Genomic DNA, 128,695 nt, shown 5'->3' with positions numbered 1-128,695 from the left:
CCAAGAACCAAAAACTGGCAGTGGTGGTACAGGCAGTATGCTTGCAGATCTCCTCCACACTCCAGCATCATCCCTCTGGCTGGGGCAGAACACTTGAGGGAACCTGTGGCTTTCCCTGGCACTCTGCTTTAGGGACCAGAAATTCACAAGCCACACAGCACCTAGGATGGATGCAATACAGGTGGAAAGCATGAATAATACCGCCCATGCTGTCCTAAAACCAGAGGAATCTGAGCTGGCTTATTTCTAGATATAAGTTAAGTCTCAAGCCAATTTCCTGGAGCAAATTCTACTCTGCCCTCTTGTGAAAGCTCATTAAAATAGCACTTAGAAGTGTACAAGTGAATGACTAACACAAGACCTCTTCACCAACCTGCTTTCTGATTATCAGCCTCGAGGCTCCTAAAATTTGCTGCACCATAATCAGTTATCATGCTTTACCACAGTTTTGGGGTAGTTCAATTCCCAAAAATACTTCTTCCTAGCATGTCAAACATTGACACAACATTTAGAGACCAGCGAAAGGCATCAACCAGAACGGCCTAGCACCAGACATCCATTAAACCAGCCTTGATAGCTTGTGACTGGAACAGCCAAAGGAAGCTAAAAATCTCTACCAGATGATAAAATGTATTTCATTCTATGCAAGATATATGACCTTTAGACAGGAAAGGAGTTTTGCAGCTGATGAATCTTCCAAATAAAATGCAAGTTGAAACACTGAAGATGGCTTCCTAGAATTCTCTCCTCAATCATATTTAATACCACTGGTATACATCCAGAAAAGTTAACTGGAAGTGTTACAAATAAAACTGGGAGATTCAAAAGATAAGGGACACCTCGTGGAGACTCAGTCACACAGTATGCTTTGGATTCAAACTCTCCAAGGTCTTTAGTCTCAAGTAATATTACATACCTGAATATACAAGTTACTTACCCTCATATTCCCTCTTACTTGAGAACACAAATATTAAAATTGCTTTTGGACATATTCTTCCCAGACATCTCCTAGAACATTTATGTATGCTTGTGTATATCTGTATGTTGGGTGTTGTTTGTTTTTTGTTATTTTTTTTTTTAATGACCATGGGAGACAGACCTACTGTTTTCCAAAGAGGCACAGAGGAATAGTTACTTCTTTTAGGAATGAGAAGTTCAGTGTTTCCAGAACTTACAGCTTTTTTGAAATTTGGAACATAAGCACCTAAGCACACATCTTTCTGAATTGCTCTGCTCTGCAAAGCCTGTGAAGCAGCACTAGCTCATCCCACCCAGTGGCCTTTGCAAGGATGTGTGAAACTTCACTTTGCAGGTTTTTTTAGGCCTAGGTGAAAAACACTGGTTAGTCAGCAAACTCACAGCTTATAGACAGTTTCAAATGAGAGGTTTTTTAATTAAGAACAGTAGTCAGGTTACAGACAAAAGTTCAGCTTATTATCAGATTCAGGAGCTCCTCTTTATTTGCCCATTTTCCAGAACTAAGAGTTCAACCCTGACACAGCTTTTACTTCTCAGTTTGTTGACCATGCCAAGGAATTTGCACATTTCCTTTGATTTTGTTTTGCAGTTATCCTTTTAAAGACTAAGGGTATTTGTTGATTAACACAGCAGTGTAGACTGGAGGAACTGCATGGAATAGATTTGGTACTCTCTTCCCCCACTGGGTTATTGTTCCTGAGAGGACAGGATATAAGACTTTAGCAGATATAAATATTTCACTTCTGCTGGGTAAAAGAAACATGCCAGAGAAACAGGCCTGAAGGCAGAACTGTGACTATGAGGACGCATCCAACAGCACCTTATATGCCCATAGGATTATAGAATAGTTTAAATTGAAAAAGACCTCTAAGTCCATCAAGTGCAACCATTAACCTGACACTGCCAAGTCCACTACTAAACCATGTCCCCAGCTGCTACATCTACATATCTTCTAAATACCTGCAGAGATGGTGACTCTAACACTTCCCTGGGATGCCTGTTCCAACTCTTTCCATGAAGAAATTTTTCCTAATGTCCAATCTAAGCCTCCACTGGAGCAGCTTGGGGCCATTTCATCTTATCCTATCACTCAGTACTTGGGAGAAGACACCAACCCTGACCTCCTACAGCCTCCTTTCTGGTGTTTGTAGAGAGCAATAAGGTCTTCCCTGAGCCTCCTTTTCTTCCAACAGCCACTGCTCCCTCAGGTGCTTCTCATCACACCTGTGCTCCAGACCCTTCACCCACTCCATTGCCCTTCTCTGAACATGCCCCAGCACTTCAGTGTCTTTCTTGAAGTGAGGAATCCAGAACTGAAGGATTTCAGGTACAACCTCAACAGTGTCAAGTACAGGTCATGGCCCTGCTGGCCACACTCCTTTTGATACATGCCAGGATGCCATCAGCCTTCTTGGTGCACATTCACCATCTCTGAAGTCTTCAGGTATCATCAACAGGTTAATACTAAATCACTGCAATCACCTTCCTTCCCCTGACAGTGAACACCAACTGCCTCTTAAGCTCTGTCTTGGCAACATAGCAAAAAACCAAAAACGCAGGCTAGAAAAGCCAAAAGAAACAGAAGTAAAATCTTCAGTCTCATACAACCATAACCAGAGCTATATACATTTCTCTGCCCATTCATGTGGTGCTCCACTGGCTATAAAATCTTAAGCACATGTCAGGTCAGGAAAACTCAACTATTTGATAACTTATCTACTTGTCCTATGTATTTGGATAAAGTTTCAAAAAACTTTGTCCAGATCCACCCATCTCACCCAGGCAGACTCTCCAGCCTTTAACAGGTTTTTTAAAACATGTTTTTTTCCCCAGGCAGATAAAAGTTCAAAAGGTGACAGTATTCACAGCAGTAGCTTTTAATATTTTCAACTGAATTGAAGGAGTTCTTAGAGTAGATAAGAGATACATACATTAATAGATATTGGCACAGCTCTGGAGCTGAAACCTTCTAACTGAAATGGCTATGCACAGGTTCCGGAATTACTCCATAGAATAACCTAAAATAACCAGATGTGATGATGAAAAAGCCAGCCCTTCTTACAGGGCTAATATTTTTCCTTCTCCAGACAGGCACAGAAGCCTAATCTTTGATTCTTAGCAATTACAATGGTGAGAAGTCTGTTACAAAGGGTTAGAGGACAAATTGTAAGCAGCAAGGATTTTAAAGAACAAACAAAAGGAGAGAAGTGAAGGCAAACGAGTTAGTCATGGCTGCTTACAGCTTCAGGACATCCTGTTACAAGTGCAAGGTGCATTAAGCAGCTTTTCTTCTTGCAGACACTTGTCTTGCAAGAAGGTCAGAGGCTATGTGAAAACTGCACATGAGTACATCTCTTCAGCCACCACTATCCAGTTCACTGGCACTAAAACTGGGCAGCTCCCATTTGGAGGAAGACATGCAAGTACTAAACCTTCACAGCTGTTAGTGGTAAGTGTACCTAGAATCACAAAGGATCCCAGGATCTTGAAGCGTTTTTGGTATGAGGTCATGTCTTAGCAAGACTTTTTCACAGGAACCATCAGGGAAGGAGTTTCAGTGATACACCCCTACAAATATGAGAAGGTACTGCTGTTCTTAACAGGTTACAGTGCTCCTCTAGTTACCCATGTCCAAGCTGCTGAGCAAACAGTTTGTAAAGTATTTTTAAACCTCTTACACTAAGGTCTTCTCTTTTAAATATAATTCTCAAAAATTCATCCCCTATCTCTCTAAGTCACTACAGATGGCAGTTCAGAAATGAACTTCCAGCTGATAATATACAGAAGCTGGCTGCTGACCCAGTGACATTAAAAGCTGCACCTATAGGGTAGGCACATGAACTTAAGAAGCTTTAAGCACTATTTTTGTCAGCAGGGGAATTAACATTAGGGAAATAAGAAAAAAAAAAGTGCATTCCCAGGCCTAGACACTTCTGCATATTCACACTTGCATGGGTTTGGTGCCCTCAAGTAATGAGTTGCAACATCCTCTGGAGATTGCTTGTTGAAGTTACTCACCCACTGGCAGATTTCAAGATTCTTGCACAACAAGAAAAGGTGGAAAGTGTAGAGAAGATTCCTGTCTCTAGCAAACAGTTTTTCATTTTGGAGCATCTCCTGCACACCCTAACTTCAGAAGTAGCCAATACAACAGACTGAATGCTCATTTCATTCTCTTCTTGGGAATCTTCATGCTTTTCCATAATGCCCATAACAACATAAAACAGCCATTCACAATCAGCAAACCACCGCTAAACACTGCAAACAGAAAAAGTGAAAGAAGAAAGGAAGCTACCACAGGCCTGTATTAGATCTAACTGGAAATACTGCTTAATATGAACCCTCTGACTGTTTCTCAGTTGATCTGACCACATTTGGAGAAAAAAAGCAATAGTTCTTCTGGTGCACCAGGAAGCATAAGGGAGATACAAGGAATTATTTTGTCTTTGAATCAAATGTTTAGAGAAAAAAGTTATTAATATTCAAAAGTAAAGTACAAAATGGCCACCTAAACAAGATCTAGACAATTCAAGATACCCAAGTCAATTCAGACCATTCATGAAGAATCCTCAAATGTAAGGTAACTAACAAAAGACTATGACTTAGGCAAAAAGTGAAATTTCTTGAGGTTTTCTAACTGTTTAAATACAGCTACACAGCACAATAACAGTGAAGGCTGCATGTTTCCTATCAACTAAACCAGTTAAGTTGCAAGTCAGTTGACATAAAACAAAAGTTTACTCGTTCCTCTTAAAAGTTAAAAAAATAATCTGGGAAGGAAAGTTCCTCTAAGCTCTAAATGCCATTGTGATCATAATTAATCTAATCCTACTTCTTTAAACATGAGACAACAGCAAAAAAGATGATGCAGCTATTTGTGTTTCTTCTCCTGTGGAGGTCATGAGTGTATCTGCCATCACAAGACATGAAAGCCCCAGTTCCTGTCTGTACATACCCACAGTCAGTTACTGCTGTTAGTCATGCAGTGGGAAAGGAAAACAACCCAGGTGGAAAGCTAGCTGAAGGAAGCTGGGAAGGGCTGAGCACCAACAAGTTCCTCTGCCACACTTTGCCAGAAAGAGACTCTCATGGCAGCCCAAAGACATCAAGACACATAGTAAGTCCTCAGGATGCAATGCAGTACTAACAGACTGGGGAATAAATTGTGCTCTACTTCCACTCATGGACTGAGAATCCCAGTGCAGCAAGAAACTGAATATTCATCCTTCTTTCTGTTTTCAAGATAATCTGATCCTTTCGTTCTTCTACTGCACCATAAGTAATCTTCAGCCAGTTCTCTGAACCCAAGGCTCAGAAAGTGTTACAGAGATTCCAACAGATTTACAATGTAATCTAAATTTGATTAAATTTTGCATACCTTAAAACTTCTGTCCTCACTTAATAAAGTCACACAGAAATCTGAAAAGGCTCCTCAAATTCATGCACTTTCCTTAATTTCAATTCAACTATCAGCATCTTATAATATTTCTATTTAGAATTTTCTACCACATGGTCAATTTTTTGGGACTATTACACAAGAGTTTCATAGTCACTGGGATATCATCATATTTCTCTTTGTCTAAGGCTACACTAGCAGACAGTGTTGATACAATCAGCCTTTGCCATGAGAACGTCATTAAAATAGGCTCAACTAGCAATGACGTCCTTCAGAAGCACGAGAAATAGTTTTGTTGGAGGAACCCCTCAGGTTCATTCATCCCTCTACACAACCCTAATCACACAAATATGCACACAAGTGTGCGTACATTTTTCTGCCATGTCAGGATGGCATTAGTTTACAGGAAGACAGCTGGAGTGTCTGGGCAGCAAGACACACTCACCTATAAGGACATATAGAGCACAGTTTACAAAAACTACAGACAATTGCAAAACCTTGTTGTGAAACAGAACTGTATAACCACAGCTGCACCACTGAGTAGGAGAGGCTAAGATTAAAACACATCCCCAACCCAAATGGTGGAAATAAACATCAAGACAATTTAGCACATCTGTTGACAGAGTTGAGGTTTTCAGGGTTTAGAATGCAATTCAATGCACCGGATGGATAAAAAGGAGTCTTGATGCCACAAGTTTTCCAAATTACTTCAATTTAACTTTGTGTACAAACACAAATTTGTGAAATAAATAAGTATATGTAAAGCATCACAAATGAGAAAGCAATAGACAACAGGACAAGGTATCACAGACAACATTTAAAGCTTACATCAACACAGACAGGTTATCAAAATACAAAATGGGATCAACAAGTTTAGTGCAGCGAGTGCTCAGTACTCCTTCACCTAAGATAAGGTGACTCCAGGTGCTTTCTTAGTTGAATGTATTAATCTTACATCCAAAAAGCCCAATGAAAAAAAAGGCTGCAAAGAGCAAGAGAAATGAACTTAGACATTAAATAGCCATTCTTAGGCTGTACAGTACAAAATTAAGCAGTTAATTTGATGGTTTGCACAGTTCACTAGCACAGCCCAAACTCACTGATTCTTCTAGTTTGTAAGAGTCTTTTACAGAAAAAGAGGAAGTTTTATATGCAATACATCACCATGGTTTTTTTAGTCCACAGAGATAGATGTTGGTGCTGTAAGAGTTTCATATGTTAGCTGGAGCCTACTTCCAGCAAGTTAACAACAATCATCTCCTTAGCAACAAGGCCAGCTATTCTCTGAATCAAGTCTTTCTATATCCTGACTTTCCTTCTTTTAGTTTTCAAAGTTAGCTGTATATAAGTAGATAGGGTAAAAATTCTCATACCTGTTGAGCTTTAGCCAGTGAATTTGCTCTAAAATTAAAAAAATATATATATTATTCCAAAGGCTGATTTAGTAATTTACTTTTAGACCAAGTTTTGTTCTGTCACTAAAATATGGTTTCACTGCAGCCCCTCCTGCTGTGAGAATAGTCTCCACGCAAGTGACAGGCTGTTATCCTCTCCTTCTCCGTCTGCTCCCTAAATATCTGCTATCCAGTCAAAGCAATAAGCCCAACACAGATTGCTCATCTTTATCCTCAAGGAACCAATTCCTCCAGGCCACGCACACGCTCTCTAGCTCATCTCCATCTGAGCTTGTCTTAATCTACTCGGAAGACTTAAGGGACACCCTAGAGCACCTGGCCAAGTTTAAAAAACAAGCAAGCTAAACATTCAAATAAGTTCACACATTGTCTTTTCCATACGTGTAAAATATGGCCTAAAGGTTTGAGGATTTTATTTGTTGAAAACACATTAATTACGTTTTTTGCCTGCCTAGTTTCTGCTTCCCCCGCCCGAAGGCAGCTGGAGAGGAGAGGAAGAGAGGCCTACTAGGGCTACAATGTCATTATATATTTAGGATGTGAAACATGAAATGAGGCTAGGAAGAAATACATTTTATCCAGCATTTAAATGCTTTCCCGCTTGAGTCTTCATGACTGCCTCCAGGAGCTCGGGAAACAGCATGGGAAAGGATTTGACTTCATCTGTCTTTTTAGGGGCTAATAAGCTAGTTCTACTTCCTCAAAAAAAAAAGAAACAACCCCCACCCTCCAAAACCTTAAAAAACCCCAAAACACCAACCAAACGAACAACGCAAACACCCAATCAGGAAGAATCAATACAGACAGTCAGGACACACAGCACGAGTTTTATGCCTCCGCTCCCATGCCAGGTGCGGGGACTGGCCCGGGCACAAGCAGCTCCCCAGCATTAATCCCGGTTTTCTGGAAGCACTCACCCAGGGAACTCCGCGCTGTATCAGGAATCCCGACGGCAGGCAGACACCCTGGGGACTGTCACAGCCAAGCTGCCTGCCCACAGGGCTCAGTCCCACCGGGAGGCAGCGCCAGCCCCCTCCGGAGCAGCCGCGCACCGGGACCGATGCTCGCACCCGGCAGCCGCGGCACCCAGCGCGCCGCCCTCTCCGCTTGCACAATTTGAGACTGCCTGGTAAAATCCTTAGGCTAAACGCTTTTTAATTGTTCAAACAAACGCACTGAACTGCGCGGAGCGAGCCGTAACAGCGGGACCAGGGAAGGCGTGCTCCCTGCCGGAGCACACACCCCGGAGGGCAGGAGAGGGGGAGACGCTGCCCACTGAGAGAGGCGATAGCCATAGCCATAGCCATAGCCCCAGCCCCATTCCCATCCCGCAGCCGCCGGGGCGGTACCTTGGCTCGCAGGTCCCAGCTGTACTGCGGCGCCTTCTGCTCGCCGGTGGCCGCGTCCTGCCCGGCTCCCGCTGGCTGCTGCAGCGGCGGCTGGCCGCCCTGGGCCGGCTTCCTGCGGCGGGAGAAGAAACACCCCATGGCGCTGCTGCCGCCGCACGGCGGGGAGAGGCTGGCGGCGGGGAAGGGCTCGCCAGCGCCTCGCCGCCCCGCCCCGCCGGCTTCCGGTTTTCTCCCGTCTCCCGTAGCGACCGCGACATTTCCCCCCGCCTTTCCCTTCCCCTTGCCCGCCCCGTCCTACTCCAACCATCGCCTCCGGCCGGCGGACGCGCCTGGACGGGGCGGTGCCTGACAGCGGGCGAGGCGCCGCCGGAGGCAGCGCACCCGCGGGGCTGGGGGGGCCGGGGCCGAGCGGGACGGTGAGGTCTGTCAGTGATCGCCATGGCTGCCCCGCCCCGGGGAGGGTTCCCCCCAGCCCGTCCCGAGGGAGCGGCTCGGGAGAAGCTGCGGCTGCCCGTGAACCCAGCGCTCCAGCGAGGTGAAACCTGTGTCCCGCCCGGAGCCTCTGCGGGTTCAGCTGTGCAAGTTGGAGGCAAACCGCCCGGTACGGGGTGCAAATACAAACCGACTAATCCTGCATCACGTCATTTTCCTATGGATACGCCGGTGCGGCTCCCTCGGGACGCGTGCCCCCGCCGTGCTCGCCTCCCTGGAAGCGCTGCCCCGGAGCACCCGGCTGCTTGGAACTGTTTCAGAGCAGCACAAGCGGCAAGTGCCGGCATAAGAACCCCCAGCGTTCTGCCGCTTTGCGCCTCCCTTTGCAAATAGTCGGGCTTCCTATGTTGGGTTGTGGTTTGAGAGTTTGTTGTTTGGATTGGTATGGTTTTCTTTAGCTGTTTTTTTCCCCCAGAGTAAAAACCCACACTTTTTTTTTTTTTTTTTTTTTTTCAGACGGACTGACCAGTTAAAAACATTTTCCCCGAGATTTTACAGATTTTTTTTTTTTCTTGTGGTTGAGGTGAAATACTTCAAAGTTGTCTCTGATGCTTTGTTCTGAAGTTCCTTCGGAAAGTATCCATCTGCTCTGGTGTGGCGTCCCTCATGGGCCACACTGTGGATATTTGCACCCACTGTGGTCCTTTACATGGGCTACAGGGAAATCCTTGCTCCAGCACCTGCAGCACCTCCATCCCCTCTTTCTTTTTTGACCTTTCTGTTTACAATGGAATTCCCCACTTTTTTCTCCTCACTCCTCTCTCACCCTCACTGGTACGTAGTGCTTTTGCCCTTCCTTAAATATGTTTTCCCAGGAGTGCTACTGGTGTTAGTGGTGGGGCTCAGCCATTCCCCATGGTGGGTCTGTTGGAGCTGTCTGGAAGTGGCTGTGCCCAGCATGGCACATTCCTCACCGAGACCACCCGTGCTGCCAGCACCTGGCCACCTACAGCCGGTCCATACCCACTAATGAAACTTCTGAGACATTCTGTGTTAAACATTTGTGCTGTAGGAACAGAAAGGATGAGAATCCAGGAAATGTGGCTGAAAGCTGAGCAGGCTGAAAGGCTTGTCCAGCTCAGGGCCCTGAGGACAGCAGAAAGGAGGAAGTGAAACCAATTGCTCATAAATGGTTGCTAAGGAGGAGGTGTGACTGACACTCTTTTTGGCATCATCTGTACCATAAAACCGTATGCCTGGGCAGTTGTGAAACCTGCTCTGAGCTTTTGAAGATGCAGTTCAGGTCAATAGCTACCCTCAATGCCACCAAGCACAGTTTTATGTCTCAGTTGAAAGGTGGATTTTCTCTATGCCATTTTCCTGTGTTTCTTGGGCACTGATTTGCTGATCTTCATCTAATCCTCTGTGCCCTTGCTCCTTCCTCCCAAATTTTGTCTCTAACCAGGACACACAGTGTGTCCAGCTAGGACGGTTTGAGACTGTTTGCAAATGCAGGAGTCTGATACACCCTCACCCCTTCTAAAGCCTAACAGCCCTCCCAGACCTCTGTATTTCATACAGATTAGCAAAGCTCTGCAGCGTTTAGGCAACCAGGCCCCTCTTCCTGTGCATCCATTAAAAAAAAAAAAAAAAATAGAAGGAATAAAAAGCAACATTTGATACCTTTTTGTTAAAACTAAAATATCATTTAATTAAGCTAAAACTAACAAACCCTAAGACTATGTTACCAGAACATTGTTATCTCACATCAATTATTGGATTACCTGTTGTGACAGAAAACTTTGTGTGTGTAAAGAGACTTTCCCTGCTGAGATGCACTGAGCTCTCTAATGGAAATATCTCACCACTGCTGTAGTAATACTTCTAAAAGGCATTCAAGTGCAAGAAAAATAAAGTTACTATTATTGCATTAATGAGAAGATGCAAGGCAAATGCAAGTTTTGGAGTTGGGGTTTTCCCATTTTGCCATGACCAATATACTTGTTCTGCAAAATTATCAGTCCCATAAAAATACAGGACTTATTAATGACTGTGGCTGATCAGGAGAGGCCGTAGGTTTTATTCCTCTGGCATAATACAACCTCTCAAGCTCTAGGGTGTTTCCTGACACCAAAGCTCCAGAGTACTTATTCTTGAGCAAATTAATATTACTTGTGATTTATAACCACATAACTTCTCAAGAAATCACAAATGCATAGCTCAGTTCTTCATTCTCTATTCATCTGCCAGCCAGACCCAACTCTCTTGGCTTCTGAGATTTGATACAATCATAGCCTGAAGTGTAGTAATACAAGATTGCAATAGTGTCATAGTCACTACCAACCATGACTACACTCACCTTAATTCCAACAAGCTGCTGTAATTAGTGATTTCCCTCATGGGGGTGTTGTGAAATATATCGAATATAGAGTTTTGTGATCTCCAGAAGTGATACCCAGGTAACTGAAAAGTAAAACATTGTCTTTGCAAAGATTATATGCTAAGGTATTTGGTGAAAGAGACTTGTTGTATCCATGACTTGTGGGTACACACAGCTCGCAAGGAGCCTTTCAGGTCTCTGCTGTCCTTCCCAGGGGGGCAGTGATGCCATCCTCGGGCAGATGGACAAAGAACCTGCATGGGCTATGTCTCTGTATGGATGCCTCTTATCCCCACACTACTTGGAAGTGCTTGCATGCCACAGATAAGATTCTAACTGCCTTTCCTCCTATAGTTTGAGTCTCTTCTGCATTGCCCAAAAGCACAGAGAGGGAGTTCTCAGTAAACTTCAGGACATGGAAACCTGCCCAGATATTGGGCAGGTATCTTAAGGAAGCACGAGCTCACTGTGTGCACATCTGCACTTCTCCTATCATGGGCTAGAATCTGTCTGTCTTGGTGGTGTTGGAAGCCTGACAAAATGCACAAAGCCAACTCTCACAGCCTTCTTCTTAATGAGATTCATTGTATTCTCTGTGTGTCTCTTAAAGCTCTTGTAATCATACCTTTGTGACAAAATTGAAGTGTGTTTTGTTTAAAGCAGGTTTTTAGTCATGTTGGTTATAGAGAAGACTTTGAAAATATAATTTCTAAGTCATGAAAATAAAGAAAACAAAAGTTTAGATACTATCACTTTCTAAAAGCTCCTTTTGTGTTTTCTACCAGGAAAGATTATAAATCCTGTGTTTGGGATCCTAGCAACTTATCTAAAATTGATATAAAGCTTCATAAAGAGTTCCTAATTAAGATTAGATTAATCTACACTCATACAAAATTGTGAATTACAGATGAATCCTTCCACAGTATACAATTCCTTACATAGTATTCAACAGAAAGGAAGGGAAGGATACTTTACTGCTGGGTTCACTCTCTGAGGCTATGTTTTCATATGCATTTAAGACAGAACTATCACAGAAAACATCCCTTGCCTCCAGCAGCTTATTCAAGTCCCCAACCACCTATGCAGTGGGACAGCACAAATATTTGTACAGACTTGGTAAATTGTGTTGGGAAACAGATGAATGTGTAAAACAACCATTTCAATCAGACATCTGTGCATTTCAGTCTCATATACTTTTTTCCCTTTTTTTCTTTTTTTTTTTTTTATTTTTCATAAGAAGGTGACTAATATACAGACAGAGTCATTACATACTACGAGATCATATTGGCCTTTTTTGGTCTCTTTAGCAGATTCTCCACTGCTGGAGATTCTTGCCAGACTGAACACCAAGAGAAGCTACTCTGCAACTTGAGAACAAGTAGGGCTGAACAAATAATATGGCTAATTTTGTGACAAGATGTACTAGAATATTTTTTGCATTGCTAATGGTGATTTTGGAGTAATGTCCTCCCCATTTTCAAGCAATATATGGCTTTTCAGCATCTCCTTGCATACAGAAATTAGCCCGGGTCACCAGTAACTGTGCTGAATCACATTACTGCTGGTCAACAAGGAAATGCACTCTTTTTTTTGTAGTTTTTTGGGTAGCTGTCCCTACCATAGAATCTGTGATATGCAGCTTTGATGCTGAGATTCTTTAAGTGGGAACAATGGATAGGTGTGCCTGTGCCCCAGGTTACTGTGAACTTACCTGATGGGACAAGGAAAAGCACAAACAGCACAAACTGAATAGTTAATGTTTGCTAAGCTGCTTGTTCGAAAATTACCTTCCACCTACTTCCAACAACAATTACCTTCCCTGTAAGAAATTACAGCTTGTCTACAGATCTTTTCCTGTCGCTGGTGTTCGGAACCAAGGTGAGCAGTGTTCTATGCAGTAGATGAGATACAGACAGACAGCACAATATTTTAAATCATTATTAAAAGGCACCACATAGAACTACAAGTCATTTTAGAAGTGTTTTTTACTGAAGATACAAATAGTCAATACCTTTTAAAAGGCATAAATAAAATACTGTTTTCTGAAGGAACGAAAGACTATATCCTAATATTAGCATAAAGGACAGCATAATGCACACTACAAACTCCACACTCATTCTGAATTTTGCTTAAAGCCACCTCTGAGACAGAAATTCTGCAGTTGGAAAGGTCACAACTGGCTTAAGGGTTGCTAATGTAGTGGGTGCAGTTACCCAACAGAGCACAATTGAGTTTTCAGCTATAAAGCATATTCTTATGCAACACTTACAGGTCGATAGATCTCACACAAGAGTCTATATCCAAGATCCAGTTTTGTGATATGAAGAGAGCTGCCGTAACGAGGATATTGCTCAACATTCAGATTGCCAGAAAGCCTTGTGTTCTGTCTGAGCTTCTAGCTGAAGCAGACAGACACTTCAGTTTAATGTTAAATGAAAATGCAATGTAGTTACATCAGAGTTTATGAATTATATGTCTTTAATTCATGATTAATAGGGCAACAATTCAGAAAACAAGCTGCAGTGCTGGTTCAGCAAGGCATGTGTGCACGTGCTAAAACCTACAGATTTCAGTGGGATTTGAGGGAGTGTGAAGAGTTGGGCTCATAGTTAAAATTAAGATGTGTTTTAACAGCTTGCTGCATCATAGCCCAGTGGCACTTAAATTTTTCCCAAGCTTAGAGTTATCTCTTTTTTTTTGTGATAAAAGTGAGAGGTGCTCTGATTGACCATGTATCTGAGTTAAAATTTACAAAATCATCTGCCAGCATCTGTCTCCAGGTGTGTGTCTTTATCCTTTGTCCAGGTCTCTAGCATCTGACGCTGGGGGGCTCAGAGGAGCATTGTTGCAAAGGTAGGGTCATAGAAAGTTTCCCTCTGTCATAGTCCTAATGCAGAAATGTCCATAAAACTCTTGAGTAAAAGTGGCTTGCTCTTATCGCTTGGCGTTTTAGAGCCTTTTTGACTGCACATTCTGTTTCTTTGGGGTTTCTTGCTTAGTGTCTGACATAATACCAATCCTCTTTCACTGCTGGTTTCAGCTGCTGCTGTGGAAAAAGGATTGCTGAGACCTGGGATGGGGGCTGTCCTCCTAATACTGGTGCAGCAGACCACGACAATTGGAAGCGGCAACGTGTTAATTTGTTATTGCACAATTCATCATAATTTGTCTATCTGAAGTTTCATTTTACATTGTTGCACATTTATTGGTGCTCTTCCAATCTGAAGCTCTTAACATTAGTTTTGTGGGATGTCTCTATCTATGGTGCCAACCTGCCATGCATATCGTTCTTGTGGGTGAGAACAGTGGCTGTCTGATGCTCCCAGTGAGACTGGAAAAAAGTGGGATCCTCAACAAAAATGTAGGCAAAAATCACTGATCTGAACCTTGTAATCCTGCCAAAATATGCTGAAAGGCTGCAGTAAGGCAGTAATCTGCCTACATTAACTTTAGGGAATTACACAGGAATCTATAAGCATGAGCAGCTCTCACACAGGTTGAGACTTTATAAAATTTCATCAGCGTAGTAATGAGCCAGTGATTCAGATCTAAACAGCACATTTAAATATTCAGTGTTAACTGTGAAAAAATCCTGCTGTTAAAGTAAACAAACACAGGATTCTATTTGTTTTGCCTTTTTTTTTTCCATTTCTGTCTTTCAGCAGAATGTGCAATTAACATTCTAGACACTGTTTTTGGAAATAGTGCTATGTCACTATAAGACTCTGAGGAATAAATTAGTTAAACTGTTGATAATACAAAATAGCAAGGGATACTGCAGAGACAGCAGATGGAAAGAAAAACTGAAGTAATTATTATTGGGAAGAGATTAAACTCTAGACCTTGCTTGGCTATTAGGAAGACTTACACTAGGACTGGTTTTCAAATAATGTATTTTGCACTGAAGGAGCAAAAATGTTCAGTATAGAAATCAGTAAATAAAATGTTCAGACACAGAGGAACTGAAGTGGAATGAAAGATATGTTCTTTTGCAAAATAGACTCATTCACTAGAGACAAGTATAAATTCTAATATTGTAAGGTGAAGTCCCAAAGGAATCCTGTGATCATAAACAGGGTTAAGTACACTACACATGACCTGCATGTAGTTAGGCAAATTGGTCCAGAGTTAAAAGTGAAAAGAGGGGAAACACAGCCAAGTCATGAGAAACTGATGCAGGGCTGGTCACTGAGCAATGTGAAAATGGTGAATATCTTTGATTTAAGGCAAATTAGGTAATTCCTCATTCAACCTTCTGCTGTTTTGATGATTCTCAATTCTTCTATTTTTAGGAGCTCCAGGGTTATTCAAACTGCAGTAACCTCTCTAAAAACTTTCATCCAGAGAGGCATCAAGACAAAGCCAAATAAAAAAAAAAAAAGAACCAAAATCCAATAATAACAGCTGAGTTAGGGACTCACACTTTGCTCTGTTTCAGACCTATTAACCAGGACTTATGTACCCAGAACAAAAAATCTAATAGTTGTCTCTGGTTTTAATTATATAAGGAAAAATCTGTCTCTCCTGTACTTGTTAGTGGCTGAACAGGCGAGTGATCAAAAAGTGTATTTTTTTTTTTATTTTTCTGTTCACAGCTCCCTGGAATCCATTGCTGCCAAACAAGCTAGAGTCCTGGGCACCTCAGCCATAGTTTGGTAGGCCTACTAGTTAGATATGGGGCTCTGAGTTTGCCACCCAAAGCAATCTTTTTGTAAGCTGTGCAAAAAAAAAGTGGGGGAGGCAATTAATCTTTGATAAGCACTTTTGGATGATAGCTAACCAGACCTATCTCAACTTCCAAATTTTTTTCTTAGTAAAGCAAACAAAGAGCGATGAACACAGACATAGACACCAAAATTTTAGGGAAGGCTGTTTTAGATTAATCACAGTTCTTATGCTCAATTTTTGTCATTAATTATTTCCAGGAGTTCTCTCTAAGTTGTAGGTGCTATACATAAATGAAACCATAGTCCATGCCAGAAATGGCTTACATCTGGAAAGCAGCTAAGTCAAGTCAGCTCACACACACAATAAAAGGTCAAATCAATTCACACATTAAAGACCTGCCTGCTATAACAACTCAGCTTCAAACAACCGGTTAAATTATACTCACTTGTTATTTATAAAGTTGACATATCTATTGAGATAAATATAGTCAGTAAATAACCCTGGATCATACCCTGAAACAAATCCACTTAAGATCTTATTCAGGCATACAAAAAGATGTTAGAATTTAAATGACTTATGATAAACACAATATTAATTTTCTGGATTAAACTGGCTTGAGGTCAATATTGCATTGCCTATTTAAAATTATTTCTTTTTAAAATAATTTACTTTGAAGTCCTTCTCTCTATTTACACACCAAAGGACTAGAGAGTAAATAATAGAAAGCAACAGGAATATAATTAGAAAACACCAAAATAGCCCGGCACCATGAATGTAAAAGAAGTGCACTAGAGAAAAACCCCAAACCAGAATGTGAGTGAAACCAAATTTAAGAGCAAATGAAAAAAAATACGCCTTCCATAATGAGCACTTTACAAAAACGTGATAAATAAACACTTTATCAAAATGTGCATCTCTCTCAGTTATAGTAGAGCACTGAAATAATTTTGTTGGGTGGCTGTTGGGGACTGACTCATTGCACACTCTGCATGTCTCAGGGGGCACAGAGTATGATGTTTGAGAAGAGAAACCATGGGAACAGGCTCTATAGCTTTAAAGAACCTAATTTGTCTGTCTCAAGGTGTCCAGCAACCTCCTGTTTGTTGCACCCAGAGGCTGCATCATGAGAAAAGGCTTCCCCAACCAGTCCTGTGGGAAAGCCTGGCTTCCTAATCACACAGCTGATTAGGTTCAGGGTTCAGTGTCTTCCGTTGCCACACTTGTTGCCATTTCCACCCCACCTTCATGTCAATAGCTGCTTTCTGGCAGACCTGGTCCTGCCTTTCCCTGCTGCCAAAGCTGATATCCCAGGCAGTAGAAGCAGATAATTTCTACCTTCTTTTTCAAGGTGTGGGGATTCCAGACCCTCTGAGAGGATGTCAGCAATGACGCCTGCACCTCTTCAGTGAAACAGAACCCACAGAAACAGGGAATCAGAACATTATTGTTCTGCTGATCTTAACAGAAGTCCTTACTCCTCTTTGACTTTCTGAGTCAGTGCACTGAGAAAGCACTACCAATTTTACCTCCTGGTTCTCATTGTCATTCCTTCTTGCACTGGTGTTTCCACATTCCTTATTTCTCTACATGAAGATACTAGCAGGGGGGCTGGTTTTGGCCAGGATAGAGTTCATTTTCTTCATAGTAGCTCATGAGGGAATGTTTGTGCTGGAAACAGTGTTGATAGCACAGGGTTATTTTCCTTCTTGCTCCACAGTGCTAGCACAGAATCAAGGCCTTTTCTGCTCCTCACCCCACGAGGAAGGAGGTGGGGGGTGCACAAGGACTTGGGAGGTGACACAGCCGGGACAGCTGACCCCAGCTGGCCACAGGGAAATGCCACACCATACAGTTTCATGCTCAAGATGTAAAGCCGGGAGGAACTAAAAAAACAGGGGGACATTCAGAGTGGTGGCATTTGTTCTCCCAAGTCACTGTTATGTGTGATGAAGCCCAGCTTCCGTGGAGACGACTAAACTACCTGTCTCTGCATGGGAAGCAGTGAATTAACTCCTTGTTTTGTTTTGCATAGCCTTTGCTTTCCCTGTTGAACTGTCTGTTTCAACCCAAGAGTTTTTTTCACTTTTACCCTTTTGATTCTCTTCTCAATCCCACCCTGAAAGGAGTGAGCAAATGGCTGAGTCAGGCTGAGCTGCTGGCTGGGGTCGAACCATGACACCAGGAAAGATTAATGACAATATGTTATTAGCTGACAGTGAAAACATTGCTGCAAAACATTCACTCTGCTGAGTGTTTGGAATTTTTGCTGAATTAAAAACTTTTCTCATTCTTATCCTGGCAATGGGCCAAAACTGGGGCTGGCATAAACCTGGCAGTAAGATGGGGTACAGCAGCACAGAACTGTCACATATGTGATCGTTCCTCTGTGACCTTGGCTTTTCCCCAGCAGCATGAAACTGCTATGTGTGACTTTGGCAGTGCCTTGGGCTTAATACCACTAGAGGTCATGCAATGTACTTATTATCTAAGCTGCTTTTGGAAAATGCTCTAATACTCACATCAAGTAGATGTATTTGTACTCACAGTATTTGCAGACACTGCTGTGGCCTCTAGATGTCCCAGCTTTGTATGCAAGTAGTAACTACACCACAATAGATCACCCCACCTGTTCTACTGCCCAAACCTGGAATTTATCTTGACTAGCACACAACAGGGGAAGCATGAGGAACTGGGAATATGCAAATAATATTAAGAGGAAAAACCTTCTTTACCGAATGAACTACTCTATCTACTAAATAAGGAATAAGTGGGTAAAGACAGTGCAGTATAACATCAAATCCTTCCTTATGATACTGTAGGTGGCATCTGTTCCTACAACAACAATTGTGCCTGACCTGACTGCTGTGATGCTGATTCCACCAACAAATCTGTCTTGGATTTATCCTATCTTGGGGTTACAGCCTGCAATTATATTGATTGCACCTCGAAGCAGCTGACAACTTCTCTCTGTCATTTGATTTCAGTCTTTTCTATCTTTCTCCTCTTTACCTTTGATCAGCAGCCTAGCAATGAAACAAACAAAAACCACCCCTATCTGCATCATCCACATGAAAGCTCTATGTCCAGTGTTTTAGGGAGCTGTTAGATGTCTCATTCTGTCACAGCTTGGCCCAGATTCATTATCATAATTTTTCCAATAGCTACAGATCTGTGGTGAGAGGGTTCACCTGTGGAGCCAGCATGCTTCCCTTTAGAGCTTCCCATTGGTATTAGCCAGAGTCCACCAGAAGCTAAAACTTGCCCAACAGCACAGCCTGATCAGCCCAAATTTGCTTTTTATTGGAAAAAAACAACCAGCTCTCAGTGCTGGCATCACCTGGTCTTGTTTTTGACTTATGTCTAATCCTCGTCTTTCAGCTAGGCAGCCACTTCTGCCTCCCTGACTCAGATTCTCCCAAACTGAATGGAACCTGAAATGAGCTGGTATTAGTCAATCAGGTTTTTGGTTTCCACAGTATTAAAAATTCACAAATAAATTTGGTTTTGAAACACCACTCTCAGACTTTTGCCAGTATGGAAAACTCTGGAGATTAATATAGTTGTTAAATTAGATATTACATTCACCATCTCATAATTAATAATGTAATCTCATTTTATCATCTATTGATAATTTCATCAATGTCTATAAATATCTGAAGGGAATTTGTAAAGAAGGTGGAGCCAGGCTGTGCTCAGCAGCAGGACCAGAGGAAATTGACAAAAACTGAAACACAGAAGGTTCCCTTTGACAATCAGAACAGTTTTTACTCTGAAGGTGACTGACCACTGGCACAGGATGTCCAGAGAGGTTGTGGAATCTCCATCCTTGGAATTGTTTAAAGGATGTATGAACATGGTTCTGGCCAACCAGCTCTAAGTGTCTTTACTTAAGCAGGGGGGTTGGGCAAGATGGACTACAGGGATCTCTTCCAACCTTGACCATCCTATGCTTTCCAGCCAGTTAGCTGACATTCTTTCTCTCCCTTGGTTATTTCTAATTTATGCAGAAAATTGCTTTGATTAATATGAATTGACTGTATTTGTATACTGTTATTAATTCAGCTCAGCCCTTTCAGGAGAAATAGAGCCTAAGCCAGCCAAGTTATACCTCCTTACCTCTAGTTATACCTCAAACCCCTAGGTTTCTTTCTAAACTGCAGAGCAGCTGTTGTCCAGCATGATGGGAGTAATTTATCCATGGGTGTTTTAGGATCTCGTATTTCTAGGAAAACTTGTTTTCCTGTAGGAGAAACTAGAAGTTTCCTGTTTGATCACATATTTCCAGAACAAGAGCAAAAATAAGCACCTTCAGACATAACTTCTCAGGACAGATCTCACCTTTTTCTGTTCAATGTCTCACCATGCCTCTGGGCTGCGTGATTCAGATGAAGCCAAGATACTTAGCATAACTTTACTGACTAAGATTTGTTTTCTAGCCTGTGCAATGCCAACAGGCATACATATTAAACATAGTCAAGATTTAATGAAGCATAATTTTGCCTTTTTGTTTCTCTACCAAGAAGAGAACGGGGGGATATTTTTTTCTTTTGGTCATAACATTTGGTATAATTGTGTAAAAATTGAATAGAAATATTTTACAACAAATTTGAATGCCACAACACTGTACCCATGTTTTTCCCTTTATCTCCTGCTTTATGCTTCTGAACTGCATTCAGGGAAACCTTTTGCAGAGGCTGTTTCTGGTAGCGGTCAACTGACAGCTGTCACTGATAGAGCATCTATGTGCATGTTTGCAGTTTCAAATGATGGTCACATAGCCCCTTCTTTTGTGCACAAGGTCAAATCATAATTCACAAGCCTCAGATGGGGCTCACTTACTCTTTTCCATAATGTTTTTTCAGACTCTTCTGGCACAGGTTGAGTTGCGGCACTTGTTGAGCTGTGATATTCACCTGTTTTAATATTTATGGGGAACATGGTGGGAAGTGATGAGTGATGAGAAGAATGATTGCTCAGCTTCTTCTTTGAGTGATTACAACTTTGAAAGTCATGACCCTGATGTGCACCTGGTAATGAAAGGGTAATGAACTGCCTTCTTCTGAGGAAAAAGAGACAACTTGCTTTGCCCCTAGTAGAATGACACTTGCTGATATCACATACAACTAGAAGGGGAAATAAATCTGTTTGGGTACAAGGGAGATGACAGAGCACTCTTACATAGATAAATTTTCTAGTCATATCCCTCTCAGACACCTTGAAAGTTTATCATGACTCAAAAGCTGTGAGTTGTGGCTGCACAATGAGTGACTACTGCATCCTGCAAATAGCACAAAACAGCTTTTACACTAGCAAGACTTTGTCTACTGGAAAGGCTAATTATGATTTCTGCACTTGCATTGATGGAAAATGGCAGTTCTGACATTTTCTCAGCTATATGACACCTCTGCAGAACTGGTACAAGCAGAGAAATATGTCACAATTGTTATCACTTCCAACAAGCTGGAGATTTGAAAAGAAATGGTTTTCAGTAAAAACATGACATGTTCTTCAGAATTCAATTGCAGAACACTTAGTTGTCTTTAACCTCACATCTCAATAGGGTGTGGGGTTCTGGGGTATGTGGATATCTCACCCAGACACAGAAGAGTTGCCCACAGGATGATCCCACTGATGCCAGAGGTCAGCTGTAGGTTCAAAATGGGTTGGCATTTTAAAACACCGTGATGGGAGGGTTTGGCTTAAAAGGGAAGAAAGGAGAAACAAGGGGGAGAAAGGAGTGTGGCTGACATGGCAGCTGCTCTACAAGGCTGACCTGACAGCTAATCAACTTGTTACTGAATTCTGGATTAATGTGCTAGAAAATGTGAGTGTGCAAAGGCAGTTGTATAAACATGCCGTGTATTAAGATAAGGATTTGTTTGATTTTCCATTTTTTATAAGCCCAAGCAACAGCGAGACATTTCTCTACCAGAATCAGTCCTACCACAGCGTGTTAGATCAGTGAAAATCTCAAAACTGCTGCTTTCAGCAGCACAAAGGGCCAGTTTCAACAGACTTGCATAATACAGAAAAGGTCTCAATAGAGCACCAGTTCTCCAGTGTGATTGACAAGGAGTGGATGATGTTAGCACCAACAGTTGGAGAGAGAGTGATTGAAAATAGGACCTTGCACTTGCCTTACATGGCATTATTCAACTCTGGGAATAAGAATAAACCCAAAGTGTGTATCAGTTCATGTGATAACAATGACTTTCTTAACAAACAAAGCTATAAAAATGCTGAATGGACTCTTTGATGGTGCTTCTGGCAGAATGAACATTTTAATTAGACAAAACTGGTAGGCAAAGGGTAGGCTGAACCATATTGGTCTCTGTGGTGTTTTGGCCACACTCCTGTGATTCAATCCTGCAAGTCAATTACAAACTATGTACAAATGTAAATACTTATTAGCATTTAATACAAAAATCCTCCTACATCCCTCCAAGTATGGCTGAACTCTGTTGAATGATATTTTGTCCTCTGACCTATTTCATTGCCACCTTATAGTTTAGTTTGAAGCTTTTTATACCTCTGTTTTTATCCACTTGGCCTTCCATCTCCCAAAGCACACCTCATTGTTTCTGCCTCAAGATGGGCCTCTCAAACAGCAAGCAGATCAAAGACCTCTGCCTGGGTCCAGATCATAATTAACAAATGGATAGAAAGCAGGAATAGAATCAAATTACAGTTTTGCTAAGCAGGCAGGCTGACTTCTGCAACATATGTGGTGGCTGTCAGGCAGAGGTCCCACCTGTAGAGTACATGAAGTTTTAGTGCAGAACAGCTTTTGGCAAGACCTGCCAAAAACAGTCTGGACCAAAAACTGTAACTGCAGGGCTATTACAGTGATGGAGCTTCCCCTTGAGGTGAGATTACTGATGTTCCCAATGGACTGAGAACAGCAGGGAGACCTGGGAGTTACACCACTGCGAGGAGCCGAGCTGTGTCTACACAACCCTCTTACAAGATGCAGCCTGGTTTACAGAGATGTACAAAGCTCTACCTGATACCTTTTCTCCTTAGTTGATAGCGTGCACTCTAGATGATTCTGTTTGAATCAGTTTAAGTATTTATGCATCATGATACCAGTCCATGAGTGCAAAGAGACAGCAAGTTATGGCCTGTACAAATCAAATATGCTCTGCATATCAAGTTCCCTGGCAACAACTTATTAGATGGAACACTGAGTTGAAGAGAAGTCAATTACATCACTATTAAACTTTGATGCTCTGCACAGACAGAAACAATCATGCTCCCATGACCATTTTGCATACAGGATTTAGTTACACCCACTCAGTCCAGAGAAAGAATAAGCTGTACTCACCTTTTGCACACAAGAGTAGTGAACATTACATTTTTAATTTGATAAAAATAATTGAAGGACAGACAAGGTGATACCTGTACAATGCATGAAAAAGCCTGGTAAATGTGAATGTGAGGATTTAAAGCTTGAGCTGATGGTAGCACTGACACATCAAACCATGGATGAATGCTTTCCTCCATAAACAACAGAGTTCAGCTGAAAAAAAAAAAAAAAAGAAAAAAGGAAAATTTGTCTACTATCCTTAAGTATTAAAACAAATGCCTGGATATTTCTCATTATTGCATGGAGAGCAAGAGCCATAGTATGCAGTGAGCTGTAGAAGGATAAAACACAGGTTACTGGTGGAAGACTTGTCAGGAAGTAACTTAAGACCCTGACTGCAGCTCAGCTGAGAGGTGGATAAAATTACAATACACATGGAAATTGTCTCCTTAAAAAGAGCCATCATGTAGTGACAGACTTTGCCCAGCACTATGCAGCACATAAAAAACAAATCCACAGAGAAGAGCCTGTTATTGCTATCTCATTTTTTATTTTACAACTTTATTAGCATTACACATACTTAGCACTGTAGTACATAACTCCAGTCTGCTAGGAGGTCTGTAGGTTGTTATATCCTAAAGATATATGTTACATTGTGTGTAGATTGTATATCCTAAAGATACACAGTAAAGATTCAGTGGTATAATGCTCTCATTATACCAGAAATGTTAATTTTGAATATGAGATTTAACATAAGTCAGCCTTGAGGCAGTAATTTTTAATGGTTCACATAGGTTTAAGAGCTAAGTCTTCAAGGCAAATTACTTCTTTTCATCTCTAAGAGGCTTACAAATGATGGCACTATCAAAGTAAGCTTTCAGCCCTGCACAATCAAATATTTAAATATAATTGCACCTAATTACATTGGATTTTTAAGATTGTTAAGGAGGGTTTGCATAAATACTGTCTTTAAAAGGACTACATATAAATAGAAGTGTAGATTTACATAGCTGTCATCTTGAAATGTTTATAAAAGGGAATTTCTAAAAAATAGCATATAACACAAAGACAATTCCAGATGCACTAGCAGGAGATAAAAGTTTCTTGTGACTAGATCATCCCAATAAATACCCTCAGAAACATGGCAACAATGTCAAGAAAGAGCACAACACTAAAGGAGATAAGACCTGGCATACAACTAATTAAAAATGTGGCCAAAGTTATTGTGCTTTCTTTTTATGCAAAATAATGGCTAAAAAAATACATATTAGATGTTGTGATTGAAAATAACTCTGGGAGAAAGGCCCCAGGAGCAGAAATGTCAACACTGTTTACACCACCACTGGAAGCTGGGGGATATTCCTCTGGTAGAAAAAGGCAGAGCACTCTCCTGCCAAAGCTGGTTAAACAAAAAACCAAAACCAACCAACCAACAAAACCCCAAAAGAAAAACACAAACATAGTTTTGCAGCTGTTTGTATTCCTTTGAACTCAAACAATTTCACTGCTCAATGTTTCATCTGTTTCATCTTTTAAAGTGGTTGTGACTCGTTTAAGAAAAAGGAAAAAAGCTAAAGGAGAAAGTGCTGATTTTGGGGTTGCTTGCAAAAAGTGACTTTTCTGTCCTTTCCCTAATTCGAGATGATTTTCAAACAGTAAACATATGCACTTTTTCTTTTCAGAGAAAAAAAAAAATCCAAATGAAAATTGCTGACTAGCTCTCTATTAATTTCCTACAATTGTCTTGTTTCCTAGAAGCAGATGTCCAGTAGGATGTACCTGGATGAAAACCTCCAAGTCAGCAATTTACGTTTAGTAAATTTTCCAAAAAAAAAAAAAAAAACAAAAAAAAAAAAAAAAAAAAAAAAAAACAAAAAAAAAAAAACCAAAAAAAACCCAACCCGACAGCGCTTATTCCCTGCCAGATCTCACTGGGCCGTCCGCTCCTGGCCCATTTCGAGCCCGGCCATGCAGGGCGGGCTCTGGGGCGATGATTTCCAGCACCGCCCCGGTGAGAGCCGCTCACAGGTTCACAGGTTCGCTCCGCACCGCGGGGAGGGAGAGCGGCGCCGGCCCCACAGCTCTGCCCGCGCCACCGAGGCGGCACCTGGAGCTCCCGGAGCGGAACCGGCCCCGCGGGGCGGGGGAAATCTCGCCACCCCTACACCTCCGCAGGGCGGGGCTGGCCGGGCCGGGCACGGGGGGAGCAGCGACACCGCGTCCTCACGGCGGAGCGGCGTTCGCTGCCCGGCCGAGCGAGCACCGGCGGGGCTGCGCCTTTAAGGGGCCGGGGGAGGGAGCGGCGGGCGGGCTCCTGAGCGCCGGGGCCGCTCCCTCCCGCCGTCCTTCTTTCCCTTCCCCGCTCCCTCCCCCGCCGGCCGGCCGGGCGGGCGGTGGGCAGTGCCCGTGGGCCGCCGCGGCATCCCGGCTCTCGCAGCCATGGCCGAGCCCCTGCGCCGCCGGCTCCCGCTGCTCTCGCTGCTCCTGCTGGCAGCCGGGGGGCTGCGGGCGGCGGAGCGGAGCGGCGGCAGCAGCAGCAGCGCCATGGAGGAGCTCGCCACCGAGAAGGAGGCGGAGGAGAGCCACCGGCAGGACAGCGTGAGCCTGCTCACCTTCATCCTGCTCCTCACTCTCACCATCCTCACCATCTGGCTCTTCAAGCACCGGCGCGTCCGCTTTCTCCACGAGACCGGCCTGGCCATGATCTACGGTGAGTCCCGCCGGGGCCGCGGCACCGCCCGCGCCTCAGCCCCGGCAGGTGCCGGGAGGGGCGGCGGAGGGCCCGGTACCGGCCGCGCCCCTCCGTGCCGCCGGAGGAGCACCGAGCCGCGGCGGCTGGCGGACGGCAGCGCCCGGTAGGCCGAGCCCCGGGCAGGGGGAGCCGCTCGCCGCAGAGCCCGACGGTCTCCGCCGGTGCTCCTGGATCCCCTCCCCTCGCCGGCGCCTTTCCTGGGGCTGGGGACAGAAGGACACTGAGGGGGGACACGCGGTCCGCAGCCTCCCGTGCGGCAGCGGCGCGGCGTCCTGCGGGAAGGTGCGCCTCACCGCCCGGCTGCCGGGGACAGCGCTCCGCTGACCCTCCCCGCCGCAGAAAGGCAGCTCGCCGGCCGTACTTCCAGCAGCATGGAGTGCCGAGCCGTGCAGGTCATGGCAGAGATGACTTTGGAAAGCGCCATCGGCTGCCCTGGCCGCGCTGTGGCCGCGCCACGCGGAAAGGAGCGTGTTCAGCCTCCGGGTTTGCTCCCTGCCTGTCGGCGCGCTGCTGTCACCGGCGGCCCGCGTTTGCGGATCCCGACTGACCGCAGTGACACTGACCAGACACCCTAACACTGTCTGCGGCTCATCCCGAGCCCTCCTGGTGGAACGAGGGCTCTACTGAGTTGAGTTCGCCCACTCCAGGCCCCTCTTCTCGGTGGGTGTGAGTAAAGGGAAAGTACATCCCTCAGGAGTAGCTGTGTGTCTCCCCTGCGTTTGTGGGGCTGATGGCCCAGAGGAGCTGGGCTCTGCAGGATGATGTTAATGGTGCTGTTCTGCTCTCCCTGGTGCTGTCAGTGCCTGGCGCAGAGGGCGGCAGGTGAGCCCGAACTGGGGCCGCAGAGCCCTCGCTCCGCTGGGAACTCCACGGTTGTGCTCGGTGCGCAGTTTGCTACGCAGAGCAGAGTGGGTTGCGGTGAAGAGCAGCCATCCATTTGAAAAATAATTAGTCTGCTGGTGATTGGCTACTGCCATAAGCGCCGGGGGCACTTCTCCTTCGCCAGCGGAATCTGTTCCTGCTGAACCATGTGAAACACCTGCCCGATGTTGGTCGGGATAAGCATATTGAGGGTAACCACACGTGAGAAATTCAGCACTCGAGGGGAGGGGGAAAGTGAAGCATTTCCTCCCCGATGAGTACTACTGCTCTTGAGAGCTATGTGATTGCTTGCAAAGCAGTGGAATTTTCCTCTACTGATGCTTCCCTTAAACCATCCCAATTTGCTCTTAGTCACTGATCGCTTTGCTGCACTGCTGTGTACTTCACATATGCTCATTGCTGAAAACTGACAAATTAACAACTGGGCATATAAGTTAGTTATGCACTGGCATGATACTGCTTAGCAGCTAAAGAGTGCCCAGGAGACAGTAGATTAACTGTCTGTATTGATCGGAAAAGAGACAGGGTAAGGTGGTATTGAAGATGTTTAAATATTACCCTAGCGTTGTCACCTTTGGAAAGTTCATTTATTATGTTTTATGATCACTTTAGTGTCTTAGTTTATGCTGAAAATCTTGTGTATGTGGGTGTGTTAATGCATGCAGTACAAGTGTCAGGGCATCAAGGGCATTTGGGTATGTGTTTTGATGAGCTGCGTGGGAAATGAGAAATTGTTCAGCTGGAGAGATTCTGCCTCTCATTAAACTCAAATTAGTTTGCTCTAACACGCCGTTCCTGATCTGTGAAAGGGTTGTTAGGTTCCCAATTTGATGTGCAAATGATGAAATTTTGTCTTAGGAAAGGCACTGTGTTCCATCTCTTTCAGCCTCCCTGGCAGCATCCAAAAAAGAATAACTGGTTCAAACTGTTACATTTTCTGGGTGTGCCCTCACTTAAATAATTTTGCTTTCATAGATTGTTCCCCAGCATACTTGCCTTATAAATGAGTCCCTTTATTATATCTAAATACATGCTGTTCGCCCTCCCAAACAAACTGACTCTTGCCTTTTCATGGCAAACATCCTAGGAAACATGTTTAGTGTGTTCAGTTCCTACCTAACGTGGTTAACCTCCATGCTGGTAAAGCTCTGCTGAGACCTGGCTTCACTTTAACCTTTCACAGACTTTCTACGGAGCACAAAGAACAACACTGCAAGTGCCGTAGTAACTTTCTGTTATACTTCTGCTAACTGGGCTTAAGTCTCCTCTTCCTCCCTTGTTGTTTAAAAGACAGCAGTTAAACTGATAGATGGGTTTCTATTTTGCTGATAATTTGCTGTCTGGGAGATGCACTTTTAAAAAAAACTATCTATTTAAAGTGCATATGTTTGATCACTCTGCCTTAAACACAAAATTGTAAGGCAATACATCAAAGAGAGTTTGTAGTCCTAAAAGCACACATATCTATTAGTGCTAAATAGAATTGAATTCTAGCATTGAACTGTAACAAGGGTGCTGCTCTGGAGAAGTTAAATACTAGCAAGTGTCAGCTGCTCCAGCAACAGTATTGCTAATATTGCTAATGCAAGTTATTATGGAACAATTAAAAAATCCAACACAACCCAAGCAAACACCAATCCACTACAGAGAAATAATGGAACTGAAACTTTGCTGACACATGTATTTCAGCTAGTGATAATGATCATGGTGCTTGCTGTTCTTAGTGTTGGTCTGAGTTGGAGGATAAAGTATTCCAACATGTTTTTCCTGAAGAGGTTTGGTGGCGACTTTGTTTTGCAGGCTTCTTGGTTCTCCACCAAGAAGCATCACCACATAGCAGGAGCAACAGGGCATGGACTGTGCACTTGGACAGCTCAGGGTGGACTTAAGGGTGGGAGGTGATAGTGGCCCCCCAGCTGGTTGCTCCTTAGGAGGTAGCCACCCGGATAAGTAGATGTCTCCCAGCAGAAGCAGTGGTATCACTGCCACTAGGCAATTACTTTGTCCCTTTTCGTAAGTGGTAATTTGGGCAACTGGCCACCCATGAATCAGCATGGGTGTCAGTCCTGTCAGGTACCTTCTTGTCTGTGGGCCACACATGCTAGTGCTGCAGATGAAAGTAAAAGCAAACTGGACTTGGGTACAGTGAAAGAAAAACAGTATATGAAGAGGAACATAATACTTCTGTTACCTTTTGTGGAACACAAATGGGAGAGGAGCTGTAAATCTGCAGGATAAAAACATTATATCTGTTCTGCAATGCTCTGTATCAGACTACGTTTCTGTATCCAGAGTAGATACAGAAAAGGTTTATTTTTAGCTCATCTGGCTGCAGCGCTCACTTTTAGAATTCTAGTATCTATCTACACACACTAGAGATGACCTAACTCATTTCCACTGCCAGCAAAATAATGTCAGTCTTCGTTTTTAATAAGCCACTTTGACATAAGCCTCCTAATACTAGATTTAGGATCATAACTGAGCACCCAGTTTTGAGAACGTTATCCTTTCTCTGGCAACCTGCTTGTTCTTCCTGAATATGATTTTAAATCACTTTGTTACAGGCTTTTAAAGTGAGTCTTGCTCAGTTTTTTGACTGCTCAGTCTGTTTTAATTGTAATGCAAATCTTTTCTCTGAGTTTGCTTTATGGTGTGTGGCTGGGTAGAAAAATTATAAATTCTTCTTTTGAGAGAAATTTAGAATACACGCTATATAGCTTTAATTAACCAGCATGTATTTCAGATCTGCCCTTCAGGCAGGGGTAGTTGGATAGCTTATAATGCTGGTGTTTCTGAAATATCTTTGGAGTACAATCAATCTGTAGTCCTCAGGGCAGTGATTTTGGGTTTCTTTCTTTGTTTCTGTGGGGTTTTGTTGTTGTTTCTGTGGGTTTGGGGGTTTTGTTAATTTGTTTCTATAAGGGTAGTGTATTTAATTAAGATAAATTAGTTCATTTCTATGTTTGTTAATGTCATCTTCATGAGAAGTTCTGTCAAATCAGCACCAGAATACCCTCTGATCGTGATGTAAGACAAATAAGAGAAAAACAGCAACTTGGATTTCTTTTGTGTGAGGAAGCCTTTGGTGGCACATCTGGCTGTTAAAGCTGCTCGGCAGCACCGTGTAATTGTAGGAACCACACAGAGGCTGAAGAGGGAAGGTGGTCATCTGCATGTCCTGTAATCATCTGACTTAAAAGTTATCACAAACAGATGCTATGTCTGTGATACTGCAGAGCTCACACACCTGCCTGCCTTCTGCTCCTGTGTGAGCGCTCTGGCTGTGTTGGCTGGAGTGTGCTGAGCTGAGGGGAGGTCTGAACCTGATGTCTGCTGCACAAGCTTGTTGTCAGAGTGAGGTGGTTCCATGGCAGGTGAATGTTGCACATGTCTGAGCCCTGTAAGAGCTGGAGGTTATCCTTTGTCCACTTCAGGAAATTGCTTTTGGAACCACTTCCAAATTTTCTTTGCTGCTTTGCAATGGAAATATGTCTCTAAATGGGTCTGCCAATGATTCTCCCTGAAAGAACACAAGGACTGAACTCCTCTGTAGATGCAGAGCATCTGCAGCAAGTCTAGTAACTTCTGCTCTTGGTGCAGAGGAGAAAACAGAAAAGGAGATGGTGAGGGAGTATATAAAAACTATCAAGTCCAACAGGATGCCCAGAATTATTTCTCAGGTGCTGATGGCGTCCCCATCTCAGTGCTTCTTTACTTAGTCTTTAGGGGTCTATGTTTTTGGCAAGAGGTTGATGGGAGAGAGACCTGGGTTCTCACCTGTCTCCTTTTTGTTTGGTAAAGTAGGCCTTTGTTTTAAGGATGGTGAGAGAAAGGTGATAGGGAAGGTTTCTTTGGCTGTGTAAACAAAAATCTGTGTGGCAACTAGTGTGCAACCTTATCTCTGGATTTCACAATACTGCATTGTAAATTTTCTGTAATGAACTGTAATTGGTCATTCAAACAGAATGAACAATTCAGATACTGTTCTTTTAGAAATTTAATTTAAAAATGTTGTGCTAAACAGAAGTGGTTATAGATGTGTATTCCTTTGCAGTGTATCTTTAATAATTCCTGTGCTATAGAAAGATTAGAACACCTGAACACTGAAATTGCTTTCACCCAAAGTAATTATCCATACAGCAGGAAGTGCTTCTGGGTCACCTGTACAGGCAGTCCTGGGCACCATTTAGGAATATCTGTGCAACCTGTGAAACACCTTTATGAAGTACTGAGTGTCCTGGGCTCACTAACAGAGTGACTAGAGAGAACTCTAGACCAATGCTCTGTGTGCTCCCAGCACACTGGAAGCAGATGTAAACCTTGCCTCTGACTTACCCAAACTCTCTCTTCTCAGGGGTTTGGCCTGGACTCCAAGCCAGGAGTTTGCATGGTTTCCTGCAGTGCATGGAGATAGCTGTGGAAGCAGTGATGGGAAGGGTCGATTCCCTGTGACAGAAAATTGTCATGGTTCAGCTAGCTATGAGCCTCTTATATCCTCAGTCCCTTTGTGGGTGCATAGCAGCCCTTTCCCCCATTCCTTCCTTATGAAAGTTGGGGTCCCTTTACCTATTGGCTCTGCAGAGTAGTTCAAAATATCTTAGAGATCTGGGTGAAACCTTTTCCTGCTTCTGGTAGGGAGCTGTTCCCACCCCCATCCGCTGCTGTCTGAACAACCATTATCTCCATTAGGTTGAGGTGGCAGCTTCACCCTCAACTGATTTAGAAACCAGATATCTGAAGCAGGAACCTCAGCTCCACCATTATTAAAGAAAAAAAAAAAATTAGAGGACAGAGTTTGCATTCTAGAACTATGTATCTTGGCCTGTTAGGGGTGAGAAGTAAAAACATTTTGTAGCTCCTATCTAGGTCTTTAACAGGTGTTGTCTACATGGATGTTCTCTCCTTGCTTACATGGTGGATGCTCTGAGTCCAGCACTGGGCTGCTGAACTGTCCCTGTGTGTTCGAGACAGCCTCAGTATTTAACTCAAGTCTGTTGTTTCCATGCTGACAGCCAGAAATACCAGCTTGTAGACTTACTCTTTTTTTATTTTTTTTTCCCCAACACAGAGTACTTATTTGTGACTCAGGATTAAAGCTTTATCCCCATTAAATACTGAATATAGCCTTTCTTGCCCTGCTTTGCACTAAGTGGTGTCTACATTGAAAGAATGTGATACAAGCAATTTTTGGAGGAGTATTTATGTTGAAGGGTTTTTTACTAGTGTTGTAAAGAATACACAGTCATTCTCAGCAGTTCAGATCTTTTTGTCTACCAGACATAGGTAATTGAGCTAAAATGCCCTGCTTTTTTCTCCCCTATTAAAAAGCACTTCAGCCTGCAATTAACCAAGTGTGAAAGGAGAAAAGCAAAATTGTGGGAAACTGTTGGTTTGGGGTTTTTTTCCATATCCTGAAATCAGACAAATCACTTTACTTTAGAAGTACCTAAAGAGCCTATGGTGGAAGAAACTGTTGGGGTTTTTTTTTAATTTTACTGGGGAGAAAGAGTTGAAGGCTCCCTCTAAATTGAAGTTGAGGAGATGAACTCTGCTCTCAGCCAGAGGAGGTGTGTGGTTTCTTGTGCTTTCTTCATGGCTTTGGAATTCCATGTTGCTTTTCAAAGGCTGGGTGGAAGCTCTTCATTTCTCTTGATGCAGGTGTTTGTGTGAGTGATACATGGAGAAGGAACTCCCCTCTCCTGGCAGAGCTCTTGTGTGTCACACTGCTGCCAGGAGTGTCTGGGGCTTGGCTGCACTGCTGAGCCGTGGGGTAGAGCTGCTGCCACGGGAGGGTGCTGGCCCTAAAGCCACACTGGTGGGACTTGCAGGTTTGCTGTAGCCTGGGCTACTTCTCCACAGCTGCCACTTTCTCTGCTTGTAGTGTTTTCAAAATGCCGCTTCCTTGTTGAAATAGATCTATAGTAGATGGTTTTAAAGGCAGCTGAAGCCACCAGAATATCTGTTGCATATTTTAAGTGTATTTGAGTGTGTAACTGATTCCTATTCTGTTACCTTGTAAGCTCCTTGGAGAGGGGAGTTTGAGCAGTGGGTCTTGGTGTGCTGGATTTGTGGAAATGTTTAAATAAATGGTCTGCTTATTCAGAATGCCATGCCTTTCCATAGCTGTCTTCACTTCTCACTTTGGCTTAAAAAAATAAGCTAGGATTGAGGAGATTTTTTTTTTAAAGTAAGTTAGACATGTTCACCTGCTATTTTATTATGAAACTGGGGGACTATTCCTAATGAAAAAAGGGATGGAAACAAAGGAGCATGCTACAAAAGGATTCTAAAATGCAATTAACTTGTCTGTGCATAAGATGACAGTCTTTAATATGCTGGCTGTTTATGGAAGTGTGGTGTGTGCACCTGCATTTCTTGCCATCAGTAGCTAGGTGAAAAGAAAGCTGCTCATGTGGCTTGGTGTCACCTAAGTTTGAGAGCCTTCCCTGTGTCAGCTCTGCAGCAGGGCACGCTGTGTCCATGAGTAGTGCCAGCACACTGGGGATGTAGTTATTGCTGCTGAGGCTCGGAGGCTGTTCTGTTAATTCCAGAACTGGATTCAATATGAAAACTGCTGTTAACCTTTGCCACTGCTTTGAATCTGAGATACTAACAGAAAGATGTTGTAACTGATGATAGTTTAAAAATAGCAAGTGACCCACATGGATATGACTAGCTTTTGGTTTTTACTCTGAATCCATTAAAATGAATGCTATTGCTTCCACAGTAATTCTAAGAAATTATTTCCCCCATACATACACTTCTTAGCTCCTGACATCAAGTCCTTCAGTAGTGAAAGGGAACCTGCATTTTAAGTGTCATGTACCTCTCTGCTGTTGTTTTACTGCTGCACAATCCTTCCTAGTTCTCATTCCTTTGTGACAGTCTTCATTGTACTTACTGATTGTGTAATGGCCTTTCTCCCGAAAAGATTTTCCTCATCCATGAGAAAACTTGACTGTTATTAAAATGACTGTTCTTCTTAAAGTGCCTTCTCAGCAAGTGAATACCAACTTGTTTTAATTGGCTTTTAGCCTTGCTGTGCTTGATGCTTTAGAAGAGTTCAAAGTGGCAAACACAGAGGGCTCCCTGGCTAGCTGGGAGGAAAGGGTATTCGCAGGAGAGTTGAAGCAGTGAGTGGCGTTGGCATCACTAGCTACACTGCAGTTTTGCACTCTGGAAAATACAGGAAAAATATGGAAGATGAAAACTGGTTAAAGGCTTATTTCTGTTGGGGAAGTCCCACCCAATTGCTTCTGCTGGGTTATCTTTGATATTTTAGTTGCTTATTATGTAATGTTATATATTAAGAGCCAAGGAGGCTGACTGTAAGTGACCTTCCAACAGACGTGCCTGGCAGGGCTGGCTGTAGCATCCTCTCCTGGCTCACAAAATTCAAGTGGGCACTTCTGCTTGTTTGGTTTGTCTTGAAGATTTATACTTTGAGAGTCATCTTTATACTCTGCACAGCATGAAGGCTGTGGCTTTGTCATACCTATCTGCAATACTAGTGTCTTACAGGGAACATATTTCCATTAGACATGGGTTACAGTTAATTATTCTTGGAAGAAGATGAGTATTTTGAAAATGTGTTGGTGTGTGTGGAATAACCTTAATGCTGGAATAGACTTTTAGATAGGCAACTGAGTGTCAGGACACTGTTTCAGGCTAACCTTTATTGCTTGTGATCTCTGCACAGCAGTGCTGTCTGACTTGGCAAAAATTTGTTTATGGAGTTGATTTTTATATCTAGAGACTTTTAGCCTTCTTTCAACCATGTTGACTTGTGGTAAAACAATGTTTATACACAAACACACACACACAAAATCTCTTTCTGATTATCTTTTACAGAGATACATAGATATAAAATTAATCTTTTCCTCAACTCTGCATGACTGAAGAGTTAGTGAGTGATTTCCTAATGATGTAAAGCTTGTAAAGCTGCAGTAACAAAATAAAATTGCAGCATACTCTGATTATACATGTGCCTGCATGAAACAGAGAAATGTCAACATAGATATCTTGGTGATACTTAGTACTTGATTATGTCCCCCATTTCCTCAGGGAGCCATAAAAAGGGTTTATTGCTTTTGCTGGCAAATGCTTGAGTCTACTTGTTTCAACATTTTCATTTTTGATCCTAATGGTTTTGGGATCTCTTCCAAAGTATAAAAGATGGGACAGTTACTTTTTTTTTTTGTTTTTGTTCTCTGTACTTCAAGCACAAATATCTTACCTCATTGCAACAGGTGCTTATGATTTTAGATAGTGTTTTGTCAACCTTAATTACAGATAGGGGAAATTTTGCATTATTATTTGTTCATACACATGATATAGCCCCTCTTCTAAAGACTGAAAAGCTGGGGCAGGAGGTGTAGGCACGATCTACTCTGCATTTATGATCACTTCATCCTTAGCCTGTGAAAGCTAAAGCCCCCCATCAGGGTCTCAATCTTCTAGGTACTGCTTACATTTATAGTTATATTCTTAAAACAAAAAGCCAGACGAACAACCCTAAAATCTGCCTCTGAATCGCTTGGTTTGGTAAGCTTACTAGCCAAAGTCAGAGGTTGTCTTACCTCTCTGTGTTACCAGGCCACAAGTTGTTTTCCTGCAGACAGTGCTACCTCTACACAGCTCTAAGAGAAAGTTGAGACTCCCACAATTTTTGGAGCATGATGTATATACAATTTTTTCACCTCCTTTTGCTCTTCTTCCTTCATTTGCGTGATGATGACACATAAGCCTTGCTCTCCAATGGTTCCTGTGGGTATTACACTTGTCATGTGTTTTAGCTCTCTGAGAAATTTTATTATGCTGACTGCCTGCTTTTTTGCAGGGAATCTCCTAACACTCTTGCCTTGTTACTTCATTTCTCTCCACAGTGCATCCAATAGTTTATTTTAAAGCTGACAGCCTGGATTCCTCTCCATACATCAGACCTACCTTTTTTTTTTTTTTTTTTTTCAGTCTAAACTAAAAACCTTTGCTCACTTCCCTGTCTCTTGGAAATGTGAGGATTGGCTCAATATCAGAATGGCTGAAATAGCTTGTCATTTTTATCTTCCTCCTGCTACCAGAGTCTTCATCACTGAGACTGGTTCCCCTGACTGCTAATGAAACTGTCTGTGCCTTGTCTTCACCTGTCAGCTGTTTAAGCTGTGGAAGATATTTCTAGGTAACATATGAGTATGGCATGGATTCCTATGTCTCTCTACATATCTACAGTCCAGGCTTTCACTTCAACATTGGCTCCTTTGACGTTCTCAAGGCACAGGAGAATTTTCTTCAGATTAAACTTTCGTTGTCTGTAAGAAACAGTTTCCCTGACCCTCTCTTGCTTTGTTTTTGTGTTCTCAGCTGTCCTCAGTAAAGTGAAAGATAAAGATGCCAGTATCTCTAGGACCATTTAATCATAACCAGAATCAAACTAACGGTTTTTAACTTACTAATAGACTGTGTCAAGACCAAGACCTAGTTTTTAGCCCTTATACTTTAAAGAAAGGCTTAAAGTTTGACTCATGAGCAATGTATGGATTTCACAACTATGAGGAGAAAACTTAGACCATTGAGACTATTTACCACCAGGGTTATGTTATAGAATTTCCCTTGAACAGTCAGCAAGGAAATTTGTGTTAATTTGTAACATTTATAATAAGTAACAAGTTTGTAAAGAAAACAGTCTTTCAGTAAGTTAAACCTTCCTAAAAGACCTTTAGAATACTTAAATGCAGGAAAGGGCAATGCATAAGAACAATAATTAGAGCTTTTGTAATTATGTCAAGGTGCCAGAATCCCAATGATGCAACACGTGCATGGCATTTTTGATCCTTGAACAGATCACATTTGACCCATGTCTGTGTACCCACACACAACATGCACACCTCAGAGCTGAATTCCTCACTTTCCAGAATAGCCTGTTCTTGAGTAATACTCTGTCTGAGCACAGAGAAAGATTTCTGATGCTTCACTTGATTGGAAACCCTATTTATTTCCACTTGATTTACTATAGAAAATATACCATTTCACATGTGGATATAGTATTTTTTAATAACACCAGAAAAACATTTCAACTAAAACTTAGATTCATCATTCTGTTGTCCTGATACATAAACTGAGTGTATGTTGCGTGGAGAATATAAAAAGTCTGTGAATCATATACTGAGATAAATATATGACTGGTGGAAAGCTGATACACCTGAAGTTAATAGTTAGGTACACTCCTAAATTAAACTGCTCTTACTGTAGGTGGTTTTCCTGCTACATTGTATTTGCCTTACTGGTTGAGAGGATTGGAACAGCAGCTTGTTGACAAATGCAGATTTATGGGAAGTTCCTGTTGAAACAGGGGCTTTCTGAGGTTTGGAGGCAATGGACTGGTTATTTCTGTTAGCAGCAGTTTGCCAGAGGTCCATTCCATACTGCTGGGCTTCAAAGTTAAGGAAAATTATTTTGAAAACAGTATCACATTTTTAAAATATCTGTAATGTCTGGAACAAAGCTCATTCGCGTACTGTTACTTGAACTGACCAAGTTCCTTGGACTAGGAGTTACGATCAGGATGTCACATTTGCAGGACATGTTCTGTTAGACATGTGGTCATATTGGCCAGGAAAATTTATCTATGACTTAGGATTTGATGGGCTTGAGAATCAAGCAGTCTTGTTGTAAGCTTCAGTGAGCAGGAGGTCAGCCAGTACTGAAGAAGTCACCTAACCTGGCCAGAAGAAGTTGCAGAAAAGATTCCTGCAGCAAAAGGTACCCCAAGGATAAATGCTTGGCTGAATTGTGTCTGCAGAGATGAAGGCAGAGGACTCAGACTTATTGAAATGGCCTGAGATGCTGACTATGGGAAGACAGAAATATCGGGGGGTGGGGGGGGGTGATATGAATTTCTTTTAGGGGTGGAAAATCAATGGCTGGAATACTAGGAGTTTTCTGCAAATAAGAAAAATATTCTGATTTACTAGTCTAGTTTTCCTTGCTATATTCCTGTGTTTTTGGTTTTTTTTTTTTTTTGCCTTTCTACTTATTCTGTGGGTCACAGTCCATAACCTCGAGTCTTTGCGATAATAAATAGGAAATCCTGAAAAAAGAACACTTTCTCTTAGGAACTTAATGAAGGAGGGACATCCTGGCTGTGACTGGGGTTAGGCTGTTGAGGTAAATAGCAACAAAGGTTTTCAGAAGTCACTGTCAGTTGCACCATCTCTGAACCATCACAAGTAAATTGCTCAGCCCTTAAAAATATTTTTAGTCACCTATTTATGCTGCTGCTTTTTTTCTTTGTATTCCTCCTTGCTTGGTATACCTACAGGAACAGTATGATAGCAGGGAGTAGGGGAATAGTTGGGCTGATGCTGCTTATCAGCCTGAAGCTGGAATCCAGTTTTTATTGCTGCCTGTTTATGTGGGATGGAGGAAAAAAAAAAGTGTGTGTGTATTTACAGCTCCGTGACAAGCATCCAAGCATTGAAAAACCTTTTCATTATAATTTTTGCCTCTTAAAGATGGAAAATAATACTAGGTCTGAAGTGCAACAGGAAAGGTTTGCTCAAGATAGCTTGGGAAACACTGCTGAACCAGATCGTGAGCTGTGATTCTGTCCTTGCTCTGTGATTTCCGTCAGTGTTGTCTTTACAGTTCCAGGAAAAGCGGAACCTCTGCTCTGAAGCAGTTGATGCTGTGCGTGCTCTTTGCTCTTGTAATGATCACACAGGGCCCCAGCTAAACTGACTTTGCATATCTACCTGTGCCTGCAACACATCCATTTTCCTTTGTTATAGCCACGCAAAGCGGGCAGGCTGCCACGTCTCTTTCAGAGAAGTGTGAGTTAGAGACTGTGGGCGTGCTGGAGTGCCCATGAATCCTAACCCAGCACAGAGGAGTGGAGCGACTTCTTGTGGCCCTTTCTTTCTAGTCAACTATTATAAAAAGAGGCGACTAATTTTTTTATTTTTTTTTCCAAGGGTGTCTGAGTATTGGTAAAACAATTAATGGGGGCTTTCCTGCCTTGTGGGGTTTTGGTGTTTGCCACAAGTGCCTTCATCTTGGCCATTGTGTGCATTACTCATGTTGCAATAAAGGATTGTCTCAGTCCTTGATTTCCATTGAGTTGGGGCACTTTTTAGTTACTGTTGTGGCAGAGGGATTGTGGCACACCATGTTAACTTTCATTTGAATTCAATGCTAAGTTTTCAACTTAGACTGCTGGAATATATGATCTTTTACTCAGAGAGTAATCAAAACTAAATCCAGTCCTCAAGGCAAATACTTTAGTAGTGACCAGTCATTATGCAGGATAATGAATATGTGAATTTTATATATGTAGTGATATTGTCTGCCAATTTTTTTTTTTTAATTGTTGTGTTTGTGGCCTACAGCTTGGCAGCCTGACACTCTGAGTGTTTTCCCAATGATCTGGCAGCTCAGTCTGTCAGCATTTAGCATGAGCAATTGGGCACACCTTTTGTCAGAGCTTTGCTATTGTAACAAATATGACAGTTTCTCCTGCACCCATCTGGATCTCATAGGCTGAAACACTATGGTAGCAATGATAATGCTGTGCTCATCTCCAAAGTCCTGTTGTTCCTTTTGAAATGTTACAGCTATTTATTTCAGAAGAATATGGTAGGCTGAAGAGTCTATTTGCTTTCTCAGGATAATTAGCTCTAATCCTAAAACTGGTTCTCTATACCTGAGTCTAACAGCTAGGTAAAACTTCACTGTAAGGAGCAGTTATCCAATTTGATTTCCCATTTACTGTTAACCTGCTCATTTTTCATAATAATTCCTCTTTCTTAAATTGATATGGCTTGTTAAAGGCAAAAAAAAAAAAAGATATCTTTTTACTGGGTTGCATTTACAATTGTGTAATTTATTTTTAGCATTTGGGAGAGATTTTTTTTTTTTAAATTTCTGTTGGGCTCCATCAAAAGCACTGTGAAGCTGGTTTGCCTGCCACTGAAGAAAGGCTCACTGAAGCAGTAATTCTCTTGAGGTCCTTGGCATGAATAGCATTGCAGCAATAATTTTTCTTTTCTCAAGAACTATTTTAATTGCTGCAGCTTCAGCACACATCAGGACCTGACATGAACATACTTTTGTACAGAAACGGCAGAAAGCTTTACAATACCTGCAACAATGTTTCGGCATATCTGTAACCTCTCTTTATTTTTGTAATTCCTTCTTTCTGAGAGTTACTGATCCCTAAATAAAAAGGAATGGGGAAAGATAGCCCTTCTGTGCATTTGGGAGGGAAGGTACTGTGAAAAGGCTCTATTCATACGGAAGCACATGTGATTTTTGAAATACGACATTTAAATGATGGTACTTCATAAACCATTTTTACTCAATTCCCACCATTTTTCTGTTTTGTTTGTAATGTGTATGTTTTCTGGCTGACCATTGTACAGATCAGCAAATCTTCAGTGCATGCTCTGAAAGCTTGGATTTTCTTTGGATTGATTTTCATTATGGCCCTATTGCCATTCTTTACAATCTGAAGAAAGCCTGCATTCATAAGGATTTCTGCATCTGCAAAGGATGAAGAATAAGTAGGAATGATGAACTCCAGTGGTCATGAATGGGCAGATTGTCCTGGGCATTTATTCAGTTGTCAGTATATTGTGGAGTATTTGGGTTGAAAAAAATGTTAGCATTGGGTAACATACTCTTTTTATTAAAAGCACAGTAGAGTACTCAGAGATGGTGTATAGTCCAAGACACATTAGTACAGCACATGCTGCCTTTCTTCCTAAGTGTGATTGATTTGTTTATTTCTCACTGAAAGCTTGTAATTTTGGATTTTAATTCTACTTTCCATTGCTAGCTGTGCTTATCAGACAAGTCTTATCAAAAGGTGCTTGCAGTTCTGAGTGGGATGCTGCACTGTGTTATGCCAGGAGCACTGAACAAGGAACACTCTGCTGTGCTGGCTGAAGATCAGAGTTGATTCTGGAGTCTGAAATGTTCCCTGTGTTTCTCAAATATAAATAGTACTGTGACCAGGAGTTGGGTACCTTCATATTCCAATTTGCCCTTGATGGGGTAGGTGTTGGTAAATGCAGACTTTTTTCCATGATGTTTGGATAAAGCACTTTAGCAGCTCTACCCTCAGTGATAACAGTCTCTTCTGCAGAAGATGTTAATCAGGGGTAAATGACCACTGGGCAGTTGCCGTACTTTCAGGCGGCATACAGCACTTCCTAGTGCTCCATTTAGGAGCAATTTAGGAATGTCTCATGTTAACAACCTGGTTCAACTACAACCAACACTTCAAACAGATAAAACACAGGAAGCTAGTACAATATGATTTAAAATAGGGAATTACATTGAAATTGTTTTCTAAGTGTTTTGGAGGGTATGGGTGAGTAGTGTGTCTGGTACAGACATGTCTTGACTGCCTGGGGTTCTGGTTCCATTGGCAGTATCTGGTTTAGCAACTGCACAAACGAAATATATGTAGTAAAAATCCAGCATTTCAGTAAGTGTCATTTATTGCAAACAGTATTAATATTCTGGTCTGAAGAAGGTTTTCTTGCCTTTGAGATTTCATTGTGGAATCTCTTCTGGCTGAGTCAACAAGCAAATATAGCAAGACTTTGATACAGCTACTGAAGTGGTGAATGTTAGTGGTGCTTTTTGAAGACAATCTTCTCTGAAGAGTATTTTGCTACTGGTAGTTTGTTACTGACAAGTCTTGCATGAAGGCCTTTGAACAGCAAACTAAGAGCTTGAAAATAGCAGCTGTTTCAGAGAGATGGAGAGAGAGGACCGGAAGCAAGCAATGGGGAAGGTTTTCCCTTGATGAAGACACAGTGCTATATAAGCCACTTAGGTGCATATTTTGAACACTGTTTTCTTCAGCTTTTCAGTGAAATTATTTTGTATGCACTCACCATCTTTAGGATCTCTGCTAGTGCTAGGCTTGAGCATGCAGTGGTGTGCTTTTTTTGCAGTTCTCTGCTGATGTACATGTGCTCTCTGGTTTGACAGGTAATGGTGTGACTGCATTTCCTGACATCAGGACACCTGTGATTATTGCTCAGAGATGTTGTTAATTGACTATTTGCACTTCTGTAGACATCAGTTGCCCAGTTGTTATCTGTCAGGCTGGGTTTGTATTACTATAGCCATGTCACAGATAAATTTTTTTTCATGATCCTACTTGATGATTTTGACAGGTCACGCTGAAGGAACGGGACTGTATAGTACGTTTGTATGAACCAGCTTCCATGCTACTTCTGGCACAGAAAATTGAATAACAATGTCTAATATTACTATACCCCATGTTCATTTGGCCTCCTAGGATATTTCACCAGGTCTCTGGATACTGCAAAAATAATGACTGTTATATTCATACTCTGAAAGTGTACCAGATCAACCTGTGCACTGCTTCTGTCCATTCTAGGAAAATGCATCATTGTGCTTGTTCCACTGTGCCTCACCTGTGCTTCAGCTGCACTAGTCCAACTTGTTCTTTGTCTTAGACTGAAGGATATTGTGTTTCGCAGCAGTGAGGAACAGCTCCTAGATACTGTTGGAGATAGTGTATCCAAAATAGCAAATCACCTCCAACAGTTGACTTGAAAAGTCTGCTTTATTCATGGTGTCTCTGTTAGCCTCTAGCAGAGAGTTTCAATGTGGTATATCAAGCTATTATCATGTAACATGTTTCCGTAAACTTTTCTTCCTTCCTTCTGTTCTTTTGGAATGTGATGGCTACTCCTGAGGTTCACACGATCATCAAACCCTGAAATGCTTTTGCAGAGCAGTGCTGTGGCTTCATCTTGCAGGTGAGGAGTTGTGGCAAGGAACAAGATCTAAAATAGTCACTGCAGCTTTCAGCTGCTCCTTTCTGATGCCTGCAATTGGGGTTTTCTTTTCTTATGCTCCCACATATGCTCTCATGTATCAGTGAAATCTGGAAAGCCCACTGCTCTTCTCAACCAAACCCTGAATACTTATTTGTTCAAGAATGCCAAGTCATGCTCCTGGTGAAAAGGGACTTGTGGTTGTTGGCATCACCTGGTAGCTCTTACAGGCTCAAGCCTGGAATCTGACTCAGCAGACAGCATGGCTTTGCTTTAAGGCTTTGTCACTCTTGGAAGAGACCCACCTTGCTGATGTCCTTAACAAATTTCAACAACCTGGACATGACCCTAGTGCTCAGCAACCTTCTGTGAGGTGTAGCAAGGCTAATCTTAGAGTATATCCAAGGCATGTGTTGGAATGGGGCTGGGTTTAGTGTTTGAGCTGTCTAACCCAGCAGAGTGATCTCATGTTCTGCCTGCTGATTTCTGGGAGTGGAGAGCAATTTTCTACAGCAAACTGAAATTAAATTTATTGTGGTGCTTGTGAAGGGTGCAACACTTCAGTTTGCTTTGGATAACTGCGTTCTGTACAGAAACTTGGTATTGGAGTTAAGATGAAGCAATGATGCCAGTGACGGAGGGAAAAGAAAAGCCAGGGGATGAAGCTCCATGCAGTTTTGGTTACAGCTTCTTTGCACTTTGCTTCTTGGGAAGTGTTTTTGTCTTGCTTTGTTGTCAGACAGTTTGCCATCACTCAGCCCTTTTCCTTGCTCTGAGCCATGTCACAGTGTCCTCCCTGCCCCAGCACCTGCGGCAGGGTTTTCTGGTGTCCCGTGAGTCAGTGCTGTAGTTTTGATTAAGATAAGTGCGGAAGCATAGCTAAAAATACAGCTAAATATAACTATTTCTAATCTTTCATAACTAATGGCAGAATTGTGATGGAAGCCTGTTTGGAAATATTCATAACTTTATTTTGATTTTTTTCTTCCTAGTGTAGTAAGTGATTCTTTTAACAGCTAAAATAGCTGTTCTTACTGTTGTCAATTTTTTGGTTTGTTTTTTACCTAAGAAATCTCGATTTATTTTTTTTATCCTCTTTAAAAGTCTTTTATGGAGGTCTCTAGTTAATCTTTTACAGTAAATTTATTTTAAAGCACAGGCATCAATGAGGATAGGGCTTAAGTCTAGCAAGATAGAATTATGCAAATTTTATTTGATAGAAATTGCCTTGCTTTTATGAGACATTTCCTCAGAAACTGGAACTGTGAAATGTTCTGACAGAAGTATTTTTCTACTCCTTGTCTGGAAAAACATCAAATTACTTTTTATGCAAACACGCCTTTTGCAAAATCTACAGCAATATTAGATGAGGATACCACAGTGACTGCTCAGCCTGTTAATATTGGATTGCAAAGTCTTGAGTCTTGTTGACATCTCTGCAATTTGTCTGGCCTTAATATTTAATAAGCCTCATACTCTGCAACCTCAGAGTGAGAGCAGTTCTTTTAAAAACCAACTTTGACTTTTGTCAAAGTTCTTACCAGACGTTTTAAAGTTAGAGGTGTGCTTGCCTGTGTGATGGGTAGAGCAGTCATCAATTTCATGCCTCCATGCTCCTCTTGTATTAAACTTTTAAGGAGTTTGCAGAATGAATACTTTGTATAGCACATCAGGACCTTGGGTTTGCTCCTGGTCAGTGGGGACTGTGGCGGGACTCAAGTTGCCTTTTTAGGAGGATGAGTATTAGGAGTGTCCAGGTAGCCTGCATGTTCTGGTTGTCCACTTGTTGCTGTATGGTTCACTGGGACCTAGAATTTCCTCAGGGAACAGAGGAGATGAATGAGAGGGGCCACCCATATCTGTCAGTGGAATGGCAACAGTGAAAGCAGCAGATGTGCTAGAAAATCTGCAGATGTGCTAGGAAAAAGCAGCTGAGCCTGCTTGAAAGACAAATTTTTGTCTTTGTCTCTAGAAAAAGCCATGGAGAATCTTGCAGAAATATAGTCTGAATAAACTTTCATTCCAAACTTCTGATTTGAACTCTGTTTTCATCTTTGTATACACAGGAATCAATTTTTAGGGTTGCTAATCCTAAAATCCTGGCGGTTCCCAATAGTTGGACTTCTCATAGTGGAAAGTGTTCATCCCTTGCATTGTGTACTCCAAATTTTGGAGACTGTCTTTGAAACTACTGCCTCTCCTGATTGTTGGACAGTCTAAGTGAGAAGTCTGACATCATTCTGCAAATCCTTAGCCAGTAGAAAGTAATGCACAAATTTAAAACTATTTGTCAATAAATGGGTGTATTTCACTAAGGCAATCCATGCTATAGGTGATCACATTTTGAATTACTTTTGTGTAAGAGCCTGTGTAGCTAGAATTGAAAAGCTCTGTTATGTGGTTTGGAAGTTTTCTAAAACTCTTCCAAAACATTTCAATCTTTAAACCCAGGAAGTGGCTTTTTTTAGGTTGCAAAAGTGGTTTTAGCAAGTAACATTTAGCTGACATCTAAGGAAAAAAAAAAGCAATTTTCCCCTTTTTTTTTCTTTTTTCCCTGGAGGCTTGAGTAAATTTTTGGTCATTGCTTTTTCTCTGTAGCTATGACAGTTTCAAGTTGCAAATGTTTTGTCCTAGTAGTCTTTAAACTGTGAATCTGAGCTTGAACTTTTAGATTTGTCAGACTTAAGTCAGTTCTAACTCTTCAACACTTTAATTCGTTTTGTTTGCAGCTGTGTACTTTTCTTTTTTCCCCACCCATCGTGGTGAACAGCATGGATGATAAATGTGTGGGAGCTGCTGCAAACTGCTAATGGCTTTTAAAAGGCAAATCATTAAATCAGAAATCTCCAAGTGCAGCAGGGACTTTGTGTCTGAAAAAAATGAACTTCATTTAAAGCACATCTGTAGCTTTTTTAACATGAATTGCACAAAAGACATTCCGTTTCTGCCTATGAGGTGTATATGAACTCAACTCTAAAACATTTCTTCTGAGGTATTAAAAGTATGTTGTGCTGAAAGTGCTGTGCTGGAAGCCTCAAGCAGTGGGCTGAAAGGAAAGGTTATTTATCTTCTGACTTGGTGCTTTGAGCAGCAATGGGAATCATGGGAAATCCTAGGCTGGTTTCTCTTTGTTTTAAGGCTTGGAAGAGGAAGAGATGACAGCTGTGTTTCCTGCTGGCTCTGGGCAAGTGCCATTCTCCACTTCTAGTGGCTTCCCTAAATGTCAAGGTATACAGAGGGCTGGTACCAAACCAAAGCTTGGTGGAGGCAAAATAGGAGTTGCAATGAGTTGCCCTAGATCCTTTACCTCCACTGAAGTAAATCTGAGGTCTTTATGTGTTAGATATTGGTCAAGCTTTTGTGCTGTGAGGATGTTAATAAGTGCTCCATACGCTGCCGTTTAACCTGCAAATTCACATGGTAGAAAATCTTGGAATAAGTATTTTTTAAAGCTTCAAGAAAAGTTTCTCCAAGTATCTAATTAGCCATTTGTCTCTTAACCATGCTATCCAAAAGCAGCAGTACTAGCATGTAATTTTTAAACCCAAATATCCAGTTGCATGTTCTCCAAAGTAGCTCTATGAGCAGTGCTGATGGATATAGATTGTCTCAGCACTTAGGGCAGGGTGGAGTAACCTTTTATCTATAAGTACCATTGTTCTGTGGGGGTTTTTTTCTTCTGTTAGTTTCAACTACTTATTTGATACCAGGGCCCTAGCTGGCACATTGCTATTAAATGAGGTGCTTTTTCTGTGGTTTGGGATGGCCATTGCAAACTGGACAAAATGCATTAGGATATATTACTTGTTGCTGACACACTGGCACTTGTATTATTTTGTCATGCAATTTTCTTAGTCTTTGGAGAAGTGAAATTGAATAGAAGCCAGAATTAGCTGATACTGTATTTGACTTGAAAAATCTAAATGGAAAAGTGGAAAGAAAAGGCTTTGAAGTTTATATCTGAGCAGTGCTACTTATATCTGTTCTGTCTGTGGCAGGCTACTTAAATTTATGTGTGCAGAAAGGATAGAGGATGTGCACAGTGAGCAGCAGTGCTTGGTTTCATGGCCTGCTGCTCTCTGTCCTTCATTGTGAGCATGGCTGTGGGTCCATCCCATCTTCTAGTTTTATGTCAAGGGGGAGTTTTTCATACTTCTCATGGAAAATGTATAAATTCCTGAGTTTTTATTAAATTCATGGGCTTTTAGAAGTATCGTGTGCAGTGAATTATCTAAAGAGCAAGTTGACTTAAGCAATTTTTCAACTGAACTGGTTAGACATAGTTTTATTGATGAAAATGGATATTTTTGAATTAATATAAATCATGTCATGAGAAAATATTAAGGAAATTTGGAGGATATTCTGGTCATGCTTATCTGAAACAGCCCTGAAAGTGCTGTGGTGTGAAAAGTGAAATGACGATCTTTCTTCTGGCTTGGTATCTTCCTGACAGGGTATTCATCTACCTTGGGTGCAAGAATTCTTTTATAGTGATTGTTTTGCACATGTCCAAACCCACAATTTTAGTGCAGAGCTGAGAGCTGTTGTGTTGAAACTGCTGTCTTAAGCTGAGAGTTTGTTTGTTCTTGAGGTTGTTCAAGAGAATATGCAGGGGAAAGGAATGAATGGCCAAAAGACAGCATAAATAAAAAATATGGTTTACACACTTAAAATGGGTTGCTTAAGAGGAAGCTCATGGGGTGCACGATGGTTCTGCTCCTGTAGGTGGGATTAGCCTTTGGAAGGGAGTTTTACTGCTTACCTTTTTCCTGCTTGCACCATAACCCTGTGGTGTCAGTAGCTGCCCTGGATGTCAGTGGGTCAGATTATTCCACATAGTAGGAATTGGCTGCTCTTCATCTCTTGTAAATCTGATTTTATTAGCCCTCATCTGACACGTTTTGCCTAGGAGCAAACATGAAATGATAGGTTCCCATCCACTTCTGTGCCACCAATGTGACATGTTGGGGTTAGAGTTGAGGTGGCACGGACAGAGGAGATGAAACGGGTGCCATTGCTGGGGCACCTTGTTGGCACCACTGGGGCTAAAAAAGATGTAAGGGATGGCAGAAATGTCAGGCTGCAGCAGCACCTGAGATCTGTTGGGAGCAGGCAAGGAGGCATCAGTGTGTAGTGGGAGCAGGGCAAGAAATCAGTGTCTGGGAACTGTAGGGTGAGCTCAGCTGGAAAAATGTAAAGCTTGTGCCAATTTAGGAGGAAAGAAGAAGGGTGGTAATGAGCTGTGGAGGAGGTTGGGAATTGCAGCTGTGGGACCTCTGGACAATGTGGTTTTTGTAAGCAGGCTGAGCTTTTGGATGGCTTTTTTTTTGTTACTGCTCAAAGTGCATTCTTTCTTCTTCTCCAACTCATGGGAATCAGTCAGGAAGGCAGAAGTGTTGTGAAAGTGTTCATGCACTGCAGGCTGTGGTAGAAGTAATTTGCTGACTTCTGCAGTTAGTACTAAAACAACTGCTTCAAATTCTAACTACATATGAAAACAAGTAATAGTAGATTCCTTTGCTCCTCTGGACAGCTGTCCACAGGGTCCTAAAAAGAGCATTTGCCAGCTTTTTTCAGTTCAAAGCAGATATAGTGGGGTGGATGTTAGAACAGCTGTACAGTGGGAGTGACAATTGTGGTGTGGTTGTGAGAAGGCCATGGTCAATGAAGTGCCTGTGCTCAGAGCAGTCACCCAGAAAGGAGAAACAGGAAACATGTGGCTTCTTGGCTCTGCTTTGGGACATATCTGTAAGGGACAGGTTGCTTCTATGAGATGGGGTAGATCTTCTGTTGGACTGTGTGTGTTTGGATGCTGTAATAACAAGGCTTCTATGGTCAGATATAATGATCACAGAAAGCCAGAGCTGTCATCTTGCTGCTATTTCTGTCTTTTGGGTCAGTACATTTCTCTGTATGCCACAAATCATTTTATCTACAAGTGCCGGTTGCTTTTCTGCCCACAGCTACAGAGCATGGGGCTTGCCTCAGCAAAAAATTGTTTTCTTGAAAATTCAGTCAGCTTGAAACCTTTGTCCCCCCTTCATGTAGAAGGTTGCGTTGTTAGTAACTGGAAAGGGCTTGGTGCAAAAAGGGCTTTGGGAAAAGACATACTGGAATGTTTATAGTTGTCTCAAGGAGAACTTTTCTGGTGTGGGTTTTATTTCATTCACCTTGTTCAAATTTCTTCTTGTCCTTTTCCTCTTAAGACTTTGTTTTGACCCCTATCCTAATCAGAAGTTCCCAGAAATGGCTTTTAGGATTAAGGCCTCCAGACATACTTATTACTTTCTACAAGTGAGTGAAGGCCAGAGGATGAGATGTCAAAAGGTTCCCAGTAAGAAAACAGACCCAGCAACACTCCTTGTAGCTATTGTAGGATCTCTGAACCCAAAACTGTACCAAGATGCATGCAGTTCCTGCCCCTTCCCCCTTCCTCCTCGCCTTCAGTCAAACCTTCAAAATTAAATGACAGTGTCAGGAAAGAGATTGTTGCTGCTTAATGAGTTTCAATGGGGTTATAGATTGAAGCCTGACTCCTTGCAATGACAGATTAATAACTCCTTCTGCTGAAGATTTAGGAGGGGGGATAATTATGTTCTGGGGTTTTTTTTTGGTGTGTTTTTTTTTTTGGAATTTTTTTTTTGGGGTTTTTTTTTTTGGGTTTTTTTTTTTTTTTTTTGGGTTTTTTTTTTTTTTTTTAACTGGAAGCTCATTTCTTGCTAGTGCCTGAGCCAGGTGCTATTACTGTAAATCTTTTTGTAACAAAAGACTTGACATTATTATTTTTTAGACTCTGAGGAACTTGTGGCCTCCTGTTTGAGATATGATGATGAGTGTTCTAACATGCAAATGGGAGAAAAAGCAGTAATGGAACACAAGGATTGAATAGAAAACTTTCTGTTATACACAATTATAGAAATAATATATACGCAATATATATATTATATTATATAATGTATTATTAAATAATATTAATATTTATAATAAAAATTAAAAAACCTGCAGCTGGTCCTGCTGTTCTTCTTGGTGCCTGCCAGCATGGTCACTGATGTGCCTAGGGGAAAGAATCTTGGTGTTTGGGGTTTTACTCATCTGGCTTAGAAGTCTGTGTTGAAAGAAATCCTTCAGCTCTGCTGCTGCTGCAGAGGACTGGTTCCAGTTGCAACTGGCACTCTGTTAGGGAGTCACTCCTGTGTGAAGGAAGGAAAGGGAGCCACAGTGAGCAGAGGTTGGTGTCTTTGAGCCCATTGCTGCTCACACCTGTAGGAACACATGTGGTATTGGTGCATGCATGGCTTTCACTATTTGGGTTTTATAAATAAGGAGGGAAACTTACGTTTTGAAAAGTATAAAGGAGCTTTTAAATGTTATTTATGAAGTATTTAACAGCAAATGCTATAAATGCTTTAATCTGTGTTGCATGGAACAATGATCATGCAGTAACTAAACTTGAGAACACCTGAATTGAAATCAGTTGCAGACTCTGTAATCTCTGACAAATACCTGTGCCCTTTATAACTGTGGTATTTTATTTCTAAGTTGAGATTCTCTTTAAATTGTCTCCTGTAGCTTGTCCAAGGTCTTTCACTGAGTCATTACTAAGGCTGGGGTTGGCTCAGGAGCCTTGACTCATAGTCCTGTGCTTGGACCAGAGGCCACATGTGATTAGCACAGGACAGCAGCTTCTCCCAGGGCTGCCTGTCAGTTCAGGCTGTCTGACAGATGCTGTCGGGTTGGGGTGTGTGTGTTTTGTGGATTTAGGGGGTTTTTTAATGCTTCTAAACTTTTTTTTTTAATTTTATTTTCTGGATTTTAGATTCTAGCGGAGAATAAAACCAGCAATTTTTCTTACTGGCTGTCATTTTGCCACATATTTATTGTAATCTTTATGTGGCTGCCCTCTTGCTAATAGGGTCTACTCATCCCTCCAAATTATTTGGAACAAACTAATTTTTCTGGGGTTATAAATCTCCCATGTAAATGTAAGGCTGTATGTGAAACTTAATAGTTGTTCAGAAACTAACTTTTGAAATTCCAAAGCAATCCTCTGTTTAAATCTCTTGATAGTTGTGTTTTAAATCAGTCTTCTTTCTACTTTGAACCTGTTCTTCAACCCCACTGTCAGTAAGAATGTGCATTACAGAATAAAGCACACCTGCCTGCCCCTGTAGTTCATTTTTTTTTTTTACCATTTTGCTATACATGTAAGTATGTAAATCACAGAACATGACACAAAATGAAAAAGAACTAGATCCCTACGTTTCTGTGAGATTTTTGGAATCAAGGACTTGTGAGAAGGCACAAGTGCACAGTGTGCATGTGTCTGGCAGCACAAGTTAATTTGATATTTGGTTCTGCACAGTGTGCCAATAACTTTTTGTGTAATCTGTTTATTTAAATTCAAAACTATGCTTAGTTTGGCTTATTTTAAAAGTGAATAAAATGCTTATTACAAAGATGCCCTTGATAGCATAGTGCTGTCTGCCTACAAGGAGGAAGAATTACCCGCTTGTTTATTGTCTTTTAACTTCCTTATCTAAAAATAGCCCTAAGGCAATGACAAAGCATAACCTTGAACTTGTTATTCAGAATTTTAGGGTCTGGATATCCTCAAAATTTCTTCCAGACATCAAAAATTGGCATCCTCTGCCTTCCTTTCCTGTTGAAAAAGGCTGGTTTTAAATTTTTTTAAACTGAAATGTAGTGAGGATTTATTATGTGCTCACACTGCTGCACATAAACTGCTTCCCCTTTTTCAAAGTTTGCATCTTCTGCAGCGATGTGACAAGCTGGTGAGTGCCAAAGAGGCAACATTGCACCATTGAGAAAGCAGTTGGTGATTAGCCATGCTGAGTGCAAGACAGAATCACAGAATCACAATTAGGCTGGAAAAGACCTCTGAGATAAATCCAATTCGGGACCTAAGGCCACCATGCCAATAGACCATGGCACTGGGTGGCACATGCAGTTGTTTTTTAAACACCTCCAGGGATGGTGGCTCCACCACCTCCCTGGGCAGCCTGTTCCAATGTCTAATCAGCCCTTCTGTGGAGAAATTCCTCCTAATGTCCAGCTTCAATCTTCCCTGGCACAGCTTGAGGTTATTTCCTCTTGTCCTGTTGCTGGTTGCCTGGGAGCAGAGGCTGACCCCTGCCTGGCTACAGCCTCCTTTCAGGTGGTTCCAGAGGGTGATGAAGTCACCCCTGAGCCTCCTTTTTTCCAGGTTAGCAATCACAGCTCCCTCAGCTGCTCCTCACAGGACCTGTGTTTCAAACCCTTCAGCAGCTCCATTGCCCTTCTCTGGACTTGCTCCAGCCCCTCAGTGCTCTTCTTGAAGTGAGGTGCCCAGAACTTGACACAGGACTCCAAGTGTGGCCTCACCAGTGCTGAGTATATGGGAAATACAGATGCTGTCAGAGGCCAGCAGACACTGGCTTAACCCTTCTTCAAGGAGTTGTATGGTGGTGTTCCTCTGCCCTCCTGTGCAGGGTAGTACAGTGAAATTGCAAGCAAACATAGGTATAGGGAGAGGGTTGCTAGTGCCTCTGGAGATGGTATGTAACATGTGATCTGATTTTTTTTTTTTTTAATAATATACAGTGTTACTGCCTCAGTTCTGAATCAAAAAAATGCTTGAAGTGTTTTGTGCAAGTGTTGAAACTTCCTCAAAAATCACTGTGAAATTTGAAGGTATAGACTGTGATGTTCAAAGGATGACACTGTAATAGGAAAAATATTTGTTGGTGTTTAGGCTATTTAAAGTAAAACTTTGCAAGTGTAATATCTTGATGCACGCAAACATCCAGAAGAAAAATGATCCATGTGATAAACACTGTGTATTATTATTAGTCTTTCACCTTGAAAATACATACAAGACTTTCTTTCATCCTTCTTGCCAATTTTTTTTCAGCTTTGTTTCTTTGCCCTCAAGCTGGTAGAAAGTTCAGTTTGGAAGTAGGGAAGTAAAATATAGACTTTTAAATATAAGAAATCCTTTCTTCCCCCTCACATTCTTTGTGTGTATTTTCAAAAGTGAGCAGTATTTTACTCTGTATCACTGAAGAAGCTGGTGTCCAGGTACATAAAATGTGCTATTCTGCCTCTGTGTGGGCTGCTCTAAGGGATGACAAACTCTGCCAAGCCAGGACTGACACCACTGACAGTGTTGCTGAGCTTCACAAACCTGTCAGTGGTTTGCTCTAGTGTCACTTCCAAAAGATACTACTATTGCATTAAAAAAGAAAAAGAAAGAAAAAAAAGGAGAGAGAAGTACTAGCAACAAGTGCTTTATGTGATGTATCACAGTACCTGCCTTCCTGTATTTATGCGGAATTAGCTGAATATCTCCTGGTCACCCCTTTTGCCTGCTTTTGATAGGGTCAGTTGAGGTCCAAGGCAGGTGGCAAGCCAGGATGGGCTGAGGCAGTAAAAGCAGCCCCCTCCTAGCCTGCTGGATCTTTTTGGCTTTTATGACGAGACTCATTGCTATTTCTCTTGCTCTGACTTACTGAGTTAGGAGAGCAGTCTGTCATTTAAGCAAAACAAAAACCCAGCTCCAAAGCAACAGATAGCCCCAAGACCTGATCCAGAAAGCAATTAAGGTGATTTAAAAGAAATGTTTGCAGTATGAGGGGTCCAAATGTTCATGGGAAGGACCTTAGGAGGTAGTCTTGTCCAGCCCTTTGCCCACAGTGGGCACCCACAGCTTGGATTGCTCATGGCCATACTCAAATGAGTTTTGGCTATATGCAAGGAAGGAGATTATGCAGCCTTTGTGACGGCCTGTTCTGGTGCCCAGACACTTCATTGTTTTAAAAAACAAGCCTTGCCTAATTTTTTTCACCTGCATTGCAACAAGTTTGTTGTCTTCAGTCTTAATCACTGTGCACTTTCCAGAAGATTCTGTCCCTCTCTTCTCTGTGTCCCCAGAGAGCAGCTGCAGACAGCAGTAAAATCTCTACCAAGTCTCCCTCAGTTTGAAGGTTGGAAGGGAAGGACCCTCAGCTTTCAGCGCCTGGCTCTTTACCAGAAGTGTGTGAAAGAAACTGTATCTAAACAGGTTTGAGCTCACGGATTGATCCACTCCACTGAGTCACAGATCCAGCTGAATTCACTGATCAAACTGTGTGATGTGAAGTGTGAATGCCTCTGGTTCCTGCAGTCAGCTGCCAGCTGGCGCTCCCTGGAACCTCAGGGCTGCTTCAGCAGAGAACTGGGCTGGAAATCACACAGACCACAGCTCGTACCAGATAAAGGCACTCGTGGTTATGTGTGCCTTTCTGAATTCACGTTCTCGCTTCAGTGACTTCTGTACTCAAACAAAACCAAAAGTAAAGATGACATTTTAAATGGTGTATTGTTAGATTGGTGTTGACCAATCCATTTGCTTCAAAGGAGGTTTAGATTGGATATTAGGATTATTTTTTTTTTCACTGAAAGGGCGATCAAGGATTGGAATTACCCAGGAAGGTGGATGAGTAATCATCCCTGGAGGTGTTTAAAAGATGTGTAGGTGTGGCACATAGGAACAGGGTTTAGTGGTGGACTTGGCAGTGCCAGGTTAACAGTTGGACTCTGTGATCTTAGGTGTTTTCCAACATAAATGATTCTATGACTATGTCTGAAATCTAATATTTTTCATTACCAATAGTGATTTGTTTCAGAAGGGACAAAATATTCCCAGGATTTAACACTTCATTTTTAGTAAGATGTTCTTTGTATATAACCTGCATGATCAGCATTGTATAGGCCAGCTGCTGGCATAAATGCTCTCTATTAAACATGAGAATGCAAGTCATGCATACAGGTTATTGAGTATTAGTTTTTGAGATAATCCTTCATAAGAGTGTTTGAGCAATGAAGTAAACTTACCCTTGCAATAGCTACCACAACCCAAAACTTTGAAAGTAAGGCCCTTCTCAAATTTTGAAGTATTTGTACCCATTTATAGCTGTTTCTCTCTTGTTACAGTCTTGCCATAAAAGGCAGTGCTGGGTTTATCTGGCCTAAAGGTTCTTTTTTTGAAGATTAATGTGTTCTTAAGCAGTGAGAAAAATATTTGCTTTTGTTCAAGGTTCTCCATAAGCTCTTCAGCAGTAACACCTTGGGTGGGAGTAACACAGAGTTTATTTACTGGTTCTTCTGTATCTGTTCCTAGATTCCAGTGACCATTCCTTGCTTCCAAATAAACAACAGAGCTATACTGAATTTATGCTTATGTTAACAGCCTATAAGTAAGATTTAGTCTAGGTTTTTCCATTGAAAAATTCCAAGTATCTCTTTCTATTCTACTTTTGTTCTTCAGCTGCAACTCTGATGTTTCAGGAATGGTTGAAATCAAGTATCCAGAGAGAATTACCGAGGATGCCCTGGTCTTCTGTATAACACCTAATGGCAAACAGCTTAGGAGGGCATCCTTCCTGAGGCTATAAATCAGGCAGTTTCTTCTGCCTGAAAAGCATTTGGGGTGTTAGCTTTTTGTGATCTTGGGGAGCTGACTGAGCTGTCTGAGCTTTGTTAATGTTGTATTGTCAAGTGAGATGCAATGTAGAAATCACCTAATAAGTCCAGTAACTTTAGTGTGTAGAAGATGCAATGTTCATTAGAAAACAGAAAATTCTTCCAAATAGTTTTCTGTGAAGACTTCAAATATCTTTAGGAAAAGCACTAATGACTTGAGTCAAATATGTGCTTTAATGTTTCACTTCAATATTCAAAACCTGTTTGTTTGGGACTATGTGATGTATATAGCAGTATGCCTGTACCTCTGTAAAGTTAGGGAGCTTTCCATTCTTCTGATTCATCTTCTGAACTAACAAATGTCTAGTATTTTGCTAATGAAACTGGCTGTGGAATTTGTGTCTTTCTTGGGCCCCTTCTGTTTTCATACATATTTCCTTTAATGACTGAGCTGTGGGTGGCTTTACCCACTTGACTGCTTCTGACAGCCTTTTGCCTCAGCAAAGGTCCAGGTGCATCCTGCTGCAAGACAGCAGAGACCACATGTTCCTAAACTGCATGGTGCTCAGTATAAAAAAATTAATCCATTTTGCTGTTTTATCAATAGGAGGCATATGAAAATTCCCTGTAGCTGTGCTACTGGGCCATGGGAGAGTGAGGATATGGGATAGAATGTTTCACTTCAATTGGAAAGTACTGGTTATGAATATAATTGTCATACAACTGGTATATCTTATTATGGAGGAGGATGTACAAGTGGATTATATCCAGTTGTATTGTGCAATCACCTCCTGCTGTCAGGTTTCTCTTCCTAATCCAACAGTAATGGGGTTTCCCAGCTGCTTTTGCAATGCATTCAGTAAGGACAGTCTCTGACCCTAAGAAGCTACTCTAAGAAGTGCCCCCCTCTCTATTCTCAGCTGAGTAGCAATATAGAATTGGCTTTATGCCACAGCTATGTATAAGCTCATCTGTACAGTTTTGGTTTTGCATTCTGATTTACTACAGGATTTCTGGCTGATGTTGGTTAGATCAATTTTTACCACAGTCAGTCTTCCTGATGTCTTCTGTGAGCGTAGCCCTTCCAAGCTGTGAGAAGGGTGAGAGCAGCAGAAATCTTGGGCTGCTCGCTTGGCTGGGTTGGTGAAGGGGTCTGTAGCCATAACTGGTAGTGCAAGTGGTTTGGAGGCGACTGGCTGTAAACTGCCACTTTATGCAGAGCTGTGTTTCTGCCTCATCCATCATACACAGCTGCAAAATGCTCTGGTGGTGTTAGGAGATGCTCCTATAAATCTGTGTATGTGAATTGTTAGCATTGAAATTTCAGTAAGTAGATTTATCTTGTTTAGGAGATCTCTTCCCATGTTTTCTCTGAGTATGTATTTCGCTTTTCTAAACAAAATATATCTTAATATTCCAGTTACTTTGGAATGATCATGTTGCTGCTCTGTTCTTAGAGAGGAAAGGCTGGAGATGAGCCTCCCACTAGTGTCACAGCTGCTACCTGCTGTATCTTCTAGCATTAAAATGGTTTTGTTACTATGGACTTCAGGAGAATGAGGTGTGCTCCTTTGGTTGGCTTTTTGGGGGCACAGCTTGGTTACTCTTTGCACTATGTCATAACAATAAGTCTATTTGGGGTTTTTGTTATGTGTGGTAGATTTTTTTGTTTGTTTTACCTCATTTATTTTTTGGTTACTACCTGTCAGCTTCATTTAGTCTCTGGAAAAACTATGGATGCAGACGGAGAATCACAGGGAGCAAACTCAACACTGACTACTGATTTGTCAACAAAAGCACCAAACATCCATCTTCATCTTGCAGTTGTCTGGAGCAAGGATTAAATTGCAGATCATCCTAAGGCAACAGGGAGCCTTTAGTAAGAGGGTATCAATTTGTTTACTTACCAGACCAAAACCACTTTGACTGTTCTTATACATTCTCTCTGCAGATGTTCTTAGTACATTGTAACAGGAATGGTGCTCAGTTAGAGCATTGTGCTTCTCCAGCACCTTGGCATTAAGTTAGGAATTATTTTTGTCACTGTGTCTGATGCATTTGTTATTGACAGTATTTTCTGGTTGGATTTTCTCTGCTGCCTAAGTGATATGTCCTATATTCCTGAATCCTGGATCTCTTATGATTGCTCATTTACACCTTATTTTATTTTTGTTTATATGAAATGTGGAAAATGCTTGCAAATGTCATATAGTGGCGTCTTTGTGCATGTCATCTGTCTTAGTTTTAAAGTTTGTGGAGTACACAGAAGATTGTGCAACAGGCATTGTTTACTTGCCTAGAATTGTAAGACTAAAAACTGTGTTCTTGCTGCAGCCATAAAATAATATGGCAAACATCACCATTCCAGAGCAGTTACAGTCAGGTGTTTCCAGCAGTTGATGTTTTCTGGCAATGGTGTGTTTGCTTGGTTCTGTCCTAAGGCAGGTGACATGTATTTGATGTGAGGGATTGGGGGTTTACACTTTTGAGGTGCGAATGAGGGTGAGGAAGACAAAAAGTGAAATGGAATCATTTGTTTGTCACTTCAGTCAGGTACCAGATACTTCAGATTTACTGGTAGTTTTGATGTGATCAGGGCCTCTCTTCCTCTGCAGAAAACTGATAGTAACAATTCACTTCAAGGTGTTTATGATGCCCATATACTTGTCAAGTTCATGCACGATCCCTTGGATGATGATTGGAACTCGTTAAAGTGCAGGAGTAGCAAATCAGCCTCATGGATTTTTAGATTTTTACCTCTCTTCCAGGACTCATAGTTGGGGTGATCCTGAGATATGGCACTCCCTCCACGAGTGGCCACGACAAACCATTCAGCTGCTCGCAGGAGGACAGGCCCTTCACCACCCTGCTGGTCAACGTCAGCGGCAAGTTCTTTGAGTACACGCTCAAAGGGGAAATAAGCCCCGGCAAGATCCACAACGTGGAGCAAAATGACATGTTGAGAAAGGTGAGGCTACGCCATTTCACATGCTTGGCTAAGTGTTTCTCCTTCATCTATGCTTCCCTCCCCCTCCATCCCGTTTGAACCTCAGGCAGTGCCAAGTGTCAGTATTCCTGACAGTAACAGCACTTCAATGCTTAATTCAAAAGCACCTTCTGTATTATATGGTTGTTGGAGAAACTGTGCTCTGTTACTTGTATGTGGTGCTTTCCTAAAGGCCTTGGTTTGAAGACTTAATGTATGTTTCTAACATCTGTAGAATTTACGGAGATCAGCTGAACAGAAAAAAAAAGCCTTGTGCTGCCTTGCACAAATGCAAAGTAAGGAAAATTATAATTTCATAGTGAAAAGTGATTGTTTCTTGTTGTTTTGGTCTTTTTCCCCTAGGGTTTTAAAATCTGTTTATTGCCAGGAAGTAGTTACTGCTTCCACCCTATAAATCACCAAATGAGGCAGTCTGGTGTTGGAAGTAAAATTCACCTACCAGCAGTTACTCAGATGTGTTATTTGCCTTTTTATTCAGTGTCAGGAATTAGCCACCTTTTGTGTGTATCAAAGCTAGACTTTGAAGCATAGGACTGTGATCTAAAAGTACTTCTTTCTGCAGATGATGAAGAGAACTTAGCTGCCTATGTGTATCTGTCTGCTGTAGGTATCTCAGGTTAGCTGAAATGAGTCTGGAAGGGCTCAGGCATTTCAGGTCTGAGCTGAAATGTGCTCTGGAAGGGCACAGTTGTAGTGTTTGTCTTCTAACTTGTGCTTAGGTAGTGGGTGAAGAGAGCCTAGTTAATCTCATACGTGTGGAGGTCTTCTGTTTGCATTTTAACTGTTGTTTTTATTAATGTAGTGTAGTCCTTCATGGATATCTGGAACTCCTACTGAAATACATGGAAGAGGTGTATGATCCAAATTTCTGAAAACCAGTCTTGTATCTGACTTGATTGGCTTACAATAATTATTCAGTGACTAAATTTGTACAAAAAAAGTAAGCTAAAACAGCATTTCATCTGCAGCTATGCCAGTATCAGGTATACAATAGGAGATATCTTCTCCAGCATCATTTCTGCTAGAAATTTTTAATTTAAAATAGGGGACTGTGTTTGGGACTGCTGCCAGATCATGAGTAACCAAGGTAATGCCTGTTCTTTCTAGATGCTATTTACCAACAGGAGCTGCAGCTTTTTGCTGCTATGTACAAATAGAGCTGGCCAATGTTTTAGAGGCTCAGCTTATCTATTTCATTAACCAAAAATAGTGGTTGTCAGAAAATGAATGAGGAGAAAGTTCTAACAATTTGTATATGTCTGTTTATAATTGAAATTTCATATTTTATTTCTTAGGTAACATTTGACCCAGAAGTTTTCTTCAACATTCTATTGCCTCCTATTATTTTTCATGCTGGTTATAGCCTGAAGAAAGTAAGTGCAATAACTTCTGAGGAGAATAGATCCTTTTTCTTAAATGAGAGATTGCTGATTTGTTCAGGATTGTAGTCTCCTTTCAGGCATTTACTTACAGTAAGAAAAATCTAATTTCCTCCAGAGATGGTTAGGTCATATTGTTTTAAGAGAAAATACATATATTTTTGAGTATAAATGTATTAAACCCTACTTAATTTTGCTGATTTGTTTTCCTTTGAACTTAGCCAGACATTGATGTCAGTTTCATTTAAAGTAAATGATGTTCTGTTATGAATTGTTTTGGTCCTTCTCAAATGTCCAAAATGCAGTAAATTATGCTGAGAGGCAGACCTAACCCTGAATCCCAGTGGAGATTTGCCAGACCCTTAATGGCAGAAGAGCCCAGATTCTGATCTTGCTTGAAGAGACCCTGAATTGGTGCTGGTTTCTGTCAATAAGCTTTCTGTCAGTAAGCTACATGTAGGGTCTAATGCATGGCACAGATCTGGTTTATTCAATTTACTGAAGTTAGATTGAATTTACATAGCAGTAATTGAAATGTTTCTCTGAAATAGAAGTGTGCTTCTGTGTATTGATGCAAGTGAAGTAGTGTGCTACATGGTTCTGAATGGGCAATATAACTTTTCTGAAGTAAGTATATAAACCTCTTTTTCTTGTGCAGAGACACTTTTTCAGGAATTTGGGGTCCATTTTGGCTTACGCCTTTTTAGGAACAGCAGTGTCTTGTTTTATTATTGGGTAAGTGAACTCTGATATCAGTTCCTCTCTGCACTAAAGCTTAAGCTGATAAACACTCTCTCTCTTTGCCTACATATAGATATTTTGTGAATGTATATACACACACATTTAGTTTAAGATAGCTGGTCACATTGATTTGCTTGCCTACAATCTCTTATCCTGCTCATATTACTGGGGTTTTTTATGTAGATATTCTGAATAACAGAAATCCTGAATGGGATTGGTGACCTTGGCTTGTCTCTCAAAGAATTGCACTAGAGAAGTAATCTCTTATTATAGATTATTCTTACAGCAGAGCTTTTGGCCTATGTATTGTGTTTAAATAATGCTAAGGGGGATTTTGAGCAGAGAAAACTTGGTGGGAAATGGAAGAAACATGTAGACTCTGTGCTAATTGTGTGAAGATTTCAGACTTACTGGTTTTATATGATGTCTTCTGAATCACATATTGCTTGATTTGCTTCACAGGGAAAAGAGGGAAGTTCACTTTGAGAGCTTTCTGCTACACTGTGGCCATGTCCCACTGAGCTGTAGCATCAACAAGCCTGTCTGAAATACTGTTGCTTGTGCTTTCCCTTGGTCTGTCTGAAATGTACCAGATTGTTTGACTTGGAATATTTTATCTTCTTTCTCTTCAGGAATCTCATGTATGGGGTTGTGAAACTGATGAAGCTGGTGGGTCAGCTGTCTGATAAATTCTATTACACAGACTGCCTCCTCTTTGGAGCGATAATATCTGCCACTGATCCAGGTAGCTTGATGAACATTTTTAATAACCTTCCAAAATAACCTTATTGTTAGGATTTTCAGCTTCATGTTAACAGGACTCTATTTTCAGTTATCTCATATTAGTATCTCTGAACCTCTTCTCTGAAATACATACAAATTCTGAGTATTTTGAAAGCTGTTCTCTGCTGAGTTGTGACTGAACTGGCTGACATCATGGTATATTTGGAGAAAAGTCTAACTCTCCTGTTCAAATACTTAAATGTTTTTTAAGTGTCTTCTTTTTAAGTGTGCATCAAGTTTAGGATAGCAAATAGATGAAATTGTTGCTTTTTCTGGACAGCAGGACTTCCTTCTGCAGCTACATTGCTTGGGGCTGGGTAGTTTAAGAGCAGTATTTGAAACTTTTATCTTCTGTACGTGGGGGATTTTCTGTTCCTCTTTCAAATAAACTCCATGTTTTATAAGTTAAGGCCAAAGAATGCTTTTCTGGCCAAGTAATTTCAGCTTTTGCCCAAATAATGTAGACATCCTTATGTAGAGAGACAAGCAGGCTCACATTGAAGTCTCCACTTGACAGAACAGTTTGTAAGGCTGGCAAAGGCCAGGGACCAGAGTGGGGAGTGCTGAAGTATGCAGCTTGACATTTAAAGCAGTTTATTTGAGGTGCTTAGTGGTGATTAGTGTGAAAATGGGAAGTAGCTCCTTTGATTGAGCTGAGCTCTGAACAGCTGGTGGTTGCATACAATTTATGCAAAAAAATCACCTTGTGATTTTTGAAGTGCCTATATGGGTACATCTTCAAGATCATGGTCTTTCATCTCAGAATTTTCTTGAAAGAACAGTTATAAATATTTAGCACTTTTGTCCTTTTTAAATTATGTGGAAATTCACACCTGTGGCATAATGGATACTTAGGGGAACACCTAGGATTATTTGTACTATTTTACAATGGCTGAAATAATGAAGCTGTGTCAACAATCCATACAGCTTTTAAAAGCAGGAAGAGCTGCACAACATTTTGCTTACTGTTTTATATGGAACATGTCCTAAAATAATATCAGGGCTTTTGTAGAAGGTCTTTGTCTGCCCCATGCCCCTTGATCATGGGGGCCTTGCTATGAACACCATGCAGATGGGAGGACAAAAGAGCCACCTCTTAATGGAGCTGCCCTAAAACTGGTGGAGGAATTGCTTACTTGTAGGTAAACATGACTATGGTTTCCTGTTTTAGTTTTGATCCTGCACTTCAGTTCCTGGGTTTTCTTGCTTTAGCCAAACTGTAAAGTCTGCTCCACAGTTCGTGCAGTCATTGCAGTGTTGTTTTCCTCTTTTCTTTCTGTAGTTACCGTGCTAGCAATATTTAATGAGCTGCATGCTGATGTCGATCTCTATGCCCTTCTGTTCGGAGAGAGTGTGCTGAATGATGCTGTTGCCATTGTATTATCCTCGTAAGTAACTATGGGAATTTCTACTCTGAAATTCCTAAATTGATTTTGGCATTTGTCTAAAATAAATGCTTTTTCTGAGAAGCATTATATTAAGTTTAAATGGATTGCCTTTAACTGGATTGATAACCATTGCAGACATTTTCCAAGGTCCCTAATGCATGCATAGGCCAGAATGACACATATGCTTCAGCCTGGGATTGTCTCCCTGTAGCTCAGGTAGTGTTGTTACAGAAAAAAATTCTTTCCTGATGCCACTTCTAACTTGTCATTGTGTTCTCTCTTTCTAGATCTATAGTTGCCTACCAGCCAACAGGTGAAAATACCCATGCTTTTGATGCTGCAGCATTTTTCAAGTCTGTTGGTGTTTTCCTGGGAATATTCAGTGGTTCTTTCATGATGGGAGCAGTGACAGGGGTTGTGACAGCTCTGATATCCTTTTTCATATTTGGTATTCCAGCTGAGATGGCAAATGTGGATATTATCAGGGCTTTCCTGTTTCCCATTATAGCAGAATTGACTCTAGCTTGTTTAATTCTGAGCATGAAGATGTGATCAGTATTCATTTGACTTCTTTTCTATAGAAAGGCATTATAGGTACCTACAGAAATGAAGCCTTTCCAATAAAACTGTGGCCATAGTAGAAGTTTTAGTGATGTTGCTGCGGCAAACCAAGGCATGTGTTAATAATGTTTAGTTTCTTTTTATGGAGTTATAAAACCTAGATTTTTTATTAGTCTTGAAAGACATCTCCTATGATAAATCGTATTTGATTCTGTCTTCAGCAAAATCTCTCAGCTATTTCTGACCCCCACAGCATTCTTTGACTCCTGCATTTAAACTTTTTTGCCAGAAATCTGATATCATACACCTTGGATAAGATTTTATCTCTGTGAGAGTTTAACTCACCTTGCATAATCTATTCTGTTCTCTTGATGCTTGTTGCTGTTATTTGGTTAGATCTCTGAGGTGCTTAGCAAGCAATTTGTGTGGGTCTTGTTTTAGGCCCAGGCAGTAGACCTTCTCCAGCCTGACCTATTCCAGGAGTCATGATACTTCTTCAGGAACAAGCTGAAGTCTTTGCTTTCTGACAGGCTAGTGTAGCCATATTTGTACATATCCCAGGCTGCTGTGATGTGCCTAGGCTTCTGAACCCTGACCTGAAAGGAAAAAATATGATGTTCTGTACAATGATCAGGAACCTGTGACTCTGAAGCAGTACTGTCTGAACTGTACAGATTTTCCTGACATGTCTGCGTGATGGAAACCCTTTAAGTATATCAGAGAAGATATGCTGTTGATGCTTTAGTGTTCAGTCTCAGTTCCACTGATCTGCAATCTATGTGACCCAGAACCATGGTTCCTCCTCTGGCTTTTAGGCTACCAGCCATCCTTAGCTCTCACTCTCAAATGCAGTTGTTGTGGGTTTTGGCTGAAAGGCATTCAGATCCACTTTGTAAAGTCATGCTTCTGAAGCAGCAACCATCCTTGCTTTTTCTAATGGTTGTGCTCTGGAAGGTGATGTGAGGCTGTTCAGAGCAAAGCCTCTGTGGTGGCATTTTGTCTGAGTGGTGGGGATATTTGTCTTTTTGTTCTGTTTTGGTTTTGTGTTGTTCTTTTTCTTTAGTTGTTTAATTATATGGCTATTTTCTTTTGGAAACATCCTTAATGTCATGCAATGACGTAAAAGCAAACAAAATTTGCATTTTACTATTCATATCTGATTAGAACCCATAAATTAAGGATGAAGTTAATATTCCTATAGCATGAAGTACCCATACTTGTACTTCTTTGAGTAAGGGGTTTAATGCAGTCATGCACTGTCCTTTGAGAATAGATAGAGAGCTCAGTTTCCAAATTATGCAGATAATATACAAGGACTTATTCTGGCTTTCAGCAAGCTGTCTGTGTTTTTTTTAAAAACAGTTAAATTATAGTACCACATTGTATATTTTTACTAAATTGCAGCATCTGACTGGTTGAAAAGATGTGAAATACAAGGCCATGTCTAACAAATAAAGAAAAAATTAAGAAAAAAAAGAATAATTTAGTTTCAGCTAACATTTCAATTTGATCAATTATATGAAATAATAAAATGTTTTTCTTTTCTTACCTTTCTCTCACCTTGAGCTTCCTCCAAAATTATGAGCACAAGTTTTCAGATTTAATGAAACATTTTTGTTGTGATTACTGACAATAACAGCCAAGGGAATAAACAGTTTGATTCACAAAACTGCCAGAAAAGACTGGAAATAAAGAACTGGTTCTGACAAAACCCATTTGCTAACTTCGGGGGAACAAGGTTTAACCTCTTCCTCTCCCATGGAGTGACTGTGGCTATCCAGTTTCCTTAGGCATCCATGAATGTCCCTTGAGCCACTGGGATTATCTGAGTACTCTGTGGGGAAATGGGTTCCAGTTTTTGTTATGGTGGATGTTGCTGCTTCAGAAGCATGATCTTAGAAAATAGATCTGTTTGGGGGAAGTGGTGGGGAGGAATTCAGCTGAGCTCAGAAGTCTAAGGTGGTTTCTGTGCAGAATTAACAGCTGTTTTAAAAAGAATGCTGCATTTTATATTTGGTATAATGCCAATGTGAAGATCAATTTTTTTTTTTTAAATGATGTTCTGGGCTTTGTTTTGAGAGCAACCTTCTGACAAAGTAAGGTCATGGCTGAAGGTGTGTCTGGAGTATAAGTTTGTCCTAGTCGAAGTTAGCAGGGAATGTCAGCAAGAAGTAGCTGTGAGTGGAGAGTTGGTCCTGATTGCCTCCATATGAACTGTGCATAGCTGTCTGCACCTCAGAGACAGTGTGCACCACAGTTCAGCTGTGCCTCCTGCCAGAGTAGTGCTCAGGAAAAAACCAGCACCAAAAGGATTCTATAAATAGGTGAACAACTTTTTTTTTGTAGTGTGTGAAGAGCTAAACTTAACACTACTGAAATCTGTTCCCCTTCTTCAGTAGCTGTATGAATTGTTAATTCAGTGTGTGCTTTGATGTTTCTCAGGTTTTGCTCTCCTCTGCAAGATGAATTTGTTTTTTCTTTCCTTTGAAAAGCTGAGCTGCTCTGAGTTGGCTTTTTCTCTAAAACACATCAGCACAAGGAGAGGAAATACATTTTGTAGGCAGCAATTGTTTTGCCTTAAAAGTATTGAAGTAGCCACTCCTGCTGGAAAAGACTTATTAACAAATCTGAGAATAAAAATTGTTGTTGATCTTAGGGTTGCTGTATTCAAGAACAACTGTGTAAATTAAATGCTTTTGAATGGGTTTTATGCTTTATTTGAATGTGGGAGTGGGACTCATAATTGAGGTTGGCAGGGTGAACAAAACATCATTCCCCCACCAACTCCCTGAAAAGCCAAGGCACACACGGTCTAAAAGGAACAGCAGGTAAATATCCCTTCCTTGCTAGCACTTCAAAGGGAGCCACAGAGTAAGATAATATTACTTCTAAGGTGTGGAGCCACACTTTGTTATGGACATACAACAAAAATAGCCAAAACTGATTGTTGCAATTTGAGTCTGAAGTTTGCCTTCATGTGTTGGAATTTGCATTTTTCAGCATCAAAAGTGGTTTTTTTTTCCGACAAGCATGGGCTGCTAGTACATAAAAGTGTTTTTCAAAAGTACTGAGAATAGAGAAGCCAAAGGATTTCCTTTTGATCCCTTAACAAGTGACTTAACGTGACAAAGTTTACCAAATTGCACTGCTTCCCCCTGCTGGAAACGGCTCTCTTCTTCTTGATGTCCTGGAGCACTTTCTTGCTTGCAGAAGCGTGCGGATTTACTGGTAAGTTGCTTGGATTCAAGCACAGAAGTCCATCTCAGCAGCCATTTTTTCACTTTCTCACTAAATCTTTTCAATGAGAAATATGTTTGTGCCTAAAGCTGGGTTGTTGGGTTTTTTTTCCTTCTGTTCAATGTTGAAGCTGCAGCTCACTGTGTAACAAAGGCAATGGTTTGGTTCAGACACCATCTCCCTAACCTGATATCTCACTCACTTGAATGGAAGAGTCATAAAATATCAAGGTTAAGAATGATGTGTAAATTAAATGGAGCTGGTGAAGGGAAAGTGTGGTGAGCTGGCAGTAAACAGATTGATTTTTACATGTGGTTCTGTTCACAGGTGTGGTGGCTGTCCTCTTCTGTGGAATTACCCAGGCACATTATACATACAATAACTTGTCAGTTGAATCAAGAAGTCGCACTAAGCAGGCAAGGATGTCTTTTACCTTTTTTACAGTGCATTGCTGTAGTAGTCCATGTACTTTTGTTTTTACAGCATCTTTTTTACATGGCCTTTAACATGCAATGGTTTTCTCTCTAGCTCTTTGAGGTGTTGCACTTCCTGGCTGAGAACTTCATATTTTCTTATATGGGCTTGGCACTGTTTACTTTCCAGAAGCACATATTCAGCCCAGTTTTCATTATTGGAGCTTTTGTATCCTTTTTCATTGTGTGAGGTTTCTCTATTTTCTTATGTGCCCAAAATCTTGTGATGCCTGTTGGCTTTGCCAAACAGAGAATGGTGGCTGGCCTAAGTTTTCCTAATATCTTGCACGCACAATAATTTTGAGAAAAATCTTTGGTTACACCTTACATCTAAGCCCTAAGGCCTCTGTGCCACATAGTTGCTGGCTCTGTACCTGAATGTTAGAAGCCATAGAATTTCACTAGATAAGAAATGAATATGCTTTACTGTGTGCTTTGGCTATTGACAGCCAACACTGCTTGTGTTGTTCTTGTATTTGAACTTTGGAGACCTAGGAAAGGATTAATTCTTCTCTCCACTTCCAGTGGCCCCTTGAGAAAGTACGGGGCAAACGTCAAATACATAAAAAGGAATGTGGGTGAATAGATCATCTTTGAGCAATTCCCCAGAGGTCAGCATTTCAGGTGATGGGAGGAGAAGGGAACTGAACTGGGGTGCAGACCATTACATGAAGGGTACACGATTAAAGGTTCTGCCATTGTCTCTGGTTGACTTGGTACCTGACTCTCAAATTCCCCAGAACAGAACACTTTGTGGTAGTCACACTCATGTAAGCTCTGCATCCTGCCCCTGTTGAAATGAGTTGTGTAACTCTCTCCTCGCTATATTCCTGGTTGCTTGAATATTCAGCAAATTATAAGTGTGCATGAAGAAATGGGAGCTAGTCTTCCAGTCGTCATTTCCCTCTGCCTGCTGTAGGAGTAGGGCTGTTGGCAATGGAGGTAAAACCCTGTAAAAGGACATATAAAGATGGCCATGCATGAGATGTACTTATTTTCTCTTCTTTCTACTGTTTTCTGTACTACTTCTCAGGATTTACCACATTTAATTTTATTTTCCTTCGGCCATTTACTTTTTTCTGGAACAGTAATAAATTTTCTCCTGCGTCACCTCATGTCCACTTTTCTGACCTAAGAAATGCTCCAGAGCCTGACCTAAGAAATGCTCATGTCCAGTTTTCTGACCTAAGAAATGCTCCAGGCAGACACTGGATAAAGATGAACAGAATAGTTGCACCTGGTATACTAAGCAATGTAATTTTTCATGCTTAGTGTGGCCTTCTATCTGCTCTCAAGATGTGCTGTCCACCCTGGGTTTATTTTCAGTAGTTGCTTCTCTACTTTTGCCTTCTAATACATTTTCCACATCTTTTTCTACCACTACACTTAACCTCTGTTGCCTCTTGAGTGCTTTTCTACCTTTGTGAGGAGGGCAACTAGTACGAGCATCCGTGTTTTACTCAACACCTGTGGTCCCCATTGAGTTTACAACTTGCAGGAGTGAAAGGTAGAAACATCACCAGTTGTTGAAAGTGAAAGGCTGGAATGTAAAGACAGAGCTAGAGCCTCAGCATCCTTGGCAAAATCTTAGCTATTATCCTACATACATTAGTCTTGATGGCTTCTGATGACTGATTTTTGCAGTTCTCAAAAGGACTGGTGTAAAATTTGCTTGGAATAGTTACGTGAGGGTTATTGTACAAAGTAATAATCAAAATCTGATTTTCCTAGAGATATTCCCTGCTGATAGTATTGCTTTAGCTATGGCTAAAGTAAAGTGGTGTCTGGCCAGTGATGTCCAGAGCTCTTATACTCTTTCTTTTCCATGGGAGAAGTATTATTCTTCTAATGTTCCCATGCCAGCAGCAAATGATCAGTGTTTGTTTGGCTTCTGGCCATGTTGTCATTTTACAGGATTTCACCCACCACTCTAATTTTTCCCAAAGTGCTCCTTATACAGTGGAGAGTGTTTTCAGCTTTCTGCTTCTTCACTGGAACCACTGGATGTTTTGCACCACAGTGGGGGTGCTTACCACCTACTGTCATCAATTTCTGCAATACTTTCACTATTCTTTTTCAACTTTATTCTAGTGCTGACAAATGGCTTTTGGATTTATATTCTTAGTAACTCTGTACTGGTGTTTGCTAGCCATTAGGATATTTTGCCTCTGCAGGAGTCATAATGGGGTGGCCACTTGCTGGTCTTAAGTTGGTTTCCCCTCTGTATACAGGGCTGCATTTCTGTTGTTCCAAAACTCAAAATTGAATGGTGCTGGTGATAATTGTTTAAAGTGAATTTTCAAAGTAAAGTCTACATTTGTACAATTTATAATTTTAATACTAGATATAATTTCACTGTGCATCTAAAAATTTAGTTATATTAGTAAAAATTTTTATTTTGTGCAATCACTTTTGCATGCACAAGTTGCATAAAATTGGGGAAAGTCTGCTTTAAATACACAGCTATAGGACGAAGATATAATGATATCTCTTACTAAATGAAATCTCTTACTAAAACAAAAGCTTCATGTAAGGTACCAAAAACTGCATACCTCAGGAAAAAGAAATCCTTAACTCTCAGCTGCAAACAGGTTGCAATCTTTTTGGGCAGAGCTGCACATATCTACCCCCTCTCCTTCTTGTTGAATTTGGGCAGAAGGCATAAGATCAGCTGGAGCTTTCAGCACATGATGATGTTTTCAGGTAAGAGCAAAAATTCTGGGCAGTGAAAAAGTTTTAATTTTAACTCATAAGCAATTGACTCTGCTACCTTCTGTTTTTGTGATCCACACTCATGCATCCTAAAGGGAAGGCTTACTTACTGATTGCTGCAGCATGCCATCATGTGTCTTTCAGCCTTTACAGAAAGTGTGCCCTGTCTGGAGTGGGTGACATCTCGAAATGCTACCTGCTCACAGCAGGCAGCACTTCATGCTGGGAATAGAGCATTTTCATTTGAAGTGCTTGTGAAGGTCATGGGAGAATTGGGCTGCATCTCTTCCGAAAGGTTATTTCTAGCTGAGAGGATGTTCACATTGTGCAGAAACAGACACCTGCTGAGAAAATTGAGGTGTATTTATGGGTACCCTTTCCCGTTTAGTTGGACAAAGGTATTTGACTTAAATTGCCTTGTAATTTCTGTCACATAGACAACTGTTTCAGCTTGTAATTTCAGGCAAATTATGTATTGTGTGTCTAAACATGTGCATCCTCAAGAAGTTCCGGGGAATCCTCTGTACCAAAGAGGATATAAAGAGGATAGAGCCAGGCTCTTTTCAGTGGTGCCCTGTGCCAGGCCCAGAGGTAATGGGCACAAACTGGAACACATGAAGTTTTGTTTGAACAGGAAACAATCTTTTTTACTATGTCCAGACACTGTACAAATTGTCCAGAGTGGTTGTGGCATGTCTATCCATGGAGATATTCAAAAGCCATCTGGACATGGTCCTGTGCAACCTACTGCAGGTAGAGCAGGGGTTGTTCAAAGAGAAGAATTGGACCAGATGAATTCCAGGGGTTCTTTAAAACCTTAACCATCCTGTGGTTCCTCTACATAAGAAGTCTGGTGGTCCAATGCCATGGCTTGCTCTTGCTACTGAAGTGTCCTAACTGGAAGCAGAGGAGAGGAGGAAAGATATAGTCTGCCTGTGACCATGTAATTAACTAGAATATTTTTATAGCTGATAAAAATGTCAGGTCAAGAACTCACATTTCAATTATGGATTCAACTGGAAAAGTCTGAATTTTCATCTGGATTCAGGAAGCTGCTTGACTTACATAATGTTTTGCTGTTGTTCTTAATATGTTTGTTTCTGTCTTCCTTTCCTGTTAGTTTCTGGAAGTATTTACACCTTTTCACAGCACTTGTGTATTCTCTAAGTTGTAGGAAACAAGGAGAGTTACAACATTCTGTTGTAAATTATTCCAGGGCATAATTTGTCAGGGAATATAAGGAAATTAAAAGCTGCTATAGCCCAGTGCTTTCTGCCTGACACTTGGTGGGAGGGAGCAAGGGAAGGTGCTGTGCTGTCCACAGTCACGTCTGCACTTCTGAAGCTGTGCTGTTTCATTCTTTCTGCTAGGTCTCAGGGGAGCCATGGCATTTGCTCTGGCTATACGAGATACTGCTACCTACTCCCACCAAATGATGTTCTCAACAACTCTGCTCATCGTGTTTTTCACTGTGTGGATTGTTGGTGGAGGTACAACCCCCATGCTTTCGTGGCTGAACATCAGGTTGGTATGCAGCTGTGTGCTGGGGGAAACGTCACTTTTCAACAGGAAGCTGTGCTAATTTGGCATAGTTCTACAGAACTTGTTTGATGCTTGCTAGAAGAATTTAGAACATGGTATTTATACAGATATATATATATATATATAGGTATTTAGAACATGATATTTTATGGAGGAAGATGCTAGTGCAGTCTGGTGATGAAAATGTTCTGATGCTGCTGGGATTCAGCCTAAAGGTGCTCTGGTGCTCTGCAAGTAGGTATCTAGGTCTTTGTCAGTCCAGCAGGATATGGAATAGTGTTGCCTGATAAAGCAGCTCTATATTGAAAAGAAAGAATTAATCTAGTCCCATATAAACTTTGTATTATACTAAGACTGTTCCCTTTCTTTTGGCTCTTTGTAATGGGCCTATTAAGGTTTATAAGTTCAGTGGATTCTTTATTGGGTGGTGCTAAGGTGAATGTACTTTAAACCAAACCTGATGTTATCTAAGCAACTGGGTTAAATGGGATCCTGCTGGTCTTTGGGGTGTGTTTCATCCTGTTTTGAGGAGATTTGTGAAAATGGTAAGTTGCATGATTATAGATGTTTGACTATAAATCCTGGCTAATACTTTGTACTTTTGACTGCATGTACTTTCATATTTGAGACTATTTATCAAGAGATGTGCTAGAGAATCACAAATCAATCATTATTAAAAACATATATATTATAGTTTTAGAAGTTTTGGCAGTTTAGGAGACAAAAATAAATAGAGGAGAATTAAAACAGTACAAGATGTACAAGCCCTGAGTGCAGTCAACCATTACCTCTGCCACAGGGCTCCTTCAGTCATCAGCAGTAGGACAGGACTGAATGCTTGCATTGGCCCAACCCTTGGCCAACTGCAAAACCGTTCTGAGATAGCAGCCTTTTTTCCTCCCACCCTCCTCCATTGAAACCAGGAAGCATCCCAGATTATGCATTTCCTCCTTTAGCTAATCTAGCTCAGTAGTGAGACTCCATAAGCATGGCTGATGAGCTGGTCCTGCAGGCAGAGAGGACTAACCCCATATCCAATCCAGGCTTATCCCTCTAGGTGGCTAGACTTGCAGAAATCATTAGTGTGACCAACAAGGCAGAACAGCTGTAAAGGCTGTGGTACCATTCCTAGAGAGGTAACTACCAAAAGGTAGCTGACTGAAGCATAGTTTTGAGTATTTAGCTGAAGTTTTAGGGTGAGATTTACCCATCCTTGCATGTAAGTAATTTTAACTGTCACTTTTTCGGCATGGTTGACAGAAAATAAACGGTTAATTTTCCTGTCAAAGTAAGGATAACATATATAACAAGGGAGCTCTACATAGGAAGCATTTTCGAGAACTGCATGGGTCTGCCTGCAGCTGGCTCGATAGGCACTGACCTGCCAGAGATGGAGTCTGCACCTTCTGGGACCACAAGAAATCAGATTTGTGCCAGGAGGTGGCGGCCGTGTGCAGCTGATCGGGAGTTAGAACCTCGGCGCCGGTGAGGTACCCTCAGTGGTTAGAACACTTTGTGCTGGGGGGAAAAAAAAAAAAAAAAAAGGAAAAAAAACAAAGAAGAAAGAGTTTTGATTTTACAGATTTTTTTTTTTAAAAAGAGTGACAAATTATTTTCCAGCTGAATTTTTAAATCATGCCAGTTATGTCTTTTCCATCCCCTTCTACTCAGTGGAAGCAGCACACAGGAGGAGATGTAGCTGTCCCAGCGCTGTCCCGGTGCCTCACTCAGCAGCAGGGTATATAGTGCTGATGCAGTCCCGAGGCTGTGCAGTAGGTGACTTGTCCCTAGGATACTTGCTAAGCCTTGGAACTTGCCCATTAAATTCGATTGCCAGAGGCTGGAAATAGGTAGTGGTCACATGCAGGATTATTTAGTAGAAAAGAGGTTGTAAGATAAAAGGTGGTTTGCTTCCTAGATGAAGTGAAGGGATGTAGAAAATTCATGCCACATATATGTTGGACTTAAATGTCAGGGTTTGTGGGGACTCCTAAGAGTCCAGTTGTGATGCGAAGATCATACCAGCTGTACCAAGAAAGAAAGCAGGCAGGCTAGTCAGCCATTACCAAGTCCTCATGAAGTAGTTGGCCTTTCTTCAGTGTGGATGTAAATAGAAGGCCCATGTCTGGGCAAGTCAGAGGAGCCAAGACAGACATGAAAAACCAAAGGGACTTATTTATGATTTAAGTAGAACTGTACCAGGGAACTGACTCCAGCCAGGACTGTCAGCCTGGCCTGATAGCACTGAGCTCATGGGGAAGCAGCTGTGCGCATGCACTGGGAAATGCCCACGCAGGGATCCAGAATTGCCTTGATGTGCCTTGGAGGAAGAGGCACACGCCTTCTGGCCACACCGTTAGCTGTGTAGCATTTGGGATATGTCCTTGGTTCTTTATTTACTCTTGGTCCCTTCCCTCCCATGATACTAAATATTAAAAGGAGGCAAAGGGTAGAGAGGCTAACATGAAGTTTTGGTAAAGTAAAAAGCAGTATAAGGAGGAAAATAGGCAAAAAATACTCTCTGCCTCCTCTTGTTGTTTTGAAAAGTTCAGATATTCGGATGAGCAGGTATCTTTTCAGACAGGGTAGGTTACCAGGGACCACTGACCTGGCTTTCATATACAGCTAAGCAAAGGACCTGTGGTTTATAGCAGAGGCTTGACTTCAGTTTACTGCTTAACTGGTTGGAAAAGTGAGGTCACAACTTCAAAATCGGAGTAAAAAACCCAGGATCTTTAGATGCTTTTGATTTCTGCCACTTGATGCTGAGGAAATTAAAAACCAACACCAGAAACTGGTGTTAGTTTTTAATTTTAGTTAAAGCCATGATATCATGTGTTAGAGTTCCTTGGCTGACTATCAGGGAGACACATCCAACATCTGAGTGGTAAACATTTACATTTTCTTAGTAGTAGATTTTATTTTTTCTTAGAAACTAAAGCATGACCTGAATATTAAAAATATAGTCTCATCCTTTAAGACCTAAACAAAGAAACAATTTCCTGACTGAAGCTTTAACAGTTTCAGCAAACTTGAGAGCTATGTAAATCAAAACCACTGGCAAAATTCCTCTTTTCAAAAAAATAGCTGACTTCTTGTTTCACTTATCTGTCACAGGAAAAAAAGGGAACTCCTAGCATTTGTATTGCAAAACAATGTGTTTTCCATTTTTGATTGAAGGTTAGTGACCTGGTTCTTTTCATGTTCAATGAAGCAACACATGGATTAGTGCCTTCCTCTCCTTCATAACCTGCTGTAAATGTGGAAGTTATTGCTTATTTTAATGAAGTAATTTCAGTTATACTTAGAAACCTTTTTATAAATCTCAAAGCATTATACCTTACACTTTAAAATAATTTAAGTTTCTTTTTACCATAAAAGCTAAAGGTTGCACAGACAACTTCAACCTAGATATTTAGTGCCTTATGTCTGACTTTGCATATACAATCTTTAAAGAGATTTATCACTATTTAGTGATTTTTCTTTTCCTGTAAAAGAGGAAACTGCAAAAGAAACATGGAAACATTAACTCTCATCCAGTTGCTATGTGAACTAACTATCTGGGATGGTGGTGAAAGTGTTGGCTTGGTGGTTATACTCCATTCTCTTACCCAGGGTGGTGCAATGATAAAACGTGCATTGCATACCACACCTGGGTGTGCTGGGATGGCAGGAGGCGAGTGCTGCTGCTGGCATCCAGCCTCATGCTGTGTTCCACACTGGTGTGGGGGATGTCTGACAGGAGGTTACATCCTCCTGTTTTGCAGCCTGTTTCCATTATTGTATTACTTAGATCATTCACTGCCTTCAGCCGCTCTCTGCTGCCCTTGAAGGTGCACAGACACAGGGGTTGTCCTTTGCCCTCTGTTGTGAGCTTTTTCCTTGCCCATCTCTTTCTGTACTTTTTCTTCCAGTTGTCTTTCCCTAGTTTTTCTGTTCCTCCTCCTTTCCTAATCTCTAGTTTTTCATCACTGGTCTTGAATCTCCCTTAACAGTGGGACAGTCCAGTCTCCAAGCCTCCAGCCTCACCCTTCAGGGCTTTTGCCTTAGTAGGAAAGAGATTACCTCTGCCTCTGGAAATCTGGAAGTTAACATGGGAAATGCTTCATTTTCTCTCTTCTCATTCTCTGAAACACAGCAATTCAGACCACAAAGAAAAAGTGTGGGGAAGACACTGTAGGAGTTGGGTTGAGACACATCTAGAGCACATAGATGATATGAGCTGAACTGCCAAGCTCTGGCCGGCAGTTTCAGGAGTCATTGTCTTGGTTAGGTGAAGTAAACAAATACCCAAAGGCATCCTAAAAACAACTTGACACAACTTTTCCTAATTCCAGAGGTTTCTAGGGATTGGGTTTTAATTTTTTTAAAACATGGTGTTGGGAGTTCTCTTCTTTCTCAGCCATCTTCTGAGAAACTGTTGAACTCTTCAAAAATAGCTAAAATTTCCCAAAAATGCTGTACTCATTACAGACATCTGGGAAAACTTCAGTATACTAACTTGGCAAAGTTACAGGAAAGAGAAGTCACAGAAGGGAAGTTATTGGGCAGATTTTAATTTTAGTTTTTGCTGTACATGCAGAACCATCTCTGTGATGGCCTTGGGGAGCCGAGTACTCTGACCTGGAGTGTATGTTGACCTGGGAAAAGAGCTATTGAACCTAGAATCCAAACCAAGGCTATCTCAAGTTTGGTATTTGCCTCAATATTCAAGGATTAGATGAGTACATGCTTTTTGTATTACAAGCTATGGCCTTAAATATTTGGTTAGTCAAGATGTCAGCCCACAACCAGGGTGTGCACACCTGCTTTTTCTAAAGTGAGGCCTCTGTGGATTTCTGATCATCTGGGCTTTTATTTCACATAAGCAAAATATAGTTTGTGACACATGCCTTCATAGAAAAACATGGGGAGGAAAAAACCCCACAGCCTGCTAAGGAATGTATGTGAAAAATACTGGAAACCAAACTTGTTTTCATTTGCACCTAAAAAAAAACCACAAACACAACTGAAACAGGCAAAACAGTGAGTAAAACCAGACTCTGCTATGACTGGAGATTAAATCAAAAACTGACAGTCAATTTTTAGTTAAAGCAATGGAGTGGTTTAGTGCTTGTTCCCAGTTGATTTGGAGTGCTCTGAAACCAGGCAGTATTGGTGAGCCCTCTCACACATGTGTAGCTTCCCATGACTACTTCCTGTGATGTCTATTTCTCTTTCAGACATGTGCAGGTCTGAAGTGGTAGCAATTGTCTTGGATTGGCTCTGTCTGTGTGCAGCACCAAAGAGAGCTAATGAATCTGGTTTTCTGGGGAATGTAGTCTGTCATTAATTCAGATTAATACAATTGCCAGCTGGGATCTGAATGTGTGAAGAATATTACTGGATATGTCAATCATAAATTGCTGCGGTTGCTAATTTTGGTTTTTTGGTCACTTTGTCATTGCTCTGCCATTGTTGTTCATGTATGCTTTGTCTTTTCTGATTGGGTACGGATTTTTTTGTTAGTTTGCTTTGTTTTGCTGAAGAGCTCTGTAGAGCCCCCATCTCATGAGCATTTTGTTACTCACATTGCATTCTTGTACTGTACCAGAGTTGGTGACCATGTTCCATCGGTGGAAGAGATGAGTGAAAGCCACTGGCTGTATTTCAGGTGACACTGTGCTTTCCTTGATACCACATTAACCTGGTGCTTGGCTTTTTTCATCTTTGTAACACTGAGTGTGTGCTCTTTTTCTATACTCTGGCATGCTGCTGCTTCTTTTCTGAGAGTACCAGAGATGTTCCTTAACTCTGAGTCTATTCACTTATTCTGAGCTGTGAGAGTGTGGATCACACATCATGTCTAAAAAAATGAAACTAAAGCACATTCTTTCACTCAGTGTATAGATATTTAATGAAGCAAAACTCGAATCTCTGACCTTGGAAGACTTGAGAGCTGAAAACCATGGATTTTATCTTAGGATCTTTAATCACAAAGGTATTCTTAAGCATTGCTTGAGGTTATTTTGTGTAACTCTTCAGGTTGGAAGGTACTTCATAGGTGGTTTAGCCCAGCCTTTTTGGGGATATATTTTAAAAAACAGAACGATATCAACCAGAGAAGACTAGGATTTTGGTATGGTGTTTTTAGAACAGATAAATGGTTAGAGAGAGAATTTAAAATAAATCTCCAACTGACATCTACAGGCAATGTGCATGTATATGTGTGTGTATGTGTGTGTTTATAAAAACATATAGAATATTTATATAAAGAAAGTTCTTTGGGATGGGGCAATGAAAGGTTTTCATGTACCTTGTCACACTTGAAGGTTTCCAGCAAACCACTAGATTTGCCAGAGATGCAATGTGTTAGTTTGTACAGACAATCTGAGAACTATTATCTATTACAGTCATTCTTGGCCACACTAACTACACATGCTAAATCTAATGATGCCTGGTATTTCAGTAACTTGTCATCCATGTGTTGTAGGGCCCTGGAAAAGTTTCTGAAGTATCAGAAGAAATCATTCCACCCATTTTAAAATGATGCAGCAGAGAACTTGATGTAGTTCTATATGCCTTTTTACCGTTCATTTCCATCCACTTAGTTCAGTTTTGTGTGTGAGCCACTTTCTCCCACACTGTTTAAATTACTGAATTATACATAAGCTTAATGTTTTGAGAGATCAAATCTGAATAGCTCCTCTCCTACATGATGTGCTGGAGTTGTAGCTGTAGGATAAAGACCAAGTCCAGGAGTCAATTAAGGGCAGAAATGCAGTGTTTTGGTGTTGGGCATTAGGAGCTCAAGACTAGTCCCTTTGCTATTACAGAGATCTTAATGCATGAAATGCCTTTTTTGACTTTTAAAAAAAAAAGTTTTCTTTAGGGAGGAGTGAAGAAAATACACTTAAATTGGATTAATTTTACTATAGCATACTCTTGTCTACAGATTCTAATGGCCTTCCCAAGGCTGAAATAAAGGTGTCTGAATTTTACTTACTAGTAATTGTCTGTACTGAAGGAATAAGGTCTATCAGATACCAAAGTTATTCCAATAGGGGAAATAAATGGATTTTTCACCAATTTTGAAATAGATATGCATCGTTGCAGCTGAAAGACTGCTCATATTCTTCATCCAAAATCTTCTTTTTAATAGAAGATTTTTATTTGTACAGCCTTGGGGAATTCCCACGCAACTGCTGCAAAGGGCTCTCAAAAAGAGTGGAGGGGAAACAAAGATGCTTGCTGGCATCTGCACTACCTTGGCCTTGGCTGCTCCACATCTGCTGTGCCCCTCAGAGGTGCTCCCCATCTCAGAGGTGCCTCTTCAATAAAACATTGTTTTTGCCCTGCCTTTCTGTTAGGGATTTGAGCAAAACAGCCCAGCCTTTAGCAAGGCTGCCCTCTCTGTGCCTCTGACCTCTGGGAGGGGATCTGTGTAAATCCATCCAGTAACAGTTTAATTTATAAAGCAGGTTAAATAAATGAGAGCTGTTATTGACCTCTGCAGCACATGTAAATAACAGGAAGCTTTTAAAATATATTAAGCACATGAAATGGATTTTTTCCTCTTCAGCATAAGAAGAAAATCAATGTTGAAGACATTCATGCATCAGCTTTACTCATACTTTTAATTATTGAAGTAGTTAAGCAAGGATGAAGTAACTAAGTGTTTTCTGTACTTCTTTTCACTGTAAAGGAGGTTGAGACAGACTTGACTGGTTTTTGGTATTGTTTTGTTTCAGGTGATAAAAGTGACACTTCCTTAGAATTCTAGGCGCTGTGCCTGCAAAAAAAAAAAGTGATGCTTGTCATGAGATAAGGGTATTTAGCCTTGAAACTTAAACAGGCAGGCTTGCTACCAAAAAGTTAAGCTTCCTATACAATTGATGCTAGAATAGAGGATAAAAGCATATTGTTTGAAAGATACAAAAAGTAGTTGTGAGAATTCAAAATGGCAATGTATTTGGTGTTAATCTCTGAACTGAGGAACAGACTTTGAGAATGATTTAAAAAAAAAAGTGATTTATGGAAAATAATAATAAATATTCAAAAATATAAATTCATTTACAGAATAACTTTGAAAAAAGTTAAATGGACAAGTCTGCATGGATATACTATTTCAATATTGAAAAGAACATTTGTGGTATGATTGTTTTTTCCTAAAATTTGAACAATTTTAATATAGAAAATGTTTTTTGCCTCTTCAGCACAACAATGAAGCCAAATTCCTAGTCTGTGATATCCCATGACTTTTCACTGAACGGTGTCGTTATCCTGTTTTGGTCTTCCATTAAGCCTCATTCCCCTGCCTGAGGCCAGTTAAAATTCTCAAAACAAATGCACAACCTTGAGTCAAGTAAAAGCTGAGACACTAAACTGGTTGATTTTCTTATGTACTGTGAAGTGAATAGGTAGCCCAGGGAGTAAAAACTATTTGGGGAATGCGAGCTATGTTCATCTTTTGGAACAAACTTCTTGAACTCCCCGTTCACACTGTCAGCTACACAGCCAACACGAGCCTGGTTCCTTTGCATAGCACATTGAACCTTCCCCCTTGTGCAGTTTGGAAAGCCACAAATATTTTTCTTTTATTTTCATGCGTACTTATAAAGGAATGCATACCCTTATGTATATACATATATTACTGTACTGAGTCGGTTTCCTGATGTTGTTTGTCAGCTTTCTGCATTAGAACCCAGTTTCCCTGCCAAAGCCTGTTCTTATGATAGCCAAAGCAGTAACACCTCAGCCCTTGTAAGCCCTCAGAACTCTTGTGTGTGGTGTTTTATTTTAGCATGTGTTACAATCCAGTACTCAACCTGTCTATCCAGCATTCCCTTAAACTGGTGAAGCTTTTCAGTTCTGAAGCTGGTCAGTGCCAAGGAATTTCCAGGCTAAATGTGCCTAAAGTTCAAGATGACTCTATATGTGGAAAAAGGAAGTGATGAGGAAAGAGCAAGAGGCTTAGGAAAAAAGAAAAAAAAATCCAAGCAAAGGACTGGGTCAACACTAGTTTTATATGAGGCTGCTGCAGAACAGCCTTCTGGATTTTCTCTGAACTACATTACTTCATGTGAGGCCTTGACCTGGCTGTGAGTCCACAAGGATGACTTTAAACTTTTCTTCTATTGTTCTATCAAAAATGGTGCCCTGGAAGCTATCTGAAAGTGTTCTCTTTTTATTTGATCCAAGCATGGTGTCCCTGGGACAAACCAATGATATGGTCTGACCAGCAAGGTTCTCTCGGCTTCTGGTGATTCCTAGGGCTGTTGCATAAACACCATGGCTATAAAACAATTAGCAAACTTACAAAAAGTCCAGGTAACAAGGACATTGCACCAAACCAGCTCAGTCCCTTCTAAGAGACTAGAAGTGACGATGTTAACAAAATCTTATTGTCTGAGATGGCTGTCACACACAATCTTATTGTCACAGGTGGCTGTTTGTGTTTCCCCACACTTACTATGTGACATGGTGGAACTGAAACACAACACATTTGAGACTCTTACCTAATTTTTGAGGTTAGAGGTTTAGGTTCTACAAGAGATGGCAGAGATCAGGACATGAATAGGATGTAAAATAGACAAGTCCAGTCTACCCCAAACCAGACCTGAACATAATTACAAGGATTAAATGCCAATCTTGGATAGGAGCCCTATGTGCAAGGATGGTTCAGCAATAAGATGCTTTCTAGCTATGCAGAAGTGAGTAGAGAGTTTCTTCTTAGCATATTCTGTCAACACCCTCATTACACAAACCCTGCCTCACTCAGATGGGAGGCTGGACTACAGGCCATGTGTTAATCCACTGTGGCTGTGTTGCATTAGGTGAATGACACTTGTAGCAAATTAATGTTGCGGCCCTTTATAAAATATTTGGTTTGCTTACCATAGTGCTTTAAAACATGGAGTGTGTGTGTCTTTTTAAAATCGTGTATTTCAGCCATTCTCAGATTTATCTGGCAGTTATTTGCTGGGGAAAGAGTTAGGATGGGCTTTATCCTTAGTTTCTGTTTTCTTCCTGCTGGATATGAGGGACACACTCCACTGAAGAGGATGCCATCCACTTTTAAGGCAAAAATAGTATTTTCCAGTGTTCTAAAAAAAAAAAAATGGCAACAAAGGTAAGCAGTAAAAGCTGATGCCAACATAGAGTTAAAGCAGTTTCTTGAGTGAAAAAGTATCTTGTTTATAGCTGTGTAACTGCAGGGGAGTAATGGACAGCTCTTCCTCAATCTATTCTTACAACCTCTCTGATGCAGCTTTGCTGGGTGCTTAAAGTGCTTTTAAAATGCATTCTGCCAAACTTACAGCATTTGCAACCCTCAGTAACACCACTTGCTTTGTTTTCCTAATGTTTCTGTAGGGTTGGGGTTGACCCAGATCAGGACCCTCCACCTACTAATGACAGCTTTCAAGTCTTACAAGGAGTAAGTAATTACATAACTTCTCTATTAGGCTGATCTTATTTTATAACTAAGACAATAGAAAACTGCAGAAGTTGTATGCATGGATAAAACCTTTCTGTCCTAGCTAGCAAGACAGTAGGGGATTTTGCTTTGTGATATTCAAGTAATGCCCACTGAAAAATATTCCGTGATTTTGGGTGTAACGCTGTCAGGGTCACATTTTTGTGAATACATAAGGCATCACAAATCTCCCCAAATCTACTAATACACTGTATAACAATGCACTTTCCTCTTCCCCCACCTACCCAACATGCTTGCTCTTAGCACGCTACTGCACAAACAGTTCTTCTCAGTTCAGAGGTAATACTCTTGGCTCCTCTTTCTTAACTGATACCAAATTTTGGCCCTTGGACTTGCGTAGAATCCAAGATTAAGAGTACTAATCTGATCTTGACTCTTGTATATCAAACCACATGCCAGATGGATCCTGCCTGGACTACCTATCACCTGGGTGAAGCAGAAGGAGCATGGGCAAATTACCATTTGTGTTCAGCAAAATGTTGCTGTGAATCTTTAGTGAAAATTTCCATGCATCAGTAACAACCCAAGAGTTGACTTTTTTTTTCCCCTGAAATATGCTATTGGCAAACAAAATCTGGAAGAATGTTGCTCATAGCAGAATTTTCAGTTTTGCTCATCTATAAACTGGAGTTGATTCACAGGAGGAACAAAAGGTCTGGAAAAAAACAAAACAACTCAAAAATTCCTCAGGCTTAACTGGGAGTTTCCTCTGTCCAGATCTTAGTTTCCACTCTTCCAGAGTTCTGCTTGTCACTGATAGATCAGCAGCACAGCTGGTTGCTTATGTAGGGACCTACTTGAGCAAGGCAACTTTGGATTCTTTGGTTTTTGGGTTTTTTTTTTTTTTTGTTTATTTGTTTGGGTTTTTTGTGGGTTTTTGTTGGTACTTTTTTGGGTTTGTTTTGGTTTTTTTCTTGTTGCTTGTGGGTTTTTTTGGTGGTTATTTTTTTCTTTTTTCCCAATTCTTTCTTTTTCTGTTCCTGGTACATGTTATACGGGTAAGAGATACTTGCTCAGGAAGCACCTCTTTCATTTCAGACACTGCACTTCTCTATGTTCTTTGTAAAAGCCTGTGTCCAGCACACAAAATAGATGCTGAAATGGTGGAGCTGGCTACAAGTAAGGGTGAACTTTGTTTTGTAACTATCTGGAAGTAACCAGAAGCCCCGGCCTCAAAACAGCTTTTACAGTGAAGGCCAAAATTATTGCATATAACCAAGGTTAGGAGGTGGTACCATGGAAAGATGGCTTTGGCCAGTTCAGACTGAGCTTGTCCTCAGTAATTGAGGAATTGCTGTAATGGGAACAGAGCATGGGTATTCTGTTCTCATTCAGTGTCTGCTGTGGAAATGCCATGTTTGCTTTTTCCCATGTAAACATAAAGAACTTACCCATTTGTTTCCCTATTTAGCTGTGCATTGCATTGCTAATATAGTCCATTAGTCAGTTCCCTTTGGATTCATCTTTCTCTCACCAAGCCAAGATTAGCAGTGTGTCACAGTTAAAGAAAATATATCATTTGGGAAGGGGAGGGAGTGAAAATGTGTTAGGTTTAACTCTTGGTGGATCATGGATTTTTTTCAGGTCAGAAGTACACAATGTAATCCTATCTTGTTCTTTTCAAGTAGTTTGGAAGATGATTCATACAAGGCATTCATTTGTTTTCCTATGTTTAACTCTGGCCTCTGGCCATAAACACAACCCCTCCCCCCCATCCAAACAACAAACAACAAAACAAAAACACAAAGCAAAACACTCAAACCCTAAACGGTAACAAAAGTAAAAACAAATGCAGCTGCAGACCAGCTGGTGTGATGATTTGCAGCACTGCTAGTTAAGAGATTATATTTAACACTCTTAGCCCTTTCAAGGCTGATCCAGCATTTCTGAGATTTGCATGACCTCCCTCAGTTGTGAGCTTTGTATGGATTCTCTGTTAAGCACATTTCTTTTAAATGTGATATATTTCATCAGGTTTCTGAGAATTTATCAAATATTATAATGTCCCTTTTTCTTCCAAGGAAGCAACATGCTTAAGAAAAACCCATCAAACCTAGAGTTAGATCTAGACCTAGAATTAAGGAAGCCAGCCAAGCAATGAATAGGAATCAGTCTTGGACTATCAATGAGGCTTGTTTGTCAGTTTGGAAGTCATTTCTATATCTGTTACTAGACTAACAGTGAGATAAGGTTTTAGGCTCCAGGGAACCTTGTGGTAGAGGAATTGTTAAAATAACACGAATGCAATGAAGACAGCCTGGTTCTCTGCAGTCGTTTCTGGTCTTTCTAGGGAAAGTAAACTCAGTATAGGGAAGTGTCTAAACAGCTTTCTTCTGTGTTTCAAGTACAGTATTGAATTTGGCCTTTTTTTTTGACAGAACATTACATTATGAATTATTGGAGTATATAGTTCTGCGTTTTTCTGCCTGAAGTAATTTAATATGTTTTTATCTTACTTTTAGGATGGCCAAGATTCTGCGCGAAGGAACAGGACGAAGCAGGAAAGCGCTTGGCTCTTCAGGCTGTGGTATAGCTTTGATCATAAGTATCCTTTTGAAAACACAGCTTAATCTCAAGGCATGAAATGTTCACTTTTTCCCTTTCCATGTACCATCTGTAGCTTTAAGCACTTGATCTTTCTCCTTCTGACTCTCTCAAGTATTTGACAAGCTCAGGAAACAGAACTGAAGCTTGAATTCAGACCTTTTATTTCCCTAGTGCAGAGTGTGTGACACTTGCTGGAGGACAGAAACCAGTCACAGATGAAGTACCTTCCTAAACAATAATACAGACAATTAACGGTTTCAGGTGCTCTGATTTGTTCTATTAATGTAATGATGCTAATAGCACAAACTCGGTTTCCAGTTCATTTTACATATCTAAGCCTCAACTCTTTGCTCTGCAGAGCCACCTGCTTTAGTGATGAAGTCCCAAAATCTGTGGTTGATTCCTAAAGAGGAAGTTCTGGAACTAAAAATTTACATGAGATCCAGCTGATCTCCTTAAGTACATCCAGAAGGTACTATGGGTGTTAAAGCAGTGTATATAGTACTGTACAACCTTTCTGAAGCTATTATTATGCTATTTCAATAACGTTGTTTAAGATTCTGAGCAACTTCTGTGTAGCTGTCCTGTATTTCATGCTTGTGGGTTTCGGGTTTTTTTAAATCTACTTAACTTAATCAGTATGATATTAATTATGACACATTAAGTATGTCACAGCTGCTCCTCCTCAACAGCTTAGAGTCACTTAGCAGAAAATGGCAAAGATAATCTTGTGGCCATGGCAAGTCACACCTAGAAACCCGAAGAAATTTCAATACTGAATTCCTAGATATTTCAAAACTCAATTCCTAGTAATTTCTGGGGCAGCTAAATATACACACTGACCAGAGGTAGGGCCCTAATGCTCTTGCAGCTTGCATGTGAGTCTTTTCACTGGGGTCCTGGCCTTTGATTGATGAGAGGTTGCTGGCCTGGTTGGAGCACGGTAATTTCCTTCCATGCCTTGTGCACGAGGCTTTCACACCCAGGAAAACCTAGCTAGCACATTGAAAACGTTTGGATCCTAACAGCACTTGCATCTTTGGGACAAAATCTGTTTGTGACCAATGCTTTCAGATGCAGTAGTACTGACCCAAAGCACAGAAGGGAGTTCATGTGCGATTTTAAATATTCATAAATGTTCGTAATTCCAAGTTAACTCTTCCAGTGACTGGCCCCAAAGTGCCTCAAGGTCAATTTTTATTATAAAAAAAAAAAAACAAACAACCAGACTTTGGTGTTAAAAGCATGAAAGGATCTGGCTGTGGCTGACTGCTTCTTTTTTGTCTTTTTAAGAAGGAAGCAGAGCTGTCCTCTTCCCCTGGCTTTACAAAAGGGATGTGCCTGATGAAAGGAGTAGTTGGCAATGCTGACTTCCCTCAGCTGATGCTTGCAGAGAACAGTCCCTCCCTAGCAGCTGCAGCAAAGGCAGGGGGAGTGCCTGGAGGAAATTACAGCCTAACTACCTGCCTCACAGAAATTTAAAGGATCCTGACAGTGCATTCCTTTTTTTTTTTTTTTTTTTCCCAGTGGTCACTAGCAACATTTGGGAAAAGTTTCTGGGGAGTTTGTGCCAAGGAATCTGACACTGAGAGGCAGAACTGTCTTACTGTATGTAGAGTTAAAAGTCTGCTCCTTCTGTTGGAAGAAGTCATTCAAACAAGCATTGGCTGGGTGGGCTTAAATTGTACAGATGGGATGATCTTTAGAATTGCCACCTCTATATCCATGGCTAAACAGTTGTTTTTTTGCTGGTGAAATCACTTGGTTTCTGGGTAGAAAGGCAGATTGTCTCAAAATTCACTCTTTGCAAGAGAGCTTAACTTGAAAAAGATCTAAGTGATGGAAAAGTATGCTCTAGAGCTCACTATTGCCTGCAGAGCTCTGTATGCATGGAGGAGTGGGAACTTCGCTCCTGTGGAATGCACTTAATGTTGTGGGCTGTTCCCTGGGCTCACCCACAACTGTTAAACATGGAGAAAACTGCAACTTTGATGAAGTAGCAGATGTCTTCAACTGGGCTTGTTTTTTCACGGCTGAGTTGCTGCCTGTCTGGCACAGGGCAGCGTGGAGCCTGGGTTAGTGCAAGGGCGAAGAGCTTGTTTCTTTCCAGGAATGGGTGTAACCACACTCTTAGGGAAGGAGGAAAGAAGGAAACATAACTCTGCTTGAGTAAACAGCTATGCCAGGCTCTGCTAAAGGGAAGGGATAGCTCTCTGCTAAAACAGCCCCCTTTTAACACCCTTTGCCCTAAGCATCTTAATGGATGGGGAGGAAAACTGTTATATTTCCAAATGGACTTGATTCTCTCCATGCTTAGAGGCCTAAGAAAGTAACTAGAATACCTGCAACTTATATATTTGAATTTAAAATAAAATTGATTGATTTGTGTGCTAGTCAAGATCAACATGCTGCTTTTTAACAGAGACATATATTTTGACTCTTGGGTATTTTTTTCAGGCATATCATCAGTGTGGAGTACTCATGTGAAAAGTGTGGATTTACCAGGGCACAGACCTATTAAATAGGGGTAAAGACACTTTCCTTTCCCTCAGTGTCATCTAGGTAGCACTGCTTTCCTTTGACACTGTGGTACATGGTTCCTACAATTTTCCCTTTGCCTTTCTGGCTCCTTGTGGTAAATGTATGTGCACTGCAGAAATGTCTGTGAGCATTGCCAGGGTAATATCTCTGGCTGCACCGCTGCGGCTCAGTAACCAGCAGATAAATGGCTATATTGCTTTGAGGACGTTGAATGGACAGAACTTCTGTATTTCCCTATATTGAGCCATTCAGGAATGTCACCTTGCTGCCTATAGCTTGCAACCTTGACACCATGCTCCCATCTTCAGAGCAGAAATACCTTTGGACCTTTCAACACTAAAGCACTTCTGCTTTCTCCTTTTTACTTGAGATCATGGAAGCTGGAAACATTGCAACCGTTTGAAACTTGTAAGAAGTTAGCTAGTGGTCCTTGCAGAAGATTAGTGGGTAAAGAAACTGTCCTTGAAACAATCAAGGGGGAAAAGTTGGGAGGGTGTTTTATGTACAAGTATTGCATATTACAGTTCAAAGGCAGAACCAAATTTATATACAACTGTCTCTTTATTTTCAAGAGTGGTTTTTGAGCACTGGTGTGTTTTCCTTAACTACTGAAGTTATTTAAAGCCAATTCTCACTCACAGTGGCCCTCCGTTGACCACAACGCTGCCCAGCTGGTGTGGCCTGATAGCTCGCTGTCTGACAAGTCCCCAGGTTTATGATGTAAGTAGAACAATTCACTGCCTCCTGGTTTTGTTTTTTATTTATTAAACTTCAGCAAATTGGTGTTTTTTCTTTCTAGGTAATGTCCTGGTTTCAGCTGGTTTGGTAGACATACTGCAAGAAAGTCCTGATTTTCCTAGGCAGAAAAGATTTAAGATTCTCTCCCCAGAGGCAAAAGCCTTCTCTTGTTCGAGATCAGGAATTAGGTTATTTTCAAATACTGCTTTAGAAAAATAACATTTAAGGATATGGGGAAATTACAGGCCTAGTCAATAACCCAGTTCAGTGAATCACTTCAAAATATTCAGTCCCTTCTCAACACTTTTGGACAAGATTCTTTGTCTATTACTGCTAAACTTCAAGGTCTCCTTAGAGATGTCATTGACACATTTACCCAGCTGGAAAAAAACCTGGTAGTGCTTCCCTTCATTGTTTCTACTGCAGAATTTGAGTTCAGTTTTCAGAGACTGTTAATCAGTTATTTACTCAGTCTAGCAGTCTGAGACCACACTGTCTTTACAACTGTGTCTTGCAATAATTAGTGCTCTGTTCTCATATTACTCTTGTAGGATCCTGATACTTGTCATTCTTATCTGTACAGTGCTTTGAAATCTACAACTTTTCATGAGCTGCTTGTAAATAAAGCCATATTACTATGTGGGACATCTCAAATTTGCAGGTTCTCTTGGATATTAATATCTCTATGCTCAAGTAGTCTTGGACCAGTTGTCTATTAATCCTTTCCTAGAGAGTTATGAATTCTAATTGCAGTTTTGAAATATTTCCTTACATTTCTTTCCGCATATCATCATCATCTTACTGGTACCTGATAGAAAAGTTTCAAAGAACTTTGGGATACATGTTGCCCATTTGGAATAGTAATGCAAGAAATTGGCCTAGCTCCCATCTTTGCAATGGCACTGCAAAGTCTACATGAAGTCTACTTGAAACATGTCTAGATTGGAAGGCATCCATCAGATCAATTAGCCCACTTGTGCACTACCCATATGTCTGTCTTTGTATGATCTTGTGAGAGTAATTGCCCAGTAACTGAGGACCAGAATGAACATGCAAGATTTGACTCTCATTTTCTCTTATAGTTGGCTCTTTTTCTTCTTTTTTTTTTTTTTTTTTTTTTTTTTTTTTTTTGTTTCCTCATTACTCATCATTGTTGGCTACCACCAGATGTGGAAACTTATTATTTAATGGATTGGCTTTGTGATACACACAGGACATTAACTTCATTTAAAATGCTTGTTAGGTTGTATACTTTAAGGTGTATAATATGGAACTTTCCTATTGTATTCTCTTTCCTGTTCCTATTTCAGTGCAGTGCTGCAATTGTCTTAGGGAAGAATATGATTTTGAAGTTTTATTTCTAGCTTCTTTTCAATATTTCTGAACCCTGCAGTTGCTTTGTCTTTTTGTTTCTTTACATGGCTGACTTTGCTACAGGACTTGGCAATGGCATTTCATTGCTGGTTTATAAGCTATGGAATCTTTTTGCCTTTCTATTAAATGAAGGTGAAGCAACAGAGACAGCCATGTCTTTGTGGGGACAGAAACTGCTTGGAATAGAGTTTTTGTGAGGTATTTCCAGGAAAATTAAATAGCACACCTGTGAGTATTAAAGACTGAAGATTGTTAGTTAAACAAGAAAAAAAAAAGTCTGAAAGTACTTAATAAAGTGTAGCATAGCTGTAAAATATTTTTCCGAAACAAGTGTTAAATTCTGGATCTCCTTCCAGGTGCATGTCTGGGTTATGGTATCTATACAGAGAAGAAAGCAGTAAGTGTGTGGCTATGCTGACTGAATATTTGTAGACTTATATTTGTTTTTAGCTTTTGTTGTTTCAGTTTTTTTTCTTCTCTGACTTTATCACAACCTTATTTACAATTCACTCTCACTTCCACAAGTGGGAGTAGGTCTTTTAAAGTAAATGCCAAAGGGGGGTTCAAAAGTCTAAAAGTCAAATAATCCTCCAATGCAGCCCACCCACAACTTATTCCTCAGCATGAGATCGTGTCCTCTAAGCCTCAATTTGCATGGAGTATGTGTAGGGCTCTGAGTCAGCCCACAGGGGTGAGGTACAGTGGATCTCTTCCAGACATGATGTTACTGTTCCTTGCTGACATTCTCCCACAGCTTTAAGGCTGTGCCACGAGGCTGTTTCCAACCCAGACAGACAAGTTGGAATTTAAAGCACGAAAAGGTGCTGCAGTTAGCAGTTTAAATTTTGAAAATTATAAGTTTAATCACTGTTTTTCTCTTCTGGTGTTATCTTCAGTGTATAACCAGTTGGCAGGGCTTTCCAGCTTATCCCAAACTGATGTAGGTCAGTTATTTTGCTTTGTCTTTTGAAATTTCCTTTGAAACTTTTGGTAATTTTCTGTTCTATCAGTCATTTATTCCAACTGAAAGAAGCACTCCTGGGGATACTTTGTAGTTGTTGTTTGTTTGTTTTGGGACTCTTGCACACTTAAAAAAAAAAGTATTTCTTGCACATGCACAGTATGACAACTTGGTATGAAACTAGAAAGAATTGAAGTAATTAATAAATATGCAAGCCCAGTGAAGAAACTTGATTTGCAATTTTTGGAGGAGATAACTCTCAAAATGGATAAAAAACTGTTCAGCCAGGCTTTCCCCTTCCCTCTCCTTAGTGGTTCTAGCTTCATAGCAAAAATTATTTAGTTTCCTTGGTGAATTTAAATTCAGCTGAGAAAAAGAGAAACTAAACGGAGCATCAGATTTAAGTTTGAATATATTTTGCATGCGTGGTACTTGATGCTTTCATTTTGGAGCCACAAAATAGGTAATTTCTAATGCAAGTTCTGTTATCTGTGGTGCCTGCATTGTGTTCAGCACCAGCATTTGTGACGGCTGCCAGCACTTTGCACATGCATTGTACTTTGCTTGTGCTTTTTTCTACATTGTCTTAGGAGGCAATAAAGACTGGCTTTGTGAGCAGTAACTCAAATAAGCTTTTATAACAAAAAACATTTCCAGCATGTATTCTTAGGAGCAGGAACAGCTTTTACCACAAAGAGGATAGTCTGCAGAGAGGTCCCTCAAGGTTATTGTCAGCACATCTAAGCAGAATTCAGGCTTTTGCAGAGTTTTGGATTCAGGTCTTTAGCCATTCTAGTGTGTCAGCTTCAGTGGTGTCGTTCAGACCTGCGTTTTCTGAGTGAATTGAAGCTTTTCCTACAGAACCGTAGGGGATTGCAGAGGCCTGTTCAGGGTTATTCTTGGGAGTATTTCAAGTCTCTGTGGATCTATTTGGATACATTTCCTGTCTTTCTTGAATGAATTGTTCATGCTGCATGAAGCACGATAGGTTTATTCACCCATCCTCTTTGTTTGCAAACAGTAAAACTGTATAGTACATGAGATTTTTCGTGGGTGTTCTCTGGGGAAACATAGGAAATAAAATCCATGCTGCTTGCAGCGCTATTCAGAATGGAAACAAATAAGTGGACCTTGGCTTGTATGGGGCCATGTTTGTTCACTGCCTTGAGAGAAAGCTCAGTGTTTTCTCTGGAACTGATCATGTTTAGGTGCATGTAACTGCAGCCTGGGACAAACCAAGAAAGACTGAGTCAGGACCTGCCATATAGTGTAAAGCCTGTGACCCTCTCTTTTCAGTATCATGCTTCCAGGAGCTCCTCAACCTTTTGGGGAAGCTCAAGTGTAGTGTATTCTTACAGTTTCTTATCTGCTAGGTGGCTGCAAGGGTTCACTGCTCAACAGCGTTGTGGAGACAGGAGGGGCTTTGGGAGCTTGCTGCAGCCACTTCACACGTGGGCCTGGTACAGCAACACCTTCTGGTGCTCTGTTAGCTCTGCCTTCCTCTCCTTGGTGCCTCTCCCAGGGCAAAAACCATGAAGGGGAATGTGTGATAGACCTTAGCACCTTCTTTGACTTTTTAAAACATAATCAGTCAACAGTCACAAACTTCCTGCTTCTTGTTCATTTTTCTGATTTTCATCCTTATTTGAACGCCTCTTCTTCCAAACAATATATATACAGATTGCAGATTTTCTTAAACTGATTATTTTGTGATTCTTTTAATCATTTTGGTCTTGTTCCTCAGACTTTTTTTTTTTTTTTTGCAACTAAAAGATTGCAAAGGCTATTTCTGCCAATTATAGCTGAACCTTTTCATTTCTCCCTTTTATTTCTATTTAAGATGTTGCCAGTAGGTCAGGGTTTTCTTCGTGATCAATAAAGCAACTGTCCTAACCCATTTTTGCTCTCTGAGAACAGTGCTCTCTATCAGACTAACCCTGTCACAAAAAAGCAATGATAAATTTGGATGCCATAAAGGTTCTAAGAAATTAGCATTCCTTCGAAGTAGTGCTTGTCTTGCACCCAACACTGAACTGTACCATTTCTTTTGTTGATTTTGGCAAACTCCTGACACCTCTTCTAGTTCTTGTTAGTTATATATTCTGTATCATCTAGAGGCTTCTGCTGCTTCATTTTATCTGATTATCTTTCTGTCATAATGACAGGAAGCTTTCCTAGGAAGTTTTATTTAGCCAGGAGCTGCATTTTTCATCATGGACAGGTTAATCAGCATTTTCCATCTCCAATGCCCTGAACTCCTGTTCTGCAGTAGAGGCAGAGCTTTCTGTTCACATTGATCACAGACATCCCATCTCACATGGCCTGTGCCCCCCTTCCTTTGCCGCAGTGCAAGAAAATAACGCATTTTGAGAACGTAGCCCGATCCGTGTCCAGCCTACCGAGGGAACAGCAATACACATTTCAGCTCCTGCTAAGCAGTACAGAGCCAGTCAGGTGGGGAAATAATTGCTTTCAGTTGCAAGAAAGCAAGCTTATAGCACTGATTAGAATTTTCTTCAAATAAGAAGAAAGCCCATTTTCTGACCAATTCAGCTATATTGCCTTTTACCACGTTAAACAGGAGTGCAATTTTTTTTGTATTATGCTGTGATAGAGAAATTAAGTGCTTTATTACACTGTGGCAATTTCTATTCTCTAAATATTTCATTCCATCTCTGCCAAAATAAATTCACAGGGTTTTGTGAGACACTTTCTTAAATGATTTTGAGAAGAAAACACATCAGAACTAGTTACAAAACTATGAAGCAAGCTTTTTGTTGTATCCATCATTTATGGTTCAGGAGCATGCTGAATAACTAGGTCAAGTAATTCTTTATTTAGGAATAGGTAAAAGTAAGGAGATAGTTTGAAAAAACATTGTTAGTTCTTGATGTGTAACAAAAAAAGTGTTGAGCAATCCTTGAATACAGAGATTTTGGGCTTTCTGAGTTCTTATTGACTTGCATGAAAAGTTTACTAATGAATTTGACTAATTAGCAACAGATGCAACTCTGTATCTGGAGTGGCTCAACTGTACTTGATCTCCTGTATTGCCTTCTAAAATTGTCATGCAAAATCCAATATGTACCACTCATCTCCTGTACTTCTGGTGTACTTCCAGTGCTACTAAATCCTGGGTTACCCGTTCCATAACCCAGTTCTTGGCTTCAGCTCCCTCTCATCTCTCCCCAGTAGCAGTAGCTATACAGGGAACAGTAAGCTGATTTGCAAACACTGGGTTGAAGGTTATTTTTAACATTTCTTAAGGTGGAACCTTATCTCTTCTGTATTGACACGTAGGTGAATTCTTCAGTTATGTTCTGGGCAAAGAAAGGTGCTGTGCACTGTATAAAGATTTTTCTTTTTTCCTCTTCTTTTCAGAATCAGGAACAGCTTCGAGAAGAGGATTCTGATTTTATTCTGAATGATGGTGACCTTACCGTGACATATGGTGATACAACAATAACTGCAAATGGTTCTTCTGGCCCCCACACAGCTACCACTAACCTTGACAGCAGGAGAACAAAAAGTAGTTCAGAGGAAGCGCTGGAACGTGATTTGGGAGCAGCAGATCATGAAGTTACAAGCAGGGGTACCCGGCTAGTATTTCCTCTGGAATACAATGCATGATTACTGACTCAGTAAAAATAACTCTTGCTCTGTGAATGGATCAAGGAAGACTGCAGGCCACTGTGTCACTTGAGGTGGGGGTGTTTATTTAAACAAGTTAACATGCAGAAGTGATTTTACTAGGGTCTGAAGATGTCACCTATTTTTTACTCAAGATGCTGACAGTGGGGTTTTCTATATGTCTGAAAATAGACAAATGAGAAAACTGGTTATTCTCCTCTTTCCAACTGCTTATCAAATCCAAGTATAACTAGCATGCTGCAATTGTCCTGTTCAGCTGCAGCAGCTCTCTCTCTGAAGAGAGGTACATGAAAATGTTGTCATAGAACTGAGCTTGTCTTGGCTTAGCTTGAGAATGTGAAAGGACAACTATAAACTTGGCAATTATTAAGAGACAAAAAAGATTGTGTGTGTATCTGAATGTGAAGAGAACCGTTGTTAACTTCTCTCGTGAGGCTGAGGAAACTCAAGTGAAATGGGACAGTAAACATTAGGATTACAGATGAGTAAATGAAAGACTGGGGAATCTGTTACTGCAAAATGTACTTAATCTATTTCAGGGAAAAAAGGGAAAATAAGATTTCTTCACTGGCTAGCTGTTTAAATAGGAAGGCAATGAAAGCTACTTGTCCCTTTAGCTTTGGGCAACTTGACTATTACTCTTAGCCTAACTTCTAGTGCCTCAAAAGAAAAACATCCAGCTTCCTGTGGTCTAAGATGTACCTGAAGCCAACGTGAGCCTGGAGCCAGGCTCTCTCGGGTAGCAGTCACAAAGTAAAACTTTGTTTCTTATGAAGATAGTTGGAAACTTGGGCTGGGGAAAACAGCAGATAGGAGGAGGTGAGAAATAAAGAGAGAGAGAGACAGTATTGAACTTGCATGGAACCAGGAGGTTTCATATTGCTCAGAAGAATTCATGGACTCTGCTTACAGTTCTTGTGTGTGATAAACAGCAAACATCTAATTAAACAGACAAACAAATACTACTGGTTTTACCATTTGTGACTATCCTAAGAGAAAGCTGTTTACCCTTGTTCTCTCTTGCAGAGTAGATGTGAAACTTCAGTGGGGCATTGCACAACAGCATATAAGCTACACAAGTGATGAACTGTAGTATCATCTTAAATGTGAAAAGGGAAGAATCTGACTAGTATTTAGCCCACTTACATGTAGGCTAGCTTTAACTTATTGCTAAATGCTTTTTAATTTCCAGATGAGGAGATAATCATTGTCTTTGCCAATAGCTGAAAATGTATGCTTTGAAGAGCCTTTCAGCTATTTAAAGCATGCTAAAATGTGATTTCATTCTCATGTCTCAAAAGATTTATTTTTTTAAAGAGTTTGTGGCCCACTAATGTGATGTAATATCAGTTTGTCCAAAAAGTGTGTTTTTCTTGCTGCCATTTCAGTTGTTCCTCTCATAAAATTGTGTGTGAGTAAATACCCACTCTGTTTTTCCTTAACTATTAAACTTATTGGGCTAACCTCAGTACGTGAACTTCCTGCTGCAGAGGAACTTTGCAGTTGTGTTGTCTAGTCTGCTTTCTTTCCAATGTGTTCTCTAATGAGGGATCTACTTCCCTGTCTGTCTCTCCGAGGTAAATTTATAAAGGGTATTGATCTGTAATGACTGTCTCACATTATTAAGAAAAGAGATGAGGAAACCAGGAGTTTTTTTTTGTGAAAAAATTGTAAGACCAATATAGAGTCACAGAATATTCCCAGCTGGAAGGGACCCACAAGGACCATCAAGCTCCTGGCCCTGCATAGCACCATCCCCACGGGTCACACCGTGTGCCTGTGTTGTCCAAATGTTTCTTGAACTCTGTCAGTGGTGCTGTGACCACTGCCCTGGGGAGATGCTCCAGTGCACAGCCACCCTCTGGGTGAAGAACCTTTTTCTAATATCCAACCTAAAACTCCCCTGACACAACTTCAGCCATTCTCTGGGCCCTGTCACTGGTCACCAGAGAGAAGAGATCAGTGCCTGCACCTCCTCTTCCCCTCATGAGGAAGTTGTAGACTGCAGTGAGGGAGCTTGGCTCTTAAATGGTGCAGAGTAACAAACCCTGGTGAAGATGGCTGAGCAGAACCACTCCTTTTCAGGCTGGCATGTGTTTTGCAAAAAGAAAAAAGCCAACTCCCTCCACTTCCCTGGGAGCACAGACAGTTTATCAGTTAAAGCTGAGGAGCCATGAGCAGATCCTATGACTGCCAAGAGCACTGCTACAACCAGGGGCCCAACACTGGAATTTCCAGGGTGCTTTCCGTGAGAGGTGTTCCAAGCGCTGCTGACGCTGGTTCCAGGAGCAGCTCTGATCCTCGATCTCCAGTTATCAGACAGGAGGAGCACTATGACAAGTGTGTTTACACTCTCTGCTACGTGTCTACTATGCAATGTAAACTGGCTTTTCTGATAAGCCTGAACAAGGGTGAAGTATCACATACTTGGTACTTGACCAAGTCTAGCCCTATTCCAAGGAGGCATGTTTTCTGGTCTATGAAAAGACAAAAAAAAAAAATATTTACTTTTACAATGAAGGAATTGCCTTTGGGGAAAGGACTGCAGGAATTTTAACTGGAGGAGAGAAAAAATTTCTTTTTTTGGCTGAACTTCCGAAGAGCTGATCGGAAGAAAGTAAATAGCAAAGGCTAAAATGACGTCCATTATTAATGAAATGATGGCTACTATGTTTTACTCCTGGGGGGAGGGAAAGCTCACAGTAGGAATTCTAGCAACCTTAACAGATATTGTGAGCTGCTTATGCTACTTAGAAGGCCAGATTCTGTGATTTTCGTCTTTATAATAAGATTGGCATGGTCCTTCATGGACAATATCAATTTAACTCCAATTGCAGTCTCTCTTTAGACAGCATTGGTCAGCAGAATGTCTTTTAGTCTTATTCTGGAGAGTAAAACCCTAAACAAAACCCTAAACTAATATGCTTCACATGCCTTTCAAAGAAAGGTTCAGTGTTTCTTTTAACTCTGAGGCAGCTCCCTGGAATAACATGCTTGACCTCAGCCTTGGCAGACATGGTGTCTGCTTCTGCACAAGTGTGGGAATGGAATTTGGATACTCTCAAGCCTAAACTTCATATGCTTTTCTTTAACATTTGGGGGAGGACCTTTTTGGGGGAGAAACCAGAGAAGTTGCAGATGCATCAGCAGGGAGTATTGCTCTCCAAAAGTACTGAACTCATGACCCACTGTAACTTTAGAAGGAAGGGAAGACAACCCATGACTAGGAGACACAGACCATCCAGGAGAAAAGCAGCCAGTAAATGCCCTGGACTGGCTATGAACAATCTTGGTCATAATCAGACTTGCAGAAAGTAGGAAAAAGCTGCTGAATAGGCTGAACACATTAATCAGTTGAAATCTTGTAGATTAACAAATTCAAATATCCCTATATTGGAAAACACTCTTTGTAAGAAGCAGCCCATGCAAACCTTATTTTCAATGCAGAAGCAGGGTCCCAAGGTTTAGGGGAGAGCTTAATATGGCACAGTGAAAAACCACAGATACTTCTGGGTCTGGAATTTTTGGGAGTGCCATTCTGAAAAATAACTTCCAGTAGAAATAAGGCTGCAAAGTGAAAGAGGAGGAAAGTGTGGAGGAAACAGTGAATTACAAAGCCAGGAAATGGTTTAAACAGGCAGCTCTACTGTGGGAACAGCTCTGTAAACAATCGCTATTCTTAATCTTACAGTCCTAAATGCTGAGAAGTTATGTTGGCTTCTGCATACCTTATCTAAAACAAGGGCTGTGGGATAATGCAAAAGTAATAAAACCACCCCGTTCTACTGATCACAAAATGAAAGGCTTTTAGAGGGTGGCACTGACTTGCTTCTACTCCAGAGTAAGGAAAGTTTTGAACTTTTTTTTTTTTTTTAAAGTAACCTCACATCATTACTATGTTTTCTTGATTCTAAACTGCCTATAGTAATGCTGACAGCAGTTCTTAGGGTAACATTAGTGTGGTAAATATGGAAGAGCCTTATGAAACATGCACACATACAAACAGTCTGCAAATGCTTATCTAGTATTTGAATCTGTATTGCAGACTCAAATCACATTTCATATCTTCATTTGATACTTGCAATTTATATAAGTTTTTGTTATGGAATTTAAACAGTTGCAACAAAGCAATTGAATATTATAATCAATTCAGATTTTCAGGTAATAAAATTATCTATCTGGTTTGGCTGCTTTATTCACTCTTCCTCTGGTACTTTCTTGATAATAATCTATTTTGCACTGCCCCACATGGACTTGCTGACATCCAAAATGCCAGTGGGTTTGAAGATTTATCTAGGGACTGAATGTTAAATGGGCGAGACAGCTCATTATACCTTACACTGGAACAAAAGGCTCTATTAGTTGCCTGCACTGTCTCTATCAGGGAACTTGCTGGTGTAGAAAGATATCTGCATGGAGGGAGAGAAGCCCTGGCTTATTGAACACCTGCTAAGCTGCCATGGGTGAAGCCAGTGCTCCCCTCAGGTTCTTGTGCAATAGTACAGAGCCAGAAAGATTTCTATTGGTGCATGCAAGGGAGAAGCAATCTTTGTCCCAGGAAAATTAAAAATATTTGGGTTAGTACTAGCTTTTATTAACATAATCATTTTTAGTTTAATTTTCTGAAGCTCCATTTCCTGCAGTTTTTTAACGTTTTGGAGCTTGAAAATGTCACATATAAACACATTAGATATAGATTTTTAAAAAGGAGAGAGAGAGGCAGAATAGTCAAACTTCACTTTGGTGCCTGAGTACAATTTCAAAGCTATGCTACACTGCTAACTCATGCAAATTTGATTCATTAAATGGCAATAATTTGAAATGCTGCAATTAAAGGTCGCTTTCCTGCTTCTAATTGAAAAAAAAGCCTCCAGATTTGCATTCCCTCAGAGAAAGTGAATGCCCAACTTAAAAGATTTTTGCTGCAATGTTAAAATACTTAACTTTAGGCTATGAGAAATGAATTGGATTTATTTTTTAACTAGTAAAATCTCTGAAGTTGTTATTACTGAGGCAGGGAGAAGTAGGTCATGCAGTTCCATGTTGTAATATATTTATGACTTTTGTTTCCAGACTTTAGTTTAATCAGGGAGGTTATCCTCCACTGCCTGAATTTTGAATTTCAGTCCTAAATTGCTTGGCTTGAATGTCTTGATGTTGACACAGATTAATACCAGAAAGCAGAACACCAGAAGGCATTCTTCTGGATCACATCAGCCGATTAGTAATAGCTGTTGTGAAATAACTTCCAGCACACGGGGTCACTTGAGGTAAGTTTGTCTCATTTGAGTTTGGGATATCAGAAGTAAAGAAAGGGAGGTAAAAATCACATGACCCCATAGCTGATTCTGGTGGAGCAAGGAGAATGTAAACCACCTAAGGACATCCCAAATTTGCTTCCTTCCTTTAAGGGAGACAGGATGCCGTGCCTTGCCTTTGCAGTTACAGGCTGGCTGCTACAGGTTGCCTGTTAATTAGTTTTGGTCTGTTCATCATGCTCAAAATCAGAATCAGCATTTAGCCTGAATTTTTGGTTTACTATTCTTGTCACTTATGATATAAACATATCAGTAACATTTCAGGAGGTGTCTTAGGGTTACTTCAAACATAAAAATGCACTAGGAATCCAAAGCATATCATGCTGTCCTGACTAAGACTGCTGTGGTAGATGGTCTGTCCAGAACCTTTGGTGTTTCAGTTCCCTTGAGACACCTAAAGCCTGGATGGTATGATAGGTTCAGGCTGGGGGTGCTCCAGCTGCTGTTACATAGGCTGTATTCTATTCTTCCAAGAGATAAACACGGTTTCTTGTGTGCAAGAAACTGGGTGCTACTGCACCAAATGTCTAATAATGCTGAAGTAATTGCTGTAAGCAGAGTTTAGTAGAACTAGAACATAGTCCTGTATCCCCTGACACATCCTCTTCATCATGTTGACAGTTACATGACAGCTATCCTTTCAATATTTGCCCTTTTGCTCTATCTCAGGATATAAGGAGAACAGCAACTCTCTGCACACCAACAGTGTACAGGTCCCTGAGTCCTAACTTGGGAGCTCAGTGTCCTAAAGAGGTTAAATAGCAAGGAATTATCATTTACATACAAGAGTGGGTGAAGAATAGAGAGAAAGAAAAATATTGTGAAAGCTTTCCATATTGTGGGGATAGTAGCCGTGGAGGATGGGGAATAAACACCTGCTGGGCTTTCTGCCACTGGCTGGCTTGTGTACAAGCTTGGCTAAATTTTCATTCATGTGGACAAGATACTGCAGTAATTTCAGCTTTGAGTCTCTTGACTGAGGCTTCATCCAAGCATTCTGTTCTCAAGAGAGGAAATGTTAGTGCTGCTTGGAACTCCTGCTCTGCCAACACATTTCAGGTTAGGTATGAAGATAGTGTTACTGCTCTAGATCAGCATCACCTTCCTATTTTTTATTCCTTACTTCAAATAGACCTTACTTCAAAGAGACTTTGGAGTCACTGGGAAGTAGCAAGTGTAAGGTGGTGGAGTTCATTGTTTTACACTGAGTTACACCATTGGCTGCACTAATCATAGGTGTCATTTGCAGTCATCAGAAATATGTCTTCTCTTCTTATTTGGCTGATAGTAATGCAAAACTTACTGTGGCTTGACACATTTGTGATACCCATGAACTTTGTATTTTATCTTCGAAGTGAAAAAGGCTGATACTGTCAGGTCTTTCCTCAAGGCAAAGCCAGCAACTCAGCTCTCTTCTCACAGTACAAAATTGATTTCGAGCTCCCTTCCTTAAAATCTAATTAATGGTTTCCACCTTGGAGCATCTCCACCCTAGGAAGGGTTGCAAGGTACAACAAAAAGCAAACATTTTGTGGAGGAATAAAATACAGATTTACATCAACATGGCTGGGATAGAGAGGTGTTATAACTTCTAAATCTGTTGTTATAAAGAGTGAATCATCATGCAGACAAAGGAGATTTTGATGATATACTTAATTTTATGAGATATTTGGAAAATCCTTTCTCAAAAAGCCTCAGCTCATGCTCTCTTAGTCACTGTAGGAAGAAGAATCTATGAGTGTTAATAAATGACCATTTATTCTCTGTTCTGTTTCTTATCTTTTCACCAGTTTTCACAATGGAGAGAAGTTACTAGCACTGTCGTCTAGAGATTTGTAGGGCTGGATATGGAGAAGGAGAAGAGAGTCACAGGAAAGTGGAAAATGTGGGGGATATTCAGTTAATTCTGGAACCCAAGGTTGATTGTAAAATGGGGTGTTGCTCCTAGCGAAAAGCATTCCAGCGTGTATCCGCCTACAAGTGCAACAGCCTATAAAATAGCTCCTTGTCTGTCAGAAAGAGCTTGCAATCATCCTGGTTAGTGTTCAGAAGACAGCAGGGGTGATTAAAAAGACAATGCTGAGAGCTGGAGCCAAACTCACAAGCCATCTGTTGCACTGTAAATCCAGTGCAGGAGCTGCTCGCCCGTGCTGTCCAGAGCAGCGATGTGTGGGTGGCTTCGCCCGTCCTCTGAGGATGTGAGGTGGAGCTTTGGCAGAGACACCCGAGGAGAGCCTGCTTTGTCTTGCATTATCCCATCATATATAGGCAGTAATTTTTCAGTATGCTAACATCAGCTGAATATTTGAACTGGATCAAACAAAGGAGGAGTGGAAATAGTGAAAAGAGATGGTGATCAGAATTTAACTCTGCTTGAAGAGCTACAGACATTCTGCACACTGACTTTCCCCTGCCATTCTGTATTTTCTTAAACATACCTAATAAATGATATTTGTCAATCTAACATTGCTTCTGTTCCAAGACTAGGGCATCTCTGCCATGACTGAGTTCAATAATCTCAAAGAAACTGAATTTTGTTAATTCAGGTATCTATTATTTTTCCTAAACAAGAGTGAGTTCACAAAGTAAAAACGATTCCTGCTAAACTAATCCACAGTCCAAGACAAAGTGATTTCTGAGAAGCACTTAAAGTAAAATAAGCCATGTGTATTTTGCAGTTAGAAGCTATTTTCCTTCTAAGAAGAATTCTAAGAAGAATAAAAAGTGACAGTTTTTGTGTAGGGTAACACTTCAAAATGTGACTATGTCTATATACACTATGTGTCCTGAGACATTTCATCAATGAAATTAAATTATCAGATCCATCCCTATGAAAAATCTTAAACAAAACCATGTCTGCTCTCTTGTTATGGAACAAGAAATCAAATCTAAATTATTACATACAATCTGAAAAAGGAAATTATTACCTGAGGTAAATGTACAGCTATCTTGAAACCTTTTGTTCGAGAAAGGATGAGTAATTAAACATATGCCACACCTATGGAGAGAAACTTGATTTATGGCATGAAATTTTCTATAACAATTGCAGTACTGAAATGCACCTGTCTTTTGCTAGAACTGCCAGCCTCGTCTGCTCAGCAGTGCTTTCAGTTTTTACACTACAATGAGGAGAAAGTGCTTCTCCATGGTTTGCTATGCCCCTCTTCTCTCTCTATATTGGTCATCCTGTGCAGGAAATTCTTTCTGTGCTCTTACAGCAGTGAGTTTGTCTTGTGTGGTAGGTATTAAAACAGCAAACAGAAGTTGCACTCAGCGGGAAGCAGAGCTTTCCTGCTGCCCTCCATGCTGCGGGAGGTAGCGAGCTCCCAGACACTGGACCAGGTGCTGTGGGGTTGGATGTGGCTGCGGAGCTCCAGCCACCTGGTCCCACCCAGCTCCCTGGTACTCAGACCTTGACAGGCCAAGTGCCAGCTGGGTTAACTGAAGAGTGGGATTTGAACTGTGTGTATCCATGGTCAGTGATGTGGTTTATTTAACCCCAGCCAGCAACTGAGGCCACGCAGCCACCGGCTCACTCGCCACCAGTGGGATGGGGGAGGGAATCACAAGGACAAAAGGGAGAGAACTTGTGGGTTGAGATAAAGACAGTTTAATAGAGAAAGCAAAAGCTGTGCACACAAGCAAAGCAGAACAAGGAATTCATTCACTATTTCCCACGGGCAGGCAGGTGTTCAGCCATCTCCAGGAGATCAGGCCCCATCTCACACAACAGTAACTTGGGAAGTCATCACCACTCCAAACACTTCCTGTTTCCTTCTTCTACTCCCAGCTCTACATGCCAAGCACGAGGCCACATCATCTGCGATACCTCTATGGCCAGCTGGGGTCAGCTGTCCTGGCTGTGTCACCTCCCAACTCCTTGTTCACCCCCAGTCTCCTCACTGGTGGGTGAGGAGCAGAAAAGGCCTGGACTCTGTGCAAGCACTGCTCAGCAATAAGGAAAATAATGCCTGTGTTATTGACACTGTCTGCAGCACAAATCCAAAACACAGCCCCACACTAGCTGCTCTGCAAAAATTTAACTTCCCCAGCCAAAACCAGCTCAGTTGGGCTTTTCAGCCAACAGCAGGAATTTGGGGTTAGACCCCAGAGAGGCAGCAGTGTTGAGCAGCTTCAGGCAGTGAAAGAGAGGAGACCCCAAGGTGCACAGTGCACTTTCATCTAATGGATCATGGGAGAAAGTCTCTTTAAGCACAAGAAACACCCACATTGGTAGAACCCTACTGGAAAAATAAACAGGGCAAGATGTAATATACCCTGGACATTGGTATTTAGAAAGGGAACAGAAGGGAATGCCAGCAAATTTCCCCAGATTTTCCTTCACTAGGAAGGAATTAACTGTTACAACACTATGGTCAAATGTAAACAGAACTACCCCCAGGTTACTAAAAGCTATCCATAGCTGCATGCTTCAGTACAGATGCTATATCTGCCTGGGGCAAGGCAGCAGTAAGTTAAAAAAAAAAAAACCAAAAAAGGCAGGTGGTCCACACTGGGCCTTTAGCCAACAAAATCTGCAAAGATGGATGTGCAATTTATCTTGTAGAATTTCACACGTTATTTGGAGAATAACATGATGCTTGTATGAAATCACTCGGTTACAAAAACCAACCTGATCTTACCTTTTAGTAGTTATTCCAGAACTTGACTGTCAAATCAGGATGTGAAGGATTTCAAAGGACACAAACTTCACTCTGTATTAATTGTATTTATGATATTACAGGTATTCAAATTGCTGCTTACAGTTAGATGTGTCTAATACTACAGCTGGTTTAGATTAAGGAGTAACTATCACCTTCCCTGGATGCTTTTTACCTTCACTAGTATAAAACCCCCCAATATTGGAATGAACTTCTCATGGGTAGAGCAGTGATGAAGCCCTGCAGGCATTCAGAAATAAGTCCCAGGAATTATTCTGTAGGGCCCAAGACTACTTGCGCATTCCCCAGATCAAAGCATTGTCAGAAGATGAAAAATTTTACTAATTAAATGCCTAGCTCAAAATTATTCTAACTATTCTGTAACAGATCACAAGAGACTTCTCTCCCATTTATCCTTGGACGTTTTCTTTCATGCACTAGTAAAGAATTTTAAAATAATGTTTATTAAAGGCACAGCCTAACCCTTCTGAAGGACAGGAGTTTTGCTATGAGGACTGGGGCATCACTCACCTGCTCAGTAGCCAGTAAAGGAGTTTTACTCTCTGCATACTGAGGAGTGCTCCAAGGTCAGCCCTCAGGAGCTCAGTGTCTCAGAACTGGAATCCCTCCTGGCAGGAATCTGTGAAGCTGTAAGTTCAGGCATGACCAGACACACTTTGACAGCTCCAAGCAACCTGCAACTCAGTTTAGAAATAAGCCAAGTTTATGCAGTCTTAAAATTGCTGACTAGCTGCTTCCTTCAGGGGTAGCATTGCCAATTTACAAGCAGCATGTTAACCTCTGGTAGAGAGCTAAAAGCAGCAGGAGGGTCACTTTTCAGGGCAGAACTATCAAGGCAGCTACACATAACCTATACTGCTTGTCAAGAGTTTAACTCCCTTCCTATTAAGGAGCAAAGTTTTAGATATATCAGCTAATTATTATTATCATGCAATCTAAATGCAACTGCTTTGATTATAAGTTCTTAGAAGAGTCAACTAGCAAATATTTTAATAAGAATTTACAGAGAAGAAGATATGGTTTACAATTAATAAAATGCTAAAGGAACTCCTCATTTGCTGCAACAGCTTGAGGCTGGGTCCTACTTTCTAGCAGTTTTCACATTTTAGACATTAAAAATCTTGTGAACAGACAAAACCAATTTTCAGGTAAGCAACAGCACCTATTTTCATGAAAGAAATGGATGTTATATAAATGATTGAAATATTTATCTGGTTATCTGATTTGGGCACATGAAGGCAGAACTGGGGTTTGAGTATGGAAGCTGATCAATATGCAAGGATGAACAAATCAAAGTGCTTTATTGAAACAAAAGCTGTAAAATGGAGACCTGAATTGGAAATTAATAAGCTTGAAAGCTGAGTATTTGGTGGAGGGGGAGGGTTGTTGTTGTTGTGTAAAAAAAATAATTCTATGGTTACATGCTTGTGATAAGAACAAGTTAGCACAGAGAAATGGTAGCAGGCTGTTTTCTGCATCTAGTAAGAGAAGTAACAGAACTATTCAAGAAGAATTATTCAAACAGATTATTAGGAGCACTTTTTAACAGTGGGCATACAGACATAATGGAGTAAAGGACTGCTAGATGAAGTCTTTGTCCTTAAGGATTTTAAAACCAGCTTGAAACAAATGACAAGTGTCCCACCCCCTCATCTCTAAATCCATTTGAGAAAGAGTTATGTATCACTCAATGTTCTTAAACAGGTTTTATTAAAAAAGGGGAAAAAAATAAGAGAGGGGGGTGAATACTCACAACAATTCAGTCAAGTCACCCCTGCTCAAGCAGGATCTGAAATGACTGTGAAAAGCCAAGGAAAGGTTTTCAAATCTTCCATCAGAGAGGCCTCTGCTGTACATGGATTGATCTCCCACAGCCCTTTCCCATTATTTTAAAAAGTGCTAGGCTTCAGATCCTATCCAGAGCCCACCTGAAACTAGTTTCATGCCTGTGCATAAATAAACAAGGGACTAATCATTTCACAGCTATATGGCAAAGCATTAAAGGCAGCTCAGCCACAGTGAGGGCAGTGCTAGGGCTGGGTGGTCCCACATCCTGCACTTGCTGGCACAGCTGGGATTTCTACCCATGGCAAGTGAACAACCACACAGTCTTTGCTTACACAAACACACCCCACCTTTCCTTTCCCTTCAGCTCATCTCAAGAAAAAAAGGGCAAAAATTACTGGGTTAATGGTGTGGGCTTTGTGCTCCTCTTGATTTATTGTACAACTCCAATATATTTTATTCAAATACTGGCAGAGGCACAATTGCCAGATTTCCTCAGAGGAAATGTGATGAGACACTAACCTATTGCAGAGTACTCCAGAACAAACTGGAGTCTGGAGTTAACAATCTTTTTTGAAAGTCAGCATTCCCTCCTTTTCACAGAGCACAAACAAAATGTACAAAGCATCATTAAACTAGGGCTCTGATCTTTTTGTACATTAAAGCTGATTTTTCAGAAGAGTTCAGCACTCTGAACAGTACTTCCTATGGGCTTCTGGACCATCAGCTTCATATCTAGTCATAACATGGTAATCTACTGTATCAGTTCCTTTCTATTTCTAAACTATAGGAGTTGTCTTTTAAAATGAGTTGTCTCTTCCATCCCTTCCTGCCATGCTGCTCTTATGGCTAAAAAAACCCCACCTTCTTCCAGCTTCCAGGATGAAATGATTCAGTGCTGATGTGTAAAAATCTGTTCTTATGCCAGTATTGTTCAGAGCTTGATTACCTCTCTTCCACACCGCTGTTCATGCCGCTGTGCACTGCTGTCCTCTTTCAACCTTGACTTTGAGACTAAATAAACCACACAGCTTGGTCCTCTCCAAGAAGTTATTTCACCTGACATTTCTCTGTATCTACTAAAAATATTACTTCACACCCTTGGGGTTCGGGTGCCTATGACAAAGAACATGTTGATACCACCACACATTTGCCCTTTTCACAATTAGCTCATTCAGGGGTTTAGAGTCACCCCTTGAGCCACCAGTGTCCCCTGACCAGGCACACCCGAACACTGACTGCTGCTACAGCAGTTCTGCAAAGCCAGCTCCAGCATACCAAAGGTGTCACTCAGCTTCTGCTTGATTTGGACTTGGCCTCTTCAGAAAATCTAACTTACTTGTCTAACATCTCACAGACACTGTGGCACCAGGGACTGAGTCCAGCTCCTCTGAGAGCTTTTAAATACCTCAGCCTTGAGATCCGCCTCCATCCTTTTTACCTCCTTCAGTCTCCCACCAGATTCCTGAACATTTTCTAACCTCTGGCACAGACCAGGTGCCAGGTGCTCGTGGCGCCAGTCGTGCTGCCTGATCCATTCCTGCCCCAGGTGTGTCCAGCCTTGAGTGCTGATCAAGTGCTGCACTGGAGAAAAAAACAACCACTTGTGATACACAACTGAGAAGGAGCATGAAAGGAGAGGCAGCAAACACTGAGTCTGACTCCTCCAGTGCTTGACTTTGCAGCACAGACATTGAACGCCTCCGTAACAGGGTGCATAGACAAGAGGTTTCCTGGCATTTTTTTATACTTATACTGAAAACAATAGATGTCACTGATATGCACGAGTCACTGCTAGAACTGGGACTTTTAAATCCAGTGTACAAACATCTGTCACTTGAACCAAGGACACGAACAAGGACCTCCCCCAGACTCCTCTGTTCTGGTGGCTGGTGTTAATGCCCATTGCAGAAGGGACTCCAAAAGCACTCCCAAATGGAGCTCAGACAAAGGCAGCTGGGTGAGACAGCTCTCACATCATCCCTCTTACTCACAGACTGAGCCCAACAGTAGCAGAAGGTGTGCAAAGCCTTTATTGTTACAAATTTGAGCTTTAAAACTTCAGTTTTGCAGGAGAGCACTTCTTCCCATGCATCCCACCCCAATGCTGCTAGGAGAGCAGGGGGGTAGTTAATAAATTCCTTATGCAGAGGGAAAGAGGGGAGTCTGGTTTGCAGATGAAATGTGTTTATGTGGGCTGGGAAAGGTATAGGGGAGGGCAAGTCACCACTGCCCTGCGAACCAGCTCTCCAGCCAGGGGCTGGTCCACTGCCAGTTGCCTGCACAGCCATTTGAGCTGAGACACAGCAAGCGCTGCTGTTGAAGGGTTACCAGTTTCCTCCTGCAATTTGGACTTAGACTCACTCTGCTCTCCATCTTCCCCCTGTTCCTGCCCTGAGCTGTCTTCCTCTATCTCCTCCAAACAATACACTTGGGGCAATTCCCAGTTCTTGGTCCCTACTCCTCCTAGCTTGCTCTCTCCATGCTCCTTCCTTTCCTCACGCACTCCTAGCCAACTTTTCCAATTAAAGCAGTCACAACTTCCTGCCTCTCCTCATCAAATCCCAGTCCTTCGTTCATCTCACACCCAAGTTCTTTGCCCAACAAATCCCACTATCCTCAACCAAAAGTGAATTCCTTTCCCCATTCCCTTGTTTTAACCCCATCTGTCATCAATGTCTTCTCTCTCTCACCTATAGACCTTCCCATTATTAAACACTGGAAAGCTGAACACTGGATTTGGGGGTCTTCCTTAGGAACAACTACAGCAGGGAAAGAGGGGATAGGGAAGAAGGCATCAGTGGGAACCCGGAATGGCAGAATCCTCCCTGTCAGCCCAGTGATGCAGCCCCTGCCATAATTACATGGTTTTGATTCCCTCTGTGCCACATTGAGTTTTCTATGGGAAAGAAAGAGGTTTGCACATGCTCGCTGGAGATAAGACCAATGTAGATTTTATTTGGTATAAAATAAAGATACACACACATACCAAAATCACTTTTACCGAGCACGTGCTATCCATTTTATACAAACATTAATATATTTGGCCAAATCAGAATAGAAAGCAGAGGTAAAAAAAACCCAAAAAACCAAAAACACAGGGGATATTCTCTACAAAGAGGTCATTTCCCCTACCCAAAATGGAGTTCCTGTCCCAAAACACTGAAGTGACAAATGATTTCAAAGAAATATCTTTGAGAATATTTGAACACAGGCAAAAGACCACCACATCCTAAGTTAAAAAGAATATGCAACTGCTTTGACTGAAATTCCAAGAGACTTAAACCTTATGCCCATGACAAAAAGTTTCAGTCTATATACAGTTGAAGTTTGGCAAAGCTGGACCTTCAGAAACAGGGCAACAAGTTTGGAAGCTCCAGGGAAGGACTGGATTCCCACTTAACAGCAACAAGAAATGGCACTGCAGGTGCCCCAGGTTAGCAGCAGAGCTTAACATCTCAGTGCTGGAAGCAAGAATTTCACAGTACTCAATATCCAGACAGCAAGTCCTAAAATGTTAATCAGCTTGTTCAGAGCTGAGACTGCCAGATATACATCTCACCAACTAACAACAGGCCCCTCAATCATTGAAACCCACCACCTCAATGTGTCTGCATCCAGCTTTCATCTCTTGGAAACACAGCCAAGAGGACAGTCTGGGCCTAGCCCCTCATTCACACACCCACACACACTGCCAGTGGGGTGCTGAAAACTGCTAGTGCAAGGCTTGACAAATTGTATTTCTCCCATCTCATCCTCCGTGGTGGTAGGTGTCATGTTAACTTAAATAGGAAAGACAAAACAACATCTCAGGTAGTCCCAGTGCTGCACGGATTGCATGGTGACTCTGAGAAATGACAGGCACCATCAGAGAGTCTCAGTGACAGCTCTCTGTGCTCCAGAAAGGAACAGAACATGCTGTCGGGCTTGTTGGCTCTCGGGGTTTAATTCAGTGGTTTAATTGCGTTACCATAACAAACCCAAAACTCTGCAGCATTTTTTATCGTTGAAAGTGGTGATACTGAGAACTTCATGCAGAAACTCAGGACTTGATGCCCAGACTGATGGGGGAGGAGGGGGCTAAAATGACTCATGCAATACTGAAGTTGTTAAATAAGTAACTCTACAACCATTCTAACACTTCTGTTAAATACTCCAACTGACACCAAACTATTTCTATTGTACCTGTAGTATGAAAGTACATACTGTGGATACCTACAAGGATTCCATCAGTAATATCCTAAGGAGTAGAAATAAGGCAGGGCCCAAGTGTTTCTTGGCCCTGGACTTTCATAATTTCCCACAAGCAATTATGGCATGGAAACATCCCAGCCTTTTATGAATTACAGTACTCAAGTTTCTACCACCCTTAACTCAGACATATGACAACCAAAAGTTAAGTAAAAACAGACAGCAGAGTTGTCTTGTGAGCATTTGTCAGTTTTGTACCCATTTCCCACTATGACTTTTTAGTAAATTAATTGTTAATTCGTTGTATGTAATGTAGCACAAGTAGGTAATTTTCACCAGTCTCAGTCTGAAATAACTAAAACTTTTTGACTTAGTCCTGCACTGTGATTCTAAGCCTTCCAAGTACAGGTTGGATATAAAAATGTGCTTACTGTTCTCTTGCTCATCATGCCATGCTCTGCTCTAAATGAGCAGTCACGGTTCAATTTTCTACATCGTCCAGTAGAACTGTGACTGCACCTCAAACTGCCCAAGCCGTAAATGTCCAGCTGCTCTCAAAATGCAGTCTAACTATGGGTGTCCTGCTTTCAGCAAGTTCTGGTTGGTTCCAAAGATCTCTGCCACTGAAATTCCACACTGGATGTCCTAATCAGGCCTACTTCTGCCTTTTCAGATAAATACCAACACTGACATTTGACAGTACATTTGCTTTTTCTTCAAGGCCTGAGTTTCAAGACCAAGTACATGCTGTAAACACCCTGAATCATACTGTCCAATACATCAAAATACCAAGAAGAGAAAAATGGGATGCACTTGTTGGTGAGCCTTAGTTGTCCTCCTTGGGCAGAAGAATTTTAGAAAACCTTCTGGAGACTGAAGTGCACGTGTCACACCACCAGTAACTAAGCAACTGTCATCTACATACTGTTCTAAGATGTCTCTCTGGCCTACTTGCTCCTTTCTCAGCTTTGGATATTCCCTATGGATTTTTCAGATGAGTTGTCTGATGAATTCAGGTGCACTGAATACAAACCAAAAATTGCACTTGCTATATTTTGTACACTTTTCCTAATGGAGCCTTTTTCACATTATACAAAAACCTAAAAATTAAAATAATCACTCATGGAGAACAACTAGGCTAGTGAACAACTTGTGCTGACAGAAATAATTACTGATACAGAAAATGCATCTATCATAGAATATCCTGAGTTGGAAGAGACCCACAAGGATCAGCAAAGTCCCATTCCAGGCGCTGCAAATGACAGTCCCAACAAGGGGCTGCCCTTGGCTTCCCCTCAAGGCCCTTCACCACCTCTGCAGCTCAAACATGGAAACAGTTTCAGAAAATACCAAATAATTTCTAATAAGTGGGTTTTCTCCCAGCTATAAGAATCTAGTTAAGCAAGAGGGTAACACTTCTTTGCTCATCACGATGAATGATTTTAAGTGAAATTAAGTGTTAATTTTTGAAGACTTACAAAAGATATTTATCACCTGAAGGAGCATGATGAGATTCTCTGTCAAGGTGAGGAGAATGCTTAACTGTTGCATCACACAATTCTGTGACGGCAACTTGTTAAGAACAAATCAACAGGATATACTGGATTTTGATCTCCCATCCAATTTAAGAAAATAAGTACCGTATCATCTTTTGGTATGCACAAAAATCTTAATTCCTTTCCAAACCTGTCAGTACAAGCCGGGCTGGGGATAGTCCCAGAAAAGCCTTCCAAAATAGGTTACCTGACACAGGTTATCAAGGCATTGTACAGGTACTATCTCTAGAAATAACATTATTAAATGCTACTGGAACACCCAGAGACAAATTTTGGAGTCACAGGCACAGTGAGAGAATGCAGAAACATCCCTTAGATAATACACAAGTTTTTCCAGCACAAAACGAGACCCTGTAATTCTTACTTCAGAAGCTCAAGGCTGCAAAACTGAATGAAGTATGCTACAGGGAAATGGATAAATTTGTTCAAAAATATTGTTATGACTACATTTTCCTGTCAGATAATGAAAGAAACCTGCTTCTTATGCCAACATACTCTCAGATGGGAAGATCAAGGGGAAAAAGAGCCAAAATAAATGAAGGTTCATCCTAATTTAGTGACATGCTGTACAGCATAACACTCAGAGCACAAAAATGTACAGTGCAATTCAAACACCTCCTCCATGGTAATATAACATCTTTGAACTGCCTTTATTTTCAGCACTTTGTATAAATACTGCTTTCTTCCTGATCCTGGATTATCCTCAATTTAAAACTCATATTCTGGGTTTGTAGCTGAGGAGTGCATGTAAACATCCCTATAATCCTGTACACTCTCATGGAGTCATTTAAAGACTACCAGACTGTAATAGATTCAAAAGCAGTCTCTATGAAGTTATGAAACTGCATCCCTAAATTACAACTGAACCTTCTATCCCCACATCAAGAAATTAAGAAACAGAGGTACGTGCAGATACACACACACCCTCTTCTCGCACAAGTTGTAGGATATCTGCAGGAACACGTCATTTTAAAATCCAAAATAAAACTTTAGGGGTTTTTTGGTTTGTTTCATTTGTTTGTTTGCTTTTTTAATGTAAGATTTTATTTGGGAATTTCATGACTAATTTGTCTTAGGAAACATTTGCTTTTGTCCAGGAGTTGCCAGCTGAGAGGATGTTATTGTTTGGAGGGGATGTGATCAGGAGGACCTTGTGCATGGCACAATGTGTCAGCCCGGAAGCAAGGGAAGAAAAGTGATTCTCTCATCTGAGAGAGAAAACAAAACGGAAATGTTGAGCATTTGCCTTCCAGTTTCATTCACCCCTACACGTGTTCCAAAGAAACATGTTAGCCACCTGTATCTCACATGAAATATCAGCAAACTATATCAATGCATGTATATTTAAAAAATCCTACTTTCAAAACAATTACAGATTTCTTTAGAAAAGCAAAGATTTCTGCCACAAGCATCTTCAAAACACATAAGCAGGCGAATGTTTACCCTCCCTGCACTGCTTACCCTGCTGCTCAGAACGATGGACAGAGCTGGACACGGCTCCCCTTCCCTCAGCCCCCTCCCTACAGCACCAGCAATGGACAGGGGCAGAGACCATCCCTGCAGAGCTGGTTTGGGGCAGGAGAGCTCAGTCCTACCCTGCAGCAGGCACCCTCCTCCTGGCTGTCCAGGCCCCTGCTGACCCCTGCAGCGACTTCACAGAAGCCTCTTGTGTTTCAGTAGCAGTAGGACAGCTGTCAGTGTGATTCAGAGCTCCAGAAGGGCACTGCTCTCACAGGAGCACCTTCCAGGCCCTCCAGTTCCTTGCTGAGAGTCTTCACCTGGGGGATTTTTAAATTTTCATGCAGTTTGTTTGTAGCATACCTGTTCTTTGTACACGATCACAGTTTCAGTGATGCCGTACTAGGAGGACACCTCTTACCAAACCCTCCTCTTAAATAAAACATCCCCCTGCCCTCTCCACACAGCCCAGAAGGACAACAGCCACAATGAAGCCACAGCGGCTGGGGGGCCCGGACCCTGCAGCGCTGCCTGTACCCGAGGCGAGGCAGGTGTCCCTCAGCCGGGGCCGCCCCCGAGGGAGCTCCCCGCCTGCCAAGTGGGCGCCTACCATGCCAGCGGTGACCCCCGCGCTCAGCTCTGCCCGACGGCGCCCGTCCGTCCGCCCTCGGGCCCGTCCGGGACGTGGGGCTCGGGCGCTACCGGGCGTTGCCGGCGCTGAGGGGGTAGGCGAGGATGCTCATGGCCTCTCCGCACGCCGCCTCCACCTGCCGCACCTGCTGGCGGCTGAGGCGCTCCCGCCAGGCGTGCACGGCCTCCCGCGCGTCGCGGGCGGAGATGAGGAAGGGCCGGTCAGAGGAGTAGGCGGCGCCGCGGGTCATGTTGACCACGAAGTCCTCCAGGGCCGGCGGCACCGTCAGCCCGGCGAAGCGCAGCAGGCGGCGCAGCTCGGCGCGGGGCTCCCGCACCAGGTCCTCGTAGCGGAGCTGCGTGTAGCGGCGGCGGAGCCAGTCCGGGGCGCGCCGGGCCAGGAGGAGATCGCGGAGCCAAGACTGGCAGATCACCTCCAGCGCGCCGCCGAGGAAGAACTCGGCGCGGTGCTGCGGCTGCGGCGGCCGCCCTCCGCCCAGCAGCCCGGGCGGCAGCAGGAGATGCTGCTGCTGGTGGCGGGCCGGGCCCCGCGGCTCGGCGCGGTGGCGGCTGCGCAGCACCTGGACGCTCTCCCGCAGCAGCGCCTGCCGCGCCTTCAGGCGGGAGTTGTGGACGGCGCGGGGGTCGCGGAAGAGCTGCACCACCCGCAGGTTGAGGCCGGGCTCCCGCAGCAGCGGCAGCAGCGCGCCCAGCTCCAGCAGCCGCACGTCCTTGATGACCACCACCGGGTACTTGCGGCACTCGGCCTCCAGCTCCCGCAGCGCCCGCGGCGGACACGTCTCCTCGCAGGTGGCGCCGTCGACGAGGCCGATCTCGCCGCGGGGCCGCGGGGCGGCGGGGCAGAGCGGCGGCGAGCAGATCACCTTGTTGGTCCGCCAGCCGAAGATGCTGGCCGTAGTGAGGTTGTCGGCGGCGGGCGGGGCGGGGGCCAGCGGGTCGCGGGGGCCGGACGGGGCGGTGTAGAGGCGCAGGACGGAGAAGTCGCATCGGAAGAGGGCGCGCAGCATGTCGCGGAGGGCTCCCTGCAGGCTCAGCGCGTCCCCCGGGTAGAGCGCCTGCCAAAGGTGCCACATGGGCTCGTACAGGTAGAAGACGTCGGGGTGCTGGTTGAAGAGCTCCCCGAGGAAAGAGGAGCCCGTTCGCCAGGTAGCGTGCAGGTAGATGTGCCGCTTCCCCGCCGTCCCGGCGCTGCCGTTACCCGCCGCCCCGGCCGTGCCCGCCTCATCCTCCTCCTCTTCCTCGTCCAGCGGCGGCCGCTGCTCCCAGCCCCACTCACTCAGCGCCTCCTCCAGGCTTGGGCAGCGCCGCAGCAGCGGCTCCTCGTCCGTTCGCCCGCGCCTGGCCCCGTAGTCCAGCGCGTAGGGCACCAAGAGGAGCAGCAGCAGCGTGTACAGCACCAGCACCGCGGCGAAGCGGCGATGTTCGCCTCGCCACCGTCGCCGGCCCTTCATCGCTGGGGCCGGCTCGGACCCCGGCTCCGCCGACCCTCTGTTTGCCGGAGGGCGGCTCTTTGCGGAGAAGCAAAGTTAGCGGCGGCGACGGCGGGGATGTGGGCGGCGGGCGGTGCTCCCCGGCGGGGAGCACGCCCACGGGCACGCCGGCCCGGCTCCGGGCCGCTGGCCGCGCTCTCCGCCGCCTCCTCCTTCTCGTCCTGCTCCTCCTCGCAGCTTGACGCGGAAGCGCCCGCACCTGCCCCCGCTGCCGCCTGAGAAGCCGCTGCCGCCGGCGGGGCGCGGGCTGCTGCTGCTCCCGGTGCCGCTGCGCCGGGCTCCGGGCCGCCCCTCGCCCGGCCTCCCTCCCTCTCTCCCTCCCCCCGGGCAGGGCCGGAGGGGCGGGCTCGGCACGGCGGGACTCACCCCCGCCCGCGAAGGGGCGCACCGAAAAGGAGGTGTGTTAGCCAGGACAGGTAGCGAGCAGCCGAGGGTGTCCCGAGTAGGAGTGGTTGGTCCTGCTATTCACCAGAGCTCCGGAGAAAGAACACGCAAGACGCTACAGTGAGGAGAAGAGGTGCAAATGTATTTTTAGGGTAGCCGACAGCTATTAAAATCTGCAGTGAGTTTCAGAAATGCTGCAGTTCTGCGCTGTAGAGAACTGCGGGGTTTCTCAGTCACACTTTTGTCTACGTGTGTGTGCTGATGGGATGCGGACATCTCCATCATGACTCATTGCTCCAGTTTTTACACCTGTAAGTTCCATAGCTTCCAGCAGGTCACCCTTTGCAGCTGGAAGGAAGAAATGGGCACCTACGGAGGGACATTCAACCAACTGTGGATGTCTTCCTGATAGCCCTTTTTATTAACTACAGTAGGAGCATAAAGTTACCAGTTCCAACGTAGACTTCTAGTTTTTTAGACATCTAAGATTATTTGAAATCTCCTGGGAGATGGAAAGTCAACAAGATGTTGACTTCAGGTGTTTAAATTAAAATATATGTTCTCAGAATCTCCAGCCCAGCCCCTGCCTGACCTTGGAAGATGCTCACATAAGGAGATGGACCATGATCCCATGTTCCTGGTCCAGGCATCCAGCTGACAGGAAAGTGAGGTCAGGTCCCTGTCCTGCTGATGGTGTAGTGGGAGCTGCTGACAGTCCTGGCCTCTAGGCAAGAGGTGGCATCCTCTGTAAAACACTACTAATATTTAAGTATGGTGTGCAGGGCAAAATTCAGAGAGGATAACACAGTTCTTGCCCTTTGACTCCCAGAAGAGTCTTTGTGATATATAAGCACTTGTGATTAGGCACATGACACCACGTGCAACAGAGACCAGAAACAACCCATTCGTTTCATGGGTTCTAAAAATGCTCCATCCATACAGATATATAGATACAAAGCCTGAAGATGCTGGACATAGTATGAATGTCCAGTTATTAAATAATAATTTAATTTTGAATTTGTCAGGAAAAGCACAAGGACCAGAAATCAAGGTGAGAGAAAATAAGCATGCTTCTCTTCTATCCAGGTGGTGAGCCAGTTGTCTGCCTGCTAATGCTTTACTTACCCCATGTTAATAAGTGTTAAAGACTGGGCTTCCTGCCCTTTACAGCGTGCTGAGTGAGTAGAGGATGCCCAACAAGATTTGTGAGCCCCTTAGCAGAAGGATGTCGAAATGATAGCATTGGAAAGGAAATTCTGCCTCAAGATACATTTCACTGCTTATGTCTTTAAACACCAAGATACACCAATATCTCACACTTAGCAGCGTGAGTTTCACCTCTGACTCAATAATACCAGGATTTCATCCAGACTTTCAAACAGCTAAAGGAGGAGGACAGAATAAAAACACACTTCCCAAAATCAGGTTACAGTCTTGTCAAAAAAATCCCTCCCTCATCCAAAAACCATTTATATTTAGAATTTTGAGAATCTTCAGTGTAGCTGGCTTGTGTGGCATCATGCAAAAAGTAATTTGGACAGATTTACCAAGATGGGATCCTGAGAAGTGCTCATGAGAATGGATAACTCTGACATGCTGGGATTTCCCCTTTGTAAGACAAAATACTGGCAGTAGCATCAGCACCAGTGATGGCCAATGAGCCATGCCGCAGGACATGTTACTTTACACTAATTTTGTATGGGTTTCTATGACACATACTTAGGCCTAAACTAAAATCAAGGTCTTAAACCTGCCTAACTGAAGTAAAGCTGTCTGGTAAAGAATCAAACGTCTCACAGAGTAAGACAAACCATCAGAAAAATGTGAAACTATAGAAATAAAACTATGCATGTCTTACACTGATTTTTTTTCTGGGAGTGGAGCTACAAAATTCTGTGGCAACTGTTCTAGAAAAAATGAAAGACGCAAATAGCTTATCACGAGTTACATATTTTAGTAAAGATAAAACCATAGTTGTTAAAAGATTATCAGATCAAAAAAGAATGACAGTAAATGTTTTGTTCTGCACCTTCACAACGGTTCCTCTAGTGCAAGAGGATTAGGCTGTAAATGTTTACTTCAGTTGTTTTGGGTTACAGCTGTTTTTGGCACAGGGAGATTCCAGCAAAGCCAGTATTTATTTTGTCACCCAGCAGGTGCCTGAGCTAGACTTGTAATCGTTGAGCTCCAGCCTTCCTGAAGAAAGTGCCTACTTCTCAAGGAGTACCTAATTTGAGCACTGGGGAGTGGACTGCTGCTCTGCTTAGAGTGGTAAGAGATCAGCTTTCTCTTTTCTCGATTTTCAGTTCCATACTCTCTTCAGCACAGATAAGAGAGATAATTTTTCCCTATTTAGGCTCTTTCTATAAACCACAAAGACAACATTTAAATATACAAATGATCTGCATCTCTTTCTAAGATCAGGACGGTTCTGTACCCAAGGGAGACAGCCAGGTTCTTCTTCACTGATCTGTGAAGTAGTCTGCCCATTTGGCATCTAGCTCCTGCCATTTTTTGTGGTAATTCTACACTTAATATTATTTTGTAAAGAGGGGGGGAAAGAATATAGGCATAACATGTTCTGCATACTTTAGTATTGCAGTATTTCCTTTCTACTTTCCAAGCTTGTCACTGTAAGTACTGGCTGTTTTTAATATAACATAACATTGGCTTCCTGTGTATTATCTCTCTAACTTAATTTTTGCTCTTCTGTCTCCCACGGTGCTTCTACTGTCAAGAGAGACAGTAAATGCTGGAATGCAGCATTTCAGCCTCAATAATTTTTATCTTCTCAGCAGTGGCTTCAAAATAGAAATAGTTGCCTCTATATCTCACAATCTTTCAGCTCTCTCATGCTCTTGTCATTTTCACAGAGTACTTTGTGAATAAAAATAGCTTGATTTGCTGATAAAATTAAACATGCTTTGCACACGGAGCACCGCCCTCAAACATCCTGACTGTTAATGAGCTCTCTGCTTGTACATGTTGTCACTCACAGGCTTCAGCCAAGAGGAAGTCCGTGGTTAGTAGCAGCTTAAAAACCTTCCAGAAGCCAACAAGCTAGGACAAATGTCCTTGTTTTTGAAGTTCCTTTGTCATCAGATGTTCCAACATGTGCAATACCACATGTTTCGCATATGGGACCAGACCTAGTAGCTCACATTTTAGAAAGGGCATGTTGAGAATAGTGGGAAGGACAAGCTGGTCCAGGCGAGATGGCTGGTACAGAAGGAACTTTTTGCAGTATAGTTTTCCCCAAAAGTGGAACAGAGATTGAGGATCTGAAAAAGGTCAAAAATGTCACAGAAATTCTGAGAGACTCAATAGAAATTTAGAGGATCTGAAGAAAGTGGAAAGTAAGACAAAAGCAGAGTAGACTTCTAATAGTTGGGTGGAACTGGCTCCAGATGCAAAACCACATTCAGAAGGTAGCAATTCAGCTTTCTGCATGTACACCTGATGTCACTCTTGAGCATCTGCAAGGAAGACAAGGAAATGATGCAGGAAGGTGTAGCATTCGTAACTACCTCCATCTTGTATACTCCTGATCATTACACTGGCACAAGTCCAGACCTCTGAGTTTCTCTGTGGGCTGATTTGAGAGAAGCCAGGTGTACAGTTACTGGTCACAGCCAGCACAGCTTTGTGAGAGGAAAGTCCTGCTTATCAAACCCGATTTCCTTTTATGACAAGGTAACCCACCCAGGAGATCAAGGGCTTGGATTTCAGTAAAGCTTTCAATACTGTCTCTCACAGTATCCTTCTGGATGTAATGTCCAGCACACAGCTGAATATAATTTCTCCAGTTATTCCTAAGAACTGGTAAAGTAAAGTTAGGCCTGCTGCTGCTCTCTGCTTCCTGACATAAGGGCTGGGTACAGAGAGTGAACTGAGAAGGGGTTCAAATTAAGCCAAATTCAGCACTGCAGCCTGTGTTTGGGCTAAGGGATGCTTGATAGCCCAGTGCAGCATTGCTGAACCAGCTGCAGCAGCCTGACATGTACCTAGCTAGGGGAGGTCTTCTATGTCCAAGAGAAGCAGAGACATTTTATTTCTGCTTTTGATTTATTTAAAAATTAAAATATAACAAATATATTACACTGTAATTGTCAGAGTAGAGATTGTTTGTGACTTTCCAATAATGTGAAATCTGAGTATAGAAATGGCAAAAAACCAAAAAAAAGGAAGCAGGAAGGTTTGGGGGTTTTAAATTTAAAACATGGTTATGTCATCAGTGATCTTGTGAGCTCCTCTAACTTCCTCTAAGAAAGAAGCTAATGCCATCATTGAAGATGATAGAAAATGCTACTAGGAAATGTAATAAGAAAATGCAGGAGGTGGAAGGCAGAGCAAAGTAAGCTTATGTGTCTGTTGACGTTCAAGAGGAAGCTCAGAAGGAAGTCTGTTAGTATTTATAATGGTGTAAATTCAGATAAATCAGCAACAACGAAAGAAAAAAGCATCTATTCTGTAATCCAACTCAATGCTAATGTAACTTGTGTTTTCCTAAATTCTGCCAAGGATGACTCTAATCTGAAGGCTTTAAACCTCTCCCCTGTAGAGCGGGCTCTGTTGTCCCATTAGCAGAAGGGCAGCTCTGTCACAGCCCAGAAACACTTACACTGCACAAATAGCCAGCACCTCCATCACACTGCCTGGCAATTAACAGTAGCTGCCACAGTAAAATTATTCCCATGGTAATGTGTTTGGGGTCTCACAGCTTTGAGTAATAGAACTACCTCTATACTAAAATGTGTGGGAAATAATAGTTTTTAATGGCAGAAACTGTGAATGTTTTTCTGCTTTCTCTCATTATCACAGGCTTACTATTACTGAATTGGAGATGCTGATTAACAGAAAGCTTTCGACACTCAACAAGTTAAGCCATTGTGTTGGCATAATTAGGGAACTAATTCTTTCACAGTTCACTCAAGCAAAGAAATTAACTAGAAAATTTAAGACCTATTTTTAACGGGGGATTATTTTGCCCGCAAAGTAACCCCTCTGGCAGCTATTGTAACAAAATACTTTCAATTCTCCTGCACTTCCTAAAGCAACACTTTCATGCACAGAATATAGTTTTTGGATTGAGCATCTATCTGCCTTTTTATTCACTTCAGTCATATCTGCAAATTCGTACTGACATATGCAAATGAAAATTCTGAGTGCTCAATCACTGCACCTACTTTATAAATATGTCCCATCAAGTTTTCTAAAGATAATTCTGCAAATTCAGAATTTCTGAATAATTTCTGCAAATTATTCCCAGGAGACGTAACTGTGACTATATGGAAGAAAGACAAATGCCAGAATGTATAATTCACTTGAAAATTAATCTTGTATATGCTTTTGCCAAATTATTTAACTTTCATGAGGAAAATGTTAGCAGGCAAAAATATATTGATTGTGGGAAATTTCTGCATTCCTGGAACCTCTGAAAACCAGTTTAACTCCCTGCCTGTCATTACTGGTTATTAATGAGGAAGTCTTGCCTGGTCTTGTTATGCTGTTAATTGGGGGTGTCCAACTGGAATGGTAGTCAGCAGTCCACAATTTATTTTTTCAGCTGTGTAATGAATGCAGCAGTGTTGGAAATTGGTGTTAGTCTCTTCCTTTGGGCCTTCACTGAAAGCTTTACAAAATTTGTCCAAAACAATCATAGCCCAACTCACACCTGCAGCACATCATTTATATAGTTCATCCCTATGCCTATATGCTTTAAACACTGGATGAAAACCATTTTGGCTTTACTGTAAACTTCTGTAAACAAAGAACTTGTACACTGCTTTCTGTAAAGAGATGTTTTCTCTGGGCAGTTTTGATATGCAAATGTTGATTCTCAGGCTTTGTTACTTTAGCTACATAAACAATTTAGTGCAGTTTCAGGTTTTATATGACTGTGAAAATTGCCTCACAAAATTTACTAGAGCTTTAGCACAGAAATCATCTGCTCTTTAGTAGCTTCACTCTAATTATACCTAGTAGAAAAATGAAGAGAAAACACTCAAGCCTAGCTCATGAAACAAGTGGGTGAACAGGAAAAAAACACTAGAGTAAAAGGTCATTACAGGATATAGAGGTTGATTTTCTAAGGAGAGATAACAGTTGTTTGAGCTGAACAACAAAAAAAGTTACATGCAATTGCTGAGCTGCTGCAAAAATTTATTTCAACCATGCAGCTCAAAGGGAAAATATTCAAATACATCCTGAAAACTTCAAGCTGATCTCAGCACAGTTTCTGCAATACTCCTCAGGTTCTCAGAAGAACTGGGCTGACTACAGAAATGTTCTGGGAAAACCTGATCGTCTGTCCAGGCAGATTTCACACATTATTTATTAGCTGCTGGACTTTGCTGTGTGTAGAAGAGCATCTAGGCATTCCTGGTGGTCAAATCAGGCTGCTCCAGCTTCCTGGCCATGAGGAATGGCTGAGGCTGGAGCATGTATTTGAACTCCCTATACCTCTGCTCTGCTTACAGAAAAATTTATTCTAGTTTCTTTTACTGTATTTCTTGTTATTGGTGGTTGATTTTTCCTTTGTCCTTCCTTCACTGTCTTCAGTCCTCTTACCTATGGGTTTCTTTATGTTCATCCTCTTGCTGGATGGTCCTGTCACTCAGCCTCCAAGGAAAAGTATTGATCCATTTGAAGCTGAAGCAGCTGCCCAGGCAGGAGCTGCAGAGGACTGTTCATGGTTTTTTTGGTAGTGTGGTGAAATGCCCCTACTTTACATCTTGAGAAATAGTCATACTTTGTGGTTTTACTGGGTGGAGATTTTTATTAGTGATTTCTCCTCCAACCTACCAGAGGGAAATACCCCCTGAAAACACCGCAAGACTACTGGCAAAGCAGGAAGCAAGTTTTACTAAATTTTCTGATATTTTAAGTGTTTGAAATTGTTGTCACAACTGCCTCCATCTGAGTTCTGAGGGAGATAAGTTACCTCAAGCCAGGTAACTCCAATGGGGACCTTACCTGACTGATGGGTCCAGGCTGGGCTGAAATGGAACCCTTGACCATGGGAGGGTCCGGGAGTTCCATGGGATGTGGCAGGGACAGTGGGTGCCCTCAGGGGCTCAGCATTTTGTAACTGACAATTTTCTGCACCTTTGGCTTTCATTTCTGCTGAGAGTCGCTTTGCTGACACCCACCTTCAGCTGAGCTGAAAGGGACCAGGCTTTCCCACTTGTACTCACTCTGAGTTGCTAAAACAGGTACTAGTGGGTTATTGTCTGTATATCCCCTTGCAAACATACCACAAACATGGCACGGGTCTCTCTACTGTGAGCCTCCTTGATGCACACACAGCTGTTTTGCAAAGGGGGTGGGATGTCCTCTTGAGTATGGGGACTGAGTAAAATAACTTCACCATGAAGAGTCATGCCTGCTTCCAGACTTAGCCAAAGTAGGGAGCTAAACAGCTGCTTTACATTTTAGTTATTTTGGGGTTTTATCTACTTGGTCTTGGTGATAAGCTTCCAAACAGGTTTCACCCAAGTTCATGGTCTATGACTTGAAATAGAGGCATTTCTTAGCAGTGGTATGACGTCGTCTCTTGAGTGACTCAGCCACAGCAGACTTTCATCTGCAGAACACTGAGGACCTTCCTTGAGGCTCTGGTTTAAGTCATCTCCTGAGGCATACCTCCTAAAAACATAGACTTGGTCAGGAGTACATGGCCTTCATCCAGCTCTCCTGGACCCTGGCATCAGTGACTTACTGATAGTTACTGAGGATATCAGTCAATTTATCCATGCCTGGTACTTAGAGAAACTCTTCAATGTCAGTCCCTTCATTCTTGATCCATTTTGTTTCTTGCTCTTATAAAACTGGTGGGTTTGTTTTTTTTTTCAGCTTTATTTAAGAGTATCTTGGGCTTTGATGTATTGCACCTTCACTGTACCATCAAAAAGGTTTTGTACAGAAGTCTAAATCACCACCTTTTGCAGTCGTTTGGCTTTACTGACTTGAAGGGTTCAGATGAAGCCTGGGGATTTCTCAGTGCCAGTCCCTCTTCCTCTGGGGAATACTGACAGTTATTCTGCAAGCAAGCCAAATAGATCTGTTTGCTTAAATGTTTTGTTGGGATTTAAGATGCTCTGTGTCTATTGACTTTGTTAACTTACCTTTATCCTGTGGGAGTCCTAAAAAATTGAGTTTCTCTTTAAAGGGCTCCTGCAAAAACAATTAAAGTAATTAAAATCATCTCTGTGTTAAGAGACCTGTTTTCCTTCCCTCCATGGCCCAAATAAGAGCTTCCTGTGATCTGAGTTCCAGCCAGGCATGTTGTAGGATGGAGTTTTACTCCCTCAATCACAATTCCTTCTGTCCAACAACATGCTCTAGTAAAAAGCATTTAATGTCTTTTCTGACTTAATTAGTGATGCCTCCAAATGTCTCCTGATGAATGTAAAACTGGTGTCAACACCAAAGCTGTGGTTTTGCTGAATACTGTCTCAATTTCTGCTGCCATTGAATGGGAAGACTGTCAAGAAATTTAAAATAACTTGATGTACTTAGTAATTATAGTGACAAATCTCAAATTTTCAAATTATGGATATTTGTCAGTCATCAGTACCCTCGGCAGTCAGTAGGTAAGTAAGCATCTTCTCAGCTGCAAAAATACATAGGTTTTCACAGTAATCCAAAACACCTTGAACAGCATTTATAGGAAATGAAAAGCAGAAAAGGATTGTAAAATTAAAAATATGTTTATTCTTTCAGTTTGGAAAAGAAAAAAAACAGTCAAAATGAAGGTGCACATGGCTAATATTTCAATCCCAAGTAATTTCCAAACAAACTGGATTGGTGTCTTTCTATTATCATTTTAAGATGCATAATTTTGAAGTCTGGGAATCAAAAAGGACTCATTTTCTCCGTGTCTCTTTGAACAATATAAGTTTTATAACAAACTAAACCAAATTATTTAAAACCAGAAAGGGTATTTCCTGTCTGCACCTCACAGTTCTCCTGCTTGTATTAACTCTGTCTGCTTTTTCCCCTTTCTGTGTCAGCCTGCATCAGTCCAGAAGGAACATCTTTGGAAGGATGTGCTTCTGGATCCGAAGTCTGGATGTGGCTACAAGAATCATAATCTTAATAACAGGAAATGGCTAAAGTTTCATTTTGATAGAGTAGTGTACTCATCTATGTTACCTATTGACAGAAATTCAATTTATTATGTGTTTCTGATATAAAAAGATGGATTTTGTAGTTGAAATGCAATAAAATTCAATCAGTTAGAGATCTCCCTTTAGTTTTTATGCAGATGGGATTATTCCTGTTGGTCTCACATTACCATTACACAGTCCTTATAATATGAACATGAGAAAAATAGTTTCAGTAGGTCTTGTAACAAACATTAATTAAACAAGACCACGCAACAGTCTCAAATCTCTAGGGTATTTTAGATGCAAAGAACTGTTCACAGATTGTCTTGATGAAAATATTTAGGATCTTGTTAAATCTGGGGAAAATTTTCTCACCTACACTCTCCTGCCTTACTGACAGCTTCTTTTTTTTTTTTTTTCCTCCCCCAGTCATACAGCATTCAACTCTAAAAATCACTATGCAGCTGGAGACCTCCCTGCAGCTCTGCTTGGAGTGCTGCTGATATCCTCTGAGCTTCTGCAGTCTTTGAACTTTTGTTGGCCAACCCTGTTGCCTTTCCAGCCATCCTGGACAAACTTAACATGGTTAGTTGTACATATTCAGACCAATTGCAGGAGCCCTGCTGATCAGCATATTCACAGGAAATCTGACATGTTTGAAAGATGCTGAGACTTTGGGACTAATCTTTTTGTCTGTGTCTTTTTGGCTGCTGATGTTGGCTGGGCTGTGTATAGACATGGGCCTCTTACATCTGGCATGTGCAAAGCTGTCAGTGCCCTTGTTGCAATAAAAAAAAGAGTAAGAATATGGCTTTGGATGTCCCTTTGGCAATGATAATAAATGACTGAAAATAAAAGGTGGGAAAAGCTGGGCTCACTGACTCTTTCCCCAGCACGTGGGATTCTGGAAGGACAGAGTCTGGCACTGCAGACAATGAGCTCATCACATAAAATGATGTTTTCTTGCTGCTTCAAGGTGAACTGGAGAGCATCTGGGAGGCTTAGCTGTTGACATTGGCATGTTTTCCTCTGATTTTCTGTTTTGAGGAGTCTGGAAAGTCAGTCTCTCCTCAAATATTAGATGTCTCAGACTCACTTGATTATTTTTTAGGGGTTTTGCACAATCCAAACTCCAAAATTTACAGATCAATCAGGTAACAGAATCGTGGCCACTTGACTTAGAAGCAGAGCACTAAAAATGCAGTCATTTTTATGCAAGCAACTGAAAAAGCACTCACAATTTTCAACGTTAAAGACTGCTGTTCTGATTTATTTCTTCAGAAAAGTATTATGACATATACAAACAGGTTCTTAATTTCTCAGCACAGCCTTATCACGCTGAATGGTCTTAAAACCACATTGCCTTTGTTTTAGTAGAAGTCACTACAGAAATTGCTGTTAGGAAAAAACCTCTAACACAACAAAGCTTGCTGCTCAAACATCAATTCATTGAAAACTTACAACAAAGAACTAATGATTTATTTAATCAACTCTTCTTTTCTTTAGATGTACTTAAAATCAGAAGACTACACATGCTATGCTCACAGTAGCATAGCAAGTTGGGGTAACCTTCCTGTTCAAAACTGGGTCATTTATCACCTGACTAATTTCTGAAATCTCAGTAGAAGAAAACTGCACGAAACCTTACCAAAAGGAAACAGTATCACAATATACCTATTCCTAGGACAGCTTTTCTCTTCTGACATGAGCCTGTGTCTCAGCAGCTGCAGGTGACATACCACCACCCTGCAGTGGTACTCACCAGCCCACTGCTTTTACAGCTGGTGCAGGCTGATTGTCATTGGGGTTTTGTACCTGAGGCAAGTCTGACTTGGCCATGTAGCTTGTAAGTCCACAGAGGGGTTTTAGGGTGTTATGTTTAAGAGAATCACTAAATTAAAATCCCACTGCTGAATTTGAAAAATCCCCTGTGCCAGCAGGATTCTAATTTGTTCAGGCACTTTGGTAGAAAACATCTGCAGGAAGTAGCTGGCATGATTGAAGGAGGGTATCAGAGCAGACTGCAAAATGTCACCTGCTACAGCAGGATGGTCTTTTTCATATTTAAAAATACATTAATATGCCAGTGCCTCTCACTGCTATTCTGATATGTCCCTATATTTAAGTGAGTTTCAGCTATGAAATGCAAATGATGACAATAATTTTCTGGTTATTTAAGTGCCAAAGGCTTTGCAGTGATATTGCAGGCACCTGAGCCTGGAATATCACTGATATTTGTAATTGAGACCTGAGCATGGTCTCAATGTGTGCCTGATTCTCTTTGTCCTTAGTGCTATGCACAGCATATGTAATATTGCAAATGGTTTCATCCTGCACAAGGCTGAGTCCTCTCACCTCTCTGTTTCTGCTGAAAGTGAAACATGGTCCTGCCATGCCAGAAGAATTTAAATTATATTCTGTTGTCTTGAGCTTTATATAGTTACTTTAGTTTAGTAACTACTTTAGTTACTTTTATTTTAAGTGCAGTGGTATAGTCATGCAGCTATGCGGTCTTATAAAAAAAATAAAAGTAGGCGCCATTTAACAGAATAAAAGCTTGGAATGCTGGCTTTGTTAATTAATTAAAGTCTATTCTGAGGAATACTTGGCTTTAAATGTTCTAATATAAAGTGCAAATTTAATGGATAGTAAGTGACAGCCCCATAGCACATAGTGTGTTGTTACAGATAAGGCATGAAGGTAGGATTTGGGCTATCTGGATGCCATCGCCTTTTCTTTTATACTGAATTACTGCATGGCTTGGGACCAATTTGAGCCTCTCAGCATTTGTTTGTGTTGATCTTGACTGGGAATACTACTGTAATGAGTGTAATACAGACAAATACATAGCTCTTTGCAAGAACTGTAAACACTCTTATCATTAAAAGGACACAACACAAATATCCAGGTTTCAGGGTAAATTGGAAATTCAGTGCTCCTCTAGCCACACCATCTGCTCAGGCCTACAGGCAGAGCAGGCTGGTGTAGTATCTAGAGATAAAACAATTTGTAGCACAGGGGAATAAAAGCATCTCTGCACTGGACATATTAAGCTGCTTTTTTCACATTCTAATCTGTTAATCATGTACAGGGCTTAAGTTTAGCTCAAGGCAGACCAGACCTTGAATGATTTAATTTTGTGCTATTTATTGAACTGGATTTAATTTGAAGAGATGTTGTTACCCACTACTCAGCAGTTCTTAAAAAAATGCATGTCCATAATGCGATTTCTGCCATGAATCAGGGACTGTGTGTTTAAAATGGGTCACGGGGCTGGTCTTTCCAGGCTGCAGCTGCACTTACAACAGTCATGCAGGTTAACCTTTGCAGGATTCACTTGAGGGGCAGATTTGGGGGCACTCCTTTTAAAGAAGTACCTACCACCCTTGGTTTTTTTTCATTTTTATTTGCTTATAAGCAACTGCAGCCATCAAAGGAAGCAGAGAACAAAAATTAAAAGAGAGTCATGTTTGGAGGTAAGGGCATGGAGTTGTAAATCTGAACTGGGCCACTGAAGATAAAAGCCAGTAGCTCTGCCAGCCCAGGAGAGAGTCCACAGGAATTCCTGATGAGAAGGGGACAGGCCTCAATTTCAGAAACTGCAAAGGGTTGGGATGCTGAGAATCCATAAATGTGGTCTAGCACTTGTAACGCTTTTTTGGCCTAGTGTTCGTAACTGCTGATGACATCACAGCAAATCTGAGAGGGAAAGAAACAATCAAACATGTAAATATGCCTTGGGATGAGGTGAAAAAACAGCAAAATATTGGAGACTACTAAAGTGTGTTGAAAAGAAGTATCTATTAATTTTAAAAATTTTGCTTTTCTAGTTTCTGGAGGGCTGTGGGCTCCTCCTGTGAGGCTTTTACCAGAAAAGCATTCCTTGATGATTTTTTCCCCCTGTGTATTTGTGTGAGTGACTTTAGAGTTGAATGCATCAAATAGCAGAAAATTCACTGGCCTGGCCTGGAGATGCTGCACTTGTTCAGGGTAGAGTCTGATAGACTGGAGGCATTGCAAGATCTGGGACAAAGTGATTTCAAATTGATTGGTGTCCACACCATATCCTTGCTGATGTAGTGCACAGGAGTCCATGTTTTTTAAGATTTACTCCTAGTTTGCATTGATCATGCTGTGACATCTGCTGCTGTTCCTTAGCTCGTCTCATACATGGGACTTGGAGGTGCTGACCAGCAGCAAAGCCTGTCTGCTCCTTCAGGACAGCAATTGTTGGCAGTTGTGAGCATGGCACATTCCTTTGGCTAGAACATGAGGAAATACTTCTGTAAGGAACCAAAAAACTAAGCAGCACTATACTAAAATATTAAATATGCCTGTTAGATCATCTATTCCTTGCCACATAAGCCAGTTTGCTTCATTTAGCACAGTAAAAGATACAGATATTACCTTTCATGATTACCTGATTTCAAACTGGATAGCAAAGTGAGGAATCAGATTCCCTCATGAACTAACTGTATCAGGAAATAGTAAAGAGGATGAATATTAAATTGCCAATGCCAACTTAATGCATTCCTTTTTCTCTCTCTATCTGACTGTGTTTTGGAGTCACTCAAGGAATAGTTTCAACAGTCACCAAGAATTCTAACATTCTGTTTGTCTTTCTTCTCCTTCTCTCCTTAACTTTCTATTTATCATGATCCTGGCTTTCTTAACAAAACTTATTTGTCTAGTAAATGTACACTTTTGATATTGTCACTGTACAGCCAAGTATTTTCCTTGGATTTACTCATAAAATCCTCAAGACTGAAAGTGCTGAAAAGAGAAAGGGCACATAAAGTAATATAAACCTTTTCTTCTGAGCAGGCATTAGTCCAATACAGCTGCCATGGAAGTCCACCTGTCCAAGCTACCTGCTATTACTCAGTAGTGTTTTGGGCAAGTGAGAAGGGCTACTTCTCTTAGTTGTTTTGGCTTTAGTTTTTTTTTGGTTGTTGTTGTTGGTTGGTTTGTTTGTTTGTTTTAGTTTATATTTTGGTTTTTTTGGGTTTTTTTTTTTTTTTTTGGGTTGTTTGGTTGTTCTTTCCCAAATTCATTAAAAGTATGGAGGAATTTTTAGGTTTTTTTTTTTTTTTTTTTTTTTTTTTTTTTTTTTTTTTTTTGGGTGC

At 41.5% G+C, this 128,695-nt stretch overlaps 3 protein-coding genes across 6 annotated transcripts in view; 1 reads left to right on the top strand and 2 right to left on the bottom strand.

Moving 5' to 3' along the window:
• The window catches only part of RP2 (RP2 activator of ARL3 GTPase), a 16,426-nt gene extending 8,115 nt beyond the window's left edge, over nt 1-8,311 (bottom strand). For both annotated transcript variants that reach the window (XR_005955237.1, XM_041468591.1), the window contains exon 1: nt 8,139-8,311. Coding sequence is in view for 1 of the 2 variants with exons in the window: in XM_041468591.1 (XP_041324525.1) it covers nt 8,139-8,276 (138 nt within the window). In the remaining variant the exon portion in view is untranslated. The remainder of the gene's footprint in view (nt 1-8,138) is intronic.
• Nucleotides 8,312-25,249: 16,938 nt separating this feature from the next.
• On the top strand, nt 25,250-94,435 carry SLC9A7 (solute carrier family 9 member A7). 3 transcript variants are annotated; one of them, XM_041468540.1, is made up of 17 exons: nt 25,254-25,634; nt 57,601-57,800; nt 59,135-59,212; nt 59,877-59,953; nt 60,592-60,704; nt 62,025-62,130; nt 62,418-62,559; nt 65,814-65,919; nt 66,256-66,344; nt 66,457-66,570; nt 68,993-69,104; nt 70,484-70,637; nt 76,249-76,308; nt 81,009-81,072; nt 83,595-83,677; nt 86,835-86,940; nt 92,675-94,435. In XM_041468540.1, the coding sequence occupies exons 1-17, from the start codon at nt 25,364-25,366 to the stop codon at nt 92,921-92,923; spliced, it is 2,124 nt and encodes a 707-aa protein (XP_041324474.1). In that variant the 5' UTR covers nt 25,254-25,363; the 3' UTR covers nt 92,924-94,435. The 3 variants fall into 3 exon arrangements, 2 of the variants coding, with proteins under 2 accessions (XP_041324475.1, XP_041324474.1); XR_005955234.1 differs by lacking the exon at nt 81,009-81,072 and having other exon boundaries at nt 25,250-25,634; nt 92,675-92,710; XM_041468541.1 differs by lacking the exon at nt 76,249-76,308 and having other exon boundaries at nt 25,253-25,634.
• An 18,068-nt stretch (nt 94,436-112,503) lies between these two features.
• On the bottom strand, nt 112,504-114,149 carry CHST7 (carbohydrate sulfotransferase 7). The gene has a single exon (XM_041468545.1). It carries the CDS (start codon nt 114,034-114,036, stop codon nt 112,633-112,635), a length of 1,404 nt encoding a protein of 467 aa, XP_041324479.1. The 5' UTR covers nt 114,037-114,149; the 3' UTR covers nt 112,504-112,632.
• Between the last annotated feature and the right edge of the window lie 14,546 nt (nt 114,150-128,695).

This window comes from Pyrgilauda ruficollis, unplaced genomic scaffold (genome assembly GCF_017590135.1).
Source record: "Pyrgilauda ruficollis isolate IOZ18807 unplaced genomic scaffold, ASM1759013v1 scaffold22, whole genome shotgun sequence".
NCBI classification, from domain to species: domain Eukaryota; kingdom Metazoa; phylum Chordata; class Aves; order Passeriformes; family Passeridae; genus Pyrgilauda; species Pyrgilauda ruficollis.
This window is presented reverse-complemented; position numbering and strand designations above follow the sequence as displayed.

Excerpts from the sequence above, each read along its gene's own strand:
- SLC9A7 (XM_041468540.1), top strand. The coding sequence starts at position 25,364 with ATGGCCGAGCCCCTGCGCCGCCGGCTCCCGCTGCTCTCGCTGCTCCTG. Across the intron at positions 60,705-62,024 it reads AATATCTGCCACTGATCCAG|TTACCGTGCTAGCAATATTT; the intron begins GTAGCTTGATGA and ends TTCTTTCTGTAG. Across the intron at positions 81,073-83,594 it reads GCTTTCAAGTCTTACAAGGA|GATGGCCAAGATTCTGCGCG; the intron begins GTAAGTAATTAC and ends TCTTACTTTTAG.
- CHST7 (XM_041468545.1), bottom strand. The coding sequence starts at position 114,036 with ATGAAGGGCCGGCGACGGTGGCGAGGCGAACATCGCCGCTTCGCCGCG.